The sequence below is a fragment of the Camelina sativa genome, chromosome 4, assembly GCF_030686135.1.
Source record: "Camelina sativa cultivar CO46 ecotype springtype chromosome 4, ASM3068613v1".
Taxonomy (NCBI): domain Eukaryota; kingdom Viridiplantae; phylum Streptophyta; class Magnoliopsida; order Brassicales; family Brassicaceae; genus Camelina; species Camelina sativa.
In genome coordinates this window covers 7,772,618-7,915,870 of record NC_141883.1, presented here as the reverse complement: position 1 = coordinate 7,915,870, position 143,253 = coordinate 7,772,618, and the positions used below count along the sequence as shown (strand labels likewise).

At 37.6% G+C, this 143,253-nt stretch overlaps 11 protein-coding genes, 2 long non-coding RNA genes, 3 other non-coding genes and 7 pseudogenes across 21 annotated transcripts; 11 read left to right on the top strand and 12 right to left on the bottom strand.

Moving 5' to 3' along the window:
- The first annotated feature begins 3,138 nt into the window (after positions 1 to 3,138).
- On the top strand, positions 3,139 to 5,392 carry LOC147945583 (uncharacterized; annotated as a pseudogene).
- A 17,888-nt stretch (positions 5,393 to 23,280) lies between these two features.
- LOC147945582 (uncharacterized) lies at positions 23,281 to 24,114 on the top strand. Its single transcript, XR_015596129.1, has 2 exons — positions 23,281 to 23,552; positions 23,627 to 24,114. It is a non-coding gene; the product is annotated as an uncharacterized LOC147945582 (long non-coding RNA).
- A 1,406-nt stretch (positions 24,115 to 25,520) lies between these two features.
- LOC104780097 (uncharacterized) lies at positions 25,521 to 28,149 on the bottom strand. 2 transcript variants are annotated; one of them, XM_087510056.1, is made up of 11 exons: positions 27,891 to 28,149; positions 27,753 to 27,814; positions 27,524 to 27,667; positions 27,330 to 27,440; positions 27,051 to 27,246; positions 26,817 to 26,875; positions 26,647 to 26,699; positions 26,337 to 26,559; positions 26,125 to 26,233; positions 25,780 to 26,038; positions 25,521 to 25,614 (listed from the first exon to the last, which is right to left on the bottom strand). In XM_087510056.1, the coding sequence occupies exons 1-11, from the start codon at positions 28,087 to 28,089 to the stop codon at positions 25,548 to 25,550; spliced, it is 1,482 nt and encodes a 493-aa protein (XP_087366182.1). In that variant the 5' UTR covers positions 28,090 to 28,149; the 3' UTR covers positions 25,521 to 25,547. The 2 variants fall into 2 exon arrangements, with proteins under 2 accessions (XP_087366182.1, XP_010502860.1); XM_010504558.3 differs by lacking the exon at positions 25,521 to 25,614 and having other exon boundaries at positions 25,645 to 26,038.
- A 57-nt stretch (positions 28,150 to 28,206) lies between these two features.
- TRNAA-AGC (transfer RNA alanine (anticodon AGC)) lies at positions 28,207 to 28,279 on the top strand. The gene has a single exon. It is a non-coding gene; the product is annotated as a tRNA-Ala (tRNA).
- A 3,617-nt stretch (positions 28,280 to 31,896) lies between these two features.
- Positions 31,897 to 34,951, bottom strand: LOC104780096 (serine/threonine-protein kinase PBL36-like; annotated as a pseudogene). The gene is made up of 7 exons (XR_015596653.1): positions 34,765 to 34,951; positions 34,303 to 34,647; positions 33,522 to 33,847; positions 33,292 to 33,427; positions 33,059 to 33,195; positions 32,842 to 32,965; positions 31,897 to 32,755 (listed from the first exon to the last, which is right to left on the bottom strand). The product of XR_015596653.1 is annotated as a serine/threonine-protein kinase PBL36-like (transcript).
- A 7,717-nt stretch (positions 34,952 to 42,668) lies between these two features.
- On the top strand, positions 42,669 to 43,603 carry LOC147945581 (uncharacterized). Its single transcript, XM_087509304.1, has 3 exons — positions 42,669 to 42,725; positions 42,785 to 42,928; positions 43,085 to 43,603. The coding sequence occupies exons 1-3, from the start codon at positions 42,669 to 42,671 to the stop codon at positions 43,601 to 43,603; spliced, it is 720 nt and encodes a 239-aa protein (XP_087365430.1).
- Positions 43,604 to 51,516: 7,913 nt separating this feature from the next.
- Positions 51,517 to 54,769, bottom strand: LOC104780095 (uncharacterized). Its single transcript, XM_010504557.2, has 12 exons — positions 54,595 to 54,769; positions 54,333 to 54,436; positions 54,024 to 54,227; positions 53,843 to 53,938; positions 53,641 to 53,729; positions 53,438 to 53,566; positions 53,018 to 53,138; positions 52,628 to 52,712; positions 52,419 to 52,528; positions 52,166 to 52,314; positions 51,997 to 52,093; positions 51,517 to 51,906 (listed from the first exon to the last, which is right to left on the bottom strand). The coding sequence occupies exons 2-12, from the start codon at positions 54,411 to 54,413 to the stop codon at positions 51,613 to 51,615; spliced, it is 1,455 nt and encodes a 484-aa protein (XP_010502859.1). The 5' UTR covers positions 54,414 to 54,436; positions 54,595 to 54,769; the 3' UTR covers positions 51,517 to 51,612.
- A 2,109-nt stretch (positions 54,770 to 56,878) lies between these two features.
- LOC104780092 (putative pentatricopeptide repeat-containing protein At3g28640 pseudogene) lies at positions 56,879 to 58,652 on the top strand (annotated as a pseudogene).
- LOC147945580 (uncharacterized) lies at positions 58,590 to 60,737 on the top strand. Its single transcript, XM_087510055.1, is given in 5 exon segments — positions 58,590 to 58,684; positions 58,803 to 58,810; positions 60,083 to 60,224; positions 60,333 to 60,355; positions 60,417 to 60,737. Coding segments are annotated over 5 exon segments (498 nt in total). The 3' UTR covers positions 60,647 to 60,737.
- A 518-nt stretch (positions 60,738 to 61,255) lies between these two features.
- On the bottom strand, positions 61,256 to 62,847 carry LOC104780091 (AAA-ATPase At3g28610 pseudogene; annotated as a pseudogene). The gene has a single exon (XR_015596652.1). The product of XR_015596652.1 is annotated as an AAA-ATPase At3g28610 pseudogene (transcript).
- A 956-nt stretch (positions 62,848 to 63,803) lies between these two features.
- Positions 63,804 to 64,419, bottom strand: LOC147945579 (uncharacterized). Its single transcript, XR_015596180.1, has 2 exons — positions 64,234 to 64,419; positions 63,804 to 64,132 (listed from the first exon to the last, which is right to left on the bottom strand). It is a non-coding gene; the product is annotated as an uncharacterized LOC147945579 (long non-coding RNA).
- Positions 64,420 to 70,628: 6,209 nt separating this feature from the next.
- On the bottom strand, positions 70,629 to 72,398 carry LOC104780090 (AAA-ATPase At3g28580). The gene has a single exon (XM_010504553.3). The coding sequence runs from the start codon at positions 72,380 to 72,382 to the stop codon at positions 70,760 to 70,762; it is 1,623 nt and encodes a 540-aa protein (XP_010502855.3). The 5' UTR covers positions 72,383 to 72,398; the 3' UTR covers positions 70,629 to 70,759.
- Positions 72,399 to 76,632: 4,234 nt separating this feature from the next.
- Positions 76,633 to 78,326, bottom strand: LOC104783675 (AAA-ATPase At3g28570, mitochondrial pseudogene; annotated as a pseudogene). The gene has a single exon (XR_015596128.1). The product of XR_015596128.1 is annotated as an AAA-ATPase At3g28570, mitochondrial pseudogene (transcript).
- Positions 78,327 to 79,690: 1,364 nt separating this feature from the next.
- On the bottom strand, positions 79,691 to 81,444 carry LOC104780089 (AAA-ATPase At3g28510 pseudogene; annotated as a pseudogene). Its single transcript, XR_015596651.1, has one exon. The product of XR_015596651.1 is annotated as an AAA-ATPase At3g28510 pseudogene (transcript).
- Positions 81,445 to 92,295: 10,851 nt separating this feature from the next.
- Positions 92,296 to 92,703, bottom strand: LOC104783674 (uncharacterized). Its single transcript, XM_010508800.1, has one exon. The coding sequence runs from the start codon at positions 92,701 to 92,703 to the stop codon at positions 92,296 to 92,298; it is 408 nt and encodes a 135-aa protein (XP_010507102.1).
- A 4,533-nt stretch (positions 92,704 to 97,236) lies between these two features.
- Positions 97,237 to 97,343, top strand: LOC147945578 (small nucleolar RNA R71). The gene has a single exon (XR_015597802.1). It is a non-coding gene; the product is annotated as a small nucleolar RNA R71 (small nucleolar RNA).
- A 2,906-nt stretch (positions 97,344 to 100,249) lies between these two features.
- LOC147945577 (uncharacterized) lies at positions 100,250 to 101,979 on the bottom strand. The gene is made up of 4 exons (XM_087509303.1): positions 101,679 to 101,979; positions 101,431 to 101,604; positions 100,864 to 100,934; positions 100,250 to 100,786 (listed from the first exon to the last, which is right to left on the bottom strand). Exons 1-4 carry the CDS (start codon positions 101,977 to 101,979, stop codon positions 100,250 to 100,252), a joined length of 1,083 nt encoding a protein of 360 aa, XP_087365429.1.
- Positions 101,980 to 103,466: 1,487 nt separating this feature from the next.
- On the bottom strand, positions 103,467 to 104,917 carry LOC104783672 (AAA-ATPase At3g28510 pseudogene; annotated as a pseudogene).
- Positions 104,918 to 111,834: 6,917 nt separating this feature from the next.
- Positions 111,835 to 114,707, top strand: LOC147945576 (uncharacterized). Its single transcript, XM_087510052.1, has one exon. It carries the CDS (start codon positions 111,892 to 111,894, stop codon positions 114,361 to 114,363), a length of 2,472 nt encoding a protein of 823 aa, XP_087366178.1. The 5' UTR covers positions 111,835 to 111,891; the 3' UTR covers positions 114,364 to 114,707.
- A 2,558-nt stretch (positions 114,708 to 117,265) lies between these two features.
- On the top strand, positions 117,266 to 117,901 carry LOC147945575 (uncharacterized). The gene has a single exon (XM_087509302.1). The coding sequence runs from the start codon at positions 117,266 to 117,268 to the stop codon at positions 117,899 to 117,901; it is 636 nt and encodes a 211-aa protein (XP_087365428.1).
- Positions 117,902 to 118,116: 215 nt separating this feature from the next.
- Positions 118,117 to 120,404, top strand: LOC147945574 (uncharacterized). The gene is made up of 7 exons (XM_087509301.1): positions 118,117 to 118,365; positions 118,465 to 118,707; positions 118,795 to 118,985; positions 119,079 to 119,114; positions 119,179 to 119,274; positions 119,435 to 119,634; positions 119,914 to 120,404. The coding sequence occupies exons 1-7, from the start codon at positions 118,117 to 118,119 to the stop codon at positions 120,402 to 120,404; spliced, it is 1,506 nt and encodes a 501-aa protein (XP_087365427.1).
- A 6,494-nt stretch (positions 120,405 to 126,898) lies between these two features.
- LOC147945573 (small nucleolar RNA R71) lies at positions 126,899 to 127,005 on the bottom strand. Its single transcript, XR_015597790.1, has one exon. It is a non-coding gene; the product is annotated as a small nucleolar RNA R71 (small nucleolar RNA).
- A 13,975-nt stretch (positions 127,006 to 140,980) lies between these two features.
- Positions 140,981 to 142,940, top strand: LOC104780087 (uncharacterized). Its single transcript, XM_010504550.3, has one exon. It carries the CDS (start codon positions 141,037 to 141,039, stop codon positions 142,681 to 142,683), a length of 1,647 nt encoding a protein of 548 aa, XP_010502852.1. The 5' UTR covers positions 140,981 to 141,036; the 3' UTR covers positions 142,684 to 142,940.
- Positions 142,941 to 143,253: the final 313 nt, after the last annotated feature.

Sequence of the window (143,253 nt, the reverse complement as noted above, 5' to 3'; positions counted from 1 at the left end):
AAATGAGAAACAAATTAGTATAAAATGAGAGACAGAAGCCGAAAGGTCCAAGACTACCACTACTAGTACTAGTTCACTTCGACATTTCTCTTTTCATAAAAATGGGTTCCTCTCTTTTTCGAGAAAAAAAGAAAATAATGGATTTCAGGAAACGTTTAGAGAGGATCAGAGTTGTGAGATACACCTATAACTCAATTGCTGATTTCCCATATCAGATCACAAGGACTCTCGATTTTTAAGATTCTAATTTAGATTATGATTTCCATGATGTCCTCTATGAATTCCCTTGTCATAGTGCAAGTGGCAATGCATAGACAGGTAGGTTTTTGCTGGTCTTGTCAAGTTCATTGGGGTGTGGCTATGACGTATGGACTCGTTCTTTTTTTTTCTTTCTCTATTTTGGGTCAACAAATTATGATGAACTCGTTCATGCGCTATTTTTATCTACGGTAGTCGTTTCAGTATCTTTATTTCTTTTGTGTTATTAAAAAGTTTTATGCGGGTTATTGTAACTCTCAAGAACAATTCGATGGTTGTTTTGAAGTGTGATCATTGATTTTCGAATGAGTTTAGATATGTCCCTCTAAGCCTAAAGATATATCATTACGTTTGGCCTAACTTAGTTTCGTTAATATGTTGTGCATATATAATGTTACATTTTAAATATATTTTTAATATGTTCTCAAGGAAATGAAAGTGTAGGTTATCTTGTTACATTTTAGTTTTGTAGTTGACTTCTTAGGGATATTTGGTAAATAGTAATTAAGTTTTGAAGTTGAAATTTGCTTTATATCTCTTGTACATGTAACGCTTAATTTTTTTTCAAAAACATCATCTAAACTATTGGTACGTTACATATATATACATTCTGGTAATGCTGTAGGAACCAAGAGTGGACCAACAAAGTCTAAATCATATTACCTTGGTACATTTCGTGTCTTCATGTGTAGATAACGATTCGGTAGACAATGTCTTGTACCTTTCTTCGGGATGAACGCCGAGTTGCCAGAAACCGGATTTTAGATCGAATATTGAGAATATTTTTGCACCTTGAAGATGTTGGAGAAGTGTCTTCTTATTCAGGAGAGGAAACTTGACATTTTATAGATATTGATTAAACGGCTTATAATCAATAACCAATCTATTAAGGAAGCAAGATGTGTATCTTGCGGACCAAATAATATGGACCGTAAAGTCCGTTATGAAGTGAAGCCCAACCCGAAGAATAGTCTAGATCTTGATATTACTTCTTGTGCAAGCTATTTCCATATGTGTTTAGGAAAGTTTACATTGTGCGGTATTAGCAATATGTCAAAGCTAATCACTATATATATGTATGCCATAATCTTATGAAATACAACACAATAATAAAGAATTTTCCCCTAAACCCTTCTCTAGTTTCTACATGGTATCAGAGCAGACAATCTTGTGGATCTAAACGTTTTCTAAATTCCGCTGTGATAACTTTGTGATCTTAATGATCATGAAAGGTGATGACATTGAAGATGATGGTGATGGAGACGACACGGATGATGGCCGTGAAGCAAAGGATGCATTGACGCCCACATGATTGTTTCATAATTATTTCTTTATTATAATAAGTTAACGTTTTGGTTTTGTTCTTAGTTCTTGGGATTGTTTAGCACAAGTATTGATGAGATTTTTTTTTTTTTTTACAATAATTAATCGGGGTTTTCTTTTATTTAAACCAATGATAATGTATTTAAGGTTTATGATCTATAAGGGTTTGGTTATGATTTTTTCAAAAACTTTTATTTGGTAATCGTTTTACCATTACGGAGGAGTTGTTTGGAACACTCATGTTTTTAGGTCAATTTTTTTTTGTGTCCGACTTGTGGACTGTTCGAGATTAGGACAATTATTTGTGGAGATTGCAGGATTTGCACCCACGGGATGTTGGTATTCCCTTTTACCAAAGACTGAAGACGAGCTGAGGTTCCACCCCTATTTTCAAGATTCAAGTTTACGCCGGAGGAGTTTGTTGACATGGTTTGTCCATCCTTGACAAGTGTCCACGACATACGTGTTCCGTTATATGATTGCAAAGTTTGTGTTTTGCGTACCACGTTTGTCGTGCGGGGGAGTATTAGGGAAGCAAGATGTGTATCTTGCGGACCAAGTAATATGGACCGTAAAGTCCGTTATGAAGTGAAGCCCAACCCGAAGAATAGTCTAGATCTTGATATTACTTCTTGTGCAAGCTATTTCCATATGTGTTTAGGAAAGTTTACATTGTGCGGTATTAGCAATATGTCAAAGCTAATCACTATATATATGTATGCCTTAATCTTATGAAATACAACACAATAATAAAGATTTTTCCCCTAAACCCCTCTCTAGTTTCTACACAATCTGAGTTTTCCCCTTACTTGTTCAGCATGATTGTTGACATAGAACGCCTTGCAAGCCCATGGTGAATTTGTAGAAGAAACAATGCCATGGCCTACGAGTTGGTCACATTCTTCATTGGCTTGTTGCAATAGTGTAAGTGGCATATCCGCATGACTTGCTTTTGTTGGAGTGGCGTGACAACATTTACTTCGATGGTAATGAGACAAAAAATCCGAATTTAACTAGAGCGGGTTATTGCACTTGTGAAGGAAATCCGTGTGAGAATCCGCACACGAGAGTATCGTAATTTCTTCCTTGACCTTATTAGGATACATGAGGATTGGTTATTGATTGGTTCACAACCGGTTAACCCTAGTACAATTTGTTTGGTTAATATGTTAGTATATATGGAGATGTGGATTAACATATAAGATCAAGCTTTGTAATATTCACATTATTTTCTGGTTAAGAGAGTTTGTTAGAACCGTTGATGGTTCTCTTCTTCTTCTTCTTCTCCGATATGTTTTCCGGTGAATCGGATTCTTAATATGGTATTAGAGCTTTGCTCTTAAGTCTTCCGCTTCGATCGTATGAGTTGTTCAATTTCTTTTCTTCAGCTTGTGAGGATTATTATTGCTGCAATGAGGTTATCGTAGGCATTTTCTTTGGGTTTTCCATTCTTGTTTTTCTTTCTCGCCTTTGATTGACCTTTTTCGTGATGAATCTCTCTTTTCTTTTATCAAATTTGTTGCGATTTCTTGAGATTTTTCTATTCTTTCGTTGAGAATGGGATCTTATGTAGCTCCTTCTTCGGTTAACCCAATCAATTTGAATCCGCGTGAATCTACTGAGTCTTCGCGTTTTCAAACGGATCAGTATGAGAATCCGTATTATCTGAATAGTAATGATCAGGCTGGACTTGTTCTAGTCTCAGATCGGCTTACGACAGCTTCTGATTTCCCTTCCTAGAGGCGATCTATGCTGATGGCGTTGAATGTGCGCAATAAAATGGGTTTTACCAATGGTACGATTACTAAACCTTTGGAAACTCATCAAGATTTTGGAACTTGGTCTCGCTGTAATGACATAGTGAGTACTTGGTTGATGAACTCGGTAGATAAAAAGATAGGTCAGAGCTTGCTTTACATTTCTACTGTAGAGGGTATGTGGAAGAGTATAATCTCTAGGTTTAAGCAAGATGATGCACCTAGGATTTTTGCTATTGAACAGAGACTTAGCAAGATTGAGCAAGGATCTCTGGATGTTACTACTTACTACACATCTTTAGTTTCTTTGTGGGAAGAACACAAGAATTATGTAGAATTACCTGTTTGCACATGTAGAAAATGTGAGTGTGATGTGGCTGTTAAGTGGGAGAAACTACAGCAGCGGAGTCGAGTGACTAAGTTTCTCATGGGGTTAAATGAGAGTTATGAGCAATCTAGGCGCCACATATTGATGTTGAAGCCAATACCCACTATCGAAGAAACTTTCAATATGGTAACAGAAGATGAGCGACAGGGGACTATTAAACCTCTTACACCAGTTGATAATATAGCTTTCCAGACTACGACTCCTGCTTCTTATGATGGTGACAATGCTTATGTTGCTGCTTATAATACGATGAGGCCTCAGAAGCCTGTTTGTACACATTGTGGACGTTTGGGACATACAATACACAAATGTTATAAGCTTCATGGTTTTCCTCCGGGGTACAAGACTGGTGGTTACAAGGGTAATGGTATGGTGCAGAATCAATCTTCATACAACCCTCGTATGCAGAACACTCAGATGCAACCTCGGATGCCTCAAACTCAGCCACAAATGCCGATGGTTCCTTATGATCCTATTCAGAAGGCAAATGTTGTTGCAAATGTTTATGCAGAACAAGCACCTTATACTTCAACGATTGGTCCTTATCCGTATGCAGCTCCTTCTGTCATGGTTTCTTCTGCTCATCTTCATGGTAATACTCTTAATACTCCACTCTTTACACCACAATAGTTGCAACAGATTTTATCACAATATAACTCTCAAGTACCAGCTCAAGAGCCTGTAGCTACTTCTAATACTACAATGGTTACTGAACATGGTCTCATGGCTTCCGCTTCCACTTCTGGTACTATCCCTTTTCCTTCTACTAATCTACGATACGAAAACCACATTCTAACTTTTCAAAAACATGATCTTTCTTCTCTTCAACAATTTCTTGCACCTAATGATTGGATTATTGATAGTGGTGCGTCTAGTCATGTTTGTTCTGATTTAGTAATGTTTAGAGAATTAGTACCTGTTTCTAGTGTTACGGTTACTTTTACCGAATGGTACTCGGGTTCCTATCACACACACAGGCACCATATGCATTACCAAAACATTGATTTTACATAATGTTCTACATGTTCCTGATTTCAAATTTAATCTGATTAGCATAAGTTGTTTGGCTCAAAGTTTATTTTGTTCTGCTCACTTGTTTCCCAATTGTTGTCTTATTCAGGAACTTTCTCAGGGCTTGATGATTGGGAGGGGTAGACTCATCAATAATCTCTATATTCTTGAGACAGAACCAAAGACCCTTTCACCATCTCTTCCTGCTGTTTGTTCTTTTTCTGTTACTGCATTATCTGATGGAGTTCTGTGGCATCATCGACTTAGACACCCATCTTCTGCAGTTTTACAAAGTCTAGTTAGTATAATTCCTTCTCTTAAGTCTGTAGTCCCGAGTGGTTCACCATGTCAAATATGTCCTTTAGCTAAACAGAAGAGATTAGCTTATGTTTCTAATAACAATTTAGCTTCACAACCTTTTGATTTAGTTAATTTAGATATTTGGGATCCTCTTGGTACTGAGTCTGTTGAGGGTTTTCGGTATTTCCTTACTTTGGTTGATGATTGTACTCGTGTGACATGGCTTTATATGTTAAGAAATAAGAGTGATGTTTCTACAGTTTTTCCTACTTTTCTTAAATTGATTTCTACTCAATATAACTCAAAAATTAAAGCCATTCGTTCTGATAAATGCTCTCGAACTTGCATTTACTGATATAGTTAACGAACAGGGCATGTTGCATAAATTTTCATGTGATTATACACCTCAACAAAATTTGGTAGTAGAACGCAAACATCAACACCTGTTAAATGTTGTTAGAGCTTTATTGTTTCAATCAAATATACCTTTGAAATACTGGAGTGATTGTGTAATTACTGTTGTCTTCTTGATCAATAGGATGCCTTCACCTTTGTTAAAGAATAAGTCTCCTTTTCAGGTTTTGAGTAATAAGGTTTCCGATTATACTATGTTAAAAAGTTTTGGTTGCTTATGTTTTGCATCAACTCCTTTACATGATAGGCATAAGTTTTCTCCAAGATCAAAACCTTGCATTTTTCTCAGTTATCCATCTGGTTATAAAGGGTATAAGATTTTAGATATGGAGTCTCATTCAATATCTGTCTCTCATAATGTCATCTTTCATGAAAATGTTTTTCCTTTTAATACATCAGAATTGTTATCTCAAGCGGTTGATATGTTTCCTAATAGTATATTACCATTGCATGCAGCATTACACTTTGTTGATTCTCTGCATTCGCTTGACGATGTTGATATTGATATCCCTGATGAATTTGATGCATCACATACATCTGCATCTGACACTGCACACTTGGACCCTGGTACAATTCGTGTAGATAATCCTATCGTATCACAGGATACAGTTTCTTCTTCTCTTCCTGTTGCTAGGCCTAAGCGAACTGTAAAGACTCCCTCCTATCTTTCTGAATATCATTGTGCCCTTGTTCCTTATATTTCTGCAGATCCTCCTTTACTTCTTCAATCACCAGAAAAAGTCATTTCCTCTAAACCTCATACTACACCTTATCCTCTTTCTTCGGTTGTTTCATATGATCGCTTTACTCCTCTTTCTCAATCTTATATTTTCACCTACAGTCTTGAGACTGAACCTAAAACCTTTGCTCAAGCCATGAAATCAGTAAAGTGGACCAATGCAGCTGGTGAAGAGCTTCATGCTCTCGAGATTGCTCACACTTGGGATGTTACGTCTCTCCCACCAGGTAAAAATGTTGTTGGTTGTAAGTGGGTATTTACTATTAAGTATAACCCTGATGGTACAGTTGAACTGTATAAAGCCAGACTCGTGGCACAAGGGTTCACACAACAGGAAGGTTTGGATTTTATGGAGACATTCTCCCCAGTGGCTAAACTAACGAGTGTGAAATTTTTACTTGGTGCTGCTACTAAACAAAGATGGAGTTTGACACAAATGGATGTGTCTAATGCTTTTCTCCATGGTGACTTAGAGGAAGAGATCTTCATGAGTCTGCCTCAGGGATATACTCCTCCACCAAATGTTGTTTTGCCACCTAATCCGGTTTGTCGACTTCGAAAGTCTCTTTATGGCTTGAAACAAGCTTCTCGACAGTGGTACAAGCGACTGTCTTCTGTTTTCTTGGGCGCAAACTTTGTTCAGTCTCCTGCTGATAATACTCGCTTTGTCAAAGACAGACCAGGTTCTTTTATTGCAGCATTGGTGTATGTCGATGATATACTCATTGCTAGTAATGATGACAATGCCGTGGAGAGCTTAAAAGCATTTCTGCGGTCAGAATTCAAAATCAAGGATCTTGGACCAGCTAGATTCTTTCTTGGCTTGGAGATATCTCGTTCTTCAATCGGTATTTTGGTATGTCAACGGAAGTATGCCCAGAACCTGTTAAAGGATGCATGATTACTCGGTTGTAAACCAAGTCCTGTTCCTATGGATCCAAGTTTGCATCTTACGGCTACGATGGGAACGCCTCTGCCTAATCCTCGTTCTTATAGAGAACTTATAGGTCGGCATCTTTATCTCACCATCACCAGGCCGGATATCACCTTTTATGTTCATCAGCTCAGTCAGTTCATCTCTGCACCTTCTGACATTCACCTTCAAGTGGCTCATAAAGTCCTCAAGTATATCAAAGCTAATCCTGGCCAAGGCTTGATGTATCCTGCTGATTCGGACCTGAGCTTGAATGTTTTCTGTGATGCTGACTGGGCGAACTGTAAGGATAATCGACGCTCTATTACTGGTTATTGTGTATATCTTGGTAACTCTCTTATCTCATGGAGGTCCAAGAAGCAAGGTGTCACTAGTAGAAGCAGTACAGAATCCGAATATCACAGTATGGCTCAGGCGACTTATGAAACTATTTGGTTACAGCAGTTGTTCAAGGATCTCCATCTTCCTGTTACAGGTCCTGTCAAACTGTATTGTGACAACAAGTCGGCTCTGCATATTGCTATGAATCCTGTTTTCCACGAGAGGACGAAACATATAGAAATTGACTGTCACATAGTCCGTGATCAGATCAAGGCTTGTACACTCAAGGTTTTCCACGTTTCTTCGGAGAATCAACATGCTGACATTCTTACCAAACCCCTTTTTCCTTTCTATGGATTGCTTTCTAAGATGTCATTATCAAGCATGTATCTTCCAAACCAGACATCTTTGAAGCTACAGACGTGATAGGGGCGTATTAGGATACATGAGGATTGGTTATTGATTGGTTCACAACCGGTTAACCCTGGTACAATTAGTTTGGTTAATATGTTAATATATAAGGAGATGTGGATTAACAAATAAGATCAAGCTTTGTAATATTCACATTATTTTCTGGTTAAGAGAGTTTGTTAGAACCGATAATTGTTTTCTTCTTCTTCTTCTTCAATATGTTTTCCAGTGAATCGGATTCTTAATAGATCTTGACAAACTATAGATTATTTAATTGAAAATAACCGCGGTATGGTTGTAAGGCTTTGTTGAGATTCTTCCATTTCATTTCTCGCGGTTCGATCGAGACATTGAATTTCTCTTTCAAATCAGAGTATGTATGTATCCCACCCCAATATTAAATTATTTTTCTGGTATGGAGGATCCAAGTACTTCTGTTGTAATTTGACACCCGGGGAAGAGTTCGATGGTGATAGGTTTCGACTTAAGTTTGATTGCTAACAAACCAGAGTTCACAACTCACAATTCCTGCAGGTGCGGTAGCCACATAGAAGATGGTAGAATTTTTGGATTCATGATCGTCGAATGAGCCCATGTGTCAAGTAACGCAATGACATGAACCGGATCTTCTTTATTTGCAGGATCAAAGATTGTCACTGACATGTGCGGTGTATGTCTGTCATTACGTCTGATATATCATGGTATTTACGGTTTTTAACCAAGATATAATTGTGCTTTTTGAGTCTTTTGATTTTTTTTCTAGGATGTTTTAGAGTCTTAACAAGTTTTGTAAGATTTTGGCACGTAAGGAGCAAAGTGGAGCAATTTTGATGATTTTGGAGCATTTAATCAAAGAAATCAACTTGGAGTCGTATCAGAGTGATGGTGTCGATCGACACCCTGTTTTAGCCGACGAGAAAGCAAGTTTTGGAAGTTTTACAAAATTCCCCGAAGTTCTCCGTAATTGCAAGACAAGTCCCTAACGTGTTTTTAGATATATATATATATATATATATATATATATATATTGTTTTTGGGTTTTAGAAACCATTAAGTTATTTTCTAGCAGCTTTTTGAGAGAGAGATATTGAGAGCTTTTGGGAGAGACGGATCTGAATTCTTTTGTAGAGAGAAGATTTCTAAACTCCTTATTTTACTTTTGATATCTATTGCATGATGTTATTCAGAATTATGTCTTGTTCTTCATTAAACATGTCTGAGTAATTTGCTTGTTAGGTTCAGGGTTTTTCACAGGGTTTTTATGACTTATTAGATCTGTTATGTTAAGGGTTCATAATCTTTTATGATGTTCATCTTTGGTTGTTCTTCACAATAATTCTTGATTGATCACCTAGAATTATTATCTTAGGGAAATAAATTGATATGAGAATATAATTGTTTTTCCTGATTAAACCATTGATGAGCAAAATTACTTTTTGCAAAGAGATTTGATTTAGTAATTTTGTGAATAATCTAAACTTGTTTTTAAAGCTGATTTTTAAACTAGAATTTTACAAAGAGATTTGGATTTTCTGGTTTTTAATTTAGATAATATTTGCAGTGAGAACTGATTTATTTTACAAAGAGTTTAGAGTTCTAGATCTAATTTAATATATCATAATTACCTGAGAAATTCCCTAGGCCTAACCTTTTGATTTTCTGAATTCACAACTTTTTATTTAATAATTTGCATTGCTTTCTTTAATTTTAATACAACTTAATTTGTTTAGCGTAATAATAAAACTCTATAATTTATTGTGTTTGATTTTGAGTCTCTGTGGATTCGACCCCTAAGTACTACAATGATCTCTTGTTTGAGAGAGTAGCTCCAGGGATTAATTTGACCATATCAAATTTTGGCGTCGTTGCCGGTTACTCTTTGATCTACCATTAGATTTGAGTTTTTAATTTCGGCTAAATTTTTCTTTTTATTTCTCTTGTGTGTTTCAAGTACATGCCTAATAAGCCTAACACAAGGAGCAACAAGACTGGTCCTACTATGAAGCTTTCAAACCAAGAGTTGGGAAAACTTGAGCGTGAGAAGAGAAAAGCAGCCAAATCCTTGAAGATGGTTAACACAATCATTTTGATTTGTGATGAGGATGGTGCTTTGAGGGATCAAGAGGGCCACTTGCGCAATGAGCAGGGCCAAAAGCTTGATGCAGAAGGCAATGTAATTGCTGAAGCTGTTGTTGTCAACGAGCAAGCTGTTGTCGTTGATGAGCAGGCCGATGGTGTCGACCGACACCAACAGTCGATCGACACCCACCTACAGCAGACGTATGTGGAGCTGCCAACCACGTCCAGAACCCGGTTTGAAGACAGAATCAAAACCGGGACCTGATTCGGACCATTGCAGACTTCAACAGAGCTGATTTGATGTATGAAAACCGCTCTGCAATTGTTCCACCTCCTTTCCCGCGGAATGAATTTGAGTTGAAGCCTGCCTACTTCAAGTTAGTTGGAGAAAGACCCTTCTCTAACCTGCCAAATGAGAAGGCTCTGGATCATATTGAGCACTGTGAAGATCTGGTGACCAGCATCAAAGCCAATGGTGTGACTGAAGACTACATTTACTGCAAGCTCTTCCCATATTCACTTGCAGGAGAATCATCTCAATGGTTAAAACAGTTGCTAGCTGGATCTTTGACATCTTGGCAACAAATCAAGGTGGCTTTCCTTAATTACTTTTATGATGATGCAATGTCAGATGAGCTGAGAGTCAAGCTGACCTCCTTCAAGCAAAGACCAGATGAAGCTTTCAAGGCAGCTTGGGTGAGGTTCAAAGCCTATCAGAGGGACTGTCCACACCACAGTTTTTCAACAGTGCAATTGCTGAGTATCTTTTTCAGAGGAATTGACTGAGAATATCAGCTAGCCTTGGATGCCGCAAGCCATGGAAACTTCAAGACAAGATATCCAGATGAATCTGAGAATTTAATTGAGAATCTAGCCTCCAGTAACAGTACTAAGAGAGCTGATGCTGAAAGAAAGAGAATACAAGGAGGATTTGATGCAAATCAGCTTGCTTCAGTCTGTGTCAAGCTTGATTCTGTTCACAATCTCTTGGTTGGCAAGAAATTAGTTCACTTTGCTGCTGAAGTTGAAACACATGAGCCAGAACCTGAGCAAGGGAATGAAGAAGAGGATGTCAACTATGTTTATGGAAATCAAGGTCAACGGTTTGGTAATCAGCAAGGTAATAGGCGTTATAGTGGAAACAGCCAACGCAGTAACTTTCAGGGCAATTCTTCTGGTTTCACACCCAAGCCTGACTATCAAAAGCAGCAACAAAGCAGTGGATACACAAGGACTTATGGCAATAACTCATATCAGTCCCCTCCTCCAAAAACAGCTAAAAGTAGTAAGATGGAAGCTATGCTTGAGCAGCTTTTGGAAGGTCAGGAGCAAATGACAGTGACTTTCAATGGGAAGCTTGACAATGTCTACAATGAACTTAATGGGAAATTTGAAGCTTTGAACATTCATGTCAAGAAGCTGGAAAGTCAGGTTGCACAAACAGCTGGATCCGTCAAAAGGCAAGAGGGATTTCTCCCTGGGAGAACTGAATCAAATCCCAAGCATTCATGCAATGCATTGACTTTGAGAAGTGGCAAACAACCAAACCCTATACCCCCGAAGAATCAAACTGATAATCTATAGGATTTGATTGATATAGAAGACGATGAGGATGTTTCTGCTGAGCCAGTGTCGACCGACACACATGGGCATCGGTTGACACCCTTAACATCTGAAGCTTCGGACAAAATCCCAGACGACAGTGTCGACCGACAGAACCTGGGTGGAGGTCGACACCCGTCACGAACAGAAACTCCAAATGCCATATCTTCCATTCCAGTTGCTGAGAGAGTGTACAAACCCAAGGTCCCTTTCCCCAAGAATCCAAGGAAGTCCAATAAAGAGCTAGATGATGCTAAATGCAAAGCAATGATGGACAAGCTTATTGTTGAGCTACCTTTGATTGATGTTGTTAGGACTTCTCCAATTCTTAGGAGATATGTCAAGAGGATGGTATCCAAGGATTTGAATGCTCAGCAAGGAGTCATGATGATATCAGCTCAAGTCAGTGCTATTATCCAGAACAAGATCCCAGAAAAGCTTCCTGATCCAGATAGTTTTGTTCTTGATTGTACTATCTTCACTGACAGATTTGCTAGGTCTTTGTGTGATCTTGGTTCTAGTGTCAACTTAATGCCAAGATCAGTAGCCCTCAGCCTGTGAATGACAGACTTCAAGCCTATCAAGATCACTCTAAGCCTTGCGGATCGGTCAATTTGTATTCCTGATGGTGTTCTTGAAGATGTTTCAATTAAGATTGGTGAATGATTGATACCAACTGATTTTGTGGTACTCAAGTATGAAGAAGAACCTAAGGACCCTCTTATCCTTGGAAGATCATTCTTAGCCACTGCTGGAGCTATAATTGATGTCAAGAGGGTTCAAATTGGGCTCAATATTGGTGATTTGCAAATGCGTTTTGACATGGACAAGCTGGTCAAGAGGCCAACCATTGATGGTCAGACATTCTATGTAGACACCTTGTCTAATCTTGCTGAAGAGGTATTCAAGGAGTTGCATCCTGAAGACCCACTTGAGAGAGCATTGGTTATTTCTGTTGAAGAGGTTGGGCATCTAGATGACAGTGCTGCTGGGTATGTCAAGCTACTTGATGCTAATGAACAAGTGAAGAAGCTGGTTGCCAAGAATAATTGGTTAGTACTTCTTCACAAACTGAAAATTTTTCTGATTGGAGTTTTGAGAAAGCTCCAAAGCTTGATCTCAAGCCACTTCCTGCTGGATTAAGGTATGCATTCTTGGGTGAAAAAATTTCTTATCCTGTTATTGTTAATGCTTCTTTAAACAACACAGAGCTCACTTTACTACTAAGCAAGCTGCGCAAGTATCGCAAAGCTCTTGGCTATTCTCTTGATGATATTGCAGGAATTTTTCAAGACTTGTGTATGCATAGGATTCATCTTGAGGAAGGAGCTAAGACATCTATTGAGCATCAGAGGAGGCTGAATACAAATTTGCAAGATGTTGTTAAAAAGGAGATCATGAAAATTGCTGAATGTCGGGATCATTTATCCAATTTCTGACAGGAATTGGGTTAGTCTGGTGCATGTTGTTCCTAAGAAGGGCGGTGTCACAGTAGTGAATAATGATAAGGATGAGCTGATTCCAACAAGAACAATTACTGGCCATCGAATGTGCATAGACTACATGAAGCTGAATGCTGCAACCCGAAAAGATCACTTTCCGCTGCCCTTCATTGACCAAATGCTTCAGAGGTTAGCCAATCATCCATACTACTGCTTTTTGGATGGCTATTCCGGGTTCTTCCAAATTCTGATTTATCCTGATGATCAAGAGAAAACCACTTTCACTTGCCCATATGGTACCTTAGCTTACCGAAGAATGCCTTTTGGTCTCTGTAATGCTCTTGCGACATTTTAGAGATGCATGATGTCTATCTTTACTGATATGATTGAAGACTATATGGAGGTATTCATGGAAGATTTTTCAGTTTATGGGTCTTCATTCAAGAACTGTTTAGACAATTTATGCAAGGTGTTGGCAAGATGTGAAGAAAAGCATTTAGTGCTCAATTGGGAGAAATGTCACTTTATGGTTAGAGATGGTATACTACTTGGTCATAGAGTTTCAGAGGCTGGAATAGAGGTTGACCGTGCAAAGATAGAAGTGATGACTGGTCTCCAAATGCCAGAGAATGTGAAAGCAGTGAGGAGTTTTCTTGGGCATGCAGGGTTCTATAGGAGATTTATTAAGGATTTCAGCAAGATTGCTAGACCACTTTCTGCTTTGTTGTGCAAGGATGTCAAGTTTAAATTCACTGATGAATGTAGGATAGCCTTTGAAAGGATTAAGCAAGAGCTTGTGAGTGCTCCTATTGTTCAGCCACCAGATTGGGATCTACCATTTGAGGTTATGTGTGATACTAGTGACTTTGCAGTGGGAGCAGTGCTAGGACAGAGAAGAGACACGAAACTTCATGCAATCTACTATGCAAGCAGAACACTTGAGGATGCACAAATAAATTATGCAACAACGGAGAAGGAGTTGTTGGCAGTTGTGTTTGCTTTTGAAAATTTCTGGTCTTATCTAGTTGGTTCAAAAGTCATAGTTCATACCGATCATGCTGCTTTAAAGTATTTGATGTAGAAGAAGGATGCAAAGCCTAGACTTTTGAGATGGATTCTTCTTCTACAAGAGTTTGACATTGAAGTGAGAGATAAGAAAGGAGTTGAGAATGGTGTTGCTGATCACTTGTCCAGGATTAGAATTGATGATGATGTTCCAATACAAGACTGTTTGCCTGAAGAACATGTTTATTTTGTGGATACAGGGGTTCGAACTAATGAGAAAAAGTGTACGCTCTTGGATACGCACGGTGGCGATCGACACCACACTGGCATCGGTCGACACCCATGTTTCACCGAGACAGATTGGTCGTACGATGGAGATTTAGCTGTTGTGGCTAGCTCCAATCAACCCTGGTATGCTAATATAGCCAATTATCTTGCTGCAGAGGTAGAACCTGACAAGTTCACAAGTTATAACAAGAAGAGGTTCATGAGAGAGCTCAGAAGATACTATTGGGATGAACCTTACTTGTATAAGCATTGCAGTGATGGAGTATACAAAAGATGTTTAGCAGAGACAGAGGTACCTGACGTTTTGTTTCACTGTCATGGATCTGACTATGCAGGACATTTTGCTACATTCAAAACAGTGTCCAAGGTTCTCCAAGCAGGCTTTTGGTGGCCAACGATGTTCAAAGACGCTCATGAGTTTGTCTCAAGATGCGATGCGTGTCAGCGTAAAAGTCAAATCAGTAAACGGCATGAGATGCCACAAAACTTCATTCTTGAGGTTGAAGTGTTTGATTGTTGGGGCATTGACTTTATGGGACCGTTTCCATCTTCTTACAATAACAATTACATATTGGTTGTTGTTGATTATGTTTCAAAGTGGGTCGAAGCGATTGCATGTCCGAAGAATGATTCTGCAGTGGTTCTTAAGCTGTTTAAGACCATTATCTTTCCTAGGTTTGGAGTTCCTCGAATTTTTATCAGTGATAGAGGTAAACACTTTATTAATAAAGTGTTTGACAAGCTGCTGAAAAAATATGGAGTTCAACATAGAGTGGCTACTCCATATCATCCTCAGACTAGTGGGCAAGTAGAGGTTTCCAACAGGCAAATTAAAGAGATTCTTGAGAAAATAGTTGGTGTTACAAGGAAGGATTGGGCTATGAAGCTTGATGATGCACTTTGGGCTTATATAACTGCTTATAAAACACCACTTGGCACCACACCTTTCCATCTGCTTCATGGGAAAGCATGTCATCTTCTAGTGGAGTTAGAGCATAGGGCAGCCTGGACAGTTAAGTTGATGAATTTTGATGCCAAAACAGCTTCAGAGAGAAGGTTAGTGCAGTTGAATGAGTTGGATGAGCTGCGATTTCATGCATTTGAGAATTCCAAGCTGTACAAGGAGAGAACCAAGGCTTATCATGATAAGAAGATCATCTCCAGACATTTTGAGCCTAATGACCAGGTACTCCTCTATAATTCTCGTTTGAAACTGTTCCCAGGTAAACTCCGTTCCCGTTGGTCTGGTCCTTTTACTGTCCAAGAAGTTAGACCATATGGAGCCATTGTATTGCTAAATTCCAAGGGAGAGAAGTTCACTGTTAATGGTCAAAGGGTGAAACATTATTGGGCGAAAGCCGAGATACCAGATGGACACATTGTGCGTTTGGATGAAGCACCCTCCGCCTAATCCGTTGCCAAGTCAAGCTAATGACTTAAAACAAGCGCTGAGTGGGAGGCAACCCACTGGTAGGAACCATTATTTTAATTTTGGTTTTTACCAACCTATTAATTTTTTATTTTGAGTTTAGATCATCCTCTGGCACTACCGCACCATTTGAGTTTCCAGAGCCACCAGAGGATCCTGCTACTATGTCCCAGGGAGCTCATCAGGCTTATGTGGTTTCTGCTTTGCGTTCCATCTGGAACAGCATGGCCCGGTTGTCTCGTTGCGGTTGCATCTGTCCTACCAGGAGCAGATCACCATCTCCTGCCAGTCCAGACTCTGATGATGATTAGACCTTGATCATGGCTTCTTATCCTTTTTCATATTTATCTCTTAGGATTGAGTCATTTTTATTCTTGCTTTAAGTCAGTTTTTATTTGGATTTTGTATGAAATTTATGAACTAATCTATTTATGATGTTGCTTTTAACTTGTGTTTGAGTGTTTCTTAACAGCTTTATCATCCAAGGATTGATCAAACAACTCAACAACACATTTATCTTCAACAAATATCCAATGAGTTACGGCCAAAAACACCATTTGTGATGAGTGTCGATCGACACTGAAATGGTGTCGGTCGACACCAATTGGTAACCCGAGACCTGTTCTAATTTTTCATACCTTTTTCCATAAGTTTTTGTTTCTTTTAGCTTTCCTCTTACTTGATAACACTGGGGAAAGTGTCGTTTAAGTCTGGGGGAGGTTAGTAGTAACTACTAACATAGTTTTTGTTTTTAGTGTGTCAAAACCGTATTTTTGTTTTTCTTGAGTCAATTTTTTTAAAATTGTGTTGGGAACTATGATTTTTCTTTTTAGTCTACTGCGTTGGTTGATTAATGTTGCAGATTGAATCCACAAATCTAACTAATGAAAAATCCAATGGCTGACCAATAAACCAAACACATCCGAATTTCCAACAAAATCCATAAAAGCCTGAGGTAACTTCTGCACTTTCTTTTTACCTCATCAAAGAGATTGATGTTCATAGAGCTTGACTCCTTGTTCATACTTGACAAGTGAGATATCAAAACAAAATGGTACTCCTCTCCCTTATTCAAGTTGAAGAGATTATTCCTGAGAGCTTTGTTAAAAAAAAAAAGAGAGAATAAAAGATGAGATGATTTTGATCAGTTTAGAGAGGTAGGTAAATTACCTGTGACCACAATATTCTATTCTTGAGTCAAATGATCACACAAAGCTTGGAAGCGAGGGATAGGTAAATTACTGATGACCCCATTATTCGCCTACACCTTTGAATGAGAAAAAAAAAAAAAAAAAACAGCAAAGCAAAGTTCAAAGGAAGATAAGAATAGAATAAGTCTGGCGGAGAGAAAGAGTACCACATGTTGTTAAAAGTTATATCTTGCTTGTTATGGTATAGTACGGGAATGAGTCAAGAAGGCTCTTGACATTGATTAAATTGATGAGACCCACCAATGAAGGCTTAATGGAGGAAGTAGTAGAATTTGGTTTGAATTTGGAATGCTACGAATGTCAACGGAGAAGTACATGGTGGTTCGATTTGGATTTATTTGCTAAGCATATGGATTATGTTTTGGATGATCATGGCATTATTTGAAAAAGAAAATGAGTTTCTGTGTTTTCAAACCTCTTTCACATGTCTGAGTTTCTGTTTTGCTTGAGGGCAAGCAAAGGCTAAGTCTGGGGGAGTTGATATATCATGGTTTTTACGGTTTTTAACCAAGATATAAGTGTGCTTTTTGAGTCTTTTGATTTGTTTTCTATGATGTTTTAGAGTCTTAACAGGTTTTCTAGGATTTTGGCACGGAATGAGCAAAGTGGAGCAATTTGAATGATTTGGAGCATTTAATCAGAGAAATCAACTTGGAGTCGTATCAGAGTGATGGTGTCGATCGACACCGCCTGTAGCATCGATCGACACCCTGTTTTAGCCGACGAGAAAGCAAGTTTTGGAAGTTTTACAAAATTCCCCGAAGTTCTCCGTAATTGCAAGACAAGTCCCTAACGTGTTTTTAGATATATATATATATATATATTGTTTTTGGGTTTTAGAAACCATTAAGTTATTTTCTAGCAGCTTTTTGAGAGAGAGATATTGAGAGCTTTTGGGAGAGACGGATCTGAATTCTTTTGTAGAGAGAAGATTTCTAAACTCCTTATTTTACTTTTGATATCTATTGCATGATGTTATTCAGAATTATGTCTTGTTCTTCATTAAACATGTCTGAGTAATTTGCTTGTTAGGTTCATGGTTTTTCACAGGGTTTTTATGACTTATTAGATCTGTTATTTTAAGGGTTCATAAACATGTTGCGATTTGGAAATTTGAAGATCAGAGGTCCAAGTCAAAGTTTGTTTTGTATCAAACAAACCGGTTCTATTGCTGATTACGTGCAAAGATTTGAAGACCTGTCATCCCAAGTGACAGGATTAGATGATCAGAAGTTGGAAGAGATCTTTTTGAATGGTTTAACACATGAGATGCAGGAACTAGTACACATGCAGAAGCCTAGGGACTTACCTCAAATGGTAGCAGAAGCGCGAGCCATGGAGTCTAGCATTATCAGAAGAGTTGTTAAAAAGGAGTTATTATTGGTTAATAAGGAGAACAAGGAGATAAGTGGAGCTGAGAAACAAACTAGGAGAACGGAACAAAGACCTAGAAGACACAACTCTAATAGTGAATTAGATGAGAAGAGACGAAAAGGATTTGAGAGGATTTCTGGGTTTAACAGGATATTATAGAAGATTCATCAAAGGCTATGGGGTCTTAGCGAGACCTTTGACAGATTTACTGAGAAAAGATAGCTTTGAATGGTCTCCAGATGCTCAATTGGCCTTTGATAGATTGAAGAAAGCTATGTCTACTGCACCGGTTTTAGCATTACCAGATTTTGAGGAGACATTTACGGTTGAAGCTGATGCATCTGGTTTTGGTTTGGGCGCAGTATTGATGCAGAATAAGAGACCAATTGCGTATTTCAGTCATGGTTTGACATCTAAGGAACAACTCAAGTCAATCTATGAAAGAGAATTGATGTCCATAGTCATGTCTATCCAAAAATGGAAGCATTACTTATTTGGGAGGCATTTTGTAATGCATACAGATCAGAAAAGCCTAAAATTCTTATTAGACCAAAGAGAAGTGACTATGGATTACCAGAAATGGCTAATCAAATTGTTGAATTATGATTTTGACATCATATACAAGCCTGGAGTAGAGATTACAGCAGCGGATGGGTTATCAAAAATGACTCAACCAGAAGGTGTGTTACTGTCCCATTCACTTATGGCTCTGAAAGTTCCGACAGTATTGCAACTCCATGACATTTATGACGAAGTTGACAAGGATGCAGACTTGTAGAGAGATGTGCAAAATTGTTTAGTTAATCAGTCTGCGAAGTTGAAGTATTCAGTGAGGAATGGGAGATTATGGTACAAAAGTAGATTGGTTTTACCTAAACTATCGAAGTTCATTCCGTTGATTTTGAGTGAGTATCACAATGGACTGTTAGGTGGACATTCCGGGGTATTGAAAATGATTAAGAGGATTCAACAATCTTTTCATTGGGATGGCTTACGAAATGATGTTCAGAAGTATGTTTCAGAGTGTGATATTTGCCAACGTCATAAATACTCAACATTATCACTAGCGGGTCTTCTCCAACCCTTTCCCTTGCCGCAACAGGTGTGGGAGGACATCTCTATGGATTTTGTAGAAGGTCTTCCCAAATCCCAAGGAAAGAATGTGATTTTGGCAGGATGAGCAAGTACAGTCACTTCTTGGGTTTGAAACATCCTTACTCTGCATCTGATGTGGCAGGATTATTCACTAAAGAGATAGTTAAGCTCCATGGGTATCCAACTTCAATTATTTCAGATCGAGATAGTTAAGTGCCTTTTGTAAGGACTGTTTTAAATTTTCTGGTACAAAACTGAAATACAGCACTGCTTTTCATCCACAAACTGATGGACAGACAGAGGTTCTGAACAGATGTCTAGGAACATACCTCAAATGTTTCGCTTCCTCTCATCCCAAGACTTGGCACCAGTATCTACCTTGGCTGAACTCTGGTATAATTCAACTCATCACTCTTCGTTGAAAGTAAATCCTTTTAAGGTTCTTTATGGTCGTGACCCACCATCGTTAGTACGTTTTGAAGGACAGGCTACAAAAGTTCCTGAGTTGGAGAAGTTGATGAAGAAACATGACTTAATGTTGTCACAAATCAAATATCATTTACTACAGGCACAACAATTGATGAAAAACAATGCTGATAAGCACCGAAGGGTTATTGAGTATGTGGTGGGAGATTGGGTTTTTCTGAAGCTAAGACCATATCGGCAGCAATCGGTGGCTAAAAGGGCTTGTCAGAAATTAGCAGCAAAGTATTATGGTCTATTTGAGGTGATGGAGAGGACTGGTAAAGCAGCCTACCGTTTACAATTACCATAGGGCTCGAAGATCCATCCGGTTTTTCATGTTTCTCAGATTAAGAAGGTGTTAGGCGAGCATCAGCAGATTATACCATTACCAGAGTTATTGAATGAGTATGATGAATTGGTTATTGAAGCGGAGATGGTGTTAGATACTCACTACAATACTAATGGTGTTTTGGAGGCGTTGGTCCATTGGAGAGGTATGCATGACCAGGATAATACATGGGAATCTGTTCAAGAGCTGAAACAGCAATTTCCAACTTTAGCGCTTGAGGACAAGCTGCATTTTGAAGGGGGTATTGATAAGCCCCATCAGGTCTACATAAGGAGGAAATACAAAGAAGGAGCAGCACGTGTGGAGCAATAGAGGAGCACGTGTGAATGGAAATATCATCTTTAGTATATAAACATTGTAAAAAGAGTTTGTTAGGCATGTTGTTTGTGTGGGAACAGAGTCGCTTGTGACTTTGAGGGAGACGGTTATGATCTAGCTGCGTCTAGAGGCCTCTCTGATTACCTCGTTACATTGTATCTCGTATTCATTCAGATAAGAAGGAAGTTTCATAGTTTCATTCTTATCAGAATTTCGCCAAGAAGCAACGGTATTGTTGTCTGATAGACTTGTTGTCGATATTCACCAAGTGAGAACCACCATTCTCGTAACTCTCCAGACAGCCGCACTGTGAAAGGTTGTATTACAAGTTCTAATGGAGACAAAAGGGCTTGTGAAGTCATCCATGCCTGAAATTCATCAAGGCGATCATTTTATTTCTCAAAGGGAATATCGTCGAATGTGAAGACCATGTCCTAACTGCTGTGAAAAAATCTTACAAAAGAAAAGATATATTGCAAGAAGTTGTTAAAGCACAATTTCCACACGAAAAATGGCTTACCAACATAATTTCTCTTAGTCCTATATTTCAAAGTTACCACGACGAATTATATATATTTTACTTGTTAAGATAGAATAGATGATAACCCGCATTGTGCAGTGCAGGGAAATATTTACGTAAATTTTAATTTATTAGTTACAAAATAATAGTATTATCTTTATTTGATTTATTCTACGTATTTTATAATTTATAAATTTAATTTACTTAGTTTCATACTCCGGTTTCGACTATAGTCGGTACAATAAACTTAATGACTTACCATTATTATGTTTTGGGTATAATTGCTTAAATTTTTTAGAATTGGTAGAATCAAGAAAACCCTTATTTACTCGTGATCCGCTTTACAATTTGTAGCGGTATTGAGTCAACGTAAAAAATGAATTAAGGTGCAAGTAAATTATATTAGTGGGAAGTAGAATGGAGTATAACAAAATATTTTTGTTACTAAAACTCACCGATCTCAGTGCAAAATCATAAATTTTGAATATTTATAAGTATCAAATAAGTTAACCCGTAAATATATATATATATATATATATATATATATATGTTTTGAATAGTATAATAGGACAATATATTACCTATCCTACATTATAAAATTTTGTCGATTTGTTAATCATCTCATTATATTAAGTTAAATATATCAAATCTTCTAAAATTTTGAATTGATTTGTGAATGAGCGAAATCTTTTAGAAAATAAGATCATCAATTGTAAAAAATTTGCTAAAAAAAATTGTAACCCGCACTTTTTAGATAGTGGAGGTTTAATAGTTTTTTGTGGATAATTATTTTTATTTTTATTTTGAATGATCAAAATAATTATTTAAGAAAAATAATATTATGATTGATCATAATTATTACTTACGATTTTCTAGCAAAAACATTTGTGTAGATTTTTTTGAAAAATAAGTTAAAATTATGTGTAAGAAATATTAGATTTCTAGTTATTCAAATATCATATGTTATAATCTAATATTAATGTTATGAATAATTGTTTTATTGATACTATTGACGAAAGTAGGTTTTTTTCTTTTAATTAGATAAATATATTTATTAAAAATTGAGATTTTCTGAGTTGATTTATGAATAAATGTATTCTGAATTATTTTTTTGTATAAATTCTATTAATATGGATTAAGTTCAAAATAAAAAATATTAACTTATGTAAATTGGATACACTATACTTTTGATACCTTGTTAAGATTTTGATAATTTGTAATCAAAAAAAGGAAAAAAAATCGGTTGATATCATAATTTAAGCCTCTTAATTATTTAAATGTTAAACAGTTAATGTGTTGAAACATAAAAGAAAAACAATTGAAAAAGTAACTATAATGAGTATATCTTGACTGAAGAATATTTCATTCTAGATAGTTAGCACATAGAAATGTATAGATAGTTCCCATGCTATACATTTTATAATCTTTTACATTTCATTTACTTAGTTTCATACTCTGATTTCAACGCTACATTATAGAATACTCAAATCCGTGAATCATATAAATTTGGTAAAATCCTAAAAGTAAAACAAAACCTGTATGAAAGTGGTCATGTTTAGAAATCTAGATTTAACTTTTTGATTTATTTTTTTAGTTATATATATTAGATTAAATAAAATATAATATTTGTGATTTTTTAGATTTTAATATAATGTCTCTGCATCGATGTGAAGAGCAAAAAAATATTTCATAAATTAGATATAATATTTTATATTTTTAAAATATAAGCAATGTTGTATTTCATTAAATTTATTATTTTTCTAAAATATTTTTGTTAAAATATTTATAATATACTTTTCACGTAATTATTTTATTTTGCAAGATTTTTTTCTTATTTTATAAGATTTTTTTAGTTGAAAAATAAAAAGAAAACAATTAATAAACACTAAAAAAATAACTATATTAATATTTACGTGATTTTTTTTAATAACTATATTAATAAAAAATCTATTTTCTAGTTACAACAAATTAATATTAAGATGAGATTATTATATTTGGTAATTAAATATAGTGGCATTTTGTCTAATATCCACGTGGAAATAGGGTTATTTGTTTAAAGGGTTGATTGAATAATATAATAGAGATGACAAAGGAGAAAATTATCAAATATGCCATGTATAGTACCATTTCTAAAAAAAAATGCCACTTTCAATTTAACCTTTTCTAAAATGTCATAGGACCCACTTTCATCTGCTAAAAATGATAAAACTACCCTTATATTATCTTTCTTCTTTTCTCATATCTCGATCTCTTATATCTCTCTATCTTCTTCTCTCCTCTTTCTTTCTACAATAACAAAGAAAGCATTCCTTGGATTTGACAAGCTTTTATTATAACCGTTTCATCAGAATCACTTCACCAGAGAAACATAGGAATCGGATTGTAACAGTAAACACTGAATCAGTGAAGAGGCGTCTACCGATGGTGGAGCAACAACGATATCCCATCTTTCTCACCTTCAACTATTCATCTTCATCCATCTCTCTCTCAAAACCTCCATATCTCTTTGAGTTTCTTATGTTTGTTTTCTTCTCTCTACAATTTTAATGGATCATATCTGAAATATGACCTGCTATATTTTTTGATGAACCAGATCCGGTGGACCAGATTCGATGGACGAGACGGTGGACCAGATTCGATGGACCATACGGTGGACTAGATTCGATAAACCAGATCCGGTGGACCAGATTCGATGGACGAGACGGTGGACCAAATTCGATGGACCAGACGGTGGACTAGATTCAATGAACTAGATCTGGTGGACCATATTCGATCTAAAATATGTTCATTTGTTATTTTCTAACTTGTTGTCAGTTGTGCAAATATACTGCCACAAGTGATAGATTAGAGGATGACAATAAGTAATGCACCTCCAAAAAATTTCATCCATGTTCCAGCCAAGTTTTACTCTATGACAAGATATTTGTCTTTCAATGGATCAAATCTGATCTATTAATATGTCCATTTCCTAACTTGTTGTCTATCCTGTTTTTCATTTTGATAGACAACTAATCATAATTCATAATCAGATGTAATAACATGTAATTGCTTTTATTTTATATATATTTTGACATTTGTCTATTTGTTTTACTAGTTCCATTACTTACTACTTACATTATTGATGGAAAATTGCAAACACTACACTTATTGTCTATTATAACTTTTATATTGTCTATCGTAATAGCTTGATGGACTATAATAGAACGGACAATAACATTTCCTCATTAATTAGAAATACACAAAAAAAATTTACACTCATTTTTAATCTAAAGGGTATTTTAGTCTTTTTTATGTGACATAAATTTGAAAGTAGCATTTTAAAAAAGGAAACAACGAAAGTGACATTTTTCATAACTTTAATTAAAAAATGGCAGTTTTCACTAAATTCCTATGACAAAATATAGTGCCGTAAGTTCCATTTGTGTATAGACTTTTGGCCTATCTTTGTGAATTTTACATTGTTTTGGGCTTATTTTATAAAAAATCTGTTACTGGTTATATGGGCTAATTTATATGTGCAGACCCATATAGAAAACCCTAAATCTGAATTATGTTTTTTCCATTTTCTATTTTTCTCTCCCGGCTTCTCCTTCCCTCTCTCTCATACCCTTAGTAAATCTCTTTCTATTGCTTTTGCTTCCCATCTTTCATTTCTTTTCTTATTTTAGTACACGTCATTTTGTGTACAATTATTCTTTTCTTTTTGTATGCTTCTTAACTAGAGCTGCTTAAATCTTATTATGCTTGTTAGTACAATATAATACTATTGTTCTTCTGTGGTTGCTTTGTCACAGGTCGGAGTAGGCCATAATATGTCACGGTCGCAGGCCTTTTTTTTTAATTTATGTTCGGTTAACCGAATAAACCGAAGAAATAACAAAAATCGGTTTACTTCGGAATAGATTTTAAAGTGGATAACCGAACTGAATAAACCGATTATCGAACAAACCGAATCGAGTTTATGTTCGGTTTAGTTCGGCAGAATTTTTAGAAAACCGAAAATTTGAAAAATCGAACAAACCGAACCAATTAAACCGAAAAAACCGATTGCCCAGGGCTATTTGTGATACATGTTCGGTGTGGGTTTTGGTTTGACTCTGGTTGGTACGTTTAATTTGACAACTCTCTTTCTAACTAGAGAGGGCCGAGGGGAGACATTTTTTACTTCTTTTAACATTTTAAAAGGGCATTTCACTCTCGGGGGGCTTAGTCTCACTATTCCTTCGACCACTTTCTACTTATCCCTTAGACCCATTTGTCCTGAACCATCTTTTTACCAAAAGACGACTCAATAACGACTAAAATATTCGATGAAGCACTGAAAACACATTGACCATTAGAATCAAAATTGGCAAACATCTAGACACAATAACCATCTTCCAAGAGTTTTAACGCCTATGTGTAGCCTAACAAACGTTAGCTTCCTTGTTTATAATTTGTCGGTAGACTCAACTAGCACCTGTCAAAACTCAAACCTGTTTCTAATATAGCTTTGGAACCTTTAGATTATAACATTAACACATAAATTTTCCAATCGGTATAATCGTTCCATCTTTCAAACAGTCCTTGAAAGGATAATACCTGTCAGAAAGAAAAAAATGCAAAACAGGTGGTGTGTGTTATAGAACATCTGATTGGAACATCCTAATAGCATCAAAAGCTCTTATTTTTACTTTCCTGAGAGAGAAAAAAACAAATTAAAAGGAGGGTTGATTTTCCTCTCATGAAAATTTCAATAATTCTTACTGGAACGGAGCCGGAATGCCTTGGTTTTTGTTGACAATAGCCGTTGCAAGATACCTCGTCCCCATTCCAATCGGCGTCTGTTCATCGGGTCCTTCCCAGAAAGGTGCTTCACCATCACCAACAAGCTGCCAGTATCCTGCCCTCAAGGACTCGGCTTGTTCGTCGTTACAGTTCTGTAGCAACGCATCAACTCTGAAGTTTATTCCGAGTGAACCCAAGAACTGAGACTGAGTCATAGGTCCATGGACGGAGACATTTTCTGCACAATACACACATTTGGTTTTGGTCAAGTAAGCTAGCTAACTCTCTACATCGAACTGACTAGCTGCTAGTATAGGAACAAACCTGAAGCTTCCTCGGCGGAGTGTTTTATTGATGGGAAATCGACATAAGCACTTAGATCGGCAGACCCGGGATCATCCAGTATGTTGACAAACTTGTGTTTTCTAATAGCCTGAAGACAATTTTGCCATAACAGAGTCAGAATTTGATGGTTGAATTATCTCTATAGATTTATTAGCTATTAAACATGATCATAACATTTTGCGGCTACAAACCTGAAGACTGTCTGAAATGATTGCATTCATCCCGTAATCGATTATAAGTGCTCCACCTCCATCAGAACCTATTCTCTTTGCCATTTCTTGTGTCAAATCCATTGATTTTGGGCTGATCTCGACATGTTCCAGTTTCTCCCTTTCCTCAGGTGTAGCCCATGTGCAACGTTTCATGAGATATAAGGCTGCAGGTGTAGGCTGTGGGGATAGAACAAACCGGAACCTAAACCAACAAGGCAACAAATATTCATGATTTTGCAAATCCCACAAATGATATACATACTTTTTCTTTGATTTGCCTAATACTTACTTTGAATCTTCTCCTACATCAACCATTTTCTCACACCAGCCACGGGAAGTTTTCTGCAGAAATTGAGTCTACATAAGATACGCATACTAAACTAAAAGGAGAAGCAGACTACATTGCAAGTTGGTTTTGACATATAAAGATGAACTATGAACCATGATCTCCAAACAAACCTGAAATTGATGAACAGGAAGAGCATCATAAAACTCATGAGCAATAATTATTGTTGGTACTGCCACAGAAGCAAAAGAGACACAGTCAGTAAAGATGAATGTTATCACTGTTTTGGATGCTTAAGACATACATTGTATGTTGACTTTGTATATTTTAAAGACCAAAACCTCAATTGATAATCACAACTAGTCAGTCTCTTATATTCCAAGGAAAATGTAACAAAAGATGCATACCTCCTGATGGTACCTCTTCAAGAGTAGCATGCCAGTGCACAGGTGTCCCAGCTAGTGAACTAATAGCTTTCTTCTCCGAAATACTCTCATCATCTGTACAATTCAGATTCTGGTGTTGTAGCTTCTGCAATGCAGGACTACATTCCACCAAATGTATATGCAATGATTCCGTGAAATTCCTAAACTTCGATGTACCCTACAATTCAATATTTCCAGCAGTCAGCAATGAGATAATCTACAAAATCCCAAGAATACAATACAAAAAGCATAAATACACACACGAAGGAGATCTGCCATAAGTGTTCCACGACCTGGACCTAGCTCAACAAGATTGACCCTCTCTGGTCTTCCCATTTGCTCCCAAAGACACACAGTCCATACACCAATCATCTAAAGACCACAACACACCAAAGTAAGAAAAATCTCTAATTCCCAAGAACCAAAACATAACAAGAAATTGCTAAGTAAACAACCTCGCCGAACATTTGACTAACTTCAGGAGAAGTAATGAAATCACCTTGAGCTCCAAACACATCACGATTCATATAGAAACCTGCTTTAGGATTAGTCAAAACCTCCTCCATGTACTCTGCTACTGAGATTGGACCACCTCGAAACTAATGTATGAGATTACATAAACCAAAATTCATCAAATTCCTTTGAACAATTCTACTAAAAAAATGTATGAAAATCGCAAGTTACCTTGATAACACTCTTGAGATGCTTAACGAGCTCAGAATCAGGTGTTGATTCATGAGAATGATCTGAAAATTCCCAACAAATCAGACCTCAAATCTATCGAATTCGAATACATATAGAGTGCGAGAGTGATATAAGTACCGGGAGGATTATAGAGAGCGGAACGATGGACGGAGATTGCTGTTCCGGGCTGTTCGACGGTGTTACTCTCTGAGGACGGTGGCTCCGGGGAAGAGGATAATGAGGAGAATGGTGAAATCGAGGGTTTGGAGAAGAGAGGAGGAACAGCGGAAGAGAGTAGACGGCGAGAGGAGGTTTGCGTCAGTAGTTTTCTCAGCATCTTTGCGATTTCAAAATCTGCAAAACTCCGACGACAGAGAGAAGTCGGAACTTGGGATTGTAAAGAAGCTCTCAGAGTTTTTAATATTATGTCTACAAATTAGAAATCAACAACAATGGGGATGTAGCTCAGATGGTAGAGCGCTCGCTTAGCATGCGAGAGGTACGGGGATCGATACCCCGCATCTCCACTTTTGCTTTATTTTTTTTTCTCTTCATTCTTTAACCCTTTCTTTTCTCGTCTTTGCTAAAAAGGCATCGCTAATTTTTACCAGATATTGGAAAAGCTATCCAGAGCTAACACACATGCATGGTGATAGACTTAAAATGTCTTGAAAGATTTTTGGTATCATATAAGCAGTATATACCCACACAGCATCATTTTGAACATGTTCGTTACGTTGCCGCTGCGTCTCCTTCCGGCGGCCTGAAAACTGTCGCTGCGGCTACTTTTACAGAGAATACCGGTATATCATGTATCGCCATGAAAAACAAGCGATAGTTAACACTGCCGCTGCGATTTGGTTTAACGGAAGCGGCGATTCATTTCATGGCTTTAACGGAAGCGACGACTTGTTTTAAACTCCGGCAACCTTTATATTTTTATTCGCAGGATGTGGTTGCTGCGGCAACTTAACGAACATGCTCTTTTTAATGTTGGTTTTATACCGCCACTGAAATAGCTAGAATAGTCAGATGTATGTAAATGTTTCAAGAAATATCTTCTGTTATAGTGATAGAAATAATTGATAGATATAGGGGAAATCCTCATTTTTGCAATTTTCATCAAATCTGGGCTTGAATCCGGTCCTTCTAAAAGAAAGACGTATAATTTGGCTTTTAGGCAAAAATGTAAAAAATTTATACATATAATGCATAAAATTAATAAAAGTCTAATTTGTGTGTGTCTATATATTATGTTCGAATTTTTTAAAAAGTACATATATTACTCAATTAATATAAAAGTATGTATTTAACGTCTCACATTAACTAAAATGTTAAGAGAATTATTCAGGGTCTTATTATAAATAAAATAAAATAAAAAACCTGAATCCGAATGAGCAGGAAAATTCACTTAATAAGCATCTAAATTAATATTTGTATATGGTTGAATTTGGTTTTATAGTTTAACTGTTTAAGTTTTTACCGTATAGAGTAAATTTTAAACTTTAAAGAAATTTAAAATATTATAACTGATACATATCAAAACATAATAAAATTTCTAAAGTTATGAATATTTAACATATTAAAAATTTTAAATAACCTGAATGAGTAATATTGCATAACGAATTATATGATGGAACAGAATTGAATCAATATTACTAAAAAGTTAAAATATAATTAATTCGGTATTTTAATACGGGTTAAATCCTCATCTTACTATTTTTTAACAACATCAGTATAAGACATGTTGAATTAAATTGGTTTAGTTAAAATTATGTTAAACAAAAAATAGTTAGTCAAATGCTCCAAACAAAAACATATTTCATTTGATATCTCATGTATATTTTTATAAAGCGAATTCAGATGAGACGTGGTCACATTATATTCTTGAATGACAAAAATGATTAGAGTACGATCTGAGTACAACTAAAAGAAAACATTATTGATATAACCACATATGTGTATTAATATACTTCTTTACCATTAATTTAATTTATAATAATAATAATAATAATAATAATAATAATAATAATAATAATAATAATAATAATAATAATAATAATAATAATAATAATAATAATAATAATAATAATAATAATAATAATAAATAATAATAATAAAAAAATCACATGAACCTAAATATTTATCTATTTTAATCAGCATCTATTCGAGAATCCACTAAACCATCTGTCAACTATTATCTAGCTCTTCAAAAAATTTTGCCAAAACCATTAATAAAAATCTGGAAATCAATTTACATAAACAGTGAATGATATGAGAAATAATGAAGCAGATTTAAACTTAACACTTTGAGAGAATTTATCATCTCATCACAAAGATGAACAAGTCCAAATACTTCGATTTCTCCAACGAAATTTTCAAGATTCACTTTGTCCTTCTTTGATTTCTCCTTGAGATTAAGATTCAGTTGTCCATCTTGAAACTTTTCAAGACATCAACAAATGTTTTGAACAATATTTGATTTCCTCCCAAATATTGGAGTATACTCTTGAAAATCAGAGTTAGATGCAACTTTGGAGGAGTGGGGAATTATTTTTCTTCATATGGTGACCACCAAAGCCAAGCTGTTTACAAAAGGAAAAAAAATTAACTCAAAAATGATTTATTTATTATTAAATATCATTATTTAATAATAATTATAATTTATTTGTACAACCATCAGTATCTTATTATTCGAACAGAATATTATTATTATTATTATTATTATTATTATTATTATTATTATTATTATTATTATTATTATTATTATTATTATTATTATTATTATTATTAGTAGAAGTAGTAGTGGTGTTATTCTACTTTAATTAAAAAATGGCATCATCCTTAAGGATATTTTCTAATAAGTTCTGGAAGGTTGTAAACCGCTATTTTTTTCCATTGTAAATAGCTAATTTCTTTTCCTCGTCACTTGTAATCTAGTTCTGTTTCACAGATTCGAAAACTGATAAAATAATAATGTTTATTGTCATAGTTACGTTATATGAGTTCGATTTTATGGGTTTTTTTTATAGTTATAATTAACTTAACACCATATAAAACAATTGATAATTCAATTTGGTTTATTTCCGGTTTGGTTTTGAATTGATTTGGTTTTAGTTTAAAAGCAACTAAAAAGTAAAACCTCTATAAATTAATACTAGGTAAATTAATAATCTCTATAAATTAATATATTCCTCCGATCCAGTGTAACTTTTAGACACAACTCGATAATATAATAATATAATAATTTTTTGAAAATCTTTTATAAATATATGGCCTCGTCAAAAATATATATTAATAATTATACAAAAGTTTCAAAATATATGTGTATATATTTTTTTAAAGTTTAATACACATAATGTTTTTGTTAGAATTCATGTTTAATATCTTTTACTATATTAAAAACTTTGAATGTCTCTTCAAAACATGATAATCGTCATTTTCCTTGTAATTGATTCTATTAAAATATTTGTTATAACGATTAAATCTTATTTTTAGATATATATTTTTGGAAAAATACCAAATTAAATTAGGATAATCTCTATAAATTAATAGATTTTCATGGTCCAGCATTATTAAATTATAGAGGTTTTACTGTATATAATAAATAGTGATGTAATTTTAACATTATGACTAGTTATATCTGTTAAGAAACATATGTATATAGTTTAAACGCTTGCGGGAATGAGTTTAGAAATTTAGGTATTTTTTTGATTGGTTTCATTCATTACGATTTCCACACGCTGTGTCTGCGAGTGATAGCGGGAGAACTTATCAACACTTTAGTAATATAACTTTTTGGTGTATTCGGTTTTGGTTACAAAAAAACAAGTCCAATTTTGTTTCAGTTGTTTTGGATTTAAATAATGAAACCAAATGGTTAATAACTTCACCTAGGTTCGGTTTTGGTTTCACGCCCCTAAAGTCTCTAGATTATTTGAATTTGAAGTAACAATGTAATACCGTAAGAGATGGTGTATTTTGATCATAACACGGTATATTCTTTGAAATGTTTCTTCTTTGTTCATGAAACAATTAAAGATCCTTTTACAACCATGTGCACATCAAAGGATTTCTAATTCGAAATCTCTAAAGGGGTTATAATTTAACCAAGGTAAAAGATAAAAAATTAATGCACATCAGAAGTCAGAACAATATATATTACAGGGTTTTACATAAGTTTTTACAGACAACAGGTTTTATTTTATCCTTTATAGAAACTTTACACTCTCAAACTTTACATTTCTACAACATTAAAAATCATAAGATCAAAATCTTTAGACCTTCAGGACCAAAAGATATTTGTTCCGAGTTCCAAAAACTCAAAGAACACAAACCAGGATCCGAAACATTCCAAACTTGCCAAGCTTCAGCTTCCACAGACCATCTCTTTGATCTGGGTAAAAGCTTTTGCAACCCGCTCTTGAATCGGAAAGAATCTATGAAACAAGAAGCTGAACCATCCAGCCCCAATCTACAAAACCTCGGGTCAGACATGAAGAACTAATTAATATCTATTGGACTCATGGCTCTTTTCCTTTAGGTTTTGGTGATTGACGGGCATAACGATAAGGGGATGCTTGAGGCAGGTTTAAGCTAGACAAACTCCTCATAGGCGGTCCGTTTCTCGATACAAACCCTCCTCCTTGTGTTCTGACTCCGTTCTTAGCACAAGGAGGAAGAGCTAGCAAAGTCTTTCAGATTTGGTAAAGGCTTCAAAGCTTCCACAATTTCACTCATCTTCGGTCTAGCTTTGGAGTCTCGGTTAAGACATTGCGCAGCTACTTGTGTGGCTTTCTGAGCACCCTTGATCGAGTAGTGACCTTCTAACCGAGGATCTAGTAGCCGACACAACCTTTTCTTGTCTAAGAGATGAGGTCTCACCCATTCAACCAAGTTTTGTTCCCCATTCGGCCTACTTTTATCCACAGCTCTTCGTCCTGTTAATATTTCAAGTAAAACTACTCCAAAGCTGTATACATCGCTCTTCGTTGTAAGATGTCCTAATGTTCATAATGAAAGCTTTTAAGTCCAGAAGCTTAATTGATAATGCGACAGCCAAAACACAAAGCCAAGATAGCTGACTTACCAGTCATTACATATTCTGGGGCAGCATAACCATAAGTTCCCATGACTCGGGTTGATACATGGGATTTCTTCTCGTCTGGTGCATCTTTCGCAAGCCCAAAATCAGAGAGCTTTGCATTATATTCCTGATATAGGAAGAGTTTTCTAAAATATATAAATATAGAGAGTAAAGGAAGAATCTGAGGCTTTTGATTAGGTTAATTGGCTTTCAGACATACCGCATCCAGTAGAATATTAGATGTTTTAAAGTCTCGATATATGACTGGCTTCTCAGCTTCTTCATGAAGAAAGGCGAGACCTTTAGCTGCACCAAGTGCAATTTTCATTCTAACAGACCATGGGAGAGGTAAGGTTCCTGAACCAAAATGAAAAAGAAAAATACAGTGGTTAGATTTGAATCCCTAAAGTCCTAATAAAGAACATGATGTGCAGTGGTTTGTGGTTGACATACTTCTGAAGAGATGGTTCTCCAAACTCCCTCGTGGCATAAACTCGTAAACGAGCAGCCTTTGATCTTCTTCCATGCAATAACCAACCAATTTAACCAGACTGGGGTGAACAAGGTTTCCAAGGAAGTTAATCTCAGCCTGGACATAAACAGAAAAATCCATCAACGTTTTACATAGAAACCGAAGCATGAGACCATAACCGATATCAATGTATAAAAAGATTGGTCATTACCAGCCACTCCTTGTGACCTTGAAGGCCATCTGGGTTCAGTGTTTTGACAGCTACAGTTAAACCGGTACCAGGCTTAACTGGTGCAGTTCCATTCTCCTCTATCCATCCTTTAAAAACACATCCAAACCCACCTTCACCGAGAAGAGACTCTGGTCTGAAATTCCTAGTTGCTAACTTAAGGTCGTTGAACATAAAAATCCGTAGCTTAGAAGAATACTTCAGTTCCCCACTGATTAGAGGTGTTGAGGAACCACTCTCCACAGAGCCAATGTCTTTAGTTGGAGCTGGATGACTTTCATTCTTTGCAATAACTTTTTTAGGTTCTGCTGAATTGTAGTATAGAAAAAGTCAGTACTACAGAATTGTACAATGGACGAAACCAAGTCTCACACTCAAACAGTAAGATAAAGGTCAAGCAGATAGACAGAAACACAAGGCAGATTGTAGAATACACAATGGAAGTAAAAGCTTTTTACAGAATCCTACCATGAAATCTCTCTGGTTTATTATTTCAACAAAGATGTCTCAAATCAATTGTTGTTCAAGGTCACAAAAGGCTCTATCTTAAAATTGACACACACAAAACTCCCACCATATCAAAAGTAACCATCCCTATTAATTTCAATCCTACAAATGATGAGCAGAGAGATAACTGAAAGCTCAACCACAATCTGAAAGCGACTAATTTAGGAAAAACTTTGTCATCTACACAAAAACATACACACAAAACAAACTTTAACTTTATAATCTGTAAAGAAGAAGGGAATAAAAGTGATCTTACCAATAACTGTAGTAGCATTCATGGAACTATCAACTTTTGATCTAGAAGAGATACAACTAAAGATGAACTTGAATCTATACCAAAAACCACTTTCACTCTCATCTCCATCTTTCTTAACATTCTTCTTTTTACTCATCACTTTCCCTTTCTCAGCTTTCTCAACACCCAATTTCTCCACCACCTTAACAGAGCCTGGCTTTGTAGCCATCATTCAAAACATTTAACTCTAAATTCCAAATCAAACCACCATAGGATTCGAAAAAACCAAAACAAAACAAAAAGTCAATTGAAGCCTCCACTTCAATGAACCCTAGAATAGATCACTCTCTTTCTCTTTCTCTTTCTCTGATCACATAGTGAGTAGGAAAAAAAACATAAAACTTTGATCAGACCCAGAAAATGAAATCAATAGAAAGATGAAGATCGAAGAAACCCAATTCTCTGAGAGTATAAAGTTTGAACCTTTTGGCCCCAAAACCGAACATCAACAAAAGATCCAAAGCAACACTAAGGTAAAAAATAAAACCCAGTTCAGTAGAAGTGAAATTTGAGCTTCTTAATTAGGGACAAAGAAGAGATACAAATGAACGGAGAACAAAAGGAGATTAGCCGGAGAAAGTTTTTAAGTCAAAAGGGAGTTTTTTTGCGTGCGCGAGAGCTATAGAGAGAGAGAGAGATAGAGAGCTACGAAAGGGCATCATCAGAGAGAGAGAGTGAAAGTGGTCAGCAACGGGTAGATCGGGCAGCTTGAGTAAGAGAGACAAGCAAATTGGTCAGCTTGGGCAGCTAATAAAGTACTCATACTTAATATAATTTAATTTTTTCTTAGGAAACTTATAATCTTGTATAATGTTTACACTAATCTTTTAATCTTTGGTTAAAAATTTTAGAAATACGCGTACAAGAATAGAAATTATATGATGATTGATTTGGTCAATTTAATCTTTCTAAAATTATTTAATTTTTTTTAATGATTTTTCCAAAAACTACTTTTATATGTAACTTTTTTTTGGACACTTTATATAATTTCATTGTAATAACTTTTTAACACTTCAAAAATATGAACATAATTATTAATTAGCTGTTTAAGAAAATGTATGTCTAAATTTATCTTTAACAAATTTTTTTTTGATATTATATTAAAAAAATACAAATATGGATCAAAAAGACAGTTTTCACAAATAAAATACATAATCATGATGAGGATGATGTATTTTAACCATTGAAAATTTGATCATTTAAAAATAATTGATATATCATTTTATTGTTCCAATTTAAAATAGAGATTACGGATTTTTGTATAATATTTTATATGAAAAAAAAGAATATATAAATTTATAGTGTTATTTTTACAATTGACATGTTCTAAATTTTGTAGATTTAAATTTTGGTTAGAATGTAATCTAAGAAAAATATAATGAGATGTTCTCTCTCATGCACCAATTATTCTTTAGATCTTAGAAATGTAAGGATATCATAGTTTAATCAAGTATGAGTATGTTGATAACTTTATTTAACTTATTTCCAGATTCTAAAATAGTAGTATTAATCAGTTCATATTAAGTCCCTTATAAAAAAAGTAATAATTGAGGTTAAAAATAAATAAACAAGACGGAAAGGGTAGACTTTTTTGGGTAGGGGAGATTACATATAGAGAGTTATGCTAAACGTTACATCTAGAAGAATATAAAGCTTTTTTGTGATATTATCGTAAGATGATGACACGTGGAAACATTTATGTGTTTTCAGATAATGATAAACGGTAGGCAACTAAACTTGTTGGAATTACAGGTGGTGTTCTTGACTCTTGACTCAGACCAATGAATCTAATCCTCTTCTCTTTTGTTTTGTCTTTTTTTTTTTTTTTAAATGTAATAAAAGTAATAAAAAATTATAGAGTTTTGGACGGAACGAAGAGTCACCGGTGGACGGCGGAGAGAAGTGGGAGATATGCGGCGAAAATACATAGACCGAAGGGTAACATGTATAAGGTATTTTGACATTTCTTTTTTGTTTATGGTTTTAATATAAGAGCCTTTAAAAGTTTGTCCAATGTTTTGGGTTCGAATCTAGTAACGATTGGTATTAATATCTCTAGTGAAAAATGACTTACTACTAGAAAGACCATATATAAGATGTTAGAAAAGTTATTAATTTTGTTTTGTAACAAATTATAGGCTTTAGAATTTAGAAATTATACATTTTTATTGATTAATAAAAAAACTGTTCATACGTTTCCCGATTTCATATTTTATGGATAAGAAAATAAATTTTAGGATAATTATCAAAAATAAGTTTTAGTAGTATTTTAAAGTAGATCTTTAAATTGTTACTGTAAAAACACATAGTTCAAATTTAAGAAAATAAATTTTCTTACCAAAAATGAGCTTTAAGCCTTTAACAACTATGTAACGTAAATCAATCATCGTTGCAAAGAGGCTACTTTTTTTTTTGTGTATTAGATATACAATGGTTTAATTTGGATTATGTAAATAACCGGTATGTACGGAATAGACTTTACTTGTATATAATTTTTGTATCATGCTTTAAATGTAAATAACAGAAATCATTTTCATTCTTATCTTCTTCCTCTCTTCTCTACCATCTTCATCGATTTTGTTCGTTCCACTCAACTAATATGGTATCAGAGCTATACGCTTATCTCAGATTTTGTTTTCTCTTAACTCTGATCGTTTTGTTGTTGGTGATTTGTTGTGTGCTTGCTTGTGTCGATATGGGAGTTCCGATCCGGAAAAGTACTCGTCGTCTGGGTAAATCCACCGGTGCAGGGAGTTCTGCTTCAAAATCGAAAGCTCCGATGAGCTCTTTCTCTTCAATTCTGGCAGATCCAGCTCTGGGTGTTCCGATCACCTCCGTTTCTGATATCGATATTGTGGATAGCCCACACTCACCATTTTTTCTTCACAGCGCTTATCATCTTGGCCTCTCTCTTGTTGTGGATCGTCTTGATGGTACGAACTACAACCACTGGTGCTCTGCGATGAAGATTGCTCTTGATGCAAAGAACAAACTCGCTTTCATCGATGGTTCTCTTCCTTGTCCAGATGAAGGTAATCCTATCTTTCGGATCTGGTCTAGATGCAACAGTATGGTCAAATCTTGGATGTTGAATGCTGTTTCTAAGCAGATTTATGGTAGTATTTTGAACTTTGATGATGCTACTATGATATGGAAAGATCTGCACAATAGGTTTCATATGACAAACTTGCCGAGAACCTTTCATTTGATTCAGGAGATTCAAGATCTGCGTCAGGGTTCCATGGATTTGTCAAGCTATTACACTACTTTGAAAGCTCTATGGGATCAGCATGATGGTAGTGAACCTACTGAATCCTGTTTGTGTTGTCGTTCTTTCAACTGTGTGAGCAAACACAATTTTCAGGCAAAGGTTGATAGAGGACGGATCATTAAGTTTTTGGCTGGTTTAAACGAGTTTTACTCTATCATCAGGGATCAAATCATCATGAAGAAGCCTCTACCTGATATTGCTGAAGTTTGCAACATCTTAGATCAAGATGATAGTCAGAGACAATTTGGTGTCAGTGTTGTACCAGCTGCTTTTCAGGTTGGGAATGTTGTGCCACATCCTGGAGTGATGAATGTCACTGTTCCTCCCACCTCTTCTGGATCTGTTAATGCTGCATATCAGTCTCATAAGAAGGATAAACCGATTTGCTCTCATTGTGGCTTTACTGGCCATGTTGTGGACCGTTGTTACAAGCTGCATGGTTATCCACCTGGATGGAAGCCTAGGAAGCAACAATTTGCTTCTTCTCAATCTTCTCTATCGTCTAGTTTGTCCCCTGCTGTTACAGCCCAAGTTTCTAGTACGATTGGTGTTTCTAACAAGAAATCCGATGGTTTGGAAAGTTTGATTGGGAACTTATCTAAAGATCAATTGCAGAACTTCATTGCGTATTTCAGCTCACACCTTGTTCCTCAGTCCACCTCTCAGACCACACCAACATCAACGACTGAAACTTCACCTTCTGGTATTCTCTTCTCTAATTCTACATATTGCTTTATTGGGATATTGACTGTTGCTCAATGTGTGACAAATAAAAGATCATGGATTATTGATTTCGGTGCTACTCATCATGTCAGTCATGATAGGAGTTTATTTGATGATCTTGATATGTCTATTCGTCAGCATGTTAATCTTCCCAATGGCAGTTTAGTTATGGTAGTTGGTATTGGTACAGTGGTGATCAATGGTTCTATCAATTTGAGGAATGTTCTGTATATACCAGATTTCAGGCTAAATCTTCTCAGTATAAGTTTGTTGACTACAGACCTTGGTTCTCGTGTTATCTTTGATCAGTTTGTTGACTACAGACCTTGGTTCTCGTGTTATCTTTGATCCTAGTTCTTGCCTGATACAGGATCCTATCAGGGGATTGACGATTGGAAGAGGTAGAAGGATTGTTAATCTTTACTTGTTGGACGTTGAAGACCCTACAGATTCAAGACAACTATCTTCTTGTAGTTTGAATAATGTAATAGATTCTGCCGTTTGGCATAAGAGACTTGGTCACACTTCTTTTTCTCGGATTGATATGCTTACAGACATTCTTGGTATTTCTAAACAAAGGAATGAAGGGGTTATACATTGTGATATTTGTCAAAGAGCAAAACAGAAGAGATTGTCATATTCTAATAGAAACAACTTTTATTATGCACCTTTCGATCTGTTACATATCAATGTTTGTGGACCATTTTCAGAACCAACAGTGGAAGGGTTTAAATATTTTTTGACAATAATGGATGATCATAGCAGAGTAACTTGGATTTACTTACTCAAGTTGAAGAGTGATGTTGTTGAAAGTATTTCCTGATTTTTTACAAATGGTGGAGACTCAGTTTGATAAAAAGGTTCGCAGTGTCAGGTCGGATAATGCTCCGGAGCTAAAGTTTACTGATCTTTATCGCAATAAAGGGATTGTAGCTTACCATTCTTGTCCAGAAACTCCAAAGCAGAACTCCGTTGTTGAAAGGAAGCACCAACACATTCTGAATGTCGCTCGGGCTCTCCTTTTCCAGTCCAACCTTCCTTTATCGTTATGGGGCGATTGTATTTTGACTGTCGTATTTCTTATCAATAGAACACCTTCACCACTATTGGACAACAAAACACCGTTTGAGAAGCTCACAAGTAAGACACCAGAATACACCGATTTGAGAACCTTCGGTTGTCTATGTTACGCGAGCACTTCTCCAAAACAGAGAACAAAATTTGAAGATAGAGCCAGAGCTTGCGTGTTTTTGGGATATCCAGCAGGTTATAAAGGTTACAAACTGATGGATATTGAGAGCAATGCTGTTTTTATCTCCAGGAATGTAAAATTCTTTGAAGATATCTTCCCTTTTCAGAACACACAACCCACCAATGATGCCACACGATTCTTTCCCCATTTGTGCACAAGCGTTGACACTAGAGGAGACTCTTCTAGCACTGTAAGTGAAGGGGAATCAGTTAGTGAGGGGAATCAGTGACTGAAGTTGTCAATGCAACTCTTTACAAGAATCTACAGTTCATCCTATCTCACAAGTTTTGTCTTATTCCAATCTATCAGATCCCTTTTATGCTTATATCAATGCTTTGACAAAATATCCTACTCCTACTAGTTATCATCAAGCTAGTAAGATTAAGGAATTTTGTGATGCTATGGATACTGAGATAGGGGCTATGGAAAGGACAAACACATGGTTCATATGTTCTTTGCCTCCAGGTAAAAAGCCTGTTGGATGTAAATGGGTGTATTCGGTGAAACTCTATGCAGATGGAAGTCTTGAGCGTTACAAGGCTCGCTTAGTAGCCAAGGGATATACTCAAAGAGAGGGTCTTGACTATGTGGAAACTTTCTCTCCAATTGCAAGAATGGCCACAGTCAAGTTCCTTCTTGCAGTTGCAGCTCCTAGAAAGTGGTTTTTAGATCAGGTGGATGTTTCTAACGCTTTTCTCAATGGAGACTTGAAAGAAGAAATTTATATGGTTCTACCACCTGGTTATACTCCAAAACAGGGGGAATCTTTTCCACCAAATGCTGTTTGCAAACTCCAAAAGTCTATATATGGTTTAAAGCAAGCATCAAATTCTCACAGTCTTTACTCTCTTTGGGTTTCAAGGGTGGTTCTGGTGATGACACCCTTTTCACAAGACAGTCAGGAGATGTTGATATGGCAGTCCTGGTGTATGTAGATGATATTATCATTGCTAGTAGTTCTTCTCTCGCCACTGTCTCTCTTACTGCTGCCTTGCAGGAAACATTTAAGCTGAGAGAATTGGGTCCTCTTAAATATTTTTTGGGGCTTGAGGTTGCAAGGACTTCTGCAGGAATTTCCATTTGTCAGTGGAAATATGTTCTTGACTTGTTGGATGAAACTGGTCTCTTATGATGTTGTCCGTCTCCTATTCCCATGGATCCTAGTGATGTATTGAATGGAGAAACTAGGACATTGTTGACAAATGTGGAATAGTATCGACGACTGGTTGGAAAACTCATGTATCTGACATTTACCTGACCTGACATCACTTTTGCAGTACACAAGCTTTGCCAATTCACATCAGCTCCGAGACAACCTCATCTAACTGATGTGTATAAGGTTCTACATTACCTTAAAGGCACAGTTGGTCAAGGTATGTTTTACTCTGCTACTTCCGATTTTCGGCTGAAAGCTTTTGCAGACGCGGACTGGGGTAGATGCACGGATAGCAGGCGTTATGTTTCTGGCATTTGTACTTTTATTGGTCCATCACTAGTCTCTTGGAAGTCAAATAAACAAGACATAGTCTCCATTTCCTCTGCGGAGTCTGAATATCGGTCTATGGCTGCAGCAGTGAAAGAAATTCTTTGGATAAGGAAGCTTATGGTTGATTTATGGGTTGATATCTCTGAAGCTTCTACACTTTACTGTGATAACACAACTGCTCTCCATATAGCTAACAATTCGGTCTTCCATGAACGGACCAAACATCAGGAAATGGATTGCCACATTGTGAGAGAAAAAGTTCAGTTGGGGATCATCAAGACACTTCATGTGGGCACTGAACATCAGCTCGCTGATGTGTTCACTAAACCATTGTTTCCTACACAGTTCTTGAGACTCATTCTCAAGATGGGTGTTATTAACATATACACTCCATCTTGAGGGGAAATATTAAATATACGATGGTTTAATCTGGGTTATGTAAATAACCGGTTTGTACCGGATAGACTTTACTTGTATATAATCACTGTATCATGCCTTAAATATGAATAACATAAATCATTTCCATTCTTATCTTCTTCCTCTCTTCTCTACCATCTTCATCGATTCTGTTCGTTCCAATCAACTAATGTCCACAACGAGGAAACCAATTTGACAAGCTCAATTTTGGTTTCTAATAAAAGAGGTAATAACATCGGTTAATCTCTACTATACATTTTATAGCCTATAAATTAGATTCTTTGTGAGCATGCTCCAATAATAATAGTCGCCATCAAATTTCGGGATACAAGGTGTAGAGAAACCACCATTTCCTCCTTTTGAATCTATCTGCATACACAATTTCGGTCTGATACCAGAATGTTAATCTCAATACAAATCTAGAAACTGCAATATTTCATTAATAAACAACAATAGCTTATATAGCCTTAGGGAAACATAGTGTGACACAACGTGAAACAAACTACTCCTAGATTATAGCTAAACAAAAGTGATAAACATGAATAACATAATTGACCAAATAAAATACCAACTTGTCATGCATAATTGTACACTAACTCAAAAAAATTCTTTGACACCAGAGTGAGTGAGCTCATGGTGTAGCTGTGGTGAAGTGAAGGGGGTAGTAACATACTGGGCAAATCAGATTTTTAATGTTTCTCTCTGGAAGGTTGAGAAGTTGGTAACAGATTTCACACTTTATGAATGGAGGAACATCTTAGTCCTCTGTAGGCTCAGTGAGGAGATTAGATTTCCTCCTGTGATTATCTCTCAACTGACTGAATTTTGCTTTCATCTAGATTTTTTCTTCTTGCGAGATTTGCCTTCCTCGTCCACTGGCAAAGCTGGTCCAATCCCACACAAACCTTGATGTGACTTTCACATCAAGGTTTGAACTCTTCAAAATTTGTCAAATCATTACGTTATAGCCTCTAACCCTCAGAAAAGTCTCTGATAGGTTTGGAGGAAACTTTAGAAGTAAAATAGTTTCTCTCATTTTATTCATTAGCCTTTAGGCTTATATTTATACAATATCATGTCTAGCAAGTTTTTTACATATTCAATAATGGTAAATCTACTTATTTGACAATAATGAAATATTATACATTTTTACAATGAAACTAAGTTAGAATGAATCAATGGATATGGGAGCTAGGGTTTTGCCGCTGGAGGGTGAGGATGCCACAATGGTGGATGTAGGTGATCAGGGCCGACCTACGGGGGATCACCAGATGTAGGAGGGAGTTGGGTGCAGAAAGTGGTGGGGAGTACGCCTGGTGGTATGCTGGCTCCGGAGGATGTACTGGATGATGCTTTTGTGACGGAGAGAGTGAGCCTGGAGTTCTCGGATGGAGCGGAGGACGAGCCAGTTGTTACTATCGCTAAGGAGGTTTTGGAGGTGATGCACGGGTTTTTGAGGCGATGCACGGGTTATGGAAGTGTTGTCTAATCGTGAAATTTTTGGGACATCATGTTTCTATCCCTATGTTGAATCGGAGTTTGAGAGAGTTATGCAAGCCGAATGTGAGGGTGTTATGTAATTGACCTACCGCAGCAGTTCTTTCTGATCCGGTTTGAAAAGGAGGAGAAATATTTGGCAGCGGTGACGGGTGGACCGTGGAAGGTTTTTGGCAGTTACCTCATGATGCAGGCTTGGTCGCCAGACTTCGATCCGTCGAGGGATGAGAACGTGACGACGCCAGTTTGGGTAAGACTGTCCAATCTTCCATTTCGTTTCTATCACAAATCGATCCTGGTAACGATTGCGAGGGGTCTTGGTAATCCAATAAAAGTTGATCTTACCACTCTGAATTTTGAGAGGGGAAGGTTTGTGAGGGTGTGTAATGAAGTCGATCTAAAAAAGCCTTTCAAGAGAACAGTGGAGGTTAATGGTGAACAGTACTTCGTGGCCTATGAAGGATTGACGAATATATGTTCGTTATGTGGGGTTTATGGTCATCTTGTTCACGCTTGTCCGCGGAGGGTTCAGGAACAGGCTGCCACCAGAATCTTGATTGTTACAGGACCGTTGGCTGGTGGGATTGTGGAAACTAGGATTGGCGGTAGTTCATAGGCGGAGGATGGTTTTACGTTGGTTAGTCGTGCTGGGGGGAGATCAATGGAACGGAGGCGTCGGGGTGGAGTGACGACGCGAATGGCGGCCGAGGTTCAAGCAAGGGAAGTTGTCGGAGATAGGTTGGTGGAGAAGAATCAGGGTGAATATTCGGGGAATATTACGGTATCCAACAAATTTGGTAATTTGGAAGCAAATAAGGTAGGTACAAGCGAGGGGGAGTTGGATATGGTATCTCTGGACATTAGGACAGAAAATACGGGTACTGGGGAGAATAAGGAAAATGAGATCCCGTCGAATCATGGGAAGAGTTTGAACCAAGGCAAGCCTATGATTTTTGGCGGTGCGGGGGATAAGGGTAGAAGTGGGCCAAATCAGAAGAGGGAAGTGTCTAAAAAGCCCAGCAACATTAAAGGACAGATGCAAAATGGGCTGAAGGACAAAGTGCAGAGGCCCACACCTGCTACGAAAGGGTTAATCTTTGGCCCAATTCGTGGAGAATCTGAATTGTCGATGTCCGGTAAACGTCTGCGAGTAGAGGAAGTTAATATGGGACAGTTGGGTGGAGTTTTTGTTGCCGGAGGTTTGGGGCGACAAGGTGATATGGCGGTGGTTCCGAACAGGTTGTTGACAGAGATGGTTGACAGGAGTAACTCGAGAGGCATTGATGGCATTCCCACGGTGCAGTCGGCTTTTGAGGAGCAAGAGGCAGGAGGGGTTGTTGATCGACTGGATTAGCGATTGTCCCTGGTAATTCTGGTTGTGCAATTCAAGTTTATGATGAATCTTTTGTTTTGGAATTGTCGGGGGCTAATAAACCCAATTTCCAGAGATCGATTCGATACATGCTCAAGCGGCATAGCACAGACGTGTTGGCAGTGATCGAAACCCATGCAGGTGGTGATCGAGCGGGTAGGATCTGTCAGGGGTTGGGGGTTGATAACTCATTCAGGGTTGATGCAGAAGGTCAGAGTGGCGGTTTATGGCTCCTGTGGCAGTCAAGGGTTGGTGATGTGGAAGTGGTGGATTCTTCGGACCAATTCATCTATGCTAAATTGGTGAACGAGTTGGAGATTCTGAATTTAATAGTGGTATATGCAGCTCCTTCGGCGTCTCGTCGTAGTAGTCTGTGGCAGAGGCTGAGTGATGTGGTTCGGTATGTCAAAGGACCAGTCATTATAGGCAGGGATTTTAACACTATAGTGAGGTTGGATGAACGGTCTGGTGGGAATGGCCAATTGTCTTCTGACTCTTTAGCCTTTTGAGATTGGATTAATGAACTCTCGCTGATAGACATGGGTTTCCAAGGGAACCAGTTCACATGGAAAATAAGGTGTTCTGAGAGTTTTTTTGTGGCGAAGAGGCTGGATCGGGTACTTTGATGTGCACAAGCCAGATTACAGTGGATGGAAGCAAAAGTTACTCACTTGCCATTCCTAGCATCTGATCATGCCCCTGTGTATGTTCAGTTGGTTCCTGTCCCAGGGAATAACCCACGACAAAGACCATTCATGTTTGAAGCGGCATGGTTGCATCATCCGGGGTTCAAAGAGTTAATGTCGCATTCATGGAATTGTCAGATTAACACTTTGCAAGCTCTGAGAGGACTGCAGTTAACGCTTAAGACATGGAACAAGGAGAGGTTAATGAGTGATATTAAATTGGTCCAAGCTCTCCTTGAGCACATACAGACAGACAATATGTTACAAAGAAATGGGGATTTATTGAAGGAGTTTGAGATTGTTTTTGAAAAGGAAGAAGTGTTATGGTTCCAAAAGTCTCAGGTAAAGTGGTATGTGCAGGGTGATAGAAATACATTATTTTTTCATACTTCGACAATAATTCGGAGAAAGAGGAATAGAATTGACATGTTGAAAGGGGATTATGGGCGATGGATAACTGACGCTAAGGTCCTCGAAGAGTTAGCTATCAGTTACTACAAGCGACTCTATTCTCTGGAAGACGTTGATCCAGTGGTTGCGAAGCTTCCTCCACAGGGTTTTCCGCGGCTCTCTCGTGAGGAGCAGTTGAGCTTCAGAAAACCATTCACAGAGTTGGAAATGAAGAGAGTTGTGTGAGGTATGGGAAGTTTTAAGGCTCCAAGCCCGATGGATTCTAGCCAGTATTTTATCAAAAGTGTTGAGATGTCGTGGTGGAGTCGGTGGCTCATTTTGTTTTGGAGTTTTTCGCATCTGGCAGGCTACCAAGGGACACAAATGATGCTATTTTGGTTCTTATTGCAAAGGTGAGTAAGCCAAAGCTAATTACACAGTTTTGGCCAATCAGTTTGTGCAATGTGCTCTTTGAGACAATAACGAAGGTACTGGTGGGTCGGTTGAAGGGTGTTATGAACCAGTTGATTGGTCCAACACAAACAAGCTTTATGCTAGGTAGATTGAGCACTGATAACATTGTAGTGGTTCAGGAGGCAGTGCATTCAATGCGCAGAAAGAAGGAAAGGAATGGATGGATGTTGTTGAAGTTGGATTTGGAAAAAGCTTATGATAGGATCTGCTGGGATTTTTTACAAGACACACTGCAAGCGGCAGGTTTAGAAGAGAATTGGGTGTGATGGATAATGCAGTGTGTAACTGGAACATCGATGAGTTTATTGTGGAACGGAGAGAAGACAGAGGCTTTTAAGCCACAGCGAGGACTCAGACAAGGAGACCCTCTGTCGCCATATCTGTTTGTCCTATGTCTGGAGCGCCTTTGTCACTTCATTGAGTTTGCAGTTGGGGATAAACAGTGGAAAACGATTAAGATATCACGTGGTGGACCTGCTTTGACCCATATTTGCTTTGCAGATGACCTCATTTTGTTTGTAGAGGCATCTGTAGGCCAGGTCAGAGTAATTTGCAGTGTTCTTAAAAGGTTTTATGTTGCTTCTGGGCAGAAAGTTAGCCTGGAGAAGTCGAAAATCTTTTTTTCTAAGAATATCTCTCGTGATTTGGGGAAGTTGATTTCGGATGAAAGTGGGATCAAGTCCACCAAGGAGTTGGGTAAGTATTTAGGGATGCCGATCTTACAAAAGAGGATTAACAAGGGCACTTTTGGGGATGTGTTGGAAAAAGTCTCTTCCCGGTTAGCAGGTTGGAAAGGACGGATGATGAGTTTTGCTTGGAGACTGACTCTCGTGAAGTCTGTGTTAGCGTTGGTTCCAATGCATACAATGAGCACAATTAAGCTGCCTCAGTCTATGCTAGAACGATTGGACAGAATTTCAAGATCCTTCTTATGGGAGAGTACGAAAGAGAAAAGGAAGCAGCATTTGCTGCGATGGAGCCGGGTTTGCTTGCCAAAACATGAGGGTGGACTTGGTATTCGGTTGGCTGCTGAGATGTATAAAGCTTTAATAGCTAAGGTGGGTTAGCGAGTGCTCCATGACAAGACTAGTCTGTGGGAAAGGGTGGTCAGGAGCAAGTATAAAGTGGGAGATATACATGATACATCATGGTTGAGAGCTAAAGGGGCGTGGTCCTCTACTTGGCGTAGTGTGGGGTGGGCCTTCGTGAGGTGATTTATCCTGACTTGAGCTGGGTTATTGGTGATGGGAAAGAGGTGCGGTTCTGGATTAACCGTTGGGTTTTAGAGAAGCCATTTGTCATGGGAGCTTGCCACAATTTACCAGTGGGGGTTGAGGATAAGAGGGTGTGTGATCTCTGGATTGAAGGAAGAGGCTGGGATCTTGCATAGATTACTCCATTTTTAGCGGAGACTAGTCTGCTACACCTTCAAGCCGTTGTTGTTGACAAAGTTACAGGGGCTACAAATCATTTGTCCTGGGGTGAGACTTCTGATGGACGCTTTACGGTGAGTTATGCTTATAATTTGTTAACTTGAGATGTGTTTCAGAGTCTGAATATAATAAGCTCTTTGTTTGATCAAGTGTGGAAGGTTGTGGCTCCGGAGAGAGTGAAAGTTTTTCTTTGGTTGGTTGTGCACCAAGTGTTGATGACCAATGTGGAACGAAAACGACGTCATCTGGGTGATTCAGATGTCTGTCCATTTGTAAGAATGGGTTTGAGACTATTATTCATGTTCTTCGGGATTGTCCGGTAATGGCTGGCCTGTGGCTTCGTCAAGTACCGCCACGACACAGACAAGCGTTCTTTGCGCAGTCTTTGTTGGAATGGGTATATGGAAATTTGTGTGATAAGTCGGAGGCGGGTGTAGGTTCTTGGTCGACGACTTTTGCTTTGGCAACGTAGTGGGGTTGGAAGTGGAGGTGTGGTAGCATATTTGGGGACACTCGAAGTTGGAGAGATCGTGTAAAGTTTATAAAGGATCTGTCTAACGAGGTGTCTGCTGCACAAGTAGAGAGTTTGAGGCAGTCGGCTCAGGTGGTCCGTGTGGAGGATTTGCGTTACACATTGGCCGTTGTACCGGGTCTGGCTGCTGCAGGAGCATCACGAGGTAACCCGGGTCTGGCTGCTGCAGGAGGTATGTTACGAAATTCAGAGGGGGAATGGTGTGGAGGATTTGCGTTAAACAGTGGCCGTTGTACTGGACCTCTTCCAGAATTATGGAGTGTGTACTATGGTTTGGTTATGGCTTGGGAGAAGCGTCTAACGAGGGTGGAATATGGAAGTGAATTTTGAGATCGTAGTTGGTTTTCTCAAGACAGGGATAGGGGAATTGCACCCATTGTCTTTCATGGTACGCTTGTGCCATGGCTTTATCACTAGGGACTGGATAGTCCGGATTACTCATGTATATTGGGAGGCTAACGGCTTGGTTGATGGGTTAGATAACTATGCATTTACCTTGCCGTTGGGATTTCATTATTTTCCTTCGGCTTCTGCTGATGTTGGTTCGATTTTGAGTGATGATGCGTCTAGGACTGTACGCCCAAGGAGAGTTATTTTTTAATGCGTTTGTTTTTGTATTTGAATAAATGATGGGGGTAACACCCCCGTCCATTACCAAAAAAAAAATATATTATACAAATGTTAACCTTCCATTTAACTCGATCTTGTAATCTTCGAAATATCTTAATACCCTCCCACAAGCTCATATATGGTAACACATATGAGATTGAACACTCATCATATCATCAACGGTCTTCATACTCATGATAGAGTCATCAATGGCGTTTAAACCTCCCCTTAAGGTCATCAATTTGGTGAAGAATACTGTATCTCCATCACCTTATGTCACCATGTGAACTGAACGAACTCATCAATTGGTCTATGCTCAAGTTCACAGCGACACAATGTCATCACCCCATCTGATATGTATATATCTATTGGAGTTCATCATCTTTGTGGTTACATCTTATTTGTAGTGTTAGATATAACCACATAAAAACCTGAAAAAGATAGATTAGATAAGTGAATTGAACGAACCCATCAACGGTCCATGCTCAAAATCCACATCAATATCATCAATCAATGAACGTCTCCTTTGTAGTATTAGACAATTGGTTCTTTTTTTTTCTTTTTTAAAATCAAAATTCCAAACAAAGTTAAGCAAACAACAAACTTATAATTATAAAAATTAAGATTATTCCAACAAAGATAGATAGAAGGAAACAAGGTCAAAGAGAAACAAAGATGAAATCAATAGAAAAACATAGGTCTTATTTTTAAATGCGGAAAAATAAAAGAACCATAATCCATGGAAATAGGATCAAGACTCTCATTTTTTCATTAGCCTTTAGCCTTATTATATTTATACAATGTCAAAATTTGTCTAGCAAGTTCTTTACATATTCAATAATGGTAAATCTACTTATTTGACAATAAGAAAATATTATACAAGTGTTAACTTTCTATTTTTAATTCCCGTTGTATATAAAGTTTAATATTAATATTTACTAGGTCACACCTCACAAATAGTTTCTTTGTTATCCCACAAGCACAAAGACAAATAAAACTCAATTAGATTTTAAAATAAAATTATGTTTTGAATTATGACATTATATTTAACAACATAGGATTAGCATATGGTGCTGTTTAAGTACAATTTGTTAATATGAAATACATTATGTGAGACGAATGTCGATAATGTAAAATAAGTAGTAAAAATTAATGTTTGAATGGTGAAAACCCTAACATGCATCAAAACAAAATATTTGAATGGTAAAAAATGCAAGAAATGGAGTGGAACTAATATTTAGATAAAATCTTATATAAAATTAAAATGGATTAATAGTAATAATAATGATAAGAATAATATTAGAAAATTAAGTTCCCTATATCATCTTCGTCATCATCATCATCATTGTTATTATTATGATTATTATTATTTTATTATTTTTATAATTTTTATTTTTATTATTATTATTATTATTATTATTATTGGTAAATAATAATAAATATAACAAATTAGTTTAAATGTCATTAATATTTTTTACTCTTTTATTTATTCAAATCATACAATATCCAAATATATAACTTACTTAAATATAATCATGCATATATATCTCTTGCATTTTATGTTTTTTTATTATTATTATTTATGTGATGGTATGTCAAGAGTTCAAATATACCTATAAAATTTAGAAATTCTAATATATGTGATCGTAAAATTGTTCTCATTAAGTCTTTCCAATCTTCTATGGAAGATCTTAAATCTGCAGCTGCAAATGCTCTTGTAAACAATGCTTTAATGTTTCTGTTAGACCATATTAGCGATGAAGGAGAAAACCAATATTTTCTCTTTCAATCAGTCAAAGATGTATGTTTTTTTTTTGTTCTCAACCTACAAGTATTATCAATATCGTATCATTGTATTACAGACTTAGTATTACAGACTCATGTGTGTATGGAATTATGGGGTATTATTTAAACTCTCTGAAATTATTGATGATATTATACGAGATGTGGTGGCTCATTAACAAAATAACAATTCTTATGTTCACCACTACGGGTCAAGTTCTCTTATTCACCCCATCTTAACTAATGAAACAAATTTTGTAGATCAATCAATCTTACAATTATTAATTCTAATATTATATTATAGTTTTTAATTATAACATTTAAACTCTAACCATTTTTTATAAACTTAAATCGACATATCATTTTGTTTAATTGTGTAATTTAAACCCTAATCACTTTTTTATAAACCCAAACCAATATATAATTTTGTTTAATTGTAAAATCTAAATACTAAACTGTAACCACCTTTTATAAACCCAAAGCGACATATAATTTTGTTTAATTGTAAAATCTAAACTCTAACCACTCTTTTGTAAACCCAAACCGACATATAATTTCGTTTAATTGTAAAATCTAAACTTTACCACTCTTTTGTTAACCCAAACCGACATATAATTTTATTTAATAATAAAATCTAAAACCTAACCATTCTTTTATAAACCCAAACCGACATATATTTTTTTTAATTATAAAGTTTAAACCCTAATTCTCCTTTATAAACTTAAACCGACATAAATTCCTTAAGAAAAAATCTACATCATTTGTTTACTTAATTTGTTTTGTCTTTTTATTTTAATTTTGATTTATTTTTTAAATGTAAAATGACATGGCATATTATTATATTTTGATTGGTTAATTAAGAGGAGATGAATAAGAGGGTGAATCCAAAAAAATATCTTTCTTAATATACATCATAGGTGTTTTAGACTGGGTCAGGTTTATATTGTAATTATTTCTGGGTCTTAAGGCAACTATCAAAACATTGAGGACATCTATGTAAAATTATCAAAGGAGGGAAAGAATAAAAAGTGGAGATGCAGGGATCGATCCTCGTACCTCTCGCATGCTAAGCGAGCGCTCTACCATCTTAGCTACATCCCCATTATGATATTGGAGTTGCGTATAATAACTAAGACATCTTGTGCATCGGAACATGTCACAAAAAATAGTGCCTTTCAGGCTGAGCTCAATGACTCGTTTGCTTTCTCAGTCTCGTCTCTCGTGATGCCAATCTCAGTTACTAAACCGATATCATCGGAAAAAAAACTCGCTCTATAAGTATAAATTCTTGAAACATAACTCAATTCATTTGTGGTTTGATCAAAACAGAGATTTATATGATATTTGCTAATCGCTCTGGTAAAGCATGAATCCTATTACAATCGAGAGTAAAAGCACGAAAACCCCTACCAAAATAGGGACGTTGGATGCATTACTTGTTCTCTTGCTTTCGTCTCCACCCATTGTCCTTTCCACGTTCCCTTCTAACCGGAAATTGGAAGCAGAAGTCGCGTGAGATATCACGTCCCACATTGATTCCGCGATCAATAAAGAAGTTTCGGTTTCCACTTCTGAAATCTTTGATGCGACAATAGAAGAATGTTCCATGGACATTAACTCAATGCAACGTTCTTTTACCACCTTTTCAGAAAATCATCAAACGTACGCATTAACATTTGGAAGAAGAGTTAACAAAGGTGTAATGAATGTGAGACAGGTTTGCTCATATACCTCGTGTGACTCAAATGGCTGTAGATAATCGCAGATATACATATCCGCCAGCCACGGAACAAGAACTCTCCTAGGAAGACGGAGATGGCATACTTTTCTGTTTACAAACATTAAAACGTTAAGTTTGTATCAGACAATCAGAAACTGTTATGTTTAACAGCTAACTCACGTTGATGATTTGAAGATGAGTTTGGATATGGGAATTTTTGACATTCCATTTGCATCCTCATCGTCTCCAACATCCTTTGGAATGACATCCTGCTCAGCCTCGTCACAGATAATGTCCAATCTACTTTGCAGACTCCTAATAATGTCAGCCTGAAAAGAAATATACCACCATCAACAAATTATTTAAAAATTCAATAACTCCAATAGAAATGGCACAAGCTTGTGAAAAAAAGGAAGAGACATCGTTGCAATACCTTAATATCAGTAATAGCTTGTGAAACTGGTTCTTTCATGTTCAAGTAGGCATAAGAGAATATAGAACCACCGAAGAGTAGAATTCCAGTAATATTCTTTGCAGTTAATGCTTCTCAACATATACATGATATCAGATACAATCATCAGAAAGACATGTCCAATAGCAAACCAAATCAGTATGGCTAAGTAGAGTGTGAGAAAAACATACCTTCAGCACGACTATCTTTCATGAATGGGAATAATAGTTCAACTTCATGTTCGCCATCCGTGTTGCAAGGCTCGTCGTTATGCACCTTTAGCCCAACATCAGTTAAGAAAAAAAATTAGAAACAAGGGAAGGTTATTACCAGCAAAGATAGCATCCCTTATTAGTAGTCTACACTCTATATAATTTAACTGACATAACAACGCTCGATGAAGCTACATTTCAAACCGACGCCATCCACAAGGATAATCTAACTGCATGATACTATTGATTAAATAACTAGAAAGAAGCATCAAGCTATAGAGCTAGAAATCAATTTAAGAACTCAACATCCAACAATATCCAACAATCAACATAGAAATATAGACCGTATAAGTTTTACTTTCTCCTCACCAAGTCCCCATCAACCATTGCATTTGCACTCTTCAGCTCTTTTGCATGAATTGCAAGTTCTCGACGGAGGATATCAGTAAATGTTTGCACAGTTGATTCACCCTCACGGTAAATTGGTAATCTACTTGCGAAAAAGTGAATAAAAATATCATTAGATTGATGTCGTCAGGAATAAATACAAAAAGAATGAGTTCCACTATTTATCAAAGTATGGCCATTCAGAGAAATCATTGTAAGAACGCGCCTGAGAGCTTATCAAATTTCAAAGTTAAACGCATTGGCAACTTGGTGCTCCAAATCAACTTTCAACATAATTAACAAGAATATCATTGTGAAATATTTTTATACATGAACATTACATTCATAAAAAGAGATAGAATGTATAATTCCAAAATCCAAATCAAAATGCAGTGACATTACCTGAAATTAAAGCTGTAGCTGCACTTAAATCTCTGTAGAGAACTTAATACCCTTCCCAGCTTAAAGTCACAAGGTCGAAGGCTACTTGATGTAATACTTGAGCTCAACAAACAAGTTCGACAACTCCATCTGCAAAAACATGTGTCATCCTTAGTTTAAGTACCCGAGAGAGTTCACCAAATTCCTAAAAACTGAATAAATACCTCCTTGGACTGTAACATATGTGAATAAGAAGAGCTTCATCCAAGCTAGGATCCAAATGTCGTATTGCATCTGTAACTCCCTTGATAGCCTGATAAAGTTTCCCATCACTTAGATCCATTATCATGGTTTACAGTGAGTTTACTCACTAACACCCTAAAATCTTAACTTAGCAAATAAAAGACATTAAATCTCCAATGTTACCTGGCAAAGAATCATAGTAGAATTCTTAAAAGCAGCATCACTAGCCCACACATAGATACCAACAACCTTCATTCCACCCAACAGCATTCTCGATACCTGATCCATTACAATGCCAATCACCATGAACCAAACACATGCATCTAACAACAAAACTAGGAGTCAGACAAACAGCAAAACAAACCTGTCGAGCATGTTCAGCTACCCAATCGGAATCCATCGATAGAGAAGATGACTCAGATTTTGACTTGGAAGGCTTCTTTTTATCATCTCTAGTCTCCAAAACCAAGCAAGCTGGTTCTCCATCATCATTGCTCGGTGTGGGAATCAAATCAAACAAAAATCCACGATCCAGAACAGAGCTAAGCTTCCCTATCACAAGACCCACCTATGCTCAAAACAAAATTGAAAAATAAAAAATCACATCTTTCTCTCAAGGCAGAGGAGACAACATACATGCATTTACAATAACATGAAAACTAATCAAATTTACCTCAGCAGGAATAGCTGAGTGAGAGAGACGATCTTCAACAGAAGTAAGTCTAGTATCTTCTCCAACCACTGCTTTCACCATTGTTTAACGAGTGAAAGATATCCCTGCAACAACCAAAAATTATAGCTTTTCGAAATCCCAGAATCAACAAAATCCAAAGATTGAAACTTTTTCATCGAAATCACATAAATCCAAGTAGAAATTGAAAAAACCCAGAAACGGAATTGATTCCCCATAACGTGGAGATAGAGAAGAAGCTTACCTCTTTCTGAAAGATCGTCCCTTTCTGGATTTGAGTGATTTTTGTTTATTTTTTGGGTGAAGAGATGAAGTCCGTTTTTATTAAACCGGTCTCTCTAACACTAGTGAGTTAAGTTAACGGTTCAACCACATAAATGACAGTCGTATGTGGTTAGGATTTAAACTTTCTAATTAATAAAATTATATGTCCGTTTGGGTTTATAAAAAAATGATTAATGTTTAGATTTTACAATTAAATGAAATTATATGTCGGTTTGGATTAATAAAAGAGTGGTTAAAGTTTAGATTTTATAATTAAACGAAATTATATGTCAGTTTGAGTTTACAAAAGATTGGTTAGGGTTTAGATTTTATAATTAAACAAAATTATATGTCGATTTGAGTTTATAAAAGAATGGTTAGAATTTAATGTATAGATTTTACAATTAAACAAAATTATATGTCGATTTGGGTTTATAAAAGAGTGATTAGGGTTTAAATTATACAATTAAACAAAATTATATGTCGTTTTGGGTTTAAATGTTATAATTAAAAACTATTATAAATGTTAGAATTAATAATTATAAAATTGATTGATCTATATAATTTGTTTCCTTAATTAAGAGGAAATGAATAATGGGTCACCACATCCCATACAATATCATCAACACTTTCGTAGAGGTTAAATAATAACCTCATAATTCTATCAACACATGAACTCTCGAAGTCCGCTCTAACAATAACAATTAAAATAATACAAAATCTGTAATGCAATGATATAATATTGATGATACTTGTAGGTTGAAAAAAAAACATACATATTTGAGTGATTGAACGAGAAAATATTGGTTTTCCCCTTTATTGCCAATATGATCTAAGAGAAATGGTAAAACAATGCTTTCTAGAGCATTTACAGCTGGAGATTTAAGATTTTCGACAGAAGATTCTAACGACTTAATGACAGCCTTTTTACGATCACATATATTATAATTGCTAAATTTTATAAGTATATCTGAATAATAATAATATTAATAATAATAATAGTAACAATAATTATTATTATAACTGCTTTAATTATTATTATAAAGATGATGCTAAGATACTATAAGGAAACTTAATTTTGTAATATTATTCTTGTTCCATTTTAATTATATATAATATGTTATCTAATTAATGCCACACCATTTCTTGGAGTTTCTACCATTCAAATCTTTTGCTATATTGCATGTTGAGGTTTTCACCATTCAAACTTAATCGCATTTTTCTCACATAATTTATTTCTTAGTTAACAAATTGTACTTAAATCGTACCATATTTTTACTCTATATCGTTGGATCCACTATCATAACTCGAAACCTAATTCTATTATTACTACTAAAAAAATTCAAATTTTGATCATTTCATACTTGACAAAAATCTGGATCATAAACATTAATTTAAATATTATATTTATATACTAGTAAGAGTATTTTGTAATTATAAGATTAGTTTTTGCCAATGTATATTTGTTAGTTGAAATTATAATTAATAAAGCATAAACATATCTATACACAGTGACGGATGCAAACATTTTTTTGCATGGGGCACAAACACATATAAGTAATAATATTATATTTATGTAAAATAAATATATATTTAACAAATAACAACATTAAATTATATCTTACATTTTTCATAATTTTAAATTTTGAAATCGAAATATATGCCAAAGTTTTTGTTATATTGGTTTATAATTATACTTAATTATTTATATTAGATATATACTGTATTTAATAATTAGAAATTACAAACTTAAAATTCACACTAAACTATAAAATATAGGTGTTAGGTTTAAATATACTTATCTAACCATATCACACAAATTTAAACTCTAAATATAATAATGAACTAATATTGTTAATTTAATGTTACTAATTGACTAGTTTACTAACATTTTCAGTTAAGTTATATGTATAGTTGTATACTATACAGTAGAAATATGAATTAAGTTTGTTAAAGTTAATCTGGAAATAGAAAAATAAAATAGAATTGAAAGTATATAATTTTACCTAAGAAACATAAAAAATAGAAAAAGAAAAATACATCCAGTAGTAAAAAAAGACTAAAAAGGAAGAGACTAAAGTAATTAATTGAGACTTTGAACAAATATAAAATTGATCAGGCAAAAAAAAAAAAAAAAAAAAAAAAAAAAAAGCAAAATAACAAGTTCATTCACGGAATAGAACTGGGGACTTGGAAACATATCTGAAAATTACTTTGTCAACTAAGCTACTAACCCATATGTAGTGATGTTAAAATGGGCAACCCGGGCCTGTTTCGGCCCTGCCCGTTTAAACCCTGTTTCGGCAACTACTATCGTACCGTTTTTTTAAAAATCAGCCGTTACTCATTGACGTCAATACGACGACGATGAGTGCTCTCTCAAGCTTCCATCAATCATGGAAGACTTTGATTCTCGCCAGCCAACGTTGCAACACAGTGAAGCAAATCAAATCAACACATTCTCTATTCATCATCCATGGCCTCCATCGAAACACTTCCGCGATTAGCAAACTTCTCACAGCGTTTCTCCATCTTCCCAATTTAAACAAACACTTTCACTACGCTTCCGCTATATTCGATTCGATTGAGACTCGTAACTCGTTCGTTTACGATACTATGATAAGAATTTGCTCAAGAAGCTCTCTTCCTCACTTGGGTTTACGATATTTTCGGTTAATGGTGAGTGAAGTCGAAGAAGAAGAAGAAGAAGATATAGCTCCAAGTTATCTCACGTTCCATTTCTTGATTTTTGCGTGTTTGAAAGCTTGTTTGTTCTCTGTGGGTAAGCAAATCCATTGTTGGGTGATTAAAAATGGTGTCTTTTTATCTGATGGTCATGTACAGACTGGGGTTTTTGAGGGTCTATGTGGAAGATAAAGTGTTGGTGGATGCCCGCAAAGTGTTCGATGAAATTCCTGAGCCAGATGTTGTGAAATGGGATGTTTTGATGAATGGGTATGTTAGATGTGGTTTAGGATCGGAAGGTTTGGAGGTGTTTATGGAGATGTTGGTTAGAGGAATTGAGCCTGATGAGTTTTCGGTTACTACGGGATTAACGGCTTGTGCACAAGTTGGGGCTCTTTCTCAGGGGAAGTGGATTCATGAGTTTGTGAAGAAGAAGAAGAAGATATGGATTAAGTCTGATGTATTTGTTGGAACTGCACTTGTTGATATGTATGCTAAGTGTGGTTGTATAGAGACGGCTGTGGAAGTTTTTGAAAAGTTGAGTAAGAGGAATGTGTTTTCATGGGCAGCCTTAATTGGAGGATATGCTGCTTATGGTTATGCAAAGAAAGCTATCATGTGTTTGGATCAGATGGAGCAAGAAGATGCTATTAAGCCTGATAGTGTAGTTCTTCTTGGGGTCTTAGCTGCTTGTGCTCATGGAGGGTTTCTTCAAGAAGGTAGAACAATGTTAGATAATATGGAAGCTCGATATGGAATTACTCCGAAGCATGAGCATTACAGTTGTATTGTAGATTTGATGTGTAGAGCTGGAAGATTAGATGATGCACTTGGTCTTATTGAAAAAAAGCCAATGAAACCGCTTGCGTCTGTTTGGGGTGCTTTACTGAATGGTTGTCGAACACATAAGAATGTTGAACTCGGGGAACTAGCTGTTAGAAAACTTCTCGAGTTAGAGAAAGGAAATGCTGATGAAGAGGAAGCAGCCCTAGTTCAACTATCTAATATTTACTTTAGTGCTCAACGAAATTTGGAGGCATCTAAGATTCGTGGGATGATGGATCAGAAGGGAATAAGAAAGGCACCAGGATGCAGTGTGTTAGAGGTGGATGGGAATGTTAGCACATTTGTTTCGGGAGATGTGTCACACCCAGAAATTCACACAGTGATTCATCTTCTGTCTGTTGATGCCTTGCAGATTCTGTAACACTCACTTTGAAGCTGAAAATCATATTAGAGCACCTCTTAGCCACAATACAAACTAAAGGGTTTTCCAAAGGTTATGTGGCAATGGGGACAAGGAGTACTTATGAAGGACCAAGAGGAGCTTCTGAACTCGATGCAACATTTGACCACCTAAAACAGGAACTGGAAACTTAAGCAAGGCCTGAAGAAATGGATAAGCCTCTCACGAGGGCCCTTGAGAGTAACGTTGTAATGATGTGTTTGATTCAGAATTTATGGTGTCTGGAGAGTGGAACAGAAGAGCGTGAGCCAAAAAAGGAAAAACAGTAGCTACAGTTGAAATTTGCAGGTTACCTGTGATTGATAAGGGTGTGTCTGTCTTGTCTTGACTCAGGAACAATGGTTTGGCTCAGGTACACTCTTTTCGTAACTGCCTTGAGTCATGTTGTTCTCCTAAGAAACTTTTCTTGACTTGTAGAAACTTGATGTTTCACAGATTTAGGATCTTGTTTAACATATCACTCAATTTGATCTGTTAGTGGTATGTATCTCACTAAGAATAAAATAAGCTTATTGACAGTTACGTGTTGGGAAACCTTACCAAAATCTCAACACGATGTCTTCTTGAATGTTTGGCGTAGTATTGGGTTTTGGTCGCTTAGGTAGGCATTTCACATACAGCCTTACGTTAGATTCATTTAGCATCAAGTGTGGTGTACTCATGTAAAAAGGTTTTGTTGATATACAGCGTGTTACTGAAATACACAATAACAGAAAATAAAAGTTTGTGGTCTTGGACAACGAACTCTTTGTAATTTTGAAACATTCTTCAAGAAGTGCTCGCATCCCCTGTAAAATTTCAACACATTCTCTTCAATTTTTTTTTGATTCAGGGGAAGCCACAGTTGACATATAACCAAAGAACGTAACCAACTAACTGAAAATAATAACCATCCATATCACACATTTTCATGACTAAACCAGAATCCACAAATTAAAACTGTTATGTTCACCGCAGTGTCTAGTTTATGTTCTTGTTCTTCATGAGTCATTGTTTTGGTAAAATATGAACCAATTAAAGGCTAACTAACCTTTCGAAGGGATCAAGACGACGTGCATCTTTGTATTGTTGGGAGGGAGATGCAACCGAAGGGGATATAATTTCCCGTTTAAAGGGTTCTTGGAACAGATTGATAAATCACTTAGACCTGTCTCTCCTTTAAGCTTCTCTTGCAGTTCTTCTAGTCCCATACCCTTGAAGCAGAAAAGCTCTTCCTTTGCTGTTTCATCCACGTTCCCATCTTCGTCCCCAATTCTATAATAAATTAGCCTGCCATCTGCCTTGACTGGTGAGCGGACACTGTCATCAGACTGATCATAAAGTGTAAAAAACAAAAGGTGTAGGTCAGTACTTTTTGATGCAATCATTCACAGAAAAATCTTGTTTCATTGATTAGATGCTACAACTACTTGTGTATTTAGTAATGAACATAATAGTGTAGAACTGATCAAACCTCAGTTTTGGAAAATCTTGGGGACCTGAGAGAAAATCCTTTGGGTGAATTGGGTTCTGGATGATCATCTTTTCTTTCCATCAGAAGTTCTGGTGGTGGCGGGGGAGACGGGAGAGGCGTATAAACCGGTTCAGCCACCGGGGGTGCTTTCTTCTTTCTGCTTTCCAAAATATCAACATCCCATAAAATCCAGTCCTGTGTGGTTGACCTATGAGGAATATCATGTGTAATTGAGTTCCTCCATGGCGGTAAACCCCCATTAGCTCGGAGATACTGTCCATACCTATTGAATTCAAATTCTCACACACCATTCATATTCAAGAAGACTACATAGGGGAGAGATGGCCTCTGATCAAAGTAGACACATACCTCGTCTTGAGTCTAACCTGAACACCTTCTCTAACGGGTTCCCATTCAGTTGATGAGTCTAGCCTTCGTGGTAGTGTTTGCGTTACCTTCTTGCCGGTCATACCAAGGAACATTGGGATGTTTGAAGCGGTTAGGTACTTGCCAAAGCAGCTTTTGAGACGAATCACATCCGCCTCTTCTACAACCTCCACCGTCCATCTTGCGTTCATAGACCGCCCGTCTCTGTCCTGGCTCACGGATTCTTCGTCCTCCTCTGCTAGAAGGTACTTGTCGTGGTAGCTACGTAAACGCACGGTTTCAGCCTTTTTGAAAATCTCCATTATTGTTCTGTTGTATCAAATTACAGATACATCTTTTAAAACCAAAATCGTTTACAGAATCCTTTAACGTCATATACAAACGGTAAAATCTGATTGCTTATTTCAATCTTTCCTGCAAACATTCATTTTTGAATTCGAAAATGATATCAATGTTAGCTTTGCCTATACCTGAAACAGGGATCTGTGGGATGGCCAAGGCTGCGAGTTTACGTTCAAGGATTGGATTGAAGATGATGATCATTCATGGGAAATGTTTCCAGGTACTTTGGAACCCTTTTTTAGTTTCTTTGGCTTTGGATTAGAGAAAAAAGAGGTTTATTTGTTTTTTTAATTTGTGGTGTTAATAATGTATTTAGAGATTGTTAAGGGTATATTAGGAAACAGGTACGTACTTGTATGGGATTTCATTTCATCTAATATTAGTCGAATTCACAGAGTTTATCAAAAACACTAAAGACTTTATCAAAGTTTTCCTTCTGGTTTTCTTGTTTTATATATTCTTGAATTCTTAGAACAGACAAGATTTTTAGTGTTGTGTTCTTGATTTTCTTTTCAGGCAAGGAGCATGAGTTTGCAGAAAACGAAAGCTGGAAACGTTAGGAACATTACACTGTCTCTGAAATTGCTCAAAAGTTCAATAAAACTATAATGGTTAGATTCTAAAACGTTAACCATGAGCCAGGCTTAAAATAACATGCGAAATGCTTTTAGTTGCTTGTAACTCTTTCTGTCCTTGTGTTCATCTACTTGATCTCTCTGAATCTTCTTCCTCCTCTCTAGAGCTTGAATCAGGTCTTTGAGAGATCCATCAGCATCTATCTCACGATTCTTCTTCATCAACTTCTCAGCAACATCAGCTGGTGCGATCTTTGTTTCCTTTATCAAAGACTCAATCTTTTCGAAAAGAGGATGAGAATCAAGATCCAGATAGTTCTTGGCTAGAATCTTGAACGCTTCGAAAGTACAGTAAGACAGCTCAATATGCATATCCATTCTCCCTCTCCTGATTAAAGCCGGGTCAAGTTTGGCCAAGTGATTTGTCGTGAAGACAATAATCCGCTCTTGTCCACAAGCAGACCAGATTCCATCAATAAAGTTTAAAAGCCCCGAGAGTGTTACGAAACTACTCTTGTCTTCTTCATCACCTTGTTGTCCATCTTTAGTCAATCTTGTCCAGTAGCTCTCCTTCTTCTTTCTATTACCCGTAACATCCAATGAGCAATCAATATCTTCAATCACGATAATAGACTTATTAGAAGTAGCAGTGAGTAGTTTTCTCAACTCCGAGTTGTTCTGTATAGCTGTGAGTTCAAGATCGTAGATACTATAGTTCAAAAGGTTCGCCATTGCAGCAATCATTGTCGATTTACCGGTCCCCGGTGGCCCATACAGTAAGTAACCCCTCTTCCGAGCTTTCCCAATCTTCTTGTAATAATCTTTACCATTGCTAAACGCAACAAGATCACTCAAGATCTCCTCTTTCTTCTTTGGATCCATAGCTAACGTCTCAAAGTTCGCAGGATGCTCAAAGTCAATATATCTCCAAAGACTAGCCTTGCTTGATTCCCACTGAGAACTCGGATTATTTGTGAACAACTTCATCTTCTTGTTCTTGGCTTCAATCGATTTGCCTTCTTCAACAACATATTGTATGTAAGAATCGGTTACAATATCTCGTGACCGTCTATGGAAAGTGAGCTTGAACGTTCTATATCCGTTGGAATCAGTTTCAATCTCCCACCAGATATTAACTCCTTCATACTCATCTCGGACTTTAGCCTCGTCTCGTTTCAAAACCAAGCCTTTACTCTCTCTAACCTGGCTTGCTCTTAGGTGCTTTGCTTTATCAGTTTCTTTTGCCCCAAGGTAAGTCTCGATAGCTGAGAAAGCATGATTGAATTGATAGTCTTCGTACTGAGAGAAATTGATTTCGACATACGGAGAGAAGAAGTTGATGAATCTGTCGGAAAATTTCTGGAAAAATGAGAGTTGTTGGATTGTGGAAATAAGAAACTCTTTGATAGCGATATTGAGGTGGTTAGGGAAGATTTGTTGAATTGTTGCCCACAAGAAGAATAAACTCGCCAAGCTTGAACCAAATGTATTTCCCATCATCATCATTGTTTAGAGCAAAATCTGTTTTTGTTTTTTTTAGGAGTTGGTTGTGTTTGGCTATGAGTAATATATAGTGGGTGTATTACTTGTAAAGGTAATGTGTATATTCCAAAGAAACGAGTAAAAGTAACGTGTGTATATATTCCAAGAAATCATGTACTTTTTTTTTGCTTTATGTATGTATATGTTTCGACTTTGGAAGTCCTTGGGCCACAAGTATTATTGTTTTTCCTTTTCACTACCAAATATTATTATTTAAGTTAACATTTTAGTAAGCTTTATCTGGTTTTGATAATTATGAGGAGCCACAATTTGACTATATATGCTTTTTTCAGAAGATTTTCATGTTGGTGTATTGATTTGTTTCATTTATTAGGTTACAATAGAAACTATAGTTAGCTTTATTTGGTTCAATTAACAAAGAGTCGCCATAACACGTAGAAATTTTTGTAATACTATTGAACACGTAGAAATTTTCATATTATTTCTTCTCTTTGTAATACTATTGAACACGTAGAAATTTTTGCCTAATGACCCTTCCAAACACGATCGTCTAAAAGCTAGCATATTATTTAGTACGTACGTAGTAGTGACTAGTGGACGATGATGAAAGTTATATAAAAATGCATGATACAAGCGACGAATTATCAATCCACACTACAAATATTTTTTGTTTTAAATCATTTTTTTTTAAATATTTGTATCAGATTTAAATGATGGAAATATAATTTGTATCACTTTAAAAAATGATTTACTATTTGTTGATGCAAATAATTTACATCAATTTATTTCAAACTGATGTTATATTAAATCAATTATAACAAATAATTTTAAATTATTGTGTCAGTTTTTATAAATGATTTTAATATTTGGTATCATTTATGAATAACTGATACTAATAAAAGATTTCTTGTTTTAATAATAATAACAGATTCATTTATTTAAAATATTTTTGAAATTATTTTAATATGAAAAAATTGTCTTTGATATCTATTAAAATCTTTTTGAATCTGTACTAATATCTTTTATTAAAATTGTTATTTACAAAATAAATAAATAAACATAAATACAATGCATCTAATTTAATATAGATTCAACAAAAAGAAAAAATTGATATGAATTGATCAGATCATAAATTCAACGTTGAATTACAAACAGAAAAAAAAAAGACTGATATGAACTCAGATAATAAATTGATAACAGAGCTTTTTTCTTCTTGCTGAAGTGTCATATGTATCTTCATAAGTGTTATATGAAACACATATTGCTTTTGTTCCCTCCCTTTCTTTTTCATTGTCTTTATGACATTGTTGTTTCATCTTGAGATTTTCTGAGTACATAAAACAAAAATAACAGAGGAACAATTAGAATTCTATATTTGATCATAAAAAAAAACTTGATATAAAATAGGGAGAAGAAAATACATTTTACCTTTAAATGTTTTAGATGTGATGATTATATGCTGAAAATGTGTTGTAAATGCATAATTTGATTTACCAGTGGTTGTCTTGTTGACATTCAAAGAAGAACTTCTACAAAAGTTTTTGATTTGATCACTCTCAATTTTTTTTCTTTCTTATATAGATGGAGAACATGTTAAGATATCTAAACAGATCTGTTTTCTTTTATTTTTATAATTATTATTTATGGAAAATATTTGTGATAATATTGATTTTTAAACATTTGTGATAATATTGATTAATTGTGATAATATTGATTTTTAAACATTTACGATTTTTTTAATAATTATTAATTATGGAAATATTTGTGAAATAATGATTAATTATTTTGAAAATAATTTTGTTTTGCAGGTTTGTTAGGTGGAAAACGTATTTATTATATTTTCATAAATAAAATAAAATAAACATAATTTATATTTTTAAAAATATTATTTTCGTATCTTTAAAATAATTAATAATAGAAATTTATAAAACTTTTTTTTGGGAAATAGTAATATATGTTTGATTCTGATTTTTATGGAAAAATAAATTGATCCTTGGAAAATAAAAGAGATTAATATTGAATATTTTGAGTTTTGACACATGTAAATTAATATTGACTTGCATCAGTTATATGCAACTGATATAATAAAATTCTGGAATATATTTATTTAATTTAAATCGAATGTGTTTGAATTAACATCATTTTATTATTGATATCAATTTTGTATCATTTATTTAATTGAAATACAATTTGTATCATTATATTAAGTGATGTAAATTATATTTTCTGTTAAATATTTTTGAATTGATGCAAATTCAAATAAAATTATATCACTTTTATTTAACTGATATCAAATTATTCGATTACGACATCAATAATAATAATTGATGCTAAACACATAATCATGCATCATTTATTAATAAGTCATTTAAATTGATATCATTTACTTTTGTGATACTATTTAAGTGATGCAATCAACCATTTGTTTTTTGTAGTGCCATAAGTCCAATAGAGTCAACTTGGTCGGTCTATTTTAATTTTTAAATATCCTCATGGCAGGAAATATATTTCCAAAATTTTAAAATAATTATAACTTTTTTATTAAATTTTAAAATTAGAAATATAGATTATGAAATAACTTGATAATAATTAAATACAAATAAATTTAAAATTTCATAAAAAATAAATAGGGATATATTTACACTCTCCCATACCACGTTTCTCAAGTTTTAGACCAAAATATCAATTTTTTATTAATAGTTTGTTGGATAAAAACCAAAAATATTTGTCTTTAATCTTTATATGATCATCATTTACGAATCTGCATAACTTTTACCTTTTCCGAAGTTTCCGAGCTTCTACTTGTCATTTTCCTACTCCAATATATATATTACAAATTATATTTGTTTAAATGTGTATATAATAAACATATCAGGTTTGGCCACATTTTTCCACAACTTATTGAAGAAGATAAAGATCTGTTTGTCCAAATAAAGAACCGTGTAATGTGAACGTTTCGTCCTGCGTGTTTTTAAAAGCCAATTTCACACCACTTTCGTAGGTGCTCTGTGCTCAAATGAATCATTACAACAACTATGTGAATGTGATAACTGATAAGATATGGATATCGTGTGTACGAGTTCCGACAAAACCACGGATAGCGGTAACAAAATGGAAAATAAATACAATAACTTACGCACATTTTAATTAGTTAAACTGTTTACGCGTTCATTGTATTTTCATTTCTGTCTAAATTCACAGTATTTTTAATCATAGGTGGTTCTAAAATGTAATCAACATCGTCTAGACCGTTTTCTACTACGTGCTACACTTCTATATACGGAATCTATCTTACTACGGACGTTCTACTCTTTTTGTGTGTGTGTGAGTGTGTTATGCACTTATGCTTATGCTCAATAGTTAAATTCCTATATAATATAGTTATAGGAAGAAAACTAGTTTTAGTTACAATTCCTATAGTTATCAGTTTTTTATTGGCTAATAAATAAACGAATTTTTATAGCAATTATTTGTTGCCAAGAGCTCCGAAAAGTTTAGAAAGTATAATATATGTGGGCTCATGGTATCGATAAGTAAAAGCTTTATATCATCCGATCCATATATTTCATATTAAAAGTTTTCCTTAGACGAAATTAGACTATCCTTTAGAAACCATTAATTTTATTTTGGATTAAAATACTGATATATGAACAAATTATCAATTAGAATATAAAATAACATAATGCATAAGTTTGAAGCATAGAAAATAGTTTTATAAAACTAGACAAAAAAAAAACTAGACAAAAAAAACTAGACAAAAAAACGATTATTCTAACTAGAAAATTTTCCATTGTATAAATTAATCACAAAATATTACTTACTATAAAGTATAAATACGTTTGTTTTAAAAGTTAGAACTGAAAAAAAAAACAATAAAAAAGAAAGAATTACTTTGATATATTCTAAAGGTTGGTTTATTCCTGATATATATAAATTTTCTAAAAATTCCTGATATCTAGGTCAATGATGCTATATTGCTATATATAAATCTTCCATCGTTGTTATAATTCGCAGGCTTTCTTTGCACAAATAAAAGAAATAATTGTGGGATACATTTGTTTATGAAAATAAAAAAATTTATATGGGTGTTTTGTTTTGGGTTGAAATATTTTATTTCCTTCTTTAATTTGACTGGTTTGGCCGTTTAGCGTTAAAGCCCATCTTTGGTTTGTAATTAGAGTGGGGCACCTAGGGTTGGGCATAAAAACCGTACCCGAATACCCAACTCGGAACTCGACCCGAAAAATTGGGTTCGGGTTGGGTACGGGTTTGCCTATAAAACTCTATTGGATTCTATTTTCTAATACCTGTGAGTTCGGGTTAGGGTCGGGTAATATTCGGTACCCGTTTGGGTACCCATTATACCCGAAAGCATAAACATATTTATAATATTTATCATTAATATAATGTAATTATCCCAAAATATGATTATAATTTTGAATATTTCATTTAGTTTTATACCTAAATATCAAAAATAATCAAAATATCTAAAATATTTTGTTACATAAGTCAAAATTTAACTAAATTTATTGAAATTTAATTAATTTTAATTATATTTTTTCGGGTACCCGGTAGTTTGAGTACTAATCGGGTTCTAAAATTTATAACCCAAACCGACCCGAACCCAGTAGTACCCGAACCGAACCGAACCCATATATCTAAAAATACCCAATGGGTTCTATTTTTTTAAACCCGTTTACCCAACCCGAATGAATAATACCCGAACCCGAACGGGTTACCCAAGTGCCCAGCCCTAGGGGCACCTTTTAAAATTACCTATTAGACTGAAAATAATTGTGTAAATTGTATGAAGAAAAGATGAAAAAAAAAAACAGTGTGGGGCACGTGCCCCACCCTTCAATGCCTTGCGTCCGCCACTGCAAACAAATGATCCGAACTAGAAGCTGAGGAGGCTCAAAGTTCTAATTCAAGCTAACAAATGAACGTACGTTACATAAATTTTATCGTATTCGCCTAAATTATATTATAACTTGAATGACAACTACTTTACACAATGTCGCTTAAAGTACTATCAACTTTCCCATGAACAAGATTGAGAAAGATGAAAACAGAATCTGGGAAAAGATAATTTTTTCATTCAAGTGTGAAGTGAAGATACAAATTAAGATTAAAATACAAGTGAAACTTAACCACTATGCTAACCAAACTATACGAGAGATTAAACCAAGGTAAACCAACTACATACATTCTCTAATAAGTAAGTCTCCATTGTTGGATGAACCTCTCCGATTACGGTTACCAATGAACCTCTCATAGGATTACCGGAGTTGACTTCCATATGGCAGACTGGCCAAGCAATCATGCATGTTACTCGTCTTTCTCTGGAACTTTCGTAGTTGATGATCAGGGACATAGTTGACAACTTTAGTATGTTTTGATGTGCTTGCTAGTTATATGTGAACAAGTTTACGTAAACTAAACCATTATTCGTTATTGATTTCCATAAAAACCAATTAACATTAAGTCGATTGGTTCAATGCTCCATTCTTCATCTTGTGTATATAGTTTGAAATACTGGTCGAATAATAATGTTACTCGTCTTTTTTGGGAGCGTAGTTAATCTATGATCAAGGACTTTTTTGTGAAGCTACAACAAAGAATGATTTGCTTGTATAAGAATTTGGCAGCACAAAGATAAAACGTTAAACCACAGACTATCCGAAAATGTTCGGTCTAAAAATGTAAGTCAAGTAACCAAGCGTCAATAGCTCAACTGGTAAAGACTCTTTATCAAAGTCTAGAGGTCGCTGGTTCGAGGGACGGCGCTTGGGAGGAGACCATATCAAATGTTCTGGTCTCTGGCATGAGAGGATATACGGACCTAGGCCCGAAACCTTTTAGTAATTCAAAAAAAAAAAAAAATGTAAGTCAAGTAATTTGTTGTGTGAAGTTGAAACCTAAGCCAAAGATGACTGTTCTAGGTGTGAGGAAGTTAATAGATCTTTGAAAATTTGCGACCATGGCGTCCAACAACTTGGCGTAAAACACATTTTCACCACCCAAGTTAAAAACTTGTTCCATGCATAGACAATATCATACTTCCGTCTTCTATGAAATTGCCAACATTTTTTTTTTAATGGGTCTCATCCTTTAACGGGTTCAAGACCTGTAAACCAAACAGCTACAAGGTTGAAGCCGGGCGGTTAAGCGGAGGCAGAGAATCAAATCTACTAGTTCCGGCGAATACAAAGCCCACAATTTTGCGACTACATCGCCAGATAGATTATTTGACCGGAGTATTCGGATCCGGTCTCCGAACCGCCACCAGCGAAAAACCTGACCCGTCAAAAGCTTTCCGGAGTAGAACAACTCTCCGACACTCCGCCACCCAATGAATGTCGAATCCCCTACCTGCCAACACTTTCCTCCTGCCATTACAAAATCTTCAGATTTTATATTAAAATACATTCAATACGGTTCTATTATTACGCTTGCTTGGAGCCGCATAATAGTTGACCCTTTTCCTAAATCTAGTATACCGTTTTCTTACAATAAGTTGGAAATTATAACAATAATGCATGAGCATATCTAAATCAAACGAGATCCACTAAGAAGACCAATACGAATTCAAAAAACATGTAGCATGTCGCATTTAAGAACAAAGATGAGACATTCGATTTATGGAAGTGGTATCTCACACTGCCACAATCGGAGGACATTTAATAAAAATAACTTACACAATTTTGCTCTCATTCACAAAGAGCACATCTTTTAATTTAAACAGCACATATCCTGGCCTTAAGATATTTTCTAATTTTTTGAATTTACTGTTATATAAACAAATAATATTTATTAGGCTCTGATTTGTGACGGCTGTTATTTGTGGCTGTAAATGTTTTAATTCTAAAGACTTTGACTGTAGAAACTTTGACTGTAGAAACTTTAACTGTTAAAATTTTAATACTGACTGTTATTTTTATTGTATGTTTTTCATAAATATAAATTATGCTAAGAATATATTTATGTGGCAACATAATAAATTCTATCAAAAATAAAAATTTTAAAAATAGAAAAACTCATAAAAATGATTAGATCAAGATTTTCAACAAATTAAAGATATAAAGATATAAAATAATTGATTATGGGTTATAATAGTTATTGATGCAAAAATTATTATGAAAAATAGATCTCAAAATAATAGAAATAAAAAACCTATTTTAATAAATCATTTATGATAAATTATACATAGATTAAAAAAGAATGTTTCAATCATCAGGGAAAGTAAGATAGAGAAAAATAAACTACAGCTTTATTATTATTTATTTTTTACAGCAAAAAAGTCTCACATTTGTGACTTAAAAAATCTGTACGTACAAACTATAAACAATAAAAATAGACATAATTGGTAAAAGTTTGGCTTTTAAGACTTTAAATTGATTAGTAGAGAATTTTTTCCGGCGATGAGGATCGGTAAAAATGTTTTAACATATATCAGCAAAGTTCTATGATCTATCCAATTACTGATGATGACCAATTTATACTACAACCTTTTGCAAAGAAATCAGTAAATATTTTTATAAATATTTTTGAAAAATTTATGTATAATTATTTGATGTCTGTTTTTTTTTTTTTTTCTATGTTCTTTTTGCAAATAAATCCGGTAAGGATTGGCTATGAAATGACTGATTAAGCAGGTCTAAACATAACACTGAAATTTTCTAGGCTTCAAGCAATGATCTTTCGTGGGAAACTCTCGTAGAGATGAGACTCTGTTTCCCTATTAATATTATGATATTATTCGTTTAGAAACGATGACTTTTTGGTGTAGTAATTAGTTTTCTTCTTGATACACGGCTGAGCAATGTTCTGAATCTTCTGGTTAGCTAAATAAAACACAAAACATTCATAAGATGGACGAGATAATATAACACTACAATTCATAAAACACTACAATTCTTTCCGACTAGATAATATATAGTCCAACATGTTCCCTTCAAACTCGATGCTCTTCTTCACCATTTTCTTCAATCTTTTTCTTCTTCTCTTTCTCTGCATCCATCTCTGCTTTCCTTTCCTTTTTCCTTTGCTTCTCTTCCTCTTCTTCTTTCTTCTGCTTCGCCTCTTCCTCGACCTTCCTCTTCGCTTCCTCCTTCTCTTCCTTCAGCGCTTCAATCAACCGCTTCAAACAAGTCTCAGCTCCTTCCTTTTCTGATTTCGGCAACAGGTTCTCCCCAACATCCGCTGGTGTCATCTTGATTTCTTCAACCTCAAGCAACCTCTTTATCTCTTCAAACAGCTCACTCTCTTCAACATCCAAATAGTTCTTGGCCAACACCTTGAACGCTTCGAAACAGCAATACGACATCTCTATATGCTTATCCATTCTTCCTTTCCTAATCAAAGCCGGATCTAGCTTGTCCACAAAGTTTGTAGTGAACACAATGATCCTCTCACCACCACAAGCTGACCATAACCCATCAATGAAATTAAGTAGCCCTGATAAAGTAACTTTACTCTCTTTATTCTCACCTTCGTTTTTAATCATCTTCTTCTCAATCATGTTCTTATCATCTCCATCTTCCTCTTCCTCCTCCTTCTTCTTTCTCTGTCCCGTGAGGCTAAGAGAACAATCTATATCTTCAATCACAATAATCGATTTCGCCGACGTCTCAATCAACAACCTCCTCAGATGTGTGTTATCCTTCACCGTTGTCAATTCAAGATCGTAAACATCATAATCCAAGAAATTAGCCATTGCAGCGATCATGGTCGATTTCCCAGTCCCGGGTGGTCCAAACAAAAGATACCCTCTCTTCCACGCTTTGCCAATCTTCTTGTAATAATCTTTACTCTTACTAAACTTAACCAAGTCGCTCTTGATCTCTTCCTTCTTCGTCTCCTCCATAGCTAGAGTATCAAACGTAGCTGGATGCTCAAACGTTACATGACTCCACTTAGTGTTGTTTCCGTGGTTCTGTCCTGGAGTATTCGAATAAAGCTTCCTCTCTCTGTTCTTAAGCTCTATCGTCTTCCCTTCTCTCATAACATGGTCAAGATACTTCTTTATGATTACTTCTCGGTCACGTCTATGGAACCTCAACATATAAAACCTCTTCTCATCAGCTTCAGGGTAAAACGAGAACGATTGTCTACTAGCTCCTTCTTTCTTCGACTGCCACCAAACCCTAACGCCCTCGAAATCGTCAGTGATCTCTTCCTTATCATCCATGCTCAGAACAAGAGATTTGCTTCCTTTAGTTGTGTTGGCTTTAAGCTTCTTGGCTCGAGCAGATGAGTCTTTGCTGAGGTAGCTCTGGATCCCCAAGTAAGCCTCGCTTCTCTTGAAATGCTCTCCGCTGTACTCATGGAATGTTATTTGGATGTAAGGGTAGAAGAGACCGAAGATTCTATGAAACAACGGTTCCAAGTTGTCTCCAAACTGAGGGAAGAATTGTTTGAAGATTGTGTATACAAACATGAGAGTTGCTAGACCAGAGCCTGTGTTAGTCCATAACTGACCCATCGTTGCCATTTTTTTTTTCTTTTTCTTGTGAAGCTTTAGTTTTGAGTTATTGGTGAAGAAGATGGTGGAAAGAGGATGGTGGTTCGGATACATTAAACTGTTAATAAATATACTTGAGAAGTCTCTATCAACAATTCAACATTATATTATTAATTGTTATGTCGTACGTCTGCGCATGCACATGTGACAGGAAGCTACCTAATGACGAAACTTATATGGAAAAAGTGCATTACAAAACAAAAAAAATCGAAAAGACAAGGAAATTGCTTGGTTTAAAAACTCAAATGTGCTTTTTCTACTATCAGTTCTTTATAATATTTAATACTAGAAAATAGCCCTGGTTTATGTATGCATTATTAACTTGAAATTAAAAAATGAAGTTTCTATTCAATTATATATGAAATTTACAGATGTAATTGTTAATATATGTCTTGAAAAATAATATTCATAATACTACGGTTCAACTACAATTTATAATATATATATATATATATGTAATATATTGTTTCATAGAAGAGTCAAGTTGAAGTACATATTAGTAAATATTTTTGATTACAATATATTGTTGAAATTATTTAAACAGTATGTTACTATAATAATAAGACCATTACTTATAGCAAAGTCAACTATATATGGTATTTTCGTTAAATAGTTAAGATAAATTATAAATTATATTTTTTTATTTTTGAAAAATAAAAAACTGATAAGTAGTATAGGAAAAAAAATAAGATCTTACTTAAATTATTTTGATAGATAATTTTATGTTGTCCTATATATTAGTTTTATTGTCATCATCTAAAAGTAATAGTTAACAAAAAATATTTTTATATATGATAACTCAATTTTAAAATATTTGTTAAAACAATATCAAAACAAATATTTTATAATATAAGTTTAACCAGTTTTATAAAAAAATCATTGAAAAGAAAACTGTGTGAAATTTAATATATTTTCTATATATTGTCTCTATTTCTAATCATTTGAATATAAATAGTATAATTAACAATAAATTAATTTTTGAAATTATTATTTTCTGTTATATCAAAGGGTGATAAAACAATTATGTTATGATACCATTATGTTTTTTTAAGTACATATGTTTTAAAGACAATCAAACTGTAACTTATAAATTACTATTAAATACAAATTTGAGTTGTGTCTTTAATACAATATATATGATTATTGAATATAATGTGAGTTTTTTCTATATTAGAAAATCTTTTATATTTTTAAATTAGTCTATTATAAATTAATTTGGTTTCAGTTTTTACTTTGAAATGTATGAAACCATTTTATAGTAATAGGACAATTAGTTACAACAAAGTTAATTAAATTTTGTCTGTTCGTTAAATAATTAAGATAAATTAATTTATTTATAATTTATTTTTTTTTGGAAAAAAAAACTGATAAGTATTCTAAGAAAAAAAGGTGTAAGACCTTACTTTGATAGATAAATTATGTTGTCTTATATATTAATTTTATTTTCATATATAAAAGTAATAGTTAACAACAAAAAATTTTATAATATGATAAGTCAATTTTAAAATAATTTATTGATATGATATCACAAAACAAATATCTTATACTCTAAGCTAAGTCTAACTAATTTTTTTATAAAATTCATGAAAATAAAAGTGTGTCAAATTTAATATAAATATGTTTTTCTTCTATAAATTGTCTCTATTTCTAATTACTTTAAAATAAATAGTATAATTAACAATAAATTAATTTTGAAACTATTGTTTTTTATTATTTCATGGGGGAGATAAAACAATTATGTTATCATACCATTTTTTTTAGTATATATGTTTTAAAGACAGTCAAACTGTAACTTATAGAATACTATTAAATACAAATTTGAGTTGTGTCTTTAATATATTATATATGATTATTGAATATAATGTGATATATGTATATATATATATATATATATATTAGAAAATCTTCTATATTTTTAAATTAATCTATCATAAATTAATTTGGTTTCAGTTTTTACTTTAAAAATATGAAACCATTTTCTATTCTTATTTGGTTTCAATTTGTTTATATTTTTTTGTTGGGTTGATCAGTATTTTTTTTTTAAGTTCTATGGTGTATGATTTCGTTATGAAATATATTAGATGCTAAAACTAAAAAATGTAAGGAATATATTTTTTGTAACAATGTTGAAAAAATTTTTAAGAAAACAAACTATACAACAATTATCTTTTTTTTAACAAACTATACACTACATAAGATACAAATAAAATAAAGTCAAATAAAACAAAATAGAATGTTAAATTTAAAATTAACCAGAATGACATATGTCACAAAAGTAGAGTGCCAAATATCATACTGGTAGGCAAAGTTAAAAAAAACCTTATTTTATTATATAAGATTTACAAATAGACAACCCTACTACTTTGCTAAATGAATCTTACGTGTACTGCATTGTTTTTATTACATATATTAACTTTTGTAGTGGTTGAAAAGCATTTTGATAACTAACTTTCATAAAGAACAAGAATAGGATTGGATAATATCTAAAATTTCTTAAGCGTTTGGAAGTTAGTAAGGCATCAATCTAAAATTTCGTCGACTAGCTCGAAATCAAATTGAGCAGTCAATACATCAATAACGCAGAAATAAATTCATAATAAATCTTAAGTGTTTGGAAGTTAGCAAGGCATCAATCTAAGTTTTAAAGAGTTTTCTTCTTTTGAATTTTTTAAAGGTATCCATTAGAAACTTAAGATTCTTCTTGGTCGTCAATTAAAATGATAGAGATATGTATCTAATAAAAACAAATTTTGTTGAGTTCTCGTGGGTTGTGTCAGAAATTCAGAATGTTTATGAATTATGAGTTTCCTTGAAGACGTTTGTTTTTCTAACGTAGTACGACTATTATGATTATAAGTTCAAGGTCCAATTTATACGGTCACAGATACAGACAATTGATGAGTTAGTTTAGGTCCACTGACTCGAAAAAGAGAACGTCTCTGATTGGACGTTTCCTCTCTAATTTCATAGTTCTCAGATTCAACATGGAAAATGTCTAAAACAAAACTTGAAGGCATGATCATGGGCTGGGTTGGTCCCGAGCTAAACCTATTATGATTTTTGGTAAATGGTTGCATGATATTGAGTTTGTTCTCATGGGAATTAGATTATGGTGATATGTTCTTCTACTAATCTCACAAAGATAACGCATATCTTATTATATAAAGTTTGATTTTCAAAATTAATTATTAATAGGATCATGATACATATTGATGTGTCAACATAATTATTATTTTGACTTATCATACTAAACCAAGTACTATGTCTATATTTTGCAAACAATGATCAATAACCAAAAGTTCTTTAAGTGAAAAATGTGCAAAGAAAAACTGGGCTAATTAACATCCTAATTAGATGCAAAAGTGAAATCATAACCAGACTGATAACCTTGCAATATTTATTTAACAGCCTACTTTTCTTGCACAAACTATTGTAGACGATGTTAAAAAATAAAATTGAAAATTCACTTCAATTGTACCATATAGTACATATACCTTGCAATTTTTATTTAGTTTTACAAAAACTATTACTAGCTAATTAGCATTCTAATTAGATGCAAAAGTAAACTGAGAAATCAAAATTGTAAAGATAATCAGTATTACACACAAAGATAAGATGTGAACTTTTATATTAACACGAAGGTACCTATTTAATTCAAAATAGCTATTACAGTAGCATCAAACTATATAAAATACTAGAATCTCATCGGTTAAATACTTAAATGATGTCATTGTCAATCTCCCTGTTGTGAATTGGTCGTGTCTTTGATTGTCTTTGAATACTTAAAAACGAGTTCTTATAGTTAGTTTCTTATGAAGCTTCTTGATTTTAGAGGAATCGTATTGTGGCGTTGTCTTCGAGTTGAGTTGTTCACATATGAAACGTCTAAGTCTACTGCAAAAGACTCTTGCGCACCAGAGGGTTTTTAAAGAAGATTAAGCTAACCCGTAGGCCCAAGCCCATCTCACTTAACATTTTTTCACAATGACGTCAGGTACCTAGAGTAAACTGTGTCGTTTTGAGATCTGGTTCTAGCGTGATTCTGTCTCAGCAATTTCTCTTTTTTTTTTTTTTTTTTTTTTTTGTGTTCTTTGTTCTGTTTCAAGTCTCTTTTTAAAGTCTTTCCGAGCGAGTGTTTGAATCAAGTATGAGATATAGTGAGTTTATCAACTATATACACCGTAAAGAACCGTTCTCAACTCAGAGTTTATAAGTTTTTCATATATTTTTTTCAAACGCTAGCTGCAAGGTTTAAGACCATTAATTAGAGTACCAACACAATGTAACACAGGTTGGTATGGTAATGGTTGCCATCAAAAATGTATAAGATGTAAACTTTTACATTAATATTAAGGTACCTATTTAATTCAACAAGTTTGATCTTACAAGCTAGATTTGAACTCAAAGCAGCTAATGAAGTTACATTATCAAATTAGGAGAAGATCATTGGTTTTAAATTTGGCTAATCTCCTTGCTGTGTTGTCCATCGGCCTTCAAATTTTGGTTCCAATTGATTATCTCCAAAGCTCTGATCAAACCATTGAGTGAGCCATCAACTTCAGTTTGAAGATCTTGCACCATCAGATTCTCCGCAACATCAGCTGGTGTTATTTTCATTTCTTTAAGCAAAGATTCGATCTTTCCGAACAAGGGATGTGAATCAAGATTCAGATAGTTCTTGGCAAGAATCTTGAAAGCACCGAATGTGCAATAAGCCTCTCTAATCAAAGCTCTGTCAAGTTTCTCCAAGTGATTCGTTGTAAACACAATGATCCTCTCTTGCCCACAAGCTGACCAAATCCCATCTATGAAGTTCAATAAGCCTGAGAGTGTAAGCGCTTTCTTCTTCTTCCCTTCTTTATCGCCTTTCACGTCTTTACCGTTCCTTTCTCCAGTGAGATCCAAGGAACAGTCTATATCCTCAATCACAATGATGGACTTACTAGTCGTTGATATCAACAGCTTCTTCAACTCCCAGTTGTTCTCTATCGAAGTCAACTCAAGATCAAAGATATTATACTTCATCAGATTGGCAATAGCCGCAATCATCGTAGACTTACCTGTCCCTGGAGGCCCAAACAACAAGTAACCCCTCTTCCAAGCTTTCCCGATCCTATCGTAATACTCTTTGCCATCTCTAAAAGCCAAAAGATCACTCAAAATCTCATCCTTCTTCTCAGTATCCATCGCCAATGTATCAAAAGTTGCAGGATGCTCGAAATCAACACTAGTCCATAGACCTTTCGTATGATGCTTCCAATGTAAACTTGGATTATTCATATACACCTTCACCTTCTTCTTCCTAGCCTCAATGGACCTCCCTTCTTCCATAACGTAGCTCAAGTAAGAACCAGTGACAACATCCCAGTTACGTCTATGAAACGTAAGCTTACATATCTTCTTCCCTTTAGCACACTTCAAAATCTCCCAACACATCGTCACACCTTCATACTCCTCTTTGATCTTAACATCGTCCCTTTTCAAATCCAAAGACGTGTTCTCCTTCAGCTGGTTCCCTTTGAGATTCTTCACTCCAGAGTTAACTTTTGCACCAAGATAGGTCTTGACAGCTGCGTATGCAAAGTTGAATCTACGCTCTTCGATTTCGCTGAAACTGATGTGAGCATAAGGGGATAAGAATCCGATGATCTTGTCTGAGAGTTTCTTGAGAATGGGTACTCGTTGGATTGCATTCAAGAGAAGCTGCTGGATCTGTCAAGGGAAGTATCGCTTGAGAGTTGACCAGACGAAGAAGATACCAGCTATGTTTGATCCAATCATTGTCAGGCTATTTCCAAACATTGGCTTCACGATCGATCCCATCAAGATTTTGATGATTGGTTTCCTGGTTTTGTGAGTTTGAAGGGTTTGATCTTCTCTCTTTTTGGTTTGGCTCATAATCTCTGATTGTGTTGTGTATGTGTTGTGTGTCTCTCGTTCTCTCCCTTATGTAACAGAATGAAGAAGGTGGAAGAGTTTTTTTCTAATCGCTTTCTAATTCATGGCTCTGTATTTATTTTGTATCTTTGCCTATTCTTGATAAGAAAATAGTACATATAATATCTTCCTACTAAAAAGGTTTCTTTTTGGTCAAACTATTTTGACATTTTTAGGATAATTGATGATTTATCAAATGTTATAAAGGATTTATTTGCTTAATTACTTTACATTTTTCTTTTTTATTTAATGGAAATCTTCTAGACTTCTTTCTATAAGTTACTAAAAGTTGACCGCGCTACGCGCTAAAGTGTTATTATGAATTTATAAGATTTTGTTATGTTTTTATTTATTACTATTATTTTTTATGTTTTTACTTCTTTATATTGTGGTTTATGTGTTTGTTGGTTGATAAATATTGTCTTTTATTTTTTTTTGTTTTTTGGATGGGAAGTTTTATTTCATTATGATATGGGTGGAGATTTAGAAATGGTTATTGTAAACTCTAATACGTAAACCTATGCCTAATAGAAGCCATTTGAACCATAATTTTCGCATGCCATCCATGGGCGTAACCCAACATAGTCACTTCAGTCCATTGATATACACACCTAACTCGTATCCTTGTATTGTTCATAAACTTATTTTTTTTTCTTCCAAAATGTCATTGTCGTTTCGCCCAAATAGGTAGATTCATATAAATTTTTTTACATAGCCAAATTTTATTATTTACTATTTTCCTGTTTACCAAGTTTTCTAAATTTTTATCTTTATGTACACTTCAATTTCATATCTTTTTCCAACTTGCTTTGGGTACGAAATTGACTGAAAAATTATTCAAAAATATTTTTGTAATATTTGCTTTAATAATTGAGATGTACCACTACGTCATACCAAGATTTTCAAATAATCTTTATTTTGCTTTTTCTTTTATCAAGTTATTATATATTCATCACAGAAATATTCCTATATAGCCAAGTAAAAATCACAACAAATTTGTTCACAAGTAAAACTTTTAAAACTCACAACAAATTTGTTCATAAGTAAAACTTTTAAAAATCTCACAAATTTGTTATTTAATGTAGATAATGTCTAAGCTACTCGTGATTGGTTAACAGAAGCTGGAGAGTGGAGGAGTCGAGTGGAGATAAATTATACAACAGCAAAAGAGTACTTTGTTGTCAGACCATGCAGTAGTTTATGATAGGACTGCAGAGAGAGATGGTTCCTTGGGGAACAAGCTATACATCTTTTCATATCTTCAGATTCGCCACAGAGAATCTTTTGTTGATTCTATTTGAGGTCATATAACCAAAGACCAAGAAACATTGGTTCTACTAATTGGTATCATCATTCTTTTACAATATCACGACAACAAAATATCAAATATATCGCAAGACTACTACTAGTATGGGATAAGTCGTCGGATCTAAAAAGTCTGATTTACCGGAGATATGAACATCGACACAATACAGAAACCGAAGAAAGGTTTTGAAGTATTCGAACGTTCAACACTTCTTTAAGATAGCAGCTATTTGCTGTTAGGGAAAATTAGAGACATTACCAAGAAAAAACATTAAAAAACATGTTCTAAGATTAAACTTAAAATACTCAATTACCAAATAAACTAAAAACATTAAGCAAATGAATCAATCAGCCACCGTTTTAGTTCAGCTTCATCCTGATTATGGTTTCAATGTCTTCTTCTCTTCTTCCTCTGCTTTCTTCTTCATCTTCTTCCTAGCTTCCTTCTCGTCTTCTTCAGCCAAGTTCTTAGCTTTCTCCTTCACTTCCTCCAAAGACTTAACCAAACGCTTAAGACAAATCTCTGCATCTTGTTCGTCAGATTTTGGCATCAAGTTCTCAGCAACATCAGCGGGAGACATGTCCACTTCCTCCACCAATCTCTTGACATCTCCATACAAGTCATGTGACTCAATCTCCAAGTAGTTCTTGGCCAACACCTTAAACGCTTCAAACCTACAATAAGACATCTCAATATGATTATCCATTCTTCCTCTACGTATCAATGCCGGATCAAGATTATCCACAAAGTTCGTTGTGAACACTATGATCTTCTCTCCACTACAAGCTGACCATAACCCATCAATGGCGTTAAGTAGCCCTGACAAAGTAACCTTGCTCTGCTTCTTCTTCTCAGCTTCCTTGATCTTCTCCTCTATATCCTCTTCTTCCTCATCTTCCAAGTTCAACTTCCTTCTCTGTCCCGTAAGATCAAGAGAGCAATCAATATCTTCAATCACAACAATAGACTTCCCTTTTGTTTCTAAAATTAGCTTCTTCAACTCTGAGTTATTTGTCACTGTCGTTAACTCAAGATCATACACATCATACCCCAAGAAGTTAGCCATTGCCGATATCATAGTCGATTTCCCTGTCCCGGGAGGTCCAAACAAGAGATAACCTCTCTTCCACGGCTTCCCAACCTTCCTGTAATAATCTTTCCCGTTACTAAACTTGATCAAATCCTTCTTAATCTCTTCTTTCTTCTCAGGATCCATAGCCAAAGTCTCGAACGTTGCAGGATGATCAAAAGAAACGTTGCTCCAGTTACTTCCTGATCTCCAAGACCACCAGTCTTGACTCGAGTTGTTAGTGTAAAGCTTCCTCTCTCTCTTCTTCAGCCCAATCTCTTCCCCTTCTCTCAAAACATGATCAAGATAAGTCTTTGTGATCATCTCTCTGTGACGACTATGGAAACTCAAAGTCATGTACCTTCTCTCCACAGAACCCTTATCACGGTTCATACTAGACTTGTTCCCGTTCTCTGTCACGCTTGAAGACCACTTCACCTTCACACCTTCGAACACATCTTCAACTGTCTCGTGATCGTCCAAGCTCAACACCAAAGACTTGCTGCTTTTAGATTCGTTGGCCTTTAATCTCTTTGCGAGAGCTGTTGATTTTGTGGACAAGTAGTTGCGTATGGAGTCGTAAGCTTTACTTTTCTCGAGACCTTCTCCAGAAGACTCGTTGAACTTGATATGAACAGAGCTCGAAACCCATCCCATCAACTTGTAAACGTATCTCTCGACGTGGATTTGGAGATGGTAAGGAAATATTTGTTTGTACATCGCCCATAAGAACATAAGACTCGTCATAGTCGAGCCTGTGAATCCCCAACTCGATCCTGTCTCAGACATCTTTTTTTTTTTGTTCTGTTTGTTGGTCTTATCTCTCTTTAACCACTCACTCTCTATTTATCGAGTGTCTCAAAAAAAAAAAAAAAATGCCACGAAATTTTAATTGTTATTTTAATGAAACAATATATATTATATTTTGAATTCATATATATATATTTTTTTCATGTTCTTGAGTACGAATTTGACTAAAAGTATTCAAAGATTTTGATTTATTTGCTTAAATCATGAAGATGCTTTGAGTTTGAAGGTAGGCGTGGGGACCAAAATGATTCTGAGTTCTGACCACAATTCTGGAGCAAGTAATAAAGCGTTCGATGTTGAATATAGAGTTATGGTATTATGTACAGAGTTATGGTCTGTTGGGTACTCCCTAGTCACAAGCTTCCCTAGTCACCTACTTTTTTTTTTTTTTTTTTTTTTTTTTTTTAATTTTCACGTGAAGTTGGTTTAAATTTGCATTAGACGTGTTGCAATATTTTTTCTTGTTTTCGTTTCAAAACACTAACAAAACGACAGTTCTTTTTTTTTTTGAACCTTAAAAAAATTGTTGTATATAGAATATAGTACGACACTTTACCGTTTTAAAAGTCTGCACATCTATGTATATGGGTTTCCAACCGTGTATGTAAATTGTAAACCGTATATATACAAGCGTATTTTAGAAATATGTGATGAAATGTTGAGTTATGTGGTGAGTTTGTTGTAACAATATGATTCATTATGTGTCAACATTATTGATTTGTGATAATTTTGCTGTAAAGGTTTTAATTATATTATTTAAAGTATTAATTTAGTTATAACAATAAATGAATATAAAACTTTATTAAACATTTATATATATATATATGATGCATTATGGCATTATGTTTTTGAATTTGTTTTTGCGGATTGTGTCTTTCTCATATCTTCATCAATCTTATCTTAAAATTACAAAATTTCATAAAGTTGCAAAATGATAAATCTTAATAGCTTTAGTTCTTAGTACTATTACCAAATAAAAAATGAGTCGTTGTTCTCGCAAGAGTATATTCAACAGAGTAAATCGACAAGTTAACCGTTAGCCAAAGTATCCGAACGAGGGAAGAATAAATCTCAACAAAGAAATGCAAAGGTATACAGAGGCATAATAGTAACCCATCCACAATAATATTCATCACTTCGTAAGAGTTGACCGAGGCATGGTCTAACCTCTTCAAAAGTGAAAAATCACAAGCTTAAGTAGAAAACAAGTCAGAAAACGTCCTTAGAACCCATATAATGTGGGAGGGGCAAGCGAGCCAACTATCACGAGTTTTTCTATGGCTCTTCAGGAAATTGATTTAAGATATCAATTAGCTGCTGCATGTCAGGAAATTGATCTTAGTCCTTTCTTGAAAGTCAGATCCAACAAATACTCCAAATTCAATTAGCTAGGTCTGTATAATTCAAAAAATCTTGTCAACACCTAAGTCCACATTTGAGTAGGTTTTATATATCTAACTCCAAAAAGGTTACCCAACACATGATCCTGGCTAAAACAGTACTCCAACCCATTCATTATGATGATCTCACGAAAGCCATGCCTAGTTTCAATCATCCTTAAACTGGTTTCTGTTATTATAATAATTAACTTACAAGTGTTAGTAAAAGTTTGAAAGAAAGTTTTTTTTCAATTATATTAATTGTGAAGTGTTATTTGTGAAAGTTGCTTGTGGTTGGCTTGGCTCTCTGTTGTCGTCTGGTTGTTGCCTAGTGAAAGTTTGAAAGAAAGAAACACTTTATTAAGAAATATAATATAGACTCCATAAACACTATTGTCTTAAAAAAGATTTTTTTAAAAAAAGTTCTGATTATATCATACAGTTTTGTTTATCAGTTTGAAAGACAGTTTAGTGGTTATACTACAATACTAATTAACTACTTATTACGTAAAACGTGAGTCGGTGAGTGCTAGTCTTAGGTATATCCTTGAATAGAATTAATAATAAGGAAAAATAGATTTTTGGTTATTCTACTTTCTTGTTATCTCCGTATTTCTGTCAAAATTTTCAAAAATGGTATAAAATCTTCGCATTTGTTAGGGATAGATCCACACTCCTTACCAGAAGATTCGGTCCATTAAAGCCCCAAATAAACCTTTAAAGAAAGAGGGGTATTTTGGTCTTCTCGGGGGACGAACCGACACAGTTTCCTATAAATACAGACGTTCAGTGTCCGTAAAGAGAGATTGGCCAAAAATTAGGAAAGAAGACGAATCAGAAGTGTTGATTTCCTCGTTCAAAGCTTAGAATCGGCGAGCTCGCAGCTCGTCCTTCACCTTGCCTTTTTGCTATTTTAGCTCGTCAAGCTCACTTTGTAGCCCGTTCTTTTTGTGCCCCGGCACCGATTAATAAAGATCATTTCGACTCCATTTTGCCTAACTAAACATTCTAATTGTGACTGATCTTAGCATCAACAATTTGGCGCACCAGGTAAGGGGAATCAAGTCGAAATCTTCTTAAGGATTTGAAGAACGGATCTACTACAGTTGGACGAGATGACTGGAACTACGAACGAAGGACACAAAGAAGCGGAGTCGTCGGGTGGAACGATCACCCCAGGAACAGATCAGGCAGAGCCTACGATCCTTCCAATTCCGAACGCTCCAAGAAAAACCGTTACAGTCGAGAGCCTAGAGACATTTGTCATCGCGACAAACCTGACGAGCCCACCAAGCACAGTGGTGACACATAATCCTGCACAACTTGCCCTGCACAACAATCAGCCTGTCTCTAGGATAGACGAGCTATTTCGCGGAATCTTAACACGCCTTGACCAGCAAGAACAGCGAACCAACACTCGACTAGATGCGCTCACCGCGGCACAAGTCAGTTCTCAGGAGGAAATCAACCACCTCCACGCTATTCAACCCAACCCGGCGAACCTCCTCCCAGTCGGGACGATGGTAGGACCACAAGTGCAAGCTAGTGAGCAAGAGCGCCACCCTCTCACACATGTCGACGACCAAACTAGTAGGGCAAAAGACGCAGAGCTAACGACAATCAGAGAGAATATGCAGGAAATGGAAACAATATTCCACAGAGTGATGAGCAAGGCACCATAAGTAGACCTGGTACTCGAAGCAACACAACGAACTCCATTCTCAAAAAGACTCATGACCACGCCGGTACGACGACTGATCAAGCCAAGACTAGGCTACTACGACGGAACTGCCGACCCGCGAGACTTCCTGCGCACGTTTGGGGTATCTCTCGGCCCTCTGCAATTCAGCCCGGAGGAGTACGATGCCGGAGCATGTCAAGTCTTTGCCGAGCATCTGACAGGCACTGCTCTCAGTTGGTTCTCATGGCTCCCATATGGGTCGATTGACAGTATAAAGGACCTAATAACCGAGTTCTTGAAGCAATTCTCGGTTTTGATGGAGAACAAAAAGTCCCACGCCCACGTCTATGCCCTGACATAGAAACGTTAGGAATCGCTTCGCTCGTTCAAATGACGGTTCAAGGAAGTCATCTTCAACGTTTCATTCCCTGATGCTGCGGCAATCGTCGCACTCAAGAACGCCCTATGGTATGAGTCTCGTTTCAAGGAAGAACTTTCCTTTACACACGTGGAAACCATAACCGACGCATTGATCCTAGCAGCAAAGCATATTGAGCTCGAAGAGGAAAATGTCGTCAACGCTAAGAAGCACGCAGTGGCCAAAAGCACCCCAACCAAAGAGCCAACGGTCGTAGCCCCAAAGGTCGAGCACACCGTGCCCAGACAGCATTTCATTCGGAATCAAGATCGGACCTGCCGGACCTTCGCGATCGGCGACGACGCACAACAGAAACAACCATGGAACGTCTACGTCCGAAGAGAAGGAGGGGAAAGCAGCGCGACCCAGTACTGCGATTACCATCAAAGCTCCACTCATGCAACCGAGAAATGTCGTTACCTCCAAACGATCTTGATGGAGCGATACAAAAAGGGTGTAATAGTCGTCGAGTCTGACAGAAGCAAGATACCCCGACCCGGGAGAAGCAATTCTAAGCGAGGAAAAACTATTGCCCGTAAGTTCGAAAGTAAAGATTCCAAAATTCTCGACGACCAAAGTGGGGACAAGCTAGAGATACCAACCGACGTCACCCATTAAAAGCGACCTCGTACAGATTGTAAACTCGAGCAACACCCACCACAGCTGAGACGACGGATAAACATGATCATGGGAGGTCTGGCGAGGTGTAATGACTCAATTAGGTTGATAAGGGATTACACCAAGAAGGACAAAATGAAAGTCTTGGCCTCCCAAGATCGATTCTGTAAACACACCGATATCCTTCGACAATAGCGACCTAGAAGGGTTAGACCTGACACATAACGACCCGTTAGTCGTCGAGCTCCTCATAAGCGAAAGCCAAGTCACAAGAATCCTGATCGATACTAGAAGCTCGGTAAATGTGATTTAAAGGAATGTCCTGGCACAAATGGAAGTAAGCGAAAGTGACATCATGGCAGAATGCCATTCGCTAACCGGGTTCGATGGGGACTTTCTCATGTTAGTTGGTACGATAAATCTACCGATCTTTGTCGGTGGAACGGCTCGGTACTCTCGGTTCGCCGTCATTGATAAACCTACCATTTAGAACATCATCCTGGGAACCCCATGGCTCCACAAGATGCGCGCTTTTCCATCAACATATCATTAGTGCGTCAAGTTTCCAACCCCGAAAGGCGTATACACATTGCGTGGCAACCAACAGAGTTCGAGAGCGAGTTTCCTGATTGAACACAAGATTCGTACGGCAAAGAAGTTATAGCAATCAAAGCAACGGGTCTGCGACGACAGCTCGTCCCCGACCAACGGGAAGCCGACTCCAATCCAACAGGGCATCGCCGTAACAGAAGAGGTTAACCTTGAACTCAGTGAAGTCTTGCTCCTATACATCGCGGTCTCAGCATCAACCATCAGCAGAGTACTCGTCAAAGACGACCGCGGAGAACAACGACCTATCTTCTATGTAAGTAAGTCACTTGACGACGCCGAGACTCGCTACCCGACGGTCGAAAAGGTCGCTCTCTCATTCGTCACCGCGACGAGAAAGCTCCGACCGTACTTCCAATCACACACCATCGCCGTCCTGTCCAACTAACCCCTGCGGTCTATACTATACAGTTCGAGCCAGTCCGGAAGATTAACCAAGTGGGCAATCAAGCTTAGCGAGTATGATATCGAGTTCCACACCCGCCCAGCCGCTAAGTCCCAAGTGTTGGCCGAGTTCCTAATTGAACTACCATTGGAGGGAACCGAATCTGCACCTACCAATCCAGCAGATGGGCAGTGGACCCTACATGTCGATGGAGCATCCTCTCTCCTAGGTTCCGGGGTAGAAATTCGTCTCACGTCTCCGACTGGGGAAATTCTGGAACAGTCCTTTCGTCTCTGTTTCTAGGCAACCAATAACGTTGCCGAGTATGAGGCTCTCATCGCCGGACTCAAACTCGCCAGCGGAATGCAAGTTAAGTGCATTCGAGCTTTCTGCGACTCTCAACTCGTCGCCAACCAGTTTAGCTGCGAATATGAAGCTAAAAGCGAGCCAATGGCTGCCTACCTCAACGTCATAAGGATACTAACCAAACAATTCGATGAGTTCAAACTCGTCAAGATACCCAGAGGAGACAATGCTCCAGCTGACGCTCCTGCAGCACTCGCATCAACATCAGATCCCGACCTTCGCCGAATTATCCCGGTGGAGAGCATCGATACGCCCAACATCAAAGGAAATCAGGCAGAGGCCTGCCTCGCCCTTCATCAACCAAACGAAATCAGGACAATTTGGAAAGCCGCAACCTCGCAACGACAGTTCGAGCCTCCGTCGCTTGATGATACAACAGACTGGCGAGTCGAGATTCGCTCATACCTCACCGACGGGGACATCCCAACGGATAAGTGGGCTAAACGACGATTAAAGACAAAAGCTGCACCATTACACACTGATGAAGGATCACTTGCTTCGGTGGACTGCCTCAGGAGCGTTACTGTTGTGTCTACACGGCGACGATACGGAGCGGGTCATGATGGAAACCCACGAAAGGGCCGGAGGTAACCATTCAGGTGGACGAGCCTTGGCACTACGAATCAAGAAGCACGACCATTACTGGCCAACAATGATCTCCGACTACGAAAGGTTTGTAGCCAAGTGCGAGAAATGCCAACGTCATGCGCTCGTCATCCATCAGCCAACGGAACTTTTACGTGCTGACATAGCCGCGTACCCGTTCATGCGCTGGGCGATGGATATTATCGGCCCGCTACTCACATCAAAACAGAAACGTTATATTCTCGTCCTCACCGATTACTTCACTAGGTGGGTCAAAGCCGAATCTTATGCCAACATCGAAACCAAAGACGTTGAGCTTTTTGTATGGAAATATATCATATGCCGCCATGGCCTGCCTTATGAAATAGTCACCGATAACGGCTCGCAATTCATTTCTTTACAATTCGAAGACTTCTGTGCAAAGTGGAGGATCAAGTTAAGGAAATCGACGCCAAGATACCCACAAAGAAATGGGCAAGCCGAAGCGATGAATAAAACCATACTTGACGACCTAAAGAAAAGGATGAATGCAAGGAAGGGTGCTTGGGCCGTTGAACTCGACGGGGTGTTTTGGTCTTATCGTACGACCCCACGACAAGCTACAAACTAAACCCCATTCTCCCTACCCTATGGGATGGAAGCAATGGCACCAGCTGAGGTCGGCAGTACAAGCCTTCGTCGAACAATGCTTGTCCAAGACACAACACTCAACAACCAGATGATCCTGGATAGGCTAGATGAGCTGGAAGAAGAACGCGACAAGGCGCTTCTACGAATTCAGAACTACCAACTCGCCGCGGCCAAGTACTACAACAAGAAAGTCGAGGCACTTTGACGAGGGAGATCTTGTCTTACGAAAAATCTTCGAAAATACCGCCGAGCCCAACGCCGGAAAAATGGGGGCCAACTGGGAAGGGCCGTATCAGGTGTCCAAAGTCGTCCACCCCGGTGGTTATAAGCTCATAACAATGAGCGGCGAGCCAGTACCCCGCTCTTGGAACGTCATGCATCTAAAGCGCTACTATTACTCAAAAAGAAAACGAAGAAACAACAAAGAGGGGCGACATTTGGCTGCGCATAACCCGTTTTCTATAGTTTCAATTATCCATGTAATGTGAACTACAAGCGACTTGATCCCTCATGATCGGGGGTACGTGGGCAGTCTCGTTTACGAGACACAGCTGCCAATAATATACTTTTCTTACGCTTATCAACAATCTGCTAAACGAGCAATTTATGTCGATTATCCTGTTCCGACATTTTACTTTAGCCAAGTCACAACTCGCAAATTGGGGGTAAGCCGATCCACGAATCACATTCGATTTAAATGGACAGTTTGCCGAGTCATTAATGACTCCACGTCCAGTGTTTCACTTAAGCCGAGTCGCAACTCGCAATTCAGGGGTAAGCCGATCCTCACGTGTCGCTCCTGATAAAAAAAAAAGAGATATAGCAACGAGTCGAGTTGCAAACTTGCACATCAAGGGTAAGCCAACCATCGCGCGTTGCACCAGAATAACAACAAAAGCATTAATATAAGAGCTGCGTTTTAAAAGTTAAAAAGGGGAGCCGACCCCCAACCCGACAAAAATTCAAAACGGGAGCCGAGCCCAATACGACACATACCAAAACAAAAAAAGGGGGGAGCAAGAAATGATTAAAATCGCTACTATCGAGCACCCCGCACAAAGATCCACTACTCAATCCCCAGGTCGGCGTTCGAGGGTTCGTCAAACTCCAGCCCGCCGATGGTCGTTGATAGACAAGTTTTCACCTAGGGTATCAATTCCCTATGCAGTTGTAGTACAAAGGCTTGTCAATCCAAATGGTTGTCTATTGCTAGCAGGAAGGATATGATCAGAACGTTACAAGTCAAGCCAAGCAGATATGGTTTTGATCTAACAGTCTTAGAATAAATGAAAGACAAAAATATAAACAAAGAAACCACACGACCTAAGCACTCGATGCAAGCAATCGAGTACAGGATCGTGTGGGGTGATCGAGTAAGCAATTAGGATATGAACAGCTCGAGGTATTACTCGATACAGGTTATCGTGTACCTGATCGGGTAAGTGGTCGAGTAATGAAGAAAATGCAAACAATTAAAATACGAAAGCTTCTAAGGATGAGGTAATCGATTCATTATTGTCAGTAAACCCTAACTCATCTAATCTCTTACTCAGAGCGAGTGAACACCAATGTAGAAGGAAATCTATCAAACATTTACAATCAAACTAATGCATCTTAACCGATCAAGAACACAAAATCATCTATCCCATCCCTAGAAACTTTACTACACTACTCGGACATAATAACAAGAAACATAACAACGAATAAGAGTGAAAATTGCATTATATTAAACGGTTGAGTAAAGTAGAAAAACGATAAAAACTATGAAAGAAAATGTAAAAACAAAAGGAAAAGTGTTTGAGTCCCTCAGTTCTCTCGCAGAAGCTCTCGCTCTCTGGTTTGAGGGTCTGCGGGGTGCTCGTTTGCGAGCTAGGAGAGGAGGGGGTTTATATATGGAAACCCTTTTGACCTAGTTTCCTAGACCTGCCTGATGGTCTACTCGATGGGGTACACGAGGATGAAATCGGGTTACTCCTCGGGTGGATCTTCGGGTTGTTCTTCATGCTCTTGGATCCTCCTCGATCGTGTTGGGGTTCGGACTTGTTCTGCCAGCTCGATGGATCCTTCGGGTACATGTTCGAGTTTGTCCTTGTTTTTCCCCATTTTAGGCTCTTTACCACCTGTTTTCATCTAAAACATGAAAATGCAATAATGCAACACCCTAAATGGTCTAAAAGTGAATTCTTACAGTTAATGACCTAAAAATACTAAGTTAAGGTTATGAACAATGCAAAATATGGACAAAAAAGGATGCTAAAAACATGTAAATTAGAGAGTTATCAGACCCCCAAACTTAAATCTTGCTAGTCCTCTAGCAAGGAAGTAAGAGGGTTCGGGTTGAAAGTGGGGACTCATAACCTTTATATGCTAAGCGAAGGATTCAAGCTATAGTCCTTAAAGATAGTTTAATGGTGCTAAGATCAATCAACATACTTACAAATATTTTTCTATGCTTATTACCACGCATCGATCTAATTCAACCTCCAACTAAAGATAGAGAACATCTCTTTCACATTCAATTAAGTGTTTGGCGAATTCTTGCAAATGGAAGGTGAATCAAGCTCAATCGGTTTCAAGGGGAAAACTTTTTAGTATGGTGGTTTCAAACAAATTCTTTGGGTGGTTTTCTCTCAAAAGAAGGAATGCTAGACAGTTGTGAAAACTATCTAAGATTGAGAACAATTTGGGCATAGAAAGCTTAACTCTTGATGATCTACCCTTTTCTCATTCACTTTCCTTTTTTATTTTATTTTGTCAAACCCCCTAGAATTAAATTATCCTCATCCTTGATTTTAACTCTCTCTTTTTTTTACTCCCTAAGGTTTAAACTTTAAACTTCCAGCTTTTTTTTTTTTTTTTCTTTCTTTGCTAGACTTCTAATATATATATATTCTTCTTTCTTTCTAGGAGACTATAGCATGATCTTTCCCCTTTTTTTTCTTTTACTTAGAGACTTAGAGCTAATTGATTCTATCCTTAGGGACTTTCTTTTTTTATTATTCCATAACCCAACCCCAAATAAACATACTAACCACCTATCTTTCAAAACCGAATCTATTAGGTAGTTCAAATCCTAACTTAGCTAAATCAAGAGGCAGTTCTTTGTCGTTCTCAATACTCTCAAGGTTTCACAACCTATAGCACAATGAAAAATGCCTCACTCAACAATTCACAACAATGTTTAAAAGAAAGGTTTGGGTTCATGGGTAGGACAAGCAATCGGGTTAAATGAAAAAGATTGGTAAAATGGAGTGCTAACCCGAGTTTAGAGTTACCATGAGCAAGTATTCAAGTTCCATAAGCAAGACAATTAAAGTTCAAATTAAATCCAATAATATAGAGATGTTCTAATGTTAAACAAGTGGAGGAAGCATTCAAAAGACACAAGGTTTTAAGCAAAGATTTTTCATTTTTTTCCAAAGATTGATCTAGCAACAATGAACTGTGACTCAGGGCTATAGCTTCAATCCTAAGGTTTAATTTTAAACAAGGTAGTTTTAATCATTGTCCCCTAAGATGCATATGCAACAATCCTATATGAAACAAACTAGACTCAATCCTAATATGTAAATGCAACTACATGAACACTTTTTTTTTTTTTTTTTTTTAAATATATATATTTTTTTTGGATTTTTCAATGCACATAGATGCAGACTCAAATGAATAAAACTAGCATGCAAAAATTTGAAATAAAAAAATAAAAAAATAAAACACAAAGTTAAATACATTCTAGAACCCTCCTCCAAACTTAAATTACACAGTCTCTGTGTAAATAAAAGTTGGAAAAAGAGTCCAAGAATCACACAAAATGAATTAAACTAAATGCAATGTTATATACAGGGGTCGGATGAAAGTGGTACGTTATGGGTTGGTGAAGAAGGAGGTTGCAGCAGCCTCCATACTCGCCAACGTGTAGCCAAGGTCGTCTCCGGCTTCAGCAGGTGCCGGTGTTTGCTCGTCAGAGAGCTCGGAAATACGCATGGACGACTTACTTGGACCAGCATCCGAGGTGTTGATCGAGGGTGGGATCGCGTAGCTCCTCGGGTAAGGTATCGGGTAGTACGACGGAAAAGAGAAAAGACTTTAAAATGGAAATTATATTTACAAACCTACCTTTGGGATTTCCTCCCAAGCGAGCTTCTTTATAGTCTCTAAGCTTGACTTTCAGTTCATCTCAGACTGGCGCGGGGTCGTCGAGACACAGAGATGATTCCACCTCTGTGCTCTCATTTGCCATGTACTTCTTCACTCTCTGCCCATTCACCGTAAATTCATTCTTATCTTTACCTAGCAGAGTGACCGCTCCATAGGGCAAAACCTCTTTAATTTCGAAGGATTCTGACCATCTTGACTTGAGCTTCCCAGGGAATATCCGAAGCTTTGAGTTGAACAAAAGGACTTCGTCTCCAGCTTTCAAATCCTTGTGTCGTATCTTCTTGTCATGAAAAGCTTTTGTTCTTTCCTTGTAGATTCTCGAATTATCATAGGCCTCTAGCCGTATCTCATCGAGTTCGTGGAGATCCATTGCTCTTTTCTCTTGAGCAGTCTTTATATCCAAATTCAACAGCTTCGTCGCCCACATTGCTTTGTATTACACCTCGACCGGAAGGTGACAATTTTTTCCATAAAGAAGCTGGAAAGGGGTCCGCGCAATCGCCGTTTTATAAGCGGTCCTGTAGGCCCATAACGCATCATCCAGCTTGAATGCCCAGAATCATGTGATTCCCATGATTCTGGCTAATATCGCCTTGATCTGTTTGTTGCTTACTTCCACTTGTCCGCTGGTCTGTGGGTGATAAGCTGTTGCGACTTTATGCTTGACTCCGTGCTTTCTCAATAAACCATCGAAAACCCTGTTAATGAAATGGGTTCCTCCATCTCTGATCACTACCCTTGGGATTCCAAATCTCGGGAAAATTATGCTTTTAAACATCTTTATTACGACCTTGTGATCATTCGTCGGGCTGGCGATTGCTTCGACCCATTTTGAGACATAGTCGACTGCCACTAGGATGTACATGTTTCCATTCGAGGGTGGGTTGAAAGATCCCATGAAATCTATTCCCCAAACATCGAAAATTTCGACTTCTAAGATTGGCTGCTGAGGCATTTCATTTCTTCTACTTATGTTACCCATTTTCTGGCACGAATCACATTTCGCTATGAAGAGCTGTGCGTCCTTGAACATTGTTGGCCACCAAAGACCAGCTTGGAGTATCTTTTGGACTGTTTTGAAAGTGGCAAAATGTCCTCCATAAGCGCACCCATGACAGTGCTCTAGTACTCCTTAGACTTTCTCCTGTGCTATACATCTTCTGAACAGGCCATCCGTCCCTTTCTTGTAAAGATAAGGTACGTCCCAGTAATAGTTGTTGACATCCCTGAAGAACTTCTTCTTTCTGTGAGCGTCATAGTCCTTAGGAATTTCTCCCCACACCATGTAGTTCACGAAGTCTGAGTACCATGGGAGTTCAGCCGACTCGATTGCCATGAACTCGATCGACCCGATTGACTCGGGGGTCGAGTAAGCTATCGTGTGTCCGATCGTGTTGCTCATTTCTTCCAAGAAGGCGATGTGCATCAGTCTTTCTTCGGCCATTGAGTCGTCTATTGGAAGTGGATCTTCGATTCTCATTCTGGACATATGATCTGCTACCCCGTTTTCAATTCCTTTTTTATCCAGGATCTCTATGTCGAATTCTTGCAGAAGAATGATCCATCTAAGGAACCTAGGTTTGGTGTCTTTTTTTGAGTAAATATACCGTAGGGCGGCATGATCCGTGTAGACAATTACCTTAGAACTGACTAAGTAGCTTCTGAACTTCTCAAACGCGAAAACCACTGCAAGGAGTTCCTTTTCAGTTGTCGCATACCTCGTCTGGGCATCGTCCATGGTTCTGCTGGCGTAGTAAAACACATAGAGCTTTTTATCTATTCTCTGACCTAGTACTGCTCCCACAGCGTAGTCTGACGCGTCACACATAATCTCGAAGGGATGGTCCCAGTTAGGAGCTTGAACTATCGGTGCGCTCACCAAAGCTTCCTTTATCCTGTTGAAGACGTCTAAACAGTCGTTGTCGACAATAAACTCTGCTTCTTTGCAAAGGAGCCGCGTTAACGGTCGTGCGATCTTAGAGAAGTCCTTAATGAATCGTCTGTAGAACCCTACGTGCCCTAAAAAGCTTCTGACATCTCTCACCGATTTAGGTGGTTGCAGCTGAACCATTACTTCGATCTTGGCCTTGTCGACCTCTATCCCTCTTTCTGAAATCTTGTGCCCTAAAACTATTCCCTCCTGGACCATAAAGTGTCACCTTTCCAAATTCAAAACTTGGTTGGTTTTTTCACATCTTTTCAGCACCTTGCAGAGGTTTGACAGACAGGATGTGAAAGAAGCTCTATATACTGAAAAGTCATCCATAAAAACCTCCACCATTTCTTCTATTAAATCAGAGAAGATAGATGTCATGCATCTTTGGAAAGTCGCGAGAGCGTTGCACAAACCGAAAAGCATCCTCTTATAGGCAAATGTACCGTAAGGGCAGGTGAACGTAGTCTTCTCTTGGTCAGCAGGGTGAATTGGGATTTGGAAAAATCCACTATACCCGTCTAGGAAACAGTAGTACGGGTGGTTAGCCAGTCGTTCCAGCATCTGGTCGATGAAAGGCAGGGGGAAATGATCCTTCCTAGAGGCTGCGTTGAGCTTCCTATAGTCGATACACATTCGATGACCAGTTATCGTCCTTGTTCGAATTAGCTCATCCTTCTCGTTTTTGACGACGGTGATTCCTCCTTTCTTCGGAACGCAATGCACTGGGGACACCCAAGTGCTATCTGGTATAGGGTAGATAACTCCAGCATCGAGCAGCTTCAGAATTTCCTTTTTCACCACTTCTTTCAGGTTCGGATTCAGCCGACGCTGAGGTTCTACACTAGAGTACGATTCATCCTCAAGGTTTTTCCGGTGGGTGCAAAGATCAAGAGATATACCCTTGATATCATCTAAAGTATAGCCTATTGCTCTCCTATAGTTTCTTAATTGAGTGCAAAGCAAATCCAATTCCCTTTCAGGCAGGCTAGAATTGACGATCATTGGATAGGTGGAATTGGGTCCTAAGAAAGCGTATCTTAGCCCAGTTGGAAGAGGTTTGAGTTCTACTTTAGGCGCCTTAGATTCGGACCAATCATCGGTGGTTTGGAGTTGCTGCTCGAGGTTGTGCTCGATCACTCTACTTGATGGGGCAATCGGGTTAGTGTCCGGGTTGTTTGGTGTCGAGCAACTGCAGCATATGACGTAGGAGTTGACCACTGACTTGTCCCAGCTTCTATTGTCGAGCATCACTCCCTCTCTTTCAGCTTCCTTCATGTTCTCACTTAGCTCTGGTTCAATGACATCTAGATAAGTATCAAACAATTCCTTGTAGAGCTCCGTTTCTTGATGCACGGATCCCTCCTTACCATCATTTGTCAGCGCCGTTTGTAAACAATCCCCTATCGCAATCTCCTTAAATGCCTCCTCGCGTAGTTTTTCTAACTAATCTATCCATAAGGTTTGCCCAGCTATCGTAGGTTTTTTCATAGTTTCCCGAATGTCAAACTGCATAGTGAGATCTTCCCCGAGCTTCAGATCGATCTTCTCGTTCATTACATCAATCATTGCCCCCGCTGTGGCTAAGAATGGTTGTCCTAGGATAAGCGGATCCCTTGGTTCCACATCCATTTACAAAACCACAAAGTCGGTTGGTACGTCTACTGACCCTACATTGACCGGCAGGTCTTCCAAAACTCCGCTTGGCAACCTCGTAGTTCGATCTGCCAGAACCAGTTGGATGTTGGTAGGCTTGTATTTCTCAAATTCGAGATGTTTAGTTACAGTAAGTGGCATCAAGCTGACTGATGCCCCCAGATCGCAAAGACATCGTCCGAACTTCAATGGTCCAATCGAGCAAGGTAAAGTAAACGATCCCGCGTCGCTCAGTTTCTTAGGTGCGGCAGTCCTCTGAATTATGGCACTGCACTCATGATTGAGTATAAACATCCCTTGAACTTGCTTGATTCGCTCCATGACTGCGTCCTTCAGGAAATTCTGGTAAGGAGGTATCAAGGTGAAGGCATCCATAAGGAGCATGCGAAGTTCGAGTTCTTGCATCTGTTTCTCGAACAATGCCTTGTACTTCTCCAGGAGTTCCTTGAGAAATCGTCCAGGGAACGACAGAGGTGGCTTGTAAGGTGGGGGAATGAATCTCCTTTCTTTCTGCTTCTCTCTTCCTGGTTTGTCTACAGGAGGCAGAGTTACTGGAGGGTCAACCCGATCACCTATCCGAGTAGTGTGGTCGGGTTGTCCTGGGGAGTGGCTTGGTGGTTCAGCAGAAGTGGTCGGTTCACCGAGATCCTCCCCATCTAGATCATTACTGTTCTCGGGGGTAATTGTCGGCCACTCCGTAAAGCGATCGCGTTTGTAGACTCCATGTGACTTTTTGAGGTGGAAGCCGAGTTATCCGTAATCACCTGAATTCGAGATCTGAAGGCATCAAACTTGTTGTGCAGTTGTTGGAAATTGGCTGACAGACGACAAGCGAGATTGTCGAATCTTGTATTAATGTTAATTGTGTATGTCTTCTGAGTGGATAGGACTGTGTGCATTAGTGATAGTAAATCCAGCGAGGACGAACTAGATGGTGGTATCGGGCTATGTAACGGGTTTTGTAAAGGCACAATCGGATTTGGCTTGTAGTTGTTGTACCCTCTGTTGTAACCTCCTTGGTTGTTGATGTAGTTAACATCCTCTATCTGTATAGTCTCCCCATCTTGTTGTAGAAACTGCTCTTCCTCTGATAGTGCATGAACATGCTTCTGTTGGTTAAGGAGTTTATCGAGCTTATCATTGAGGGCTTTCATGTCCCTCTTGTACTTGGCATCTTCCTCTTCTGTAGATCGCACAGAGCGATCATATTCCTTATTGTAATTGCCATCAGATTGAGCCAAGTTCTCCACTAGATCCCAACCTTCATCAACATCCGTGTTGAGGAAGTTACCATCGCTTGCGGTGTCCAGCAACATCCGAATCTTGGGGACCACTCCTCTGTAAAGTGTGCTCAGCAATGATGCATTGCTGAAGCCGTGATGTGGTCATCAGGTAATGTATCCCTTGAAACGTTCCCAAGCTTCATTGAACGTTTCATTGTTCTTCTGGACAAAGCCGGAAATATCATTTCTCAGCCTTGCCGTTCTGGAGTTGGAGAAGAATTTGGCCAGGAATGCCTTCTTGCACGCTTCCCAAGTGGTGATGGACTCCTTGGGGAGTGATTTCTCCCAGATGTGTGCTTTATCTCCCAAAGAGAATGGGAAAAGCCTGAGTTTGAATCCATCTTCACTAACTCCATTGATCTTAGTGAGGCTACAGAGCCTATCAAATTCATCCAGATGATCCAATGGGTCCTTCATTGGCAAACCATGAAACTTATTACTCTGTATCATCTGGATGAGACTACTCTTGATCTCAAAATTGTTGTTCTGCACAGCTGGGGGCACAATGCCATTCCTTTGAGTATGAGTAGATGGAGCATCTCCTGCTCCTATATTGGTCCTTGCTTGATGAGCTGGTTGACCGTTCTGATTATTCATCGTCTCTTCAATGATTGCTGGTTCCGGTGGAACTTGTTGTTGTCTGAGTAGCCTTGGTCTGTCGATGTTGTCGATGAATGGACTCAGGTTCTGGCTACCTCTAGATCGTGTTTGCATGCAAAGGTAAGTGTCCGAGTGTGTACACGAGGGTCGAGGGTCAACTCGATCCAGGTGATCAAGTGACGGGTCAGGTGGGTGCTCGGGTTCTACCTGAGATTCAAAATAAACAAGAGAGAAAGCAAACAAGTCAGATTCCGAACCAATATAAACAAAAAGAACTTGATCTAGCAAGTGCTGAAATCCTAAACGTAGCAAAATGAAATCAACCAAATGGCAACAGCGCCAAATTGATAGACAAGTTTTCACCCAGGGTATCAATTCCCTATGTAGTTGTAGTACAAAGGGTTATCAATCCAAATGGTTGTCTATTGCTAGCAGGAAGGATATGATCAAAAGGTTACAAGTCAAGCCAAGCAGATAGGGTTTTGATCTAACAGTCCTAGAATAAATGAAATACAAGAATATAAACAAAGAAACCACACGACCTAAGCACTCGATACAAGCAATCGAGTACAAGATCATGTGGGGTGATCGAGTAAGCAATTAGGATATGAACAGCTCGAGGTATTACTCGATACAAGTTATCGTGTACCTGATCGGGTAAGTGGTCGAGTAAAGTAGAAAAATGATAAAAACAATGAAAGAAAATGTAAAAACAAAAGGAAAAGTGTTTGAGACGCTCAGTTCTCTCGCAGAAGCTCTCGCTCTCTGGTTTGAGGGTCTGCGGGGTGCTCGTTTGCGAGCTAGGAGAGGAGGGGGTTTATATATGGAAACTCTTTTGACCTAGTTTCCTAGACCTGCCTGATGGTCTACTCGATGGGGTACACGAGGATGAAATGGGGTTACTCCTCGGGTGGATCTTCGGGTTGTTCTTCATGCTCTTGGATCCTCCTCAATCGTGTTGGGGTTCGGACTTGTTCTTCCAGCTTAATGGCTCCGTCGGGTACATGTTCGAGTTTGTCCTTGTTTTTCCCCATTTTAGGCTTTTTAGCACATGTTTTCATCCAAAACATGCAAATGCAAAAATGCAAGACCCTAAATGGTCTAAAAGTGAACTCCTACAGTTAATGACCTAAAAATGCTAAGTTAAGGTTATGAACAATGCAAAATATGGACAAAAAAGGATGCTAAAAACATGTAAATTAGAGAGTTATCAGTCGTCTGCCAGAAACGGCACGAATCTTTCGATTCTTTCAGCCTGTCCATTGGGACGACAACACCCCTGTAGACCATTTTCTCGAGATAGGAGCACGCCCTCTCAACACGACTACTCTCGCAGAAGTAGTGCTCCATACTCTCAAGCTGATTAATGTACCGCCGTAACACGTCGACCCGAGTTCGCACGCGTTGAGTTCCACATGGTCTTCGTATGGCCTCCTGCCAATAGGTCCAAGGTTGCCCTCTTCAAGATCCGGAACCTCCGCTTCGGCAAGTAACGCCTCACAGCGGGAACGTTCCTCGAGCAGTCGGCCCCATCTCCATTTAGGGACGAACAGCCCAACGTCAATCAAAAGATGGAGATGCTCCACAGTCCCATCTACGCGGCAAAAGTGGAATTGACGCTCGAACTGTCGTCGCATTGCCACGATATAATCCTGCAGCCGTTGAATCCGAGCATGGTAGTACTCCAGCTCCGAACGAATCATATCATCAGGTCGTACAGCGAGCCGTTCCCGCGCCCTCCTCAACCACGCCGACCTCGTTGTTACAGGTATCGTAATGCATTCTCTCACAAACAGAGGAGAATGAAGGTGGAGATCGGATGTGCAATTTATAGATCGAAAAGTGCGCTTTCCCAAGGAGAGAAATAAATCAAGGAAGCCTCGGAAAGCACACCCATTAAATGACCAATACGTTTCATAGGTTAAAAGGCATTGACTAAAACATCATCAATTCAAAGCATTTCAAAAAACAGCAAATGGAGAATCCCAAGGGTTCAAAAAGGGACGCCGACCTCCCAAAATACGACGACACCATACATAAACAAAAAACGAAGGGAGTCGACCCCTGGACACGGCAGCCCACAGCTTGCAATAATTCAGTAATATTGGGAGTCGATCCCCAACACGGCTACGATCTTCACAAACCAGTCCGACGACCGTAGAATCTTCTCGTTCCTGGGCAGCGACTTGCTCGGTTTGCTCCTCACCCGCCCCCTCTGAATTAGCAATGACCGGCACGTTCTCCTCCTGGTCGCCAGGTTCCCCCTGCACCTCCACTCGTTCACTCGCTGGAGTCCCCATCGCCAAGGCAGATGCCTGCGCCTCGATCGACCACCCTTCCTCTTCGCCGCACGCCCTATCCTCGCACTCGTGCCGACCCTCTTCGTAGCCCGACGACCTAACTCATTCTACTTCCGGAAAGGGCATAGCAAAACACGACGATGTGTTAAAGTCATCATCGCTGATATCTGGAATGTAAATCTGCTCAACTTCTCCTTTAAGCTAGGCGACCACACTATCAACCCTCTCAACGACCCCATCAGCAAGAAGAGCAATCTGACCATCCGCGACGAGTGCCTCCAACATACGCTTATTCACGACGGCCTGGTTGTACTCCAAAAACTTTGAGCGAGAAGCCTCATACGCATCAGTGTAACTCTTATGTTTCGACAGGAGCCTCTGGGCACGACCGACGAGATGGCGATAGGCAGAAATTTTCATGTAATCACCATACTCCTCTCGCCGACCCTGCAACCTTTTCGTTTCCGACTCCAGCGCCATCTTCAGCTCGTTGCGCGACGACTCAGCGATCTCAAGTTTTGTGCAAAACTCATCCCTCTCGGCTACCAGCCCGCTATAACTACGCTTAAAATTCACGGCCTGTTCCTTCAGCTTTGGATTCGAGCTTAAAGCAGCCATTAGTTGATCTGTGAGCCAATTGACTTTGTCGGCAGAAGGATCAGGACGCTTAGCCGCCGCCTCCAACTCGCGGATGTTGCGCTCGTAACGAGAAACTGCCCGATTCACTGCCGCAATAAGCTGCAAAACAAAAGGGGGGGGTCATAAACGATGGAACGGCCGAGGTCGTACAATAACCAAGGAACAGGTAGGCAAACCTCGAAGGACGTCGTCGCAACGTCAACAACCGAATCCCTCTCCTTCAGTTGGTCGACCAGTATGAGACTCCCTGTACCAAAGTGAATTTTGCGAAATAGCTTGGTACAAGAGGCGGAATCGGTTGGGAAAGAACGAGTCGTAGTGGAGTAGCGGAAATACAACTCGTACCTCCCCTGTTTCTGCCTCTTCGCTGACTCGGGAACCGACGAGCTTGTATCATCTTTCCTCTTCTAAGGAGTACTCGCTCCAACCCGCTCCACCGCGTCAGGACGGCCAGAAGTTTCTTTTCTCTTCCTAGTCTCAGTCGGCTCGACCTGACGCTTCGAAGACGGGGACGGAACTACGGCTTTCTTCCCCGCACGTGCCTCCGCATGACGGGCGTCCTGCGACAAAGCAGTCTTGTTCCATGCCAAAGGCTCGGGCAGCGGGTCATCAGAGCGATCGCGCAGAGGACGAGGGCCGGAAGGCGGAGTAGACGATGTCCCAGCAGGTCGTCAAAAAAAAAAAAAAAAAAAACTCGACGACGAAGGTTTTGAAATCTTTGTTTAGCTCGATTAAATACTTACTTGTCGATACTGAAGGTTTTGAAATCTTTGATTTTGACGACGAAGCACCCCTCGCTGATTTTTTTCCGGTCGCATGACTCGATCCTGGCCAAACGTACGGACCAACTGACCTAATCTTGTCTATCTTGGCACGAAAAGCAGGAGGGTATGGAAGTAGACACCTCGGCACAGAAACTGCAAAAAGAAAAGAAAGTTAAGTACCAGACCAGAAAATCAAAGACAAGGAAGCTACAGAGGAGATCAAATACCGTGTGAAAGATTCCACCCAGAATATAAGGGAATTGAAGGGTCTTCGACGACCCCCGGAACTATCTTCACAAAGAAGTACGAGCCGGCACAGTTGTAGGTTTTTCCCTTTGTTCCCTTGACGAGTATCAGCCTCCTCGAACCAACGTAATAGACGCCAGACGATTTGTTCCTATTCGTGGGAATAAACCGAGTAAGCTCCTCGAAATGTTCCACCGAAAGGCCGATCCCTACTGCCTCGACCAAGATAGAGATACTGACTGCATTCCGGAAGGTCGCCACTGCGAACTGGGATATTGCCATCTTGTAATTCGCCAAGTAAGACATCAGGAAGGCAGGGAGGGGAAAGGTGATCGCACACTCGGTAAAAAGCTTCTTCGAGAGACAGATATGACCATCTGGAACATCCCAGGGACGCTGACTTTCGTCCGGAATAATAATAGGCGGAAGAGGATGCAACCATATTTTTGCCAATTCAAGCTCGATAATGCTCCGAGGAACATGCGAGAGAATATGCCTCCTAGAACCATGAGCAACGAACCACGAACGACGATATGATCCTCGGGAACACCTGAATCGTCTAAATTCTCATCAATCAGAGAGGGGATCGCACAGGGAAGACTAGAAGAACTCGTAACCGCCGCATGGAAGAAAGCTCGGCGTTGAAGCTCAGCGAGCGAGGTAGAGTCGGAAGACGTAGAGTGAGAGCTCGTCGACGATTTTTGCCCGCCACGACTCGATCTGTTGACATCATCAGAGTCTGAAGAGGTCGCTTGCCGGTGGTGACTTGCGGCGGAGGAATCGGAGGAGATAGATCCGGGGGAAGACATGGAAGACGAATAAGAAGAGAAGAATGACCTTAAGAAAGGGAAGGAAGAAATATACCTGATGACCCGAAAGCAGGAGATGACTCGCAGATAAGATGAAGAAAATGAAGGAGAAGGCAAGTATTTATAGGAGCGAAAGGGAGGCCCCCAAAGCGTAATCATTACAACACGCGTTTGGTGACGGAACGACTTCCGGATTTCACGCGCGAGGAGAACCGCACGCAGCGATTCGACCTCTAGCGACGAAAACCGTGGAATCTCACGCGCGACCTTTCGTGTCTTCCTCAGATCTCATCCAGTGTTATCGCCCCGATAACCGATTCAAGATCTAAGAACCCTTGGACGAGTTAAACCCCAACGCCGAGCCACCAAGAAGAAGGCGATTTCTTTAGACAAAGTTCTCCACCTAAAGACTACGAACTGAAGGTGAGGGGGGAATACTGTTAGGGGTAGATCCACACCCCTTACGAGAAGGCTCGACTCATTAAAGGCTCAAATAAACCTCCAAGGAAGGAGGGGTATTTTGGTCTTCTTGGGAGACGAACCGACATAGTTTCCCATAAATACAGACGTTCAGTGTCCGTAAAGAGGGATTGACCAAAAATTAGGAAAGAAGACGAATGAGAAGTGTTGATTTCCTCGTTCAAAGCTTAGAATCGGCGAGCTCGCAGCTCGTTCTTCACCTTGCCTTTTTGCTATTTTAGCTCGTCTAGCTCACTTTGTAGCCTATTCTTTTTGTTCCCCGACACCGATTAATAAAGATCATTTTGACCCCATTTTGCCTAACTAAACATTTTAATTGTGATCGATCTTAGCATCAACAATATTGTTACCAAAAACAAATAAAAAAATAAGGAAAAATAGAATATGTTTCATGATGTAACTTAATAAGAAAAAGATTCATTCAGGAAAACAATGTAACCAAGAAATCTTATTTCTAGAACAATTTTACGACTTACGGTTTCAGTGTCTATTCCTCCGCTTTTTTCTCTTCTTCGTTTTCTCCTTCTCTTCTTCCTCTATATTCTTCTTCTTTTTCTCTTTCTTCTCTGCTTTAAACTTCTCTTCTTCCTCAGCGAACTTCCTCGCTTTTTCCTTCTCTTCCTCCAAAGTCTTGACCAAACGTTTGATGCAAATATCTGCATCTTCTTCATCAGATTTCGGCATCAAAGTCTCGGCAACATCAGCCGGAGACATGTCCGTTTCCTCTAGCAATCTCTTAATTTCTCCATACAAGTCATGTGACTCAATATCCAAGTAGTTCTTAGCCAAAACCTTAAACCCTTCAAACCTACAATATGACATCTCAGTGTGGTTGTCCATTCTTCCTCTACGTATCAATGCAGGATCAAGCTTTATCCACAAAATTTGTTGTAAACACAATAACCTTCTCTTCACTACAAGCTGACCATAACCCATCTATACCATTTAATAGCCCCGACAAGGTCACTTTACTCTTGTTCTCGTCTTTTTTCTCCTCAGCTTCCTTTTTCTTCTTATTCTTCTCATCATCATCATCATCTTCTTCTTCTTCTTCTTCCTCCTCCTTTGTCTTCCTCTTCTTCCCCGTAAAAGCAAGCGAGCAATCAATGTCTTCAATCACAATGATACACTTCCCTGTTGTATCCAACAACAATCTTTTCAACTCTGAGTTATCCTTCACTGTTGTCACCTCAAGATCATACACATCATAGTCTAAGAAATTCGCCATTACAGATATCATTGTAGATTTCCCTGTCCCGGGCGGTCCAAACAAGAGATAACCTCTCTTCCACGGCTTCCCAACCTTCTTGGAATAATCTTTCCCTTTACTAAACTTTATCAAATCCTTCTTAATCCCTTCTTTCTTCACAGGATCCATAGCCAAAGTTTCAAACGTAGCCGGGTGATGAAAAGGAACATTTCCCCACTTTCCTTCCACGTAATAAGACCAATCTCCACTTGAGTTATTAGTGTAAAGCTTCCTCTCTCTGTTCTTTAAACCCTATCACTTTCCCTTCTCTCAAAACATGCTCCATATATCTATCTACAATCATCCCTCTGTGCCGCCTATGGAAAGTTAGCGTAAAGTACCTTTTCTCCCTCATTTTAGTCTTAGTACCGCTCTTTTCCACGCTCGAATACCACTTCACTTTCACACCTTTAAACACATACGACCTTGATCGAGACCTTCGTGAACGTCCATACTGAGCAAGAGCCACTGAGTTTGCAGATAGGTAATGGCGTATCGAGTCATAGGCTTTGCTTCTCTGGAGACCTTCACCGGTATGCTCATTGAACTTGATCGAGACCCATCCCATCATCTTGTAAATGAACTTCTCTACGTAAGCTTGGAGTTCATATGGTACAAACTGTCAGTACATTGACCAGAAGAACATAAGACTCGCTATGGTTGTGCCCGCAAATCCCCACATTGCTCCGTTCGTCGCTGGAATCATCGTCAGTCTCTTGCTTGCTTCCCCCGAAAACTCTTTGCTTGCTTTTTCCTTTTATATGGACTTAGATCAAGCCGATATATATATATATATATATATATATATATATATATTTATTGACATTTCAATTGTAATTGTATGTAAGCATGCGTCCTTATTATTTGGTAATTATCCTTACCATTAATTGTGTGTAACCACGATAAAGCTTTCAAACCGAATCAAGCATTCTTGTATTGGGGGGGGGGGGGGGGGGGGAATGAGTGTCTCTGTTACAGTATGGAGAAATGAAATGTTTCCGTAAACTTAACTATAATTTGTTAGTTATTAAATAATAATAGAAGTTTTATTTGATTTAATCTATAAATTTTATAATCTTTCATATTTAATTTATTTAGTTTCATACTCTGATTTCAACTCATCTTTGGGACATGATACAATGTTTAAATTCGTAAATTATATAAATTTGATAAAATCTATAAAATAAAACAAAATCTATATTAAAGCAGTCGTGTTTACAAATCTTGATTTAACTTTTTGATTTCTTAAAAGTTATATATGCTATATTGAATAAAATATAACATTTGTGATTTATTAGATTTTAATAAGATGTCACTACGTCGATGTGCAATGCCAAAAATATTTAATAAATTTGATATAATATTATATATTTTTAAAATATAGCAATGTTGTATCTTAGTTTGAATATATATATATATATATATCTATCATTATTAAACGATTTAAGGATGCAAATATTTAATCTTATTTTTATAAATAAAATTATGTTTTACAACTGTTCTAAATAGTTTGTCATTGTTTCCTAAGATTTATGAAATAATAAATGAAATCTGTTACATAATTTCATTAAATAAGTTCAAAATATTGTTTTCTTATTTTATAAATCAATATAAGCTTTTCTTTTGTTAATTATTAAATTAACTAAAATATACTCCCTCCGTTTCATAATATAGGATGTTTTAGAGAAGTTTTTTGTTTCATAATATAGGATGTTTTCAATTTTCTATGCAATTTTTAGATTACTTTAGTATTTTATATTATGCAGTATTGTTTCTGATTGGTTGAACTTGTTAAAAGTAAAAACTTCTTAATCTGCGTGCTTTAGTTAAAACATTCTATATTTTGAAACGGATGAAGTATTAGTTTTTTTTTGTAATATACCACATGATAAAAGGGTTAAACTTCTAAAAACATTGATTAAATAAATATAAGGATATTTTTGTGACAAAGCCTCCCGGACGGTAAAAAGTCATGTTTTGATTACGGGGAGGCTTTAAAGACTTATTTCTCGTCCCTACAATTCACCATATGATTTTTCCCTGGGTTTTGTCATCACTCGCACAGTTCCGACAATCATTTCTTGGAAGGTCACCCATCCTGAAACTACTCAAGCATAAGCAAGCTTAACTGTGGAGTTCTCTGAGGACTTTTGACCAAAAAGATAATTGCACTTTAGTGACATAAGTGGCAAAATCAATTCTTTTAAACCTCTCCGCAAGTCTCTAAAATCGGGGTGTCATAGAGGTTTTGGAGATCCTTTGTCCTGTGAGTGAGTTTTCTTTCTAGAGAGTATGGATTCAAAGCTAGGAACGTGGTGGGAAGGTTGCTGTGGTGCTAGTTTCATCGTTTGGGGTTTAGATCTCGTTGTTTGGCTAAAGTGAGTGCATGAATATGGTTTATCTAAGCTAAGATCTCTGTTTATGTGATTTTGTATGTGTTATATGATTGTTTCCTTTGAGTTCTTTGCGTTTTTTTTGTGGCTCCTAAGGCTTAGATTTGTTCCAAAAAGATAGATCTATGAAAAATTAGAAATAAAAATCAGTTACATAGATTAATACCTTGAAGAGATGATAAATGCGGTATAAGATGGAAAACGACACCAAAAAGGGTTGGATAAAAGAATCAATAAATAAAACAATCTAAATTTTAACAAAAATGAGTGAATCAACGCTGATTGATAAATTGAAAGAAAACCAATACTCAGATTTTGACTTGGAGATGTGAAACAATATTCAGTGAAACAAAAACTCTTTTCAAGGTCCATTAATATATATATATATATATATATATATAAACAAAAAGGTGTGAAAAACTAACATGTGCGCACATTAAAAGCCAAGGGTACGAAGATAAAACAATTGCTAGAAAGAAAATCTTGCAACTTTTGAGATTATGAACAAATATAAAAGGTTAGATTGGATGACAAAAATAACCTTATTCGTTAAATTAAAATGATGACATCAGTAGACCCGTAAAAGAGAATTTATTATTATATATAGATTGTTACTCTAACTTCTTGTAAAAATTATTTTGATGATTAATAAATTTAACATTTCATAATAAAAATTATATAGTGAGACAAGGCAACATGTATTTTATTTGTGTTAAAAAGGCTGAAGCAATACAAGGTTATGTTGGAAATGTTAGCTAACACAGATGACTAGCATTGGGATCCATAATTTGATCAACAAGTTGCATGTTATTTACATATGTTGGTAGATCAGAATTAAATTTAAAAGGATATTCATATACATAAATATGCTAAGATATATAGACTAATTTGATGTTAATAGACTCTTTTATTTAGTCAATATAAATACTTTGGCATTTTATTCATTTTGCTAATAAGTTAGTCTAACGCCTTATCTATCTATTTTATGTTAATAAGTTAACTTGTTACATTATTCAATTTTGTTATCAAGCTAGTTATAATTATTTTTTGTATTGACTTTTGAAATCTAAGAAACAAATACATTTCTTTAAAGTTTATAGAAAGTACATCAAAGTTGACTTTTATCAATCTATTATGTTTGGTATGCATTTGCAATTATAATCCTTTTGAATGGTGGTGATTAAGTTATTATTGGAATGAATTTTTAATCACTAATAATTATTGACCAAGTGAACAAAAAGACAAGTCACAGATGACATCATAAATAAAGTGTAAACCCCCCTTCCCCTTCCCCCTCCCACCCCCAGAAATCTCTCACAATAAGAGTAGAGATGTCAAATAGGCTAGGGACATGGTCTTTATTGGGCGTAAAATATGTTTATTGGACCGTTGTCCATTACAAACCGACCAAATACAATCCACATAAAAAGTGGTTCACGTGGACCATTTGACATGTACGCATCCCATGATAGTTATTTAGAGGATTATATACTTCATCAAAGCAATGTCTAAGAAAGCGTTAACCAGTAAATGGGCGGTATCGAGCATTTCACATGTCTACTCTCATTCTTTTTCTATACATGTTAGAGTCATTTAACACTACACAAAAATATAGTTGTTTCTGACCAAATTTCCAACAAATTTATTGGTTGGTAAATTTCCAACCATTAATCGACAAATATAAAACTCAGTTGGAAATCGATCGGTAATTTCTAACATTTTAAAACGATTGGAAATCGGTCAGTAATTTCTGACAAAATCTCTCACTAATGTATCCGTCGGTAAATACTGACCTCTTCCAGACTAATTTCTAACGGATTTTAGTTTTCCATTATAATTCCATCGGTAAATTTCGACCGTACTAGTGGTTGTAAAACGGTCGGAATTTATTTTATTAATTTTCTCCGCTTTTTGTGCTATATCTCTTTCTCTCTTGCTTCTGAAACTTGTTTTTCTAGATTGCTCATGTGTCTAAGCTTTCGATTGATTCTATTTCGCCTTTTAGACTCTTTTTCTCTCTTTGGATGAAGGAACGAGAGAAGAGTAAAGCGATTTAGATGATAAGATAAATTGAAGTAGTTCGAAGTGAAAAGGAGATCAATGCTGGTAAGAGAGAGTCAGATCTTTGCCGGATTTCGATGTTGCGGCCATGTATGATGGTGTATCTTCGGTGGTGGGTGATGAGATTTAAGTAATATCAAGAAATTTCATATCTTTTTAAGTTTGGGTTTTATGATTTTGGGATTAGGGTTTTGGTTTAATTCATACTGCAAAATTGAATCTTTCTTTGGTTTTTTTTTTCTTGTTTTGTTACAGGAAATCGAAAATATATATCAGTATTGCATTCTAAAGAAGAAGTCTTTAAATCAACGATGATAACTCTGTCATTTCTCTTCACCTTGCCGCCATGGAGAAGCTTCAGCTCATCTGTGGTGATGCCATTCTCTTGCATCTACCATGCACAGCTGTCACCAGTGTACATCTAGCCTCTTTTGTGCGTGCTCTTCAGCTTGCGGCGTGTGTCCTTCTTCAACCCTAGCTTCTCTTATATAGTAAAACCCTAGAGCTTATGTCGGTTTATCTTGCAGACTACATAACTCAGATCTTGTATGGGCTACACACCAATAAATGCCCAACTTATGGTTTAGACCAAATTTGTCCATATGAAGCAAACATATACAACAATCTCCACCTTTTGCTTCAATTTTGGTCCAACTGACAAAAAAATCCTCTTTGTGTTGATATTTCCCTGAGAAGAAAAAACAAAAATTGTCTTTTCTAGTAGAACCTACAACTTCCAATGATCCTTGTTTTCGTTGTACTTAGGAATTTTCAACTTCATATTCAGAAACTTCAAGAGATTCGCTACTCTCCCTCAAGCTTCCTTCTCATGATAACTATATGCCCACTTGTAGAAAAACTCTGACCAATGAAACCAACAAACTTGTGCTTTGATAATCTATACATAATACAACCAACAATTGAATGATCCTTTGTGTTCTCCAATGACATCCTCTCACATTGTCTTGAAATTCCCAGCACCTATCGAATCCTTAGACTGTTTCATGACTGTCTTTATGTTTGAAATTTCTGAAATTTCAGTCTACAAGCCATACAACTTCTCTCTTGTTCTTGACAACTTCTCTGAATAGCTTACGGTGCTCTTCATCTGTCCCAACAAGTTCGTGTAACTCCTTACATGAACCATATTCTTTAACCTTGTTTCTCCTGGTCTTAGAAACACTTATGAAGACCTTTACTTGATTCCCCATGTTTCTCACAACAGCTCCACCTAGAACCAGAACGTTTGATTCACCCACATGTAACACCTGACTTGCTTGTAGAACTTTGGTCTTGAAAACCTTTAGAAAAAGTAAAACCTGAGATACCAACCTCTCAGCACAAACCGTCACAACCTTTTCCATGGCTTATGGGAAGGACCACAGACCTGTTATCATGATTGTATATCACTGTATTCGTCTACAACCTGATTCACTTGGTCGACCTTTGAATTTTCTCATGTGCACTGAGCTTGAACCAAACTTCCTCGAATCCCATGCAAAACACATGAATCATACATGCTTCAAACTTGAAACAATCCCTGATTCATCCTGTAAAACAATCTCTACCCAATGCATTAACCTTAAGATCAAATTTACATCTCATCTATTTAACCAACTAACTTATGAACCCAACTTGTACGATTTGATAATACAACCTCTTGTTCAACCTCATGTTAAAACAGATGTCCAATCAACTTTTGAACCTTTGCTAGTCTCCCTGTAACAATCTTAAGTGCTTCAATCTAGAATCCTTGAAGCCACACCTGCTGTAATATAACTCTGCAATAGTTCTTCACAATTGCAGACCTTACCAAGAAGAAAATTGGTACCAACATCATACATTTTCACACCATCCATCAATACCAGCTTGACATGTCTTCACCATTGATGAATTTTAACTTAATCTCCATGTAGGTGAATTTTTTGAGAAACTTAATGATGCTACTTAACCCACTAGGCTTCTACTAGTCTTGTTTATGATAACCTACATCTTTAACCAACAGAGTTCTACTTGAATCTTCCCCTTATACTAACATGCTTGCTTATTAAGTGTCATCTTGTTACCAACAAAACACTTAAACTTCTTGCAAGTGAAACTTTTAGAAGATTGATCCACCAGATCATCTTTGTAGATGCAAACAGGCGAACCAAAACTTTCTAGGTTCCGATTTTTTCTTCAATGCAGAAACACAACCTCCAGTTACCTTGAGCGTGACCTGTAAACCCTTGCACTTACTTGCAAACCCTTACACAGTCCTGCAACATCTACAAAAGTTTTCTAGAGATTTGAAGTCATCTTGAAAAACAAGCTACACCTTGACAAAAAAAATCTCACTGGCTGTAACTTATATAAGCCTAAAACGATATTTAAATATATAAATTTCTCGAAACAAGGTCCAAAACACCAAATTATAAATATCTCTCCTTGATGAAAAAGAGGCCGATCATGGGATGGAAGAATCAAGCATTAAATATTTACCCATAAAAGGGGACTTAAATAAGCAAATTCCCAACCTGATCCCTCTCAATAGTAAGCCGCATTGCCTCCTCTGATCGGACTGGTTATTACACATTCTTAAAGAGAGTGACACACACGATTGACAGATGACATTCCTATTTTATTGGTGACATGATAGAAAACATGTCTAGATTCTAATGAAGAAAAACAAAGAGAAAAAAAATTAACTTTAGAAAAAATTATTAACGCAATCTCAAAAATATATTGGCTATAAAATATTTATGAAAAGATCAATAATATCTTCAATAGATATAAAGACATATATAAAATAAGATAAAAATACGTTTTATTTCAAAATTATTGGTTATGAAATTAAAGAAATTTATACGCAAATGCATTTAAACATCTAAAACTTGATATGACCCTAAAAACTAAAAAGATAAAAACGATATTAAACTAGCCCGTTGACAAAAATAATACACCCATGACACATCAACGTTGATGATTGCTAAATATAAAATTGAAAGTGGCTGGTTAACTTTCGTTAAACGTTCTAGCACGTCTCACACAATTAGACATGCTTACACGATTTAGTTGGATGGAGTCCAAAACATCAGGGAAAGTATAGCTGTACTTAGAGAAAATATTTGCTATATAAACCCAAGCACCCATTCTTAACAATACAAACCAAAACAAGAAACACTTACCAACCTAAGCGTTGGTAGAGAAAAGTTAATTCACAATGAGATCTTATGCTAAGATGGGGCCTTCAGCCCATCTCATTTCCGCTCTAGGAGTTATCATCATGGCAACAATGGTTGCTGCTTATGAGCCATACACATATAGTTCTCCACCACCACCGTATTCTACACCATCTCCTAAGGTTGAATACAACTCTCCCCCACAACCATACGTTTCTCTACCACCACTACCGTATATCTCTCCATCGCCTAAGGTTGACTATAAATCTCCACCACCTGTATACAGTTCCCCACCACCACCATACTACTCTCCATCTCCAAAGGTTGAGTACAAGTCTCCTCCTCCACCATATGTCTATAACTCCCCACCACCCCCATACTACTCTCCATCCCCTAAGGTAGACTACAAGTCTCCTCCACCACCATATGTTTACAGTTCCCCACCACCACCATACAACTCTCCAGCCCCTAAAGTTGCCTACAAGTCTCCTCCTCCACCATATGTCTACAGCTCCCCCCCACCACCATACTACTCTCCATCCCCAAAGGTTATATACAAGTCTCCACCTCCACCATATGTCTACAGCTCTCCACCACCACCATACTACTCTCCAGCCCCTAAGGTTGACTACAAGTCTCCTCCACCACCGTATGTTTACAGTTCCCCACCACCACCATACTACTCTCCATCGCCTAAGGTAGACTACAAGTCTCCTCCTCCACCATATGTCTACAGTTCGCCACCACCACCATACTACTCTCCAGCCCCTAAAGTTGAGTACAAGTCTCCTCCTCCCCCATATGTCTACAGCTCTCCACCACCACCATACTACTCTCCAACCCCTAAGGTTGACTACAAGTCTCCTCCTCCACCATATGTCTACAGCTCCCCCCCACCACCATACTACTCTCCATCCCCAAAGGTTGTATACAAGTCTCCACCTTCACCATATGTCTACAGCTCTCCACCACCACCATACTACTCTCCAGCCCCTAAGGTTGACTACAAGTCTCCTCCACCACCGTATGTTTACAGTTCCCCACCACCACCATACTACTCTCCATCGCCTAAGGTAGACTACAAGTCTCCTCCTCCACCATATGTCTACAGTTCGCCACCACCACCATACTACTCTCCATCCCCTAAGGTTGACTACAAGTCTCCTCCACCACCATATGTTTACAGTTCCCCCCCACCACCGTACTACTCTCCATCCCCAAAGGTTGTATACAAGTCTCCTCCTCCACCATATGTCTACAACTCTCCACCACCACCATACTACTCTCCCGCCCCTAAGGTTGTATACAAGTCTCCTCCTCCCCCCTACGTCTACAGTTCTCCCCCACCACCATACTATTCTCCATCCCCTAAGGTTGTATACAAGTCTCCACCTCCACCATATGTCTACAGTTCTCCACCACCACCATACTATTCTCCATCCCCTAAGGTACACTACAAGTCTCCTCCACCACCGTATGTTTACAGCTCCCCACCACCACCATATTACTCTCCATCCCCTAAGGTTGTATACAAATCTCCACCACATCCTCATGTATGTGTGTGTCCACCACCTCCTCCATGTTATTCACCATCTCCAAAGGTTGTATACAAGTCTCCTCCACCCCCATATGTTTACAGTTCTCCACCACCACCATACCACTCTCCATCCCCTAAGGTTGTATACAAGCCTCCTCCTCCACCGTATGTCTACAGTTCTCCACCACCACAATATTATTCTCCATCCCCTAAGGTAGTATACAAGTCTCCTCCTCCACCATATGTCTACAGCCCTCCACCACCACCATACTACTCTCCATCCCCTAAGGTTGTATACAAGTCTCCTCCTCCACCATATGTCTACAGCTCTCCACCACCACCATACTACTCACCAGCCCCTAAGGTAGTCCACAAGTCTCCTCCACCACCATATGTTTACAGCTCCCCACCACCACCATACTACTCTCCATCCCCTAAGGTTGTATACAAGTCTCCTCCTCCACCATATGTCTACAGCTCTCCACCACCACCATACTACTCTCCAGCTCCTAAGGTTGACTACAAGTCTCCTCCACCACCGTATGTTTACAGCTCTCCACCACCACCATACTACTCTCCATCTCCTAAGGTTGAATACAAGTCTCCTCCTCCCCCATATGTATACAGTTCCCCACCACCACCATACTACTCTCCGTCCCCTAAGGTAGACTACAAGTCTCCTCCACCACCATATGTTTACAGCTCCCCACCACCACCATACTACTCTCCATCTCCTAAAGTTGAGTACAAGTCCCCTCCTCCCCCATATGTCTACAGTTCTCCACCACCACCATACTACTCTCCATCCCCTAAGGTAGACTACAAGTCTCCTCCATCACCGTATGTTTACAGTTCTCCACCACCACCATACTACTCTCCATCCCCTAAGGTAGACTACAAGTCTCCACCACCACCATATGTTTACAGTTCCCCACCCCCACCGTCATACTCACCTTCTCCAAAAACTGAGTACTAAGCTTCATCCCCACCCTCGTATTACTTGAATATGTAACTGGAATTCTTTTATAACCTATTGAGTTTTATTTGATCTCATCTTTCCTTTTCTTCTAATGCTATTTGTATCCAATAATTTTTAATTTTCTTGGTGTTGATTCAAATATTTTTCTACAAATGTTTCACATGGTTTCATGTTTGTTCTTTTATTTGTGTAAAGGTTGCTTTCAATCTATATGAAGTCCATTGCAATAAATATGTAATCCTTTAACATGTGTCTTGTATATGGATTGCATACTAAGTTGCATGGATTCTTTTAATTCTATTATATTTTCAAAGGTTAAGATATGCAATTATTTAACTCAAGGATGTTTTGTTTCCCTATCTACTGTTTGACCTAATATAGTCACTTACTTAGAGAGGATGTATTTTCGTTTGCGAGTAGTGAAGTTATTCTGCATTGCAAAGTTCGTCAATATTGTCTTCAGAGTTGTGTTTTGATGAAGACTAGTCAATTAATCCGACTCCCGTAGACAGGGGGTATCCCTTTGGCTCTAAGTGAGGATATTTTTTTTGCAATGTTTTGCAGACCACTCTGTTTCTCCTCATGTAAAACAAGATGTTCTTGTTGCATAAAAATATGTTTTTGCTATACATTATGATGTTTCTGTTGTACAACAAGGTTTTTCGCCTAAACTTATTACTTATATCCGAGCAGTTTTGAATGACTCCAACTATACAAGTCTTGTTGAACATATCGTTTACTTAAAACGACTGTTTTGATTTGTTTCCAAGTCTCTTTAGTTTAAGGCTTTTCTTCTCAAGTTTGAGAAACAATGTCGGGCGGTGTTGAAGATGGCTCTTTCGTAACTCGTCCAAGTGTTGGTACTACATAATCATTTCACTCTTACTCTGAAATAAAACTTATTCTAAAAACTTGACAACGTAAATTTTCCAACGGTATAAAAACGTAGTTTGGTTAAGATTATAGTTTAAAGTTGGCAACTATAATTGGTCACCACATAGATCGAATCTGCACAAGTACACCTAGGATAACTTGCATTTCAAAATAAAAACATGAATGACAAACCATTTCCTCATGTGGTTAGATACGGATGTTTACCATCTCTTTACCAAATTTTGAATTTTTCTGAGCCGCACGCAGTGCTGTGCCTCGGTTATTTGGGGCTTTGGACGAAATAGAAAATGTGGCCTATCAAATTTAGTCGAATAATTTTTTTATAAAAACCTAAAATATAATCAAAAGAGAAAAAGTGAGCTACAATACAAAGTTAAGGGTCTAAATCTATATAATAAGAGGAATAAAAGGGGTACTCTAAAGGATCTTCCAGTATGGGGAGATCACAGGATCAAAGGGGGAGAAATGGGGGTGCGCGAGGTCAGACACGACAGCATAATGGTCCTCACTTGCCTTTGATTTCGGAGGAGGTAAGGGGAACTATTTTTGAGCCAAGAAGACAGAAACATGTTAAGAAAGCTCTTTTCCAGAAGCCCAAGGTGGCGGAGGTATCCATGGATCAGACTGCCCATGTTTCTGGTCAAGTTTCTGGTCATCCTGAAGAGGGTCAGATATTGGAGGAAACAACAGAGGTCACGGGGGTTGTTGTGCAGCCGGCTGTGGTGGGGGGGGGGGCTGATGGGTCTCTTGGGGTGTCATCGACGGTATCAGCGGAGGATGTTGGGGATCTAGGGCGGGTTCTGCCCAGAATTTGCCTGTTGGGGAGGTGGAGGGTACTAGGGTGGAGGTTTTGTTCTGCAAGACTACAGAGAATGTCGCGAATAACGAGTTGCCTGGAGCTGATATAAATTCGGAAGCTTCTGGATTGGTTAAGATGGACCTCAATGCAGCTTGTGGGGAGGCCATGGTTTACGAGACTATAGGAGATGTAGTTGGGGGGAAACTTGGTATGGAGTTGGATGTTGATGATTTGGAGGATGCGGAGATCGATCAGTCTAACGTGGAGATTGATGAAGACAAGACCGCAGGTGAGGATACCAGTTTGTCAGGGAAGGGTCCGGGGGCTCCTCACAATTTGGAGTTAAGCGAGAAAGGGAAAAAAGGAAAGGGGGGTTTTGGTGCTTAGAAGAATTTCTACCAAAAAGAGGAACGCTAACATGCTTTTGTCACCACGGCGAAGACCTCCTCCCTATGGACAAGAGCTTGGAGCAAACAGTACTAGTTTTAAGACCCAGGAAGGGGCTAAAGGAGGCCATGGTGGGGCAAAACCACCAAAGCCAAATATTTCTAAATGAATATCTTAAGTTGGAATTGTCAAGGTCTTGGAAATAAGGCCACCATTGGAAATCTCAGAGATTTATGGAATAAACATAGGCCAAATTTTTTATTTCTCATGGAAACAAAACAATCTTTTTCTTTTTTGGAACAATTTGTAGGCCATTTTGGTTATAAAGATTTAAAAACAGTGGACCCTATTGGTTGTAGTGGAGGTTTGACTTTATTTTATAATAAAGATGATTTTAATATTTCAATTTTATTGGCAACCAATCGATTAATTGATATTGAAGCGGTTCATAACGGAAGGATTTTTAACATCACTTTTGTATATGGTGACCCGGTACCCAAAAACTGGGACATGGTTTGGGAGCGGTTATTGAGGATAGGTTCTTCAAGAGTAACGCCTTGGCTTGTTCTTGGAAATTTTAATGAATTAACAGGGAACCATGAAAAACGGGGGGGGAGGTAAACTTCGCCATGCGCTTCTTTTTGTTCCTTCAATGGAATGATTCAGGATTGCGGTTTCCTGGAGTTCCCATATCTCGGTGATTGCATGTCTTGGAGAGGCTGGTGGGATAAGAAACCGATTTGATGTCGGTTGGACCGGGCTTTAGGTACCAAGGATTGGCATGATCTTTTTCCGGACACGGTTACAGAATATCTACCAATGATTGGCTCTGATCACAAACCTTTGGTGGTTAGTGTCGGGGCCAAACGGCCGCGAGGGCATCAGTGTTTTATGTTTGATAGACGTTGGATTGGTAAGGTGGGGTTGATGGATGCCATTTCCGCAGGTTTGGGGGGCGCACCTGCTGGGGACTCTTCTAATTTTGTGTCAAAAATTGGGAGTTGCAGACGGACAATCTCACAATGGCGGAAAGCTCAGGTTCCTTTTGGACGGGATACGATTGAGGATCTGAAACGACAGCTCGAGGTGGCTCAGGCGGATGATGTGGTGGACCCAAGTGTGATCTCGGGTTTAACTTGTCGCTTGCGGGAGGCCTACATGGATGAGGAGATATATTGGTTTCAGAAAAGTCAGAACCGCTGGATGCGAGTAGGGGATAAGAATACAAGATATTTCCAGGCGCAAACAAAGCAGCGACGGGCTCGGAATCGAATTAGCGGTCTGTTTGATAGAAATAATATTTGGTCTACGAAGGAGGACGATATCTGCACTACTGCAGTGTCATATTTTGAAGATTTGTTTACCTCGATTAATCCAGCAGATTTCGAGGAGACTCTTAGTGAGGTTGACACGGTAATATCAAAGGAGGAGAATGAGTGGTTACAGCCCTGGTAACGGAGGGGGAGGTCAGACAGGCTTTGTTTATGATGCATCCGTATAAAGCGCCGAGACCGGATGGAATGACCGCTTTGTTTTTCCAAAAGGCCTGGGGGGTTATCAAAACAGATCTAGTATCTATGGTTACCTGGTTTTTTGAGGAGGGTATTTTTGACAAAAGTCTAAATAGTACGCATCTCTGTCTTATACCCAAGGTGGTCAAGCCAACTCGGATGACAGAGTTACGGCCGATTAGTCTGTGTAATGTGGGGTACAAGGTCATTTCTAAGATCTTGTGTCAACGGCTTAACCGGATGTTATCAAATCTTGTCTCGGAAACTCAATCCACCTTTGTGCCAGGTCGTTTGATTTCCGATAACATCTTGAATGCTCAGGAGATGTTCCATGGTCTTAGGAGTAATCCGTCATGTAAAGGAAAATATATGGCAATAAAGACGGATATGAGTAAAGCGTATGACAGGGTCGAGTGAGGTTTTATTAAAGGCTTATTACGAAAGCTGGGTCTTGCGGAAAAATGGATCTCCTGGATTTTATTCTGTGTATCTTTGGTTGAGTACAAGGTATTGATTAACGGCCAACCCAATGGTTTGATAGTTCCGGAGCGAGGATTGCGGCAAGGCGATCCTCTTTCTCCCTGTTTGTTTATTCTTTGTACGGAGGTGCTAATTGCTAATATTCGTAAGGCTGAGACGGATAAACAAATAACAGGGATCAAGGTGGCTAATAAGAGTCTACCAATTACGCATTTGTTGTTTGCGGACGATACTCTTTTCTTCTGCAAGGCCGATAAGGATCAGAGTGGGGTAATTTTGGATGTTTTAAAGAAATATGAGGTGGTCTCGGGACAACAAATAAACTTTGATAATTCCTCCATTCAATTTGGACACAAGGTTGACGAGGTGGTGAAGCGGGAGGTCCAGGGTGTGCTTGGGATATCGCATCTGGGAGGGATGGGTTCATATCTAAGAATACCTGAGAGCCTAGGAGGGTCCAAAATAAAGGTTTCTCTTTTGTTCGGGATAGACTCCAGGGTCGAACAAATGGTTGGACAGCAAAACAACTTTCCAGAGGAGGAAAAGAGGTCATGATAAAATCGGTTGCCACTGCGGTCCCGACTTTTGTCATGTCCTGTTTCCGGTTGCCAAAAACTGTCACGTCAAACTTACTATTGCAGTGGCAAATTTTTGGTGGAGCTCGGGACAGTTCGGAGGTATGCATTGGTTAGCCTGGGAGAAGTTATGTGGGAGTAAGCAGTTGGGTGGTTTGGGATTTAGCAATGTTGATGATTTTAATACCGCTCTGTTGGCTAAACAATTGTGGCAACTGATTGAGGCACCTGACTCCCTTTTTGCATGGGTTTTCAAAGGCAGGTATTATAGGAATTCTAATCCTATGGACCCGATACGTTCATACTCTCCTTCCTATGGGTGGCAGAGTATTGTTTCACTCGATCTTTAGTAAACAAAAGACTTATTAAACGAGTTGGCTCTGGAGAGTCCATTTCTATATGGACTGATCCATGGATACCAGCTCAATTCCCAAGACCAGCTTTGAGCAAGAGACCTTTTCAGGACCCTTCGTTAAAAATATCTCATCTCATTGTACTAATTCTTGGCGTATGGATATGCTCCATGAGCATTTTATTCAGGAAGATGTTGTTTTGATAGGGGCTTTACCATTGGGTAGTTCTCAACTGGAAGACTCCTTAGGTTGGCATTTTACGAAAACAAGTAAGTATACGGTCAAATCGGGGTACAATGTGGAACGTTTGGAAAAACAGAGGTCTTCTCAGGTTACTCGGTATGGACCGGACATCACCCCTCTATTAGCGGGCGTTTGGAGGGTGGCCTGTCCACCGAAGATTAAGCATTTTATGTGGCAAGTTTTATCAGGATGCATATAGGTTTCAGCAAACCTGAAGCGGCGAGGTTTTGCATGTGATTCAGGTTGTGCTCGTTGTGAGGCTGATGAAGAAACCATTAATCATGCTATTTTCCGATGACCGCCAGCTCGACAGGCTTGGGCTTTAGCTCAGGTTCTAGTTGGTCCAGTTTCTTTTCCGACAGACTTCCTATTTGCTAATGTGGATCATTTCCTGGGTTGGTCCAATCCGGGTTCCCAAGTAGCAGCCTTTCCTTGGATAATGTGGTATATATGGAAGGCGCGGAATGCTCGCCTCTTTGAGAATCTTCTAGAAAAACCAGAAGATGTCGTTCGGTTAGCCTTGGGTAAGGCGTCTACATGGTTGCAGACTCAAACAGAGGACGCGGAGGAGCTTTTAGCCCAAGGTCCCAGGGATTCTAGGGTTCGGGAACCGGGGCGTGTAGGTCAACTATCTTCTGTTTTCTCAGGTTATCAGTGTTTCATCGATGGATCGTGGAAAGCGGAAGATGTTTTTGTCGGTGCAAGTTGGGTGTGCTTATCCTCCCAGTACGTTTCGCCGAAGAGAGGCGCCGCCAATTTCCGATGCAGTCTCTCCCCTTTGCATGCGGAAGTATAAGCTTTTGTTTGGGCTTTGCAGTGCATGATTGGTCATCACTTTCGAGAGGTGGCGTTTTATACAGATTGCTCAGACTTTGTGAAGATGGTGTCTTCTCCTCAAGACTGGTCGGCTTTCAAGACATATCTTGATGATATCAAGATGGATAGGGAGAATTTTTCTTTCTTCTCTTTATCTCTAATTTCAAGAAATGCTAATGTAAGTGCGGATTCTTTGGCACGCCACGCGCGTATATTTCCGCATCCTGTTTTGTTTGTGAACGATTTCCCTTCTTATTGGCTCTCATGAGCTGATCTTTTGTTGTTAAAAAAAAAAAAAAAAAAAAAAAATAATAATAATAATAATAATAATAATAATAATAATAAAGGAATTATGCTAGATCAAATTTTAAGCAAAATCAATATCTAAGAAAACTTAAAACCTTCTAAACCAACCAGATTTTTTTAATAATGTGGTCTAAAAATCAAGTGTAAAAATTGTGGTTGGGCAAGTACCCTTTAATTTTAAGGGGTAAGCACGGCACTGGCTGCACGCCGGACCTAAGTTAAATTATAATAATTTGTTATGTTAGGTAGTGAATAAGAATAAACTTAGCTCATTTGGTTAAAACATAACTCATTTGGTCCCTCTAACCAGAGAGTTCAAGTTCTCTCTGCACCTATTCTCTAACATATTTCTTTTGTTTTTTTTTCAAAGAGGTTAGTTATATATAATAATAGGTAAAGTCTCGTGCAACTGTGTATTGTCTTTTAACATTTTTGTTTCTATAAATTGATTTTTTATAGAATTGAATTTTCATTTATTTGTTTTGTTTTATCTTATTTGAGAATGGAGAGTTCCTTCTTTTTTTTTTAACGTGTTTTTGTATTTTGGAATTGTTTTTTCACTACCTTTTGTTTTAAATATATATAAATTTATCAGCTCACTCTTTTTGAAATGATTAATGAAGTAAAAACCAGTCTCGTAATTTGAAATAATTCTATTATTCATGGTTGTTTTGTTAGATTAAAAAATGTATTAAAGCTTACACTGTTTCTATTATACAATTAGGACATGTTATGTTGTGATGTAACGAGCTTGCAATATATTCATGATGAAATTTGTGGTGAAACCGGGGTGTCATACTTAGTTGTTGTATTCCCAAGTAAATGTGTTTAATTTATAATGGTGTCGTAAGAAAATTTGTAGGTGTACTAGTGATGAAATTTATAATTACGAAGAGTTTAAAGCATGGTAAAGCATAATGACACATCTATATATTTTTCTATCCTAGTCAGCACATGAGTTAATATACAGTAGCTAATAATGAATTTTTGAGAGGAAGTAATATATTGTCAACAATTATATATAAATATATATTTATTTTAGATGTATGCTCATGTTGACATTACTATCTTTTATAGAAATCTTTAGTAATTTAGTTTGGAAATAGGAGGAAGGTAGGATTTCAGTTAAGCAATAGATGCCATTAGAAAAAAAATTCAATTTAAAAATCTAGGCTAGGTGTATGTACATGAGTTATTCGTAATATGAACCCAATTAAGTGGTCATATGTGGATTTTGACATATGGACAAAAGACCTGTAAGTACTAATAGGTTGGTTTTGAGAATATTTGTTTTAGAGAAAATAGAGATGGATCTTCAAAAAATCAAAAAAAAATAAAGATACGTATCATATAATCTCTAAAATTAAAATGTAGAATTAAACTTTTAAAATGATGTTTAATTTGTTTTTTAAACACATACAACAACAACGTTCCATCAACAAAAATACACCAAAAGTATAATATTTAAGATAGAGTGAAAGAGAATGAGAAAATGAATATTTATAGGATGGAAAGTGATAGGCGTTACAATTTAGAAACAAAAAAAGTATGGGAGTTAATTCTAATTTATTGTGTGTTGAAGAAAATTGAGTGCAGAAATATAGTTAATATAAGTTTATTTTATTTCAGTTTTAATATTAAAGTGTGAGTCAAATGTATATGATTAAATGTGTTTTATTTATGGTTTAATTAATTTATTTTAGCTTTATATTAAAGTGTGAGTTAAATTTATATGATTAAAAGTGTTTAATTTGTGATTTAATTGGAAATAATATTTTCCAGTTTTATTACAAATTGTGAGTTAAATTTATATGATTGAATGTGTTTTATTTGTGGTTTAATTTGAAATACTTTTTCCAATTTTATATTAAATTGTGAGTTAATTGTATATGACAAAATGTGTTTTATCTATGGTTTAATTGGAAATATTTGTTATTTTTATGTTTAATATTAAAGTGTGAGTTAAAAGTATATGATTAAATGTGTTTTATTTAAGGTTTAATTGAAAATTTATCCTTTTTATTCTAGTTTTATATTAAATTGTGACTTAAATTTATATGATTAAGAAAATATTTATTAAAGGAGTTGTTTCCGGGAATTCCATTTCAGTATAGAATTATCATTGGATTCCAGCTCAATTCTCAAGACCAACATTAAATTCAAGATCTCTATCTGATCCCTCGTTTCAAGTTAGAAGTTTGGTAGATAAGCGGACAAATTCGTGGAATATGGCTATGTTTAACACTACCTTTGTACCCGGGGATGTCTTTTTGATTTATTCCATACCTCTGGGAGATTGTAACAAACCAGACAGCTTAGGATGAAATTTTACAAAATCAGGCAAATATATAGTAAAGTCAGGTTACCATGTGGCGACGCTTGAGGATCCGGGTTTTCCTACACCTTTGGTTTGTGGCCTAGATATTTTACCCCTACATGTGAGAATTAAGAGAGAATTAGATTGAGAGATCTCGAGAGAGTGTAAGAGATTGAACGAAGAATGAGAGAGAGACTGAGAATAGAGGATAATGAGCAATTCTCATTCCTTGAATAAAGTTAACTTAGGTACAAGGTATTTATAGGATATAACTAGGGTAACAAAAAAGAAAACAAAGATACTATTTGGAATAATGGCTAAGCTTGGAACAATGAACACCCACCTCATTAAAAACTTAGTATGGAAAATCCGACAAAACCATACTAAGAGAAATAATATAGAGTTCATAGTTTAGGGTATTGTTTCATGTCCTAGTCACGTCCATGCAAGTTTGGAGTGTATGTACTCACAAACCTTGGGACTAGCTGATTTGGTGAAGATATCCACCAATTTTTTAGAGCTCTCGGTGTAGCATGGTAAGATGATTCCTAGTTAGATTTGTTCTCTGAATTTGTGGCAGTCTATTTTTATATGTTTTGTTCTCTCATGAAATACTGAGTTTGATGCAATATGAATAGTGGCTTGATTGAAACAATGCATTGTGATTGACTTTGGAGTATCAATGCCAAAATCCTCTAAGGATGTTGTTTCTAAGTATCATGTCTCCACCAATGGGACTATTCTTGTGCACAGTTGAATTTGTGTGCCCAAGGATGAAGAGTTGAGGTGAGAGATGGCTCTTGCGAGCATGTTTTCTGTTCATGTAGGACAGACCAAGATATACCATAACCTGAAACAGTATTATCATTGGGTGGGATAAAGAAGGATGTAGCTAGCTGGGTCGCAGAGTGTGATCTCTGCCAGCTAGTGAAGGCTAAACATCGCGTTATGAGTTGTTTGTTGCAGAGTTTATCTATTCCAAAGTAAAAGTGAGATAGTCAGATTGCACGATGTGCCTACGAGCATTGTGTCAAACAGATATTTCATGTTGACTTTGGCATTTTGGAAAGCGTTTTAGGCATAGATGGGCACTAAGGTGCATATGAATTTATTGAGGATGGGCAGTCGCAGAGGACAATCCAGACTCTAAAGGATTTATTGAGGATGTGTGTGTTAGATTGGGGTGACCACTGAGTAGATCACTTGAGCTTGGTATAGTTTGCTTACAACAATAGTTACCAAGGGAGTAATGGGATGACTCATTATGAGGCGTTGTATGGGAGGCTGATGTTCATATATTTTACCTTGTTTTCCCTTAGTTTATTCACAACTTTTGCATCTTTTGCTATCCATTTAGGCCATTATTGTGTAGCTTTAGGACTAATCAAGCATTAGAGTGTAGTTGCATTGCATTTGCATCTTTTCATGCATAAACAGGTGATTTTGGAGCTTAAGGAGCATGGAAGCAATGCTGAGGAGAAGTGAAGCAATCCTGAGGAGAAAACAAGAGAGTTAAGGCTGTAGAATCAAGGTCCGGAGTCCAACTCGACCGCACCACTCGACCGTGTGCTGAGGAGGACTCGACCGAGTGGAGAACGCACGAGAGAAGCCAGCTCGACCCCCCCCACTCGACCGAGCCGTTGACTACTTTGACTTTTTGTATTTTTAGGGCTTCCACCTCACCCTCTATATAAAGCCCTTGTACCTGCAGCCACCAAAGATGGCAGCTTTTTAGAGAGTCTAAAACCTAGTTTTTACCTTTTTTAGATATTATTCCTTTTGCACTTTTCTTTTATTTTAGATTTTGTACTTGTTTGAGAGAGAAAGACTAGATTCTTATATTTTGTTTGTTTCATAACTTTCAAAGTATTAAGATTTCGAGTTTTATTCCTTCATCAATATTGTAGATCTCTGTTTCATCTTTCTAATGATGCAAGTTTCATTATTTTCTGGGTTTTTGACATATTTCACCATGTGTTCTTGTGAGTAGTTTGTTTAGGACCTTGAGGATGGGTTAGGCTGGGTTGATCTTGTGGTTTGTTTGATTTGGTCAAGCTTGATTGTTGTAGATCTCTTCTAGGCTAGATGATCTTAATGCTGATCCTATATCTGAGAGGGTAGGGTTTGATTTCAAGTATCTTAGCATCACACCAATGTCTAAGGAGCATAGATAAGGCTAGATCTAGAGCTTACCATTAGGCTTGCTAAGAGATTAGAAGTCTTGTTTGGTTTGAGATGTATTGCTTAATGCCTGCTTGTGTAGATTCTTTTCTTTGTGAGAACAAGTCTAGAATTGCATAGGTTTGATTGTTTCTTGCCATGAGAGTGGATTAAACATGTATTAGAATAGTATGTCTAGAGATCAGCTCAATGTTTGCTTGAGATTTGTTGATCAAGTTAGATAACCACAATGATTAGCTCAGCCCATGAATCCCTCCTCAAGACCTTCTTTGTTTAATGAAATCCTAGTCTAAATATCATTGCTTGTTGTTGTTTGATTGGTTTTAGCATTGCTCTGTTTTTCTTGTGTTGCTCTGTTTTCACGTTTAAGTCTAGCTCGACCACGTACTCGACCTACACTCGGTCGAGTGCTGCTCGAGTTCATCCCCAGAACTTGTGTTTTTGATTTGTGATTGTCTTGTTTCATTCCTGTTTCATTTCCATTGCATTCACGTAGTTTCCTGTTCATTACTTGTCTTGAATTAGTTCATTAGCATAGTTTCTATCTTTGTTCTAGTTTCATTATAGCTTTAATTTGTTTGTTCTGTTTGCATTTAGTATCCTATTCTGGTTGTTTTTACTTTCTGCATTTCATATCTCATTTTAGGATTGATAGTGACAAACAATCTTTACAATTGGCTTGACTTAGACTCATATGCACATCTTAATTGTTCACAATCACTCAGATAGGATTGACACCTCTTATACTGCAACTGCATAAGGGGAATTGAAACACCCTGACCTCTATTCATTCCATACATCATCATTCCATACATCATTCATTCATACACCACAAAGAAAGTCAGTTTCAATTTGGCGCCGTTGCCCATTTGAGTGTGTTTTGTGACATTTAGGATCATTGTTAGTCTAAGATTAAGTTCGTTTTAAACACTTGTGCAGTTACTGAACTGGAATCTTCCTTTGCTTGGCTGTTTTGTGTTTCAGGTACCCACTCTACCACCTACTCCACCACCACTCGACCGAGCTGTGATCGAGCACTTGGTCGAGCCAGAAGCCGGATCAAATTAGCCATTACTTCCCAGTCGACTCGACCACCCACTCGAGCCTGCGCTCGACCGTGTACCTATTCGAGTCCGTAGTAGAGTTTGTTGATGCACACAAGGTCAAAAGGCAAAGATAGTCTTCAACAGCCTATTGACAACATCCACAGGCTACAAAAGGGTTTGAGACATAAGCAAGGAAGAGTAGTTCAACAACAACAAGGTCAAGACATCATGGAGCAACAAGCTATCCATGAGCAGAGACCAAGACACATTGGTGCAGGAGATGCACCCAATACCCACAACCAAAGGGCTGGAATTGTGCCACCTTCAGTAGCAAACAATAACTTTGAGATCAAGAGTGGATTGATCTCAATGATATAAGCAAACAAGTTTCATGGGTTGCCAATGGAGGATCCACTAGATCACCTTGATGAGTTTGACAGAATATGTGGCCTCACAAAGATCAATGGAGTGAGTGAAGATGGATTCAAATTAAGGCTCTTCCCATTTTCTCTTGGAGACAAAGCTCACCTTTGGGAGAAGACTCAACCTACTGGAGCTATCACCACATGGGATGCATGCAAGAAAGCTTTTCTGGCCAAGTTCTTCTCCAATGCAAGGACTGCTAGGCTGAGGAATGAGATTTCTGGGTTTGCTCAAAGGAATAATGAAAGTTTTTGTGAAGCTTGGGAGAGGTTTAAAGGATTCCAAACTCAGTGTCCTCACCATGGCTTCAGCAATGAGTCACTTCTAAGCACCTTGTATAGAGGAGTGCTTCCCAAGATAAGAATGCTTCTTGACACAGCCTCTAATGGCAACTTCCTCAACAAGAATGTGGAAGAAGGATGGGAATTGGTTAAGAATCTTGCTCAATCTGATGGCAATTATAATGAGGACTATGATAGGACCATAAGGAGCTCCTCAACTGATCAAGAGGACAAGTATAAGAAGGATTTGAAGATGGTCAATGAGAAGCTTGACAAGATCCTCCTCAGCCAATCCAAGTCCATTCACTTCATTGGTGAAGAGGAAGCTCCAGTTCAAGAGGGGGAGCCTGAATTTGCTGAGTTGTGCTACATGCAGAACCAGGGAGGATTCAAAGGCTACAACCAAGGAGGTTTCAAGAACAACAATCTCTCTTATAGGAGCACCAATGTGGCCAACCCTCAAGACCAGGTCTATCCACCTCCTCAACCTCAACAGCAACAAAACTACATCCCCAAGCAACAACACCAAGTGTTCCAGCCCCAATTGTGTCCCCCACCAGGGTTTCAGACTAACCAAGGCCAGGAACAAGACTTAAGAGCAATGATGCAACAGTTGTTGATTGGGCAAACACAAGGCAAGATTGAGGAAGCCAAACAGTTTGCTGAATTGAATCAAAGGCTCACATCACAGTACAATGATCTGAACATGAAGTTTGAAGGTCTCAACTCCAGAGTGAAGTATATGGAGAGCAACGTTGCCTCTACTTCAGCTCCTAAACCCAACCAACTCCCTGGAAAAGCTGTTCAAAATCCAAGGGAGTTCACTGCAAAAGCCATTCATATCTCTGATGAGGAAGTCACTGAGGACAGTGAAGTCCAAGTTTGGGGGAATTCATTAGTTACTGAAGCCCCAAGTGACGTTTGTGCAAAGCAACTGGAGTCCGTTATTGCACTCGACCAAGTACTCGAACAGCCACCCGATCGAGTGCATGCTCGAGTGGTCGATCGAGTGCATGCTCGAGTGGTCGATCGAGTTGCAGACTCAGAAGGTGTCAAGCCTGCTAAGTACATTCCTTCTGCTTACAAGCCACCTCTTCCATTCCCAGGACGTTTCAAAGCACAAAAGATTAAGGAGCTTAGGGAAATCATTGAGAGAAAGGAGATGATGGCTAAGCAACAAGAAGAAGAGAGGGTTTTAAAGGAAGAAGCTGTGGTTGAGGAAGTGTTGGCCATACAAGAGATCACCATTGCTTACCAAGAAGAAGAGAGAGGACCTGCCTTGGAACAGTATGATCCATATCCTCTCTACAAAGACTTTTTGCTTGATTTGTCAAAGAAGAAGGCTGAAGCTCAAGATGAGAAGGATCTTGAGGACCTTGGAGGAGTTATCATTCCAATCAAGCTTAAGGATCCAGGTCCATTCTATCTGCCTTGCACACTTAGCTATCTTCACTACAACCAATGCCTTTGTGATTTGGGAGCTTCAACAAGTGTGATGCCATACTCCATAGCACAAAAGCTTGGGAGAACTGATTTCAAGTCCACCAACCTTCATATATGTTTAGCTGATGGGTCAAACAAAGAGATAGTTGGAAGGTTGGAGAATGTCCCAGTCAAGATAGGGAAGGCAAGGGTTCACACTGATTTTGTGGTGTTGGAGATGGACAAGGAACCTGAAGATCCAATCATTCTTGGAAGGCCATTCCTAGCCACTGTTGGAGCAGTTATTGATGTCAAAGAGGGTCTTGTGACCTTGAACATTGCTGAAGATATAGCCATGAAGTTTAACATCTATAACCCAACCAACCTTCCTACCATTGATGATCAACCTTTTACTATCAAGGACAAAGGAGGTCAAGAAGGTTCAAGTGGTGAAGCTACTCCAAAGGCTAAGCTCTCCTTTCAAGATGATTCTGTGGAAAAGCTTAAGAGGTCAGTTCAAGAGTTGACTAGTATGGTTTAGGATCTTCAAGTTAAGCTGAACAAGAGATCCTTAAGGAAGGCAAGACCAAGGCTCAAAATCAAGAAGAAACATGGTTTGTGTGTTAAGGGTGAGGTGATCAAGGATCAACTTCACAGTGATCAAGAGGTTCCAGGGAGGATTTCATCACCTCCTTGGTATCTAAACCAAGTCTAAAAAGGACACCAAAGTCAAGCTTAGTGACTTTAAACAAGCTCACTAGGGAGGAAGTCCCTAAGGTATCCTTTGTAAATATGGTTTATTTTCCTTGTAGTTTTGATGTGTTTTCTTTTTTGTTTGTGTTGGACAGGCCTTTAGGTGAGAATGTAGTTGGGTAAGGAGGGAATTAGACTTGGAGAAGGAGACTCGCAAGCCCACTCGACCTACCCACGAGAGGTACTCGACCGAGCTGGAAAGGAATTGAGGCCCATTTGATCTTCAAATCACTAGAACGATCGAGTGGAGGGAAGAACAAGAAGAAAAATTTTGAAATTTCAAATTTTGGTCAAGGTGCTCGACCGTGTACAGTCGAGTGTGGGGTCGAGTGGCAGCAAAAAGCAGGTCAAAGATTTCCATTTCAAATTTGAATGGTATGGACGCTCCACCCTTGTCTCTTTGTCCCCTTAGCTTCTTTATATAGACCTTGCACGAAACTATGCCTCTCACATTCTCTCATTTGCTCAAAACCATTGAATTAAAGTTTTAAAGTCTCTCTCATAGCTTATCTTTTGCTCAAGCTTAGTTCTTTCAAGTTTTTGGTTCACTAACCTATTAACTTTGAGCTTTGAGTCTATTCACTTCAGTTCTATTTGAAAAATGTCTTCAAGAATCACTAGGAAGTCTCAACAAACCACTGCAACCTCCATGGAACGTCATGATGCTAGCCTTGAATCAAGAGGACAAGCTGGAAGGACCACTCGACGCCCCACTCGATCATGCACTCGACCGAGTGGTGGTTCAAGCAGCCGGTCGAGTCAGATGCCGCGTCCAAGGGGAGAGAGAGTTGAGGAAGATCCTGAGAGGACTGAGAGTGAGGAGGAAAGGGAGTCAACTCTCAATGAGTTCATGAGGAGACACAAGGCCAAAGGGAAGAGGCCAGCAGTTGAGGTTGAACAAGAGGAGAGTGAGAATGAGAGTGAGGAAGAAAGTGAAGAAGAAGATATAGAGGATGATGGAGAAGCTGAGTCCTGTGGGTTGTCAAAGAGGCAACTCTATGATGCTTTCATGAGAATGGAGTTCTTAGGGACTAGATATCCACACAAGGAAACCATGGAGAAGCTAGCCATTGGTGAAGATGTGGAGTACCTCTTTGAGAAGAGCAACCTAACCAAGTTTATGGGGCTTTGCATGGAGGACTACAAAGAAGAGAGTTGTGAGTTTCTAGCCACAGTCAAGCTGCATACATATGCAAGGAAGGATGCTGAGTTTGGAGCTGGTCACATTGCTTTCACAATCAAGGGAAAAAGGTATGAACTTTCAATGAAGAAGATAGCCAATGTGTTTGGTTTTGAGGTTGGGAGCAATAGGAGTTTGATGATTCCAAGAGAAGAGCTCTATGCTGTGTGGGAAACCATTGGGGACAACAAATACTACTCATCCTCCAATTCCAAGAGTTCAAGGATAAGGAGCCCAGTCCTAAGGTACTTCCACAAAGCTCTTGCCAACACCTTCTTTGCTAGGAAGGAAACTGGGAATATTAATGAGGGGGAGCTAAAGATGATTGATTTGGCTCTCAATGGAGTCATCTTCCAAGCAAGAAATGGCACCATCATTCTTGAGAGCACTGTGGAGACTGACCTAGCAATGATGCTCATTGATCACATGATTTACTTGAGAAGTTGGGTAGGCAAGTTGGAGAATAAAGGATCAAGAGGAGCACTAACCATTGGAGGCATCATTACTCCAATCCTTCAAGCTGCTAAGGTTCCACTTAGAGGAGAAAGGGTTTCACCAAGATGGATTGACTCTAGCTACCTCACCTCTACTATCATCCTAGCCAAGGAGATGCATCAAGGGAATCACATTTTCAACTTTGAACTACCAACACTTGGAAAAAAGCAACTGATTTTGCCTAACCAAGAGCTCACCACCATTCAAGAAGGAGCCAACATTGACTTTTGGCCAGCTGAGGAGCATTTGTTTGATGGGATAGTTCAACTTAGAGTTGATGAAGCTGGAGATGTGCAAATGGCTGATGGGGAGGAGCAATTTTACTTTGAGCATTATGAGCCCAACCCAAGAGATAGTAGAGGAGTGAGGGAGGCTACCAAGAGATTAACCCTTCTGCAAAAATGGAACAAATGGCATGGGAAGAGGTTTGATAAGCTGAAGAAGAAGGTGACCAACATGGCTAAGTCCATCAAGGGCTTAAAGAAGGAGATTGCTGAGTTGAAGAGTGGGAATTCTTCACCTACACCATCAAGCCCTTTGAGGAGGAGTAGCTCAACTAGAGCACTTTCTAGAGTTGCGAACCCTGTGGAACCAGCTAGGGCTTCAATGTATGAGCCAAATCAGAGGAAGAGGAGCTCAAGTACCCGAGAACAACCCTTTTCAAGGTACTCGACCGAGCACCTCCAATGCACTCGGCCGAGTTCCAGCCCAGATCAACCTATGGCTTCCCACCTCCAGCTGCTTATCCAGGACATCAAGGTTACCCTCCCATCCCACCCCAGTACTTCATGGATCCAGCACTCTACCAGCAGTTCTACCAGCAGCAAGGTCAACATTTTGACACTCGTGGTCCAGCTCGACCCCCCCACTCGAGCACGTACTCGACCGAGTCCCGGTCGATCCCCATCGTCGAGCAGCCCCAATCTCCACCTCCAAGTCACCAACAAGACCCCAACTACTCCTATGATAACATGCAGATGGATGTGGACAACTACTTCCACAATCCCTAAGGTACCACTATCACCTTCCCTTGTAGATATCATTGCATTTGACATTGTGTTTTGTTTTTTGTTTTTCATCTTGAATCCTCAATCAAATTTCTTTCACACAGGGACTGTGTGATTTAAGTTTGGGGGAGGGTTTGAGATAGCATTTGACATTGTGTTTTGTGATTCTTATTTCAAATTTTTAGCATCATCATGTTAATACTTGCATAGCATCTAAGGCATAGAAAAACCCTAAAAATTTGAAAATTTTTGCAAAAATCTTTATAAAAAAAAGAGTGTTCATGTAGTTTGCACTGCACGTTAGGATCTTGTTTAGCATGTTTCATGTAGGATTGTATAGTACTTGCATTAGGGATCTATGATGATTATTCCCTTATTAGCTTGTCTATTCACTAGACTAGGATCAATGCCCAAGTTAATAGTACTTTGATGCTAGTTGAGTGGTTAGAATAAGATTGAACCAGGCCTTGAATTCCTACATTGCATTTGGTCTAAATTGAAGCATGTTGAGATTTGAAACCATTTCCTATTTATAAGAACCTAATATTGACTTTCAATTATCAATGTGTGCAATGCTTTAAACTCATGGATACCACATACATATTTGGATCATCTTCTTCCTTTTTACCACTCTTGTTGATCCAAGTAGCTGATTTCCTCATTAAGAATCAGTTCCCCTACCCCTAAACCAAACCTTCTTTCAAGCCATGTTTATTCTTGTGTGTGTGAGGCCTATTTTTGGGATTGAGCTTGGTAGAAAGTGTTAGGTTTGAACTGACAAGAGTAAAGCCTTGTGTAGTTCTAGTTTGCATTTTTCAAACTAGATAGGACTAGGTGGTTCACTTGTTGGGTTTGGGACTTGGCTATTATGAAAAGAAAAGAGGAAAAAGAGAAAGAAAAGGTTAGAGTCTTTAGGAGGGGAATGTGTTTAAGAAAATTTAAAGTCTAGTGAAAGAATGGGAAGAATAAGGTTGTTTAAAGATGGTTCTAGTTAAAGAAAAGAAAGAAAGAAAAGAGAAGTCTAGCAAAATGCTTATATGTCTTAAGAATAAGAAGAAAAGAGAACCATAGCAAATAAGTAAGAATCCCCCATTCCACTAGAAAGATCAAATAAGAAACCTCTCCTAAGACTTTAAAACCAAAAGAGAAAAGGGTGAAAAAGAAGAAAAGAAGTTAAAGGGTAGCACTAGGACCAATTGGGTTTATATTGATAGGATAAACACTTTGGGTGCCTTTGGGTAGACAAGGTTTTGTTCTTGTATGTGTCTAAGTGTTCTTACCTTTAGCATTCTTCTAAAGCTCAATTCATTTTTTTTTTTTTTTATGAGAGAACCTTGATATTGATAAGCCCTACTCTAAAAAGAGACCATCATTGTCTCTAAACCTTTTACTGCCAAGCCAAATGAGTTTAAGCATTGCATAGAATTGATTCATGTTCTTGATTAATGAATGTTAAAGGAAATGGTTGATTTGAATGCATGTGGATGTCTAAGGCTCAAATCAGTGAAGGTTGTGATATGCTTGTCTAAAGTCTTTAAGTATAGCTCATTCAACTTGCATCATAGTACTAGTAACTTGGACATTGATTCTAGATAGTCTATTTGCAAGCTTTAGGAGCTGAGATCCCACTTTCAAACCTCACCTACCTTCTTTTGTCTTGATTATTTGCTTGAGGGCAAGCAAAGACTAAGTTTGGGGGTGTTGATGTTCATATATTTTACCTTGTTTTCCCTTAGTTTATTCACAACTTTTGCATCTTTTGCTATCCATTTAGGCCATTATTGTGTAGCTTTAGGACTAATCAAGCATTAGAGTGTAGTTGCATTGCATTTGCATCTTTTCATGCATAAACAGGTGATTTTGGAGCTTAAGGAGCATGGAAGCAATGTTGAGGAGAAGTGAAGCAATCCTGAGGAGAAAACAAGAGAGTTAAGGCTGTAGAATCAAGGTTCGGAGTCCAACTCGACCGCACCACTCGACCTCCACTCGACCGTGTGCTGAGGCGGACTCGACCGAGTGGAGAACGCACGAGAGAAGCCAGCTCGACCCCCCCCCACTCGACCGAGCACTGGTCGAGTTGACCGAGCCGTTGACTACTTTGACTTTTTGTATTTTTAGGGCTTCCACCTCACCCTCTATATAAAGCCCTTGTACCTGCAGCCACCAAAGAGGGCAGCTTTTTAGAGAGTCTAAAACCTAGTTTTTACCTTTTTTAGATATTATTCCTTTTGCACTTTTCTTTTATTTTAGATTTTGTACTTGTTTGAGAGAGAAAGACTAGATTCTTATATTTTGTTTGTTTCATAACTTTCAAAGTATTAAGATTTCGAGTTTTATTCCTTCATCAATATTGTAGATCTCTGTTTCATCTTTCTAATGATGCAAGTTTCATTATTTTCTGGGTTTTTGACATATTTCACCATGTGTTCTTGTGAGTAGTTTGTTTAGGACCTTGAGGATGGGTTAGGCTGGGTTGATCTTGTGGTTTGTTTGATTTGGTCAAGCTTGATTGTTGTAGATCTCTTCTAGGCTAGATGATCTTAATGCTGATCCTATATCTGAGAGGGTAGGGTTTGATTTCAAGTATCTTAGCATCACACCAATGTCTAAGGAGCATAGATAAGGCTAGATCTAGAGCTTACCATTAGGCTTGCTAAGAGATTAGAAGTCTTGTTTGGTTTGAGATGTATTGCTTAATGCCTGCTTGTGTAGATTCTTTTCTTTGTGAGAACAAGTCTAGAATTGCATAGGTTTGATTGTTTCTTGCCATGAGAGTGGATTAAACATGTATTAGAATAGTATGTCTAGAGATCAGCTCAATGTTTGCTTGAGATTTGTTGACCAAGTTAGATAACCACAATGATTAGCTCAGCCCATGAATCCCTCCTCAAGACCTTCTTTGTTTATTGAAATCCTAGTCTAAATATCATTGTTTGCTTGTTGTTTGATTGGTTTTAGCATTGCTCTGTTTTTCTTGTGTTGCTCTGTTTTCACGTTTAAGTCTAGCTCGACCACGTACTCGACCTACACTCGGTCGAGTGCTGCTCGAGTTCATCCCCAGAACTTGTGTTTTTGATTTGTGATTGTCTTGTTTCATTCCTGTTTCATTTCCATTGCATTCACGTAGTTTCCTGTTCATTACTTGTCTTGCATTAGTTCATTAGCATAGTTTCTATCTTTGTTCTAGTTTCATTATAGCTTTAATTTGTTTGTTCTGTTTGCATTTAGTATCCTGTTCTGGTTGTTTTTACTTTCTGCATTTCATATCTCATTTTAGGATTGTTAGTGACAAACAATCTTTACAATTGGCTTGACTTAGACTCATATGCACATCTTAATTGTTCACAATCACTCAGATAGGATTGACACCTCTTATACTGAAACTGCATAAGGGGAATTGAAACACCCTGACTTCTATTCATTCCATACATCATCATTCCATACATCATTCATTCATACACCACAAAGAAAGTCAGTTTCAGAGGCCATATCGTACACTGTTATGCTAGACTCAGGTGGGGTAGAAGAGCATATATGGTGCGGATTTTGTTCGGGAAACCTTGGAGAAGATCCGGATTCTGAAGCTGAACATGAAGGAAACTCAAGATCGACAGAGGAGTTATGCTGATAAGAGGAGGAAGGATCTTGAGTTTCAGGTTGAAAATAGAGTGTACCTCAAGGTGGCCATGTTCCGTGGTCCCAAAATTTCACTCTCAAGGACTAAGTTAATTCTGAGGTACATGGTTCTGTTTAGAGTTGTTGAGTGGGTGGGACCAGTGGCATATAGGTTGGAGTTGCCTGAGGTTATGTGTGCGTTCCATAAGGTTTTCACCATGTCGATGCTGAGGAAGTGTCTTCACAAGGATGATGTTGGCTAATACTCCTATAGAGTTGTTGGCTAATACTCCTGCAGATCTTCAGCCCAACATGAGATTTGGAGGCGAGACTAATGAAGATTCTCGAGAGGAGAGTCAAGAAACTTAGGTGGAAGAAGATTCTTTTGATGAGAGTCCTTTGGGACTGTGATGATTGAGGAAAATACTTGGGAGCCATAGGTGAGGATGAATGTAAGATTCAATAAGTGGTTCGATAAGCAAGTCGTTTGAGCTTCTCTATCCTTGGTTCTAGTTTCAGTTCAGCTTTGTGCTATGTTTTATCTTATTTTCATTATGTATTTTTGTTTGAAATTGTAACGATTATGGCATTTTTTTTGGAGGATTTATAAGATGAGTATTTCTTGGAGTTGACTTGTGTTATTTTGAGAAGGAAATATTTTTGTGAATTCTATAAAAGTTTTATGAAAAGTTAGAATTTGTCTGTTTGGGGGATATGGTTGTACTATGACTTGGGAGATCATACGCCAAACCATGGAGGTAAATCTGGTCGAGAGATATGCTTCAAGACACCAGACTTGGTTGCTTCCCAACTCATGTGATACCAATAGCTCAATGGACTTTCTGGCCTGAGAGTGGGAATGGTATGTTGCCTTTGGATGATGATCCAGGAGCGCGCTTTAGCGCGACGACCCAAGAGCGGATTTTGAGACTTGCTGGACTTCGTAGCTGAGGGTTATGGCCTGATAGTGAGCCAATATGTTTCAAATTTTGCGACTTGAGAGCAAGATGAGTGTGTCTGTGACTTCCTAGATGTCGTAGCTAAAGGCAGATGCCTGATAGCAAGATGAAATGTTTTGTGGGTTGCGACCCGTGGACGGGGGAAGCGATGAGTTGAGAGCAAATAACGTCTAGGGCGTAAGTATATTGACTAAAAGGAGACCTCAGGAGTTCCGTGGGAGGGTGTGCTGACTGTGGCGACGGTTGCACAGAGACCCTTGGCGGATGGATGATGTTTCGAGATTTGATGACGAATCATTGTTGATGGGGGAGAATTGTGAGACCCACGAACTAAAAGGAAGGTTTGGGGGGAGGGGCTGTCGATCGACACCAGTGTTAAATCGCCGGTTTGACTAAGTTTGGTGAAGAAAAATCTAGGGCTTCACTTTTTAAGGATCAAAATTCGACAACACTTACGCTCTTAGCCAGTTTTGTCAATTCTGTGAGTTTCTAGAGGTTTATGAAGAATTATGTGTCGTTCTTGGAGAGTTATAAGCTTTGGAATGGTGATCTAGAGTGGTGATCGGTTGTAAAGCTTGTTGTAGTGCCTTGTTCATCTTGGTTGAGTCTTAGCTTTCTGTTTAAGAGGTGACTTCATGATCATGGCTTATTTGAGCATGAGATCTCTGTGTTTTTTATTTTTGTGATTTAGTGGATTGCTTTTTCTTTGCTTGTTTATGTGTTTATCGTGGTTTCTATGGCCTTGTGTGGCTACTATATTGGTCTTGGACGATTTGGTAATTTGCGTGATTGAGTTTCTTTCAGTGGGGTTGGCTGGGATCGATGCTAGGGCATTAGTGTCGCTCGACAACAGGTGGGTGTCGCTCGACACCAATCGCGATGTATCACGAGTGATCGATGAGAGTGTCGGTCAACACTGGTGGCGGGTGTCAGTCGACACTAGTTCTCAGTAGGCGATTTACGTGTTTCTTTTGCTTGCCTTGTTTGATTGTTATTATTGTTTGTTGCTTTCAAATCTTATTGCTTGTGTGTATAGCCCATTATACTAGAGGATTTTCTCACTACGTATTTCTGGAAATACTTATGCATCTCTTTTGTGTTGCGATGTAGATAAAGACAAAATGTGATGGTGATGCAGGTAAGGCAACATGTGATCTTGGAATCAAGGCGATGAATATGAAGTTATTCTATTGGCTCGGTTGTGTGATGTCTGGCTTCAAATAGGTTGCTAGATGTGGAGTCGTTAGAATGGATGTTAGGTTGCTGGTTTATTGTTTTTTTTATATTGTTGGAGTTTGTTGTTTATGGTATTGCTATTTCTAGAAATTGGTTTATTTTTCTATTGGTTAATTGGTTTTGGATTATGTTGATTCCGCTGGTTACCTGTTGAATGGTTGCTTTGTTTTGTCGCCAGAATTGATTAGTGATTATGGGTTTATTAATTACTAAGGAGGAAAACCCGCGCATTGCGCAGAGTTGTATGCTAATCAGGTCTGCCTCAAATTTTATGTAGACCGAGTGGTATATCATTAATAAAAAAAACCTACATATATACTATTTTTATAAAATATTTTTTAAATTAGCATGTTTTTTTTGGACTCAGTGTTTTTGCACCTTTAGCACATGTGCTTAGTCGACATTGATGCTAATGTATCTTTTTATGTATTTTTTGTTTTGTTTTTTTTCTTTTATGTTTTTGATTATATGTATTCGATGTGTATGACAAATGGGGGGTTAAAAAAATATATTTGATCATATGGAAAAGAACAAACGATTAGAATATAGATTATAGATATTGGAAAAGCACCCTCGGGAGATACAACAGATCTAGAGCGAGGTTTCAAATTAAAACTTTTGGCGCTTAACTTTGACATCGAGAGAAATTAGATTCACAAACGCAATAAAAATAAATTAAAACTTTTGTTTTTTACTTCAAAATTGCAATAGGAGGAATCATAGTTGGGGTTTGAGACTCAACTAAAAAAACGATTACCAAGCTAAAATCCACAGAAATAGAATCGTTAATAATGGGCAAGATAGAAAGGAAAAAGGACTTACCCAACAATGGGACCTTGACGAAGAAAAAGTCCACAGAAATAGAATCGTTAATCAGACGATTTTTGGAGAGATGATCTGAAAAAAATTAATCATGATGACGTTTTTCTCGGGCTCTTTGATTTTTAATTTCATCATACTCAATCAGTTCAAATGAGCTTATATTAGTTGGGCATAAAAAAATACCTCAGATGAGAGAAAATTGTGCTATTATATATAGGATTTGATTAAAAAAATGACTTGGATTGTTCAAAAAATAATTAAAATAAATAAAATCAATCAATAAAAGTGTTCGGAAAAAGAAATCATCAACGTCCATAACAACAAATAAGATAGCTTAACAGGATTGTATTAAAAACCATTCTTCAACTCAAATGCTAACCTATTTTTGTAGCATTAACTATCTATCCAATGAATTTTCTAAACCTTAAATTTTCGTTTAAACATTAACAAGTCCAAGTTTGATCTATTATTCTTAATTAAAACCAAGCTAATGTCATTTGGGGGAAGGGGGGCTTATTGTAGGTCCAAGGTTTAGCACCATCCGGTTAGCTTGATGTAAACCTAGAATAATTAATTGAGCCCATGGAACTGGCGAACTCGGCCTAGATATTAACTTGGTTGGGAGAAATGAAGCTTGATCAACTCGGTCTCCAAAGGTTTTGTAACCCGACCTACGAATAGATTACGAAAGGATAGGATGAAATCTAACAGAATATGGAACAACTCCGAGAAAAAGAAATCTTCGCCCCGAGGAATAAGGAAAATGAACATATCCGAGATCGACATTCTGTTGATATAAATAGCCAAAAGAGGGATCCACAATTTGACTCACAATATAACCCAAGAATCAAAACTTCCTTTTGTTGGCTGGCATTTCATTCTTTTCATAGTTTCGGTTTCCATCTCTAGTGCTCATGTTTGAAAATTCTAATTGAGTTCGATATATTGGAATGACCTCTTCCAGAACTATATGTATGACAAAGATATGAGAGACTACATATCTTTAAGACTTTTTTTTCTAGGATTAGGCAAAGAATTCAATATAACATAGGATTGTTTTGTGTAAATATAATTATTGTGGAAGGATTTTATTTGGGAACTACATGTATCTTTATCGTAAGATTATCTTTATAATTTATTTTATGATTAGTAATTTTTTTTATTTTCTTTATTTTTTTTAAAGATTCCTTTTTAAAATTTTTGTGTAAAATTGATAATTGTCATATTGACATGTGTCACGATATGGTGGATTAGTAACTTTTGAAACCATACTTTATATAACAAGATAGTCAGTTTAAATATTAAAATGTTAAGTTGCTCCGACACAAAAGTTATTTATTTTGTTTTAATAAATTATTTTGTTATATTCCGTTTTGTTATGAAGATAGTTATTGATAATTTTTGTATTGAGTTTTGAAATTTAAGAAAGAAATACATTTTTCTTAAAATTTATGAAGGTACATCAAAGTTGACTTTTATCAGTCTATCATGTTTGATATTGAACACATGTATTTTCAATTTTAATATTTTTGAATGATTGTTAAGTTATTATTAATTTTCAGTCACTAATAATAATTTAACAGGTAGATAAAAAAAAACAAGTCTGCGCAAATAAAACTAGGTTACTCTTAAGGGCCCTAAGATCAACTGTAGCACACAATTACCAACGACGCCAAATACTGATTCTAGTGGTTATGGCTCACTTCTAAATACGGCATCGATGATATGACAAGATATAAGAAGATAATAAATATGGGTTGACAAAACATGAAACAAGGCCCAAAAAACACCAATTATAAAGATCTATCTTTCATAAATAAAGAGGGTATTCAAAAGGGTATTTAAAGAAGCAAATTCCCAACTTTGACGAAGAAGAAGAAAAGCAAATTCCCAGAGACCATATCCCCTCTTAAGATAGCCGCATTGCCTCCTCTGATCGCTGACTCACTGGACTGGTTTAAAGAGAACGGCACACACGTTTGGCAGGTGGAATACAAAATGTGTCTAAATTCTAATGAAAAAATCAAGACGAAAAAAAAAAACTTAAGATAAAATTATCAACTTAACGCAATCTAAAAAATATTTTGTTTATAAACCATATTTACGAAAAGGTCAAATAACTTTACTGAAGATATACATATAAATAAATATATAAAAGTAGATAAAATACATTATAACTCAAAATGATTGTCTATTAAAAAAATTTATGCGCAAATGCATTAAAAACTTGGTATGAGCCTATGAGGTGACCCTAAAAACTAAAAAGCTAGAAGCGATAATAAACTAGCCCGTTGACAAAAATAATACACTCATGACACATCGACGTTGATGATTGCTCAATATAAAATTGAAAGTGGCTGGTTAACTTTCGTTAAACGTTCTAGCACGTCTCACACAAGTAGACATGCCTACACGATTTAGTTAGATGGAGTCCAAAACATCAGGGAAAGTATAGCTGTACTTAGAGAAAATATTTGCTATATAAACCCAAGCACCCATTCCTAACAATACAAACCAAAACAAGAAACACTTACCAACCTAAGCGTTGGTAGAGAAAAGCTAAATCACAATGAGATCTTCTTCTAAGATGGGGCCTTCTACCCATCTCATTTCCGCTCTAGGAGTTATCATCATGGCGACAATGGTTGCTGCTTATGAGCCATACACATATAGTTCTCCACCACCGTCGTATTCTACACCATCTCCTAAGGTTGAATACAACTCTCCCCCACCACCATACGTGTCTCTACCACCACTACCGTATATCTCTCCATCGCCTAAGGTTGACTATAAGTCTCCATCACCTGTATATAGTTCCCCACCACCACCGCCATACTACTCTCCAGCCCCTAAGGTTGACTTCAAGTCTCCTCCACCACCGTATGTCTACAGTTCCCCACCACCACCATACTACTCTCCATCGCCAAAAGTAGACTACAAGTCTCCTCCTCCACCATATGTTTACAGTTCCCCACCACCACCATACTACTCTCCAGCCCCTAAGGTTGACTACAAGTCTCCTCCTCCACCATATGTCTACAGCTCTCCACCACCACCATACTATTCTCCAGCACCTAAGGTTGAATACAAGTCTCCTCCACCACCATATGTTTACAATTCCCCACCACCACCGTACTACTCTCCATCCCCAAAGGTTGTATACAAATCTCCTCCTCCACCATATGTCTACAGCTCTCCACCACCACCGTATTACTCTCCATCCCCTAAAGTTGTTTACAAGTCTCCACCTCCCCCATATGTCTACAGTTCTCCACTACCACCATACTACTCCCCAGCCCCAAAGGTACACTACAAGTCTCCTCCACCACCGTATGTTTACAGCTCCCCACCACCACCACACTACTCTCCATCCCCTAAGGTTGTATACAAATCTCCACCACATCCTCATGTATGTGTGTGTCCACCACCTCCTCCATGTTATTCTCCACCTCCAAAGGTTGTATACAAGTCTCCTCCACCACCATATGTTTACAGTTCCCCACCACCACCATACCACTCTCCATCCCCTAAGGTTGTATACAAGTCTCCTCCACCACCATATGTCTACAGCTCTCCTCCACCACCATACTATTCTCCAGCCCCTAAGGTAGACTACAAGTCTCCTCCACCACCGTATGTTTACAGCTCCCCACCACCACCATATTACTCTCCATCCCCTAAGGTTGTATACAAGTCTCCTCCTCCCCCGTATGTCTATAGTTCACCACCCCCACCATACTATTCTCCATCCCCTAAGGTAGACTACAAGTCTCCTCCCCCACCGTATGTTTACAGCTCCCCACCACCACCATACTACTCTCCATCCCCTAAGGTAGACTACAAATCCCCTCCTCCCCCTTATGTTTACAGCTCCCCACCACCACCATACTACTCTCCATCCCCTAAGGTAAACTACAAGTCTCCTCCACCACCGTATGTTTACAGTTCCCCACCACCACCTTACTACTCTCCAGCACCTAAGGTAGACTACAAATCTCCTCCACCACCGTATGTTTACAGTTCTCCACCACCACCATACTACTCTCCAGCGCCTAAGGTAGACTACAACTCTCCTCCACCACCATATGTTTACAGTTCCCCACCCCCACCATACTACTCTCCATCTCCTAAAGTTGTATACAAGTCTCCTCCTCCCCCGTATGTCTACAGTTCTCCACCCCCACCATCGTACACACCTCCAAAAAGTGAGTACTAAGCTTCATGGCCACCCTCGTATTACAAAATGTAATTTGGATTCTTTTATAACTTGTTGAGTTTTATTTGATCTCATCTTTCTTTTTTTCTGATGCTATTTGTATCTAATAATTTTTAATTTTCCTCGTATGGATTCAAATATTTTGCTACTAAATCTACACATGGTTTCATGGTTTTCCTTTTATTTGTGTAAAGGTTGCTTTCAATCTATATGAAGTTCTTTGCTATAAATATAATCTTTTAACATGTTGTCTTGTATATGGATGCATACTAAGTTGCATGGATTATTTTAATTCTATTGTGTTTTTAAAGTTTAAGAGCCACAAGTATTTAACTCAAGGATGTTTTGTTTTCCTATGTACTGATTGACATAATCACATAACTTAGAGAGATTAAAAAAAAAAAAAAAAAAGATACTCAAAGGTGTAGTGTACTCTACCATTATAATTCATTACATAAACTCTTGAAGATAACAAAATAATAACCATATAAGTTTAATTCTCCAAGCCTAAATTCCCACAACACCTGCACTTGCGACAAGCTCCTATCCATATCCATAGTGTCGAATTTA

Coding starts and splice junctions, on each gene's coding strand:
- LOC104780097 (XM_087510056.1), bottom strand. CDS start 28,089: ATGCTGAGAAAACTACTGACGCAAACCTCCTCTCGCCGTCTACTCTCT. Junction 27,441..27,523: donor TTAGTCAAATGTTCGGCGAG/GTTGTTTACTTA, acceptor TGTGGTCTTTAG/ATGATTGGTGTATGGACTGT. Junction 27,247..27,329: donor TTATGGCAGATCTCCTTCGT/GTGTGTATTTAT, acceptor ATTGAATTGTAG/GGTACATCGAAGTTTAGGAA.
- LOC147945581 (XM_087509304.1), top strand. CDS start 42,669: ATGGATATGGGAGCTAGGGTTTTGCCGCTGGAGGGTGAGGATGCCACA. Junction 42,726..42,784: donor AGGATGCCACAATGGTGGAT/GTAGGTGATCAG, acceptor AGTTGGGTGCAG/AAAGTGGTGGGGAGTACGCC. Junction 42,929..43,084: donor TCGCTAAGGAGGTTTTGGAG/GTGATGCACGGG, acceptor GACCTACCGCAG/CAGTTCTTTCTGATCCGGTT.
- LOC104780095 (XM_010504557.2), bottom strand. CDS start 54,413: ATGGTGAAAGCAGTGGTTGGAGAAGATACTAGACTTACTTCTGTTGAA. Junction 53,567..53,640: donor ATATGTTACAGTCCAAGGAG/GTATTTATTCAG, acceptor ATGTTTTTGCAG/ATGGAGTTGTCGAACTTGTT. Junction 52,094..52,165: donor CTCATCTTCAAATCATCAAC/GTGAGTTAGCTG, acceptor GTTTGTAAACAG/AAAAGTATGCCATCTCCGTC.
- LOC104780090 (XM_010504553.3), bottom strand. CDS start 72,382: ATGTATCCGAACCACCATCCTCTTTCCACCATCTTCTTCACCAATAAC.
- LOC104783674 (XM_010508800.1), bottom strand. CDS start 92,703: ATGTGGGCGACGAAGCTGTTGAATTTGGATATAAAGACTGCTCAAGAG.
- LOC147945577 (XM_087509303.1), bottom strand. CDS start 101,979: ATGGCAATATCCCAGTTCGCAGTGGCGACCTTCCGGAATGCAGTCAGT. Junction 101,605..101,678: donor TGGGTGGAATCTTTCACACG/GTATTTGATCTC, acceptor TTCTTTTTGCAG/TTTCTGTGCCGAGGTGTCTA. Junction 100,787..100,863: donor TTGCGACGACGTCCTTCGAG/GTTTGCCTACCT, acceptor TTTGTTTTGCAG/CTTATTGCGGCAGTGAATCG.
- LOC147945576 (XM_087510052.1), top strand. CDS start 111,892: ATGAGATCTTATGCTAAGATGGGGCCTTCAGCCCATCTCATTTCCGCT.
- LOC147945575 (XM_087509302.1), top strand. CDS start 117,266: ATGATTGGCTCTGATCACAAACCTTTGGTGGTTAGTGTCGGGGCCAAA.
- LOC147945574 (XM_087509301.1), top strand. CDS start 118,117: ATGACAGAGTTACGGCCGATTAGTCTGTGTAATGTGGGGTACAAGGTC. Junction 118,366..118,464: donor TGAGTAAAGCGTATGACAGG/GTCGAGTGAGGT, acceptor GTTGAGTACAAG/GTATTGATTAACGGCCAACC. Junction 118,986..119,078: donor TTTCCAGAGGAGGAAAAGAG/GTCATGATAAAA, acceptor TTACTATTGCAG/TGGCAAATTTTTGGTGGAGC.
- LOC104780087 (XM_010504550.3), top strand. CDS start 141,037: ATGAGATCTTCTTCTAAGATGGGGCCTTCTACCCATCTCATTTCCGCT.